General features: G+C 39.3%; 3 protein-coding genes and 1 long non-coding RNA gene across 10 annotated transcripts in view; 1 reads left to right on the top strand and 3 right to left on the bottom strand.

Annotated features, from left to right (window-relative positions):
• The window catches only part of LOC114456670 (potassium voltage-gated channel subfamily F member 1-like), a 1,399-nt gene extending 1,092 nt beyond the window's left edge, over positions 1 to 307 (top strand). Inside the window, exon 1 of the mRNA XM_028438600.1 lies at positions 1 to 307. This exon is cut by the window's left edge and continues 1,092 nt beyond it. Within this exon, the coding sequence (XP_028294401.1) occupies positions 1 to 252 (252 nt within the window). The 3' untranslated portion in view covers positions 253 to 307.
• A 19,784-nt stretch (positions 308 to 20,091) lies between these two features.
• Positions 20,092 to 25,738, bottom strand: LOC114456679 (uncharacterized). 3 transcript variants are annotated; one of them, XR_003672867.1, is made up of 3 exons: positions 25,679 to 25,738; positions 20,778 to 22,682; positions 20,092 to 20,700 (listed from the first exon to the last, which is right to left on the bottom strand). It is a non-coding gene; the product is annotated as an uncharacterized LOC114456679 (long non-coding RNA). The 3 variants fall into 3 exon arrangements; XR_003672868.1 differs by having other exon boundaries at positions 20,092 to 20,666; XR_003672866.1 differs by having other exon boundaries at positions 20,092 to 21,000; positions 21,195 to 22,682.
• A 530-nt stretch (positions 25,739 to 26,268) lies between these two features.
• mocs1 (molybdenum cofactor synthesis 1) lies at positions 26,269 to 75,253 on the bottom strand. Of its 4 annotated transcripts, XM_028438582.1 has the most exons (12): positions 75,032 to 75,253; positions 74,775 to 74,969; positions 64,712 to 64,823; positions 57,609 to 57,776; positions 50,835 to 50,999; positions 49,776 to 49,837; positions 37,938 to 38,049; positions 34,114 to 34,226; positions 33,875 to 33,985; positions 33,667 to 33,787; positions 29,599 to 29,646; positions 26,269 to 27,452 (listed from the first exon to the last, which is right to left on the bottom strand). In XM_028438582.1, exons 2-12 carry the CDS (start codon positions 74,916 to 74,918, stop codon positions 26,557 to 26,559), a joined length of 2,052 nt encoding a protein of 683 aa, XP_028294383.1. In that variant the 5' UTR covers positions 74,919 to 74,969; positions 75,032 to 75,253; the 3' UTR covers positions 26,269 to 26,556. The 4 variants fall into 4 exon arrangements, with proteins under 4 accessions (XP_028294383.1, XP_028294382.1, XP_028294385.1 ...); XM_028438581.1 differs by having other exon boundaries at positions 74,775 to 75,253; XM_028438585.1 differs by having other exon boundaries at positions 27,314 to 27,452; positions 29,586 to 29,646; positions 74,775 to 75,253.
• A 2,404-nt stretch (positions 75,254 to 77,657) lies between these two features.
• On the bottom strand, positions 77,658 to 90,563 carry ldah (lipid droplet associated hydrolase). 2 transcript variants are annotated; one of them, XM_028438609.1, is made up of 7 exons: positions 90,487 to 90,563; positions 89,835 to 89,997; positions 89,087 to 89,221; positions 87,626 to 87,795; positions 82,993 to 83,233; positions 78,200 to 78,282; positions 77,658 to 78,128 (listed from the first exon to the last, which is right to left on the bottom strand). In XM_028438609.1, the coding sequence occupies exons 2-7, from the start codon at positions 89,980 to 89,982 to the stop codon at positions 77,934 to 77,936; spliced, it is 972 nt and encodes a 323-aa protein (XP_028294410.1). In that variant the 5' UTR covers positions 89,983 to 89,997; positions 90,487 to 90,563; the 3' UTR covers positions 77,658 to 77,933. The 2 variants fall into 2 exon arrangements, with proteins under 2 accessions (XP_028294410.1, XP_028294411.1); XM_028438610.1 differs by having other exon boundaries at positions 89,835 to 89,991; positions 90,487 to 90,557.
• Positions 90,564 to 105,113: the final 14,550 nt, after the last annotated feature.

The following is a 105,113-nucleotide window of genomic DNA, read 5'->3' as shown; positions in this document are numbered from 1 at the left end:
GTGGGCTATGGAGACATCTACCCCAAAACCACGCTGGGCAAGTGTAACGCGGCCCTGAGCTTCCTGTGCGGAGTGATCGCCATCGCTCTGCCCATCCACCCCATCATCAACAACTTTGTCATTTTCTACAACAAACAGAAGGTTCTGGAGAGCGCAGCGAAGCACGAGGTGGAGCTCATGCAGCTCCAGGACAACAGAGACGGACGCAAGGAGAGCAGGGAGCGCATGGAGAGCATGGAGAGCAGTCCATAATCTCTATTTGTACAGGTCAATAGTAAAATTCTACACAGAATCTATAGACAGTTGCAGGGGTCACTAAAATGTAAATGTCTGAGCATTGATTCAGAAACAACAAATATTTTTCTCATTTCGTGTATTTTTTTGTCACAATTTTTCTGTCAATTTGTGCATTTTGAGTATTTTATTTTGTATATTTTTGTTGACATTTTAGGTTTTTGGAGTAATTTTCTATGTGTATTTTATCGTCATATTGTGTGTTTTTTTTGGAGTTATTTATGCATTTTTGTTGTTTTGGGTTTTTGGAGACATTTTTTGCTTTGTTTTGAACCATTTAGTCCATTGACTTTTGGGGCCGCGTTGTGGTTTAAGTTGCTTAAACCTGTATTATAACAAAGCTTGTGTTGCAAAAAGATATTTTTTGCTAATGCAGCTCAAGTCCAACAGAGAGGGATGCACAGGGAGAACAGGGAGAGGATGGAGAACAGGGTGAGGATGGAGAACAGGGTGAGGATGGAGAACAGGGAGAGGATGGAGAACAGGGAGAGAATGGAGAACAGGGAGAGGATGGAGAACAGGGTGAGGATGGAGAACAGGGAGAGGATGGAGAACAGGGAGAGAATGGAGAACAGGGAGAGGATGGAGAACAGGGTGAGGATGGAGAACAGGGAGAGGATGGAGAACAGTGAGAGAATGGAGAACAGGGAGAGGAGGGAGAACAGGGTGAGGATGGAGAGGGACGACCTGGATCACAGCATCTGAAAACACAAATGAAAGGTCACAAAACGCTCTGTGTAGTTGTGAGACAGTCTGTGGACCTTTGGGAAGGTAAATGATAGAAGCAATGTTTCAGATGATGATGGTTCAATCAATCTGATATTATGAAAAAAAATGTGTAAATTATTACCTCCTCCAAGGAGTATTATTACATATACTTATCATTTAAAAATGCATTCATTTGTTTATCTGTTAACTGTGTTACGTCATAACATTGTCTTTTTTCAAAACTTTTTTCTCTTCATCAAACCTAACACTTTCTGATCTTTCACTCTGTTTAGCTACAATGTTTTTCTATTCATACATTTGTTACATTGTTTTTGCTTCCCGTGCGTAACTCATTTTTATAATAAATAAAAAAGCTCAGAATCTGAAATTGAATCATTGTATATAGAATAATTTTGTGTTTTATTGTCATATTTACTTGTTGAGGTTTATGGAAGTGGATTAGGGCCGATTTTGATAGAGAAAATAGATCTGTGCAAATCAAGAATAAAGTCAGTAAAGAGTTTAAAGTTGAAATTCCAAGAAAAAAGAAAAAGAAGAAAAAATAATTAGTCAAGATTAAAGTCGAAATTTCTAAAATTAACTCAAAATCCAAAATGGTGATAAAAGTGGAAGGTTTGCTAATAAAGTCAAATCTACAGAAGCTGACTAGGGCCAATTTATATATATCTAAATATATATATATATATATATATAATTTCAACTTTAATCTCAACATTTTGACTTAAATTATTTTCTCCATTAAAACTGGCCCTGAGGTTGAAATAGATAAATCAACTGACTAAGCATCTGCAACTTTTCTTCCATAACAACTCATTGTTACTTCAGCTGTAAAAAAAATAAATAAATTAAAAGAAAGATTTCATTTGAATCCATCGTCGTGGCATATGACAATTCAGGGTTAAATTTGCTACACAGGCTCATTTATTAACAAACAGCTGATCATTATGTGCCACTTTTGGCTTTTTCCCCTATAAGAGACAGCATGTGTGAGTGAGTTCTGTAGCGGGGCTTTTTATGGGGAAGGTCTGTGTTAGGACGTACTCATTGATCTGTGCTTTACATGATGTTCTGGGAAGTTGCAAAAAACAGCAACTCCTAAAACAAGTGTTTTAATACAAAATAAGCTCTAAAAATATCTATATTTATATATGCAATAGTGTAATTGTTTATATTGCCGAAATAGAAAACTCAATATATCTTGAAACTCGATATATCGCCCAGCCCTAAGATGACTACAAAAGTATATAGAAATGACTCCAAAACCACAGAACACGTGGATCTCTCTGAATAAATTTTTGTGGCCCCCAAAGTAATAACTCTAAAAACACAAAGTGGCCTGTACTACAAATCTAGATGACCTCTTACTGGGTTTTAATCAGTGTGTGCAGTACTACATAGCTCGCTAACATCTTACGGAGCCAAATCACCATGGTAACGTAGGCTGAACGACGAACGTGGTCGGGAGCCAGTTTTGTTCTGGCTCAGATCTTAGCAAGTCCTAAAGCCCCGCCTCCTGACCAATCAGTTCTCTTAGAAAACGACCTGCCATTTGTTAGAAGATCCTGGTTGGTGCAGATCTGACAGCTGAGTTTATAAAGAAGATTATGATAAATTAATCATTTTATTTACTGATGACATCATTTAGGAAACATATAGATTTATATCTGATGGACTGATCTACAGTCAGCTGATGATGCCTGTGTGTACATATGTACATACGGGTGAAATCATGAATTCATTCATTCATATGCTATAGTGAGGCTGACATCATCAGGAACATACTACAGTAAACAATGTGTTCTCATCCCAGTGTGTGATAAATAGATCTATACCTGAATAGAAACACGTGTGTGTGTGTGTGTAATAAAGTTTCACTGCAGAGCGCTGTCTGTATATCATCCAATGGATTAATATCATAATGAATATATATTTTTACACATTAACAGTATCAGCAGCTTCCTGTCTGAGTTCTATTATTCCTGTCTTTTCTGTAACAACAGGTTGTTTTTGGTCTGAATTATGGATTTTAATTATTCATCATTTTAAACTTCAGCAACCTGGTCGCTTTTGAAGTGGATCAGATCTGATTGACTATAAAAGCTCCGCCTCCTGGTGTGCTGCACTAACACTGTTGCTCTTCACTGTCATCATTGATTTATATTCATTATATCTATTTAAGGTCATAAGCTGCTCCTCCATTGTAAAAAAGGTCGCGCTGCCAGGTTCTTCATTGATTGGTCTGACGCTAGATGCTCCACCCCTTTTATGTGAACGCACGCGTACCGAGGCTGAAAACACTTGGCTTACATTAGCGTGTTGTTATCGACCGTCATAGGACAGCTGCTCTCTGACGGGGAATGTTTGGTTAAGTGAACAGAGATTAATCCAGGATATAATTATCTATCTTTGTAGTATAGTTCCTAAATGGCATAAGAACTACAACAAAAACACACAATGGAGGAAAAATTCACAAAACAAAAAAAAAAATACAAAATTAAAGAAAAAAAGGCAAAAAAAATTGCAGAGAATGACAGAATGATCCAAAACGCCATATTTAGACAAAATGACTGCACAATATGAGAAAAAATATATAAAATAACAACAAGAATACACAAAAAGAAAACATAAACACACACCAAACAACAATAAAATTAAAAGTTGCCCAAATCCTAACGTTTAGAGGTAACGTGGGGTTCCTCAGGGTTCAGTTTTGGGACCTTTGTTTATTTTGTATATAAATAATGTCAGTGAAGTCTCTGATACATTAAAATGTATTTGCTGATGATACTAATGTGAACCCAGTGAACCCAAAAACAATAGAGGAAACTGCTCAGCAGCTGAATCCATCAACGTGTTGCCTTGACACAAAACCCTCAAACTTCTTTAAAACTGTTGTAACGTCATTTATCACTGATTAGTGTCAGATAATTAACTGATCATTCCAATCAGGCACCGTACCAAAATCCCTGAAAGTAGCTGCTGTGAAACCTCTGTTAAAAAAGAGAACACTGGATGTCTCTATACTGGCTAACTATAGACCAATCAGAACCTTCCATTCATGGCCAAGATCATTGAGAAGGTGGTCTTCAACCAACTGAGTCAATTCTTAACATTCAACAAAATATTTGATAAATTTCAGTCAGGTTTTGGTTCTCATCACAGCACAGAAACTGATCTGATCAAAGTGATCAATGACATAAGGTTGAACACTGATTCAGGAAAAGTATCTGTTCTCATTCTATTAGATCTATGTCTGCATTTGACACTGTAGATCATACAATTTTGTTGCACAGATTGTAAACATGGGTTGGACTAAATGTTAAAGTAATGCAATGGTTTAAGTTCTACTTGGAGGATCAAAGTTATTTTGTAAGCATTGTAAACTTTGAATCTGACAGATTACCAATGTCCTGTGGGGTTCCTCAGGGATCTGTTCTTGGACCTCTTCTGTTTAGCCTTTATATGCTTCCTTTAGGACACATTTTACACAACTGTAAGGTTGATTATCAGAGCTACGCAGATGACACACAACTATATCTATCACTGAACCCAGATGACTATGGTCCCATAGAGGTGTTGTGTGACTGTTTAGAAAAAGTAAACTGATGGATGAGTGAAAACTTCCTTCAACTAAACCATGACAAGATGGAGGTGATTGTCTTTGGTAACAATGAAAAGAGGACTGCTGTCAGCAAGTATCTGAGTCTGGATCTTTAGAAGATAAAGACCAAGTCAAAAACCTTGGTGTTCTGATTGACTCAGATCTGACATTCAGCATCAGATCAAATCTATCACAAAAACATCTTCTACCACCTAAAGAACATCTCCAGAGTGAAAGGTTTAATGACTCAGAAAGATCAGGAGAAACTGGTCCATGCTTTTATCTCCAGCAGACTGGACTATTGTAATGGTCTTCATCAAACATCTACAGCTGGTTCAGAACGCTGCAGCTCAGGTCTGAACCAGAACAAAGAGGTCAGAACACATTACACTGGCTCCCAGTCAGCCTCAGAGGAGACTGTAAAGTTCTGTTGCTGGTTATAAATGTGTGAATGGGTTTGGTCCAGAATACATCAGTGAGATGTTAGTCAGGTATGAACCCAGCAGGTCTCTGAGATCTATGGACACAGGTCAGATAGTGGAGCCCAGAGCTCACAGTAACCATGATGATGCTGTGTTTAGTTGTTATGCTGCAAAGAAGTGGAACAAACTGCAGCAGAGCTGAAGTCAGCATCACATGTGAACATTTTTAAATCAAAGTTAAAGAAACTATTTTCTCTACTGTGTATGATTGAGAGAGAGATTTATGGTCATGATGATGATGTCATGATGATTTTAATTGATTTTACTGATGATTTTAAATGTTCGTATTGATTTTAAACAATTGAATGTTTTATCATGTAAAGCACATTGTGTATGAAATGCGCTATACAAATAAATTTGCCTTGCCTTGCCTAATGTGTTTTATTGTGAGGACAATTTGGAAAGCTTTTGGATGACGTAGGAGAAGAGCTGAAACCTTTCGTTTGCGGACAGTAGGCGTGTTGCCGTGGTATAAATACAGCATTAAAATAAAAAAAACAGCACTTATTACAGAACACAGCATGGCTTTAGCTTCACGTCTCCTCTGGTTCTCCTGTTTTTTGTGCTGTGCTCTGTGCATCATTATTATGGGTATACCAGGAACTCATGATATGAGAAAAAAAGTGCATTTTTGTTAATTAATTAATCACAATTAACGTGTTAAAGTCCCAGCCTTAATAATGATTATATACCAACTTATTTATGTGTGTTATACACATGCTTTTACATGTACTGCTATATTTTGGAATTAAAAATTAGTAATAAAAAAAAACACTTTTTAATACTTAGTTCTATACATTTTTGGAAGACAAATGATACCTAATAACAACTACATGTCAGCCTATTTATCTTCTGCACATGCAGTAGCACAATGTTGTATGTGGCAACAATTTAAGAAATTATATAAGAAATATCTTTCATCTTTATGCAGGAAAATATAAAAACATTTATTTAGAAAAGGACAACACAAATAAAAAAAAAGTACACAAAAATGATCCAGAAACGCAAAACGACAACAGAAAAATACACAAAAATAACAAACACACAAAATGACTCATAACCCATGTGGAATGAGTAAAAATACACAAAATGAATATAAAAAATGTACGGTATACAAAATAACAGAACAATACACAAAACAACAACAAAAACACACACACACACCCGTAGTAAAACTCAGATTAGTCATTATTCCTAATTCTGTCAGAATGAAAAATCCCATTTTTGTGGCCCCCAGTGGTGATAAAAGTTACCCATCTCTGCTCTCGACTGTGTTGCAGACCAAAGAAGTCGATCCACCTGTTTGCATCTTTATAACGGTCTTACCATTGAAGGCTCTGTGCTTTGTTGTGCTTCCTGTGATCTAAAACACTGAAGCAGGGCTCTGTGAGAAAGAGTCCGTCTCACTGGGAAAACACTTCAAAGTCTGGTTTTAAACACCCACGTAAAGCTCAGCATTGGTTCAATCCCCCCCCACATCTATGATGACGATCCCTTGGTATTACCACCATGTGTTGGTCAAACTAAATGGTACATTTCTGTGATTTCACATTACCTTTAGCCAATCACACCTCTTCATATGATATGCATCAGCAACCAATCACAGAGGAGTCAGTTACAGTGGAAAGCACTCACAGCACTCAGGGTCCAACACTGATTTATTTTATTTTTAACCACAGAGGCTTAAAACCTTTGAAATGTACTAATTAGAAGATCTATCTTTCTCACAATAACAGGAAACATGCAGTTTCAGCGTATGCAGACTTCTGGTAAAATGTCAACACAGCAGAAATGGATCAGAGTCGACACAACTTCCCTCAAAAATGAGCTTTGCTGACGTGGCAGAAGTCGTGGAGGAAAACTCAAGAAGAAGAAACTGGATAATGATACACATTTTATCATGAAGAATTGGTCCATCAGGGTTGTGGTCAGTTACATTTTTCAGTTTCAATTACGTCTTCAATTATCCACGTTCAATTACAATTACATTACGATTTTGTTGACCAGCATTTTTTTTTTTAAATACAATTAAATTACGATTCTTTTTTTCCACCTGAAAGTCAATTATAATTACACTCAATTACAAAATGTCTTAACCATGTCTTAAACCAGCTGTAAAATTCACTAAAACAATAATCTGTCATCTAATTTGTTTCTCATCTATTGGTTGCCTTGTTAGGTTTAAATCAAGGTTATACCCCTTGATAACACAGCTCATAACAGCCAATCCATGATAAACAAAAAATAAATTAAAAAAAACCTGCCCTTTACGAGGTACAGCAGACAATGATTCATGCTAAAGTACTGTAATACCTACTACTGTCTATGGGTGAGAAGACTCACAGGTATTATGCATCATAGTATCTGAGGAAAGCTATAGAATGTAACAACCAACCCTGATTAACACGTTAGGAATAAGGATGCTTTCACACACGTGTCTTTGCTCCGCACCATGATTCACTTCCTCAGATAATCCAGTCTTTTTATGATGTGTGAAGGTCACGAGAACTCTGGAAAATATAGGTCTGGGTTTGGCTCAAGTGAAGCATGGTGTGGTTGTTAACCATGTGAGAAAACAACCAGGACCAAACATAGACTTTATATTAAAACACAATGTTAACAGATCATCAGCATCAGCATCAGCATCAGCTGCTGATGCTGTAACAGGCATGAGCACACATTCACAACCCAGTGCTCCAGCAGCAACACACACAAATATTCATCCATCCATCCATCCATCATCCATCCATCCATCCATCCATCCATCCATCCATCCATCCATCCATTTTCAGAGTCACTTTGTCAGCACATAAACAAACACGTCACAAACATTTTCTCACTCCTTTCTGTATTTCTCCCACATTATTCATTTATTTCATTCATCTCTGTTTTCTAAAGTGTTCACATGATCAGTGATGACTGCTCTGTTTTATCTGCGTATATATTCTCATTTCTTCACATATTACACATCGTTACCGCTAAGTTATCGGTGACATGACGGCTCTGAGCGCTGACAGGTGGAGAAGGGGCGGAGTCATCTCTGTGTTCATGTAGAGCATTAGTGCAGGTTGTGTCATCATGTGATTATGGGTTTATGGCGACACATCGTCACGGCATTGACGTTGCTCAGAGAGTTTGGTGTGCTTGGCAAATAGTGAACCAGACCACAGGACTATATGTGTGGAAGCACCATAACCCACCTTAGGAGGTAGAGAAGACAAGTTGATGCCAGTTGAACAATTGAGAGAATAAAGAAATAGCGGAGGTGGGTGACTTTAAGGGTGCACTCACAAAGGTAGCCCAGGCTGGGCATGTGTGAAACCATGGGGGCCCATTGGGGGCCCATTGGGGGCTCATTGTGAGGCTTGTGTAAGTGTTAACTTCCAACCAGTCCTTCTTGGCCTGGTTTGAAGAGACCTTGTTGGTCTCATGTATTTTATAGACAGGGCTGTGAGTGATATGTCATATGTGTAGTCATAGAGTTTTTATTGAACTTTCATACCAACTACAATTACAAACTCAATTATCTAAACTCAATTACAATTCAATTACAATCACGATAGCAACATTTTTTTTAAGTACAAGTCCAACTATAATTACCCCATATTTGTAATTAATTATCAATTACACGATTACAATCATAATTGACCCCAACCCTGATAAGTATCACGGTAAGTAACGTTGGAGAGTAATCAGACTAACTGTTACTGAACTGTTCATTAGAATGACTAATCATTAGCGTGTCCGCTACACAACAACAACATAGCTAGAATTAGACACAGCGATATGAGGCAAAGATGCTGTTCATGTTTTTAACGTAGCTGTGGAAAAATACTGACAAACTTTTGTATCTGTGACTAGCATTTCATAAATAAAATTATAAAAAAAACCAAAAAAATATGTAGACATGCATCATTTGGACAAAACAGTGTTTTTCATCTGTTTGATTCTCAAGTTTATTCAGTTCCTCATCATTCTGTGTTCTCACACACATTAGAATCAATAAGTTAAACACACAGAACATATCAACGTTACCTCCAAACAATGACCCAGATTTATGTTTTATTCTTTTAAACTTACGTTTCTTGCCTTATTATACACCTCACATGAAGTTCTAAAAGTTCTTTTAGAAGGAACACAGACGCAGTGGTGTCCTGTTGTCATGGTTCCAGTCTTTAAATAACAGCCTCATTTTCATTCTTCAGCCTCAATGAACCCTTATGCTTTCAGACGTCTCTACATACAGTAGATAACGGTGGCTGTTGCTAAGGTGAAAATGAAAAGAACCGTCTCTTTATAACAAGGGCTCCGTCCCTTTCTTTGATTATTATTATGTGTTTTGAGCTACAATACATTTAATAATCAACAACAGGTTTTACACACGTCAGAAAAAATCTAATAGCAATAAAATAACTAAGGTCCTATTTGTTGTGTAGGGGGTGTGTACAGTAAAATATGAGGATGTTTTGATCACCAAAGCCTGTCTGTTTGACTTCCTACAGTACGATCAATTAGTGATGGGTACCTTTCACATTTGCACCGATACATTACCGACAATCAGTACCTGTGATTTGGTATCAGTACGTTACCAACTTTCATTACTTTTGTCTGGTAATAAACAGTACAAACAAAATTGTGGTGATCGAATAATTATTCTCGATTTATCTAAATTAATGGTCTAACAATATTTGACATGAGAAGCAACATTTTCCAGTTTAACAATAAATGAACTTAAACAACTAAATATTGTTTATTATTTCACTGAGTGCTGACATAATGTGTAATATGAATAAATAATATTATGATTGTTCACAAAACACGAACTTACATTTAACTAAAATATTTTCATGCTTTTCTGGATTTTTAGTAAACTTTCTAAAACACATGTTTTTGTATTAAAATAAAAACATCACTAAGTCCAGAACATTCCAGAGAAATATAAACTAAACAGTCTAAAATATTTATAATATCTGTGATATCATGAAATAAACAGAACAACTGATGAAGATGATGAATTTAGTCTGAAATAGTTTTTCTACATAACAGTTGATAAGTTGGGTCAGATGATGCTATCTGTAGCAGCGCTACTAGCCCCGCCCACATCCTCTACCACAGAGTGGTCGACTGTCACTACAATCATTTATCACTGACTTTGTTCATTTGTTACTCATGGATTTATTATTGGTTCTGAACCCTGTCTGAGTGTCAGTGTGGATTGGAGACACTGTCTGCTCTAGGGATGGGAACCTCTGGGTAGCTCACGATACGATACGCGATACAAAGCTCACGATAAACAATTATCTCATGATATGACGATGCTGTGATTATCGATATATTGGTCAGAAATCAATCTGCGATAATCTATGACATAACAAGAAAAAAAAAATTATGTGAAAAAATACAATTTTTATTTTCTATCTCTGAAAGACAATAAATATAAAAAGTGTCCTATGAACAGTGACACTATTTTAGTGCAACATTTCTGTAAATAAGTGTCAACATACCAATGTAAATGAACAAGTATCTCTAATAGTGCTTTATGTAAACAATAAATAGGGTCTTTCTTACCAGTGACATCATTATAGTGAAATATTCCAGTAATCAATATATTGGTTCCTTCAACAAACAGTGATATAATTTCTGTGAAGACCTCGCTGCACATTTTAGTGAAAAGATGAAAAGGTTTATATATAAAAAAAAAACAAATTCCAAAAAAAAAAAAAAAAAACTATGCTTAGCGGGAGCATATCAATAATCGATTGTGCGGAAAAACATCACGATATATTGCCGTATCGAGATATTGTCACACTCCTAGTCTGCTCCACTAGGACATTGTCCCTGCTAGCTGCTACATGTTAGCACTGAGCTGCTAGCTGCTACATGTTAGCACTGAGCTGCTAGCTGCTACGTGTTAGCATTGATGTGCTAGCAGCTATATGTTAGCATTGAGGTGCTAGCTGCTACATGTTTAGCATTGAGGTGCTAGCTGCTACATGTTAGCATTGATGTGCTAGCAGCTATATGCTAGCATTGAGGTGCTAGCTGCTACAAGTTTAACATTGAGGTGCTAGCTGCTACATGTTTGGCATTGAGGTGTTAACTGCAACATGTTTAGCATTGAGGTGCTAGCTGCTACATGTTTGGCATTGAGGTGCTAGCTGCTACATGTTTAGCATTGAGGTGCTAGCTGCTACATGTTTGGCATTGAGGTGCTAGCTGCTACATGTTTAGCATTGAGGTGCTAGCTGCTACATGTTTAGCATTGAGGTACTAGCTGCTACATGTTTGGCATTGAGGTGCTAGCTGCTACATATTTAGCAATGAGGTGCTAGCTGCTACATGTTTAGCATTGAGGTGCTAGCTGCTACATGTTTGGTATTGAGGTGCTAGCTGCTACATGTTTAGCATTGAGGTGCTAGCTGCTACATGTTTAGCATTGAGGTGCTAGCTGCTACATGTTTGGCATTGAGGTGCTAGCTGCTACATGTTTAGCATTGAGGTGCTAGCTGCTACATGTTTGGTATTGAGGTGCTAGCTGCTACATGTTTAGCATTGAGGTGCTAGCTGCTACATGTTTAGCATTGAGGTGCTAGCTGCTACATGTTTGGCATTGAGGTGCTAGCTGCTACATGTTTAGCATTGAGGTGCTAGCTGCTACATGTTTGGCATTGAGGTGCTAGCTGCTACATGTTTAGCATTGAGGTGCTAGCTGCTACATGTTTGGCATTGAGGTGCTAGCTGCTACATGTTTAGCATTGAGGTTCTCGCTCATAAACTTTCTCTTTAATGCTGGACATTTCTGTCCCTCCTCTCGTTGACACAGCACTGAGCTCGCTGTTGAGTGGAGTAAATGAAATGGCCGGAGTGAAGCTCACATTTACACCTGTCATGTTTTTTTGTGGATAATTAGGCACATTTCATCAGCCATTGCTGACCCTACAGCTCATTACGCTCTTGTGCGTGCAATCATGTTGTGTTCAGGTACTGCATGGGAAATATACTACTCTTCCACTCCCTCACAGTCACAAAGATGTGTTTAGGGACCGAAACAAGGTCCCGTTTGATTTTACATGAATTGGTACCATGTAGTTTTGGTAGGTCCCTAAAAGAGCACAGAATTCTCTATCCATCCCTACTCTCATGTTCATGTTGTTAATAGTCTGCGTCTTCATTTGTTACTGTTAAGTTATCATATTATGGTATCAAACTAATTTTAGCTCAGGGGCCACATACAGTAAGGCCGATCCAATGAAAGACTGTATTGATGTGCCCTATTTTTAACTTCTCCAGTCGCAAATGACTGTAAATACATGTCTTAAAGCTGCAGTTTGTAGAGTCTGTGAGACCGTTATGGAAACAATCATGATCCCCTCTCTGCGCTCTGTTCTAACATGACTTACTTCCTGTTTCCTAATCTTTGAATGGAACTCCAAAAACGTTGGATGTTTCCTGACAGTCAGACAACTTGACAGGGAAAAGATTAATGATTAAATAAAACTAAATGGCATTAGTACGGTGGCCGTAAAAGTTCACAACACAAGACAGAATGACGAACCCTACAACACAAAAAGAAAGAGCATACAAATACAAACCACACAACACAACAGGAAAGCAGTCTGTTAAAAATCCACGAAGAAGAGTGACGTTAACGTTGGTGTAAGTGCCGGATTCTTTCCTTACTCTTCTTCATGGATTTTTTTGTGTTGTGTTGTGAGCCACCGTACATCAGAACCATTAAACAGGTTTACTTTCCTCAATAGGTGGATTCTCATGACTAATCAAAAGTATATACTGTAATTAATGGAGTAATTGAAAGGGTTCGGCTTCTCTCTATGAACCACTTTTTGTTAGTTTGATGCTGTGGATGCAGTGATTTTAAGGATGAAGGAGCAGATTAGAACACACCCACACAGTCAAGCTCCTGGGTTTTATTTGTGTCAGTCAAACTCAACAAGTCATGCATCGCGTGCCAAAAACAGCTTGTGCACGTGTGCCACTGGGGAGGGAAGATCACGAGTGTGAATGAAAGCAGCAGAGACAGATTCACTGTTTCTTTTTCTAAAAGCAAAGTAGGTCCTCTTCAGTAGAAGGACCAGAACCTCTGTGTGTTGAAGAGTGAGCCGATCGATCGATCCGTGGAGTTGTGTGAACGCAGCAGGACGTTGACCTTTCACACATCCTTTCTGCACTGAAATGGTTCATCGCTCACACTTTCTTTGTGTATTAGTCGCTCACAGCTGGTTACGTTCTCTAACTTTACACAACGTGCTTTTTGGCAGCCATGCAGGAGCCTCATTGGTCTCTATTTTCTGTCTTTGGTCGATACTTCATGTGCTCTTTGCAAAGGTCACTGCTTTTAGAAGGAGGACAGGTATTAAAGTATCTGTGGTAAAGATCTATACAGCCTAATGCTACACATCTGTTGGTTTAATGTCCTTCCTTTGCAGTGCATGTCGTCTACACTGACACATGCATCTTTAATAAGATCTAACACTGGTTAAAGGACAAATCTACTCAAGTAAGAGTAAAAGTATTCTGCAAAATAACAACTCTTAAAATAAAAAAGAATAAAGAATAACAATAAAAATTACTCAAGTGCATGTAATAGAGTAAATGCAGAGCTTAATTTGAGCAGATCAAGATCCGGCACCTACCAGATTTTGACCGGCACTTACTGTATTTGATTGGATCTCATATATTTATTTTTTTTTTTTCAGCACCTCATTTGCTTTTAGGAGTTTTGATTACATTTTGAAGTATTATATTTGGACAGCTGTGTCTTTTATTGTAAATGTCATTGAAACACAAAACTGAATGTAAAAACTGAGGAAGAGAGGGAAAAGTCAGGCCACACCCCCATGCTACATCTAAGGTGCGATTTTGCACAGAAATTGTGTCTTGTGAGCTTGGATATGGAAATGATAGAAAATGTCTAAAAAAGGCAGTTGGAATTACGTTTTTTTTAAGCCAATAAGTGAAGCTAAGCCTGAGCTAAAGAAGTCTGAAGTGTTTTTGTAGAAATCAGGGAAAAGAGTAGCAGCACCTGTAGCGAAGATGCTACAACAAACTATCCAGAGGACATGAGGAGGACGCAGGGACAGAGAGAAGTTAAAGTTCTGATATGGACTTTAAGACAGAGGCTCAGTTCAAAGATGATCTGCTGCTTTAGGTTTATGAAAGACAAGGCAGGCCTCGGTTGTGAGGATACAAAATTCTCCATGACTTTTTTTGGCTGTTTTTGACAAATAAAAGGTAAACATGTTTTATTTTCTGCTGTGCTGCTGATTCATTAGAGGAGTTATGGCCTTATTTTATGGGTGTAAAAGTTTGTAAATATTTTGGATTTGTGGGTTTTTGTGTTCTGAAATTAGCGGTGACTTAGCGCTGTCCTTGGTGCTAAAACATGACAGATGTGACAGCCGTCACTCAGTGAGAGACAGATGCTCCGTAATGGGTGATTGTCTGCGCTTCTTTAATGCTGACTCATCATTCTTTAATTAAACATTTAGGTTCATAAGTTGTTTGTGTTCACATGACATTATTGGATCATTTAGATAGAAAAAGGTGCTTTAAAAAATGTATTCAATGGAACTTTATTTTTGTCTCTCTCTTACTGCTGGAACACGTGGCCAGTGTTCCAGGACTTAATGATTTACAAATTGATCACTAGGTAAATGTAATGCGTTACGGATTAGCCCATGTCCGCTTTAGCGGTTAGATTATTATACGGTATGCGCTTCAGCATATAAATTGGTTTTGAGTTTAGCCTTAAGGTGGAGAGAATTACTAGAGATGTGTTAATCCAGTTCATCATATGAGTGCTGATTAGTGGAAGAACATCTTTAAATAGTGGAGATGGGATTGGATCTAAAAGACAGGTTGTTGGTTTAGAACCACTAACTATTGAGGTCAGTTCAGACAGACCAATTGGAGTGAAACTCTGTAAATAAAAGCTGCATGTTGGGGATATTTCTGGAGCTGCTTTTGTAATGGGGGTGGGGTGTTGCTGGGGAAGTTTAAATAACAAAGAATTGACCAAAAGTTTATGGAGGGAGAGTAAAGCGACCGGGTGTGAGCACCTCTTAGTTACCAAGGAGGACAGCAACTGCGAAAGTCACAAATTTATTAAAAAGATTAAGGTAAAACAGATTAAAATGCCCACAAATTAAAATCAATGTATGCTAAAATCCATTAACGATGTGGGCTAAGGAACGAATAAAATAAGGGTAAAAGTCACTGTCCTCAATAAAGTGCAATGTGCAGCTACGCCCAGGTCCTCCGCTCTCTCTTGTCCCAAGGCGGTAGATTCCTCTGGTCACAGGCTCAGGGTCCCCTGAAAATGCAAAACATAGGCCAGCACGGGGGTCCGAAAACTACGTACGAGGGTGGAGTGTTGCCACGTCACTTACAGGGAAAGGCAGAGTTCCCCTCTGCCTCTGCGTGTATGTGGCTCTTAACACTCCAATCAGTCTCGATACTTCCCGCTGGCTCCAGTCCTCCACACGCTGGGACACCTACACAGAACAGCTATCGGCAGTCAAACGTCCCACAACAATATCCCCGATCTGACTTTGTCCAACAAGTGTTACTACGTTCCCATCGGGGACTCACACGGAAGGCAGAGTCCTCCTCTGCCCCTGTGTGTATATCGCCTTGCAACACTTGTGATCCCGGCGTGCTTGTGGTCCCCGATGCGTGTGCCATCCTGTGCCCTGGGAACCTGGAAGGCAGAGTCCTCCTCTGCCCCTGGGGAGGACCCACAGCTTCCCTGCTGCTCCTTCTCCTGTCTGTGTCGTTTTTCCTCCCTCTGCTCCTTCTCCTGTCTGCCCCTTTTATTGTGCTCCAGCCACAGGTGCTGATTAACCTCAGGTGTGTTGATTAGCCTCAGGGTTTGGACATAGTCATGTGATGGGGTTGATCAAATGACAGCATGTGACTGGCAAGGTTCATAAAACAAAAGCTAAAATGCACTGCAAAAATAAAACCAATACAAAACACACTAAAAACACAGCACACAATACAAAATAAAATACCATTTCACAGCAGGATCACACCTTGTTTAATAAATTATTGAGCACTCCTGCAGGGGGGACATTAGCTTTGTTTCTAATTGTTAGAATTTTATCAGTAAAGAAGTTGATGAAGTCGTCACTGCTCAGGTTGACAGGAATAGAGGGTTTAACAGAGCTGTGGCTTTTGGTGAGCTTGGCTACGGTGTTGAATAGAAACTGTAGATTGTTTTTGTTTTCCTCTATTAAAGTTGAATAATACGAGGTTCTAGCTTTGTGGAGAGCTTTTTTTTATAAGTTAAACTCTTTATCCAAGCAGTATGAACTTCTGCCATGTTTGAGGAGAGCCACTTCCTTTCTAATTTTCGTGATGCCTGTTTTAAAAGACGCAATTCAGATTTATACCAGGGAGCAACCTTTTTATGAAATATCGTCTTCTTTTTAAGCGGAGCAACAGCATCCAGAGCTGTGTGCAGTGACAACATTGCAATGTTGACAAGATCATATATTTTCTCTATTGTTAGACATTGATAGCTACTCTCTGATGAGATATAATATGGATCAGAGGTAAGTAATGATGGAACTAAATATCTAAATCTAGCTACAGCTTTCTCAGACAGTGATCTACTATAGTGTAATCTTCTTTCAGAATTTAAAGGATAACAGGAAGTGATCTGAAAGAATAGGATTTTGAGGATATATTGTCAGATGATCAATTTCTAAAGCATATCTTAGAACAAGGTCCATGGTATGATTAAGACAATGTGTTGGTTTGTTTACATGTTGTGTAAAGCCGATTGAATCTAACAGTGAGGTGAACAATTTATTTAAGCTGTTGTTTTCATCATTAACATGAACGTTAAAGTCACCTACTATGATAGCTTTATCAGTGCTCAGCACCAGATCAGTGAGAAAATCAGAGAATTCAGAGAGAAACTCTGAATATGGACCAGGAGGACAGTAAACTATAACCAATAAAGTGGGGTTTTCTATTTTTTTTTGAAATTACAAATTTCAAGTGAGAGGCTTTTGAATTAATTTTGGTTAAGTTTGGTTTTTGGGGTAACTGATAAGCTAGAGTGAAAAACTGCTACCACTCCCCCTCCCCAACCACTCTCATGGGGAATATGGTGATTACCATAATTAGGTCACTGTTAGCTTACCAATAAACAGGAAGAGATTTGTCACCTTTATAATAAGTGCTGACTAGGCACTAGGAGAGAGGTCCAAGGCCAACACATGATGACCTGATAATAATGTATCATATTTTTCTGCAGTCAGTGTCTTCTCCTCGTTCTTCTCTCTCTGCTCTGTTTCAGGTGAAGCTGATGATGTCACTTCCTGATCTGTGGTTCACGGCTCAACTAGTCTGGAACACTCTGATGTTCTATCTCTCTATCCTGTTCTGTTGGTCCTTCTGTCTACTAACCACAACCAGTCCACGCAGATGGCTGCCACCTCTGAACCTGGTTCTAACAGAGATTTATTCCTGTTAAAAGGGACTTGTTTCTTCCCACTGTCACTAAATACTTGTTCATATCTAAATCCTATTTGTATATTTGAATTATTTTTGTAAATATCTGTATCATATTTGTATATCATTATTATTAGTATTATCTATCCTACTTTATTTTCTACTACTGTAATGTGTGTGTATCTGATCCCTATTTTTGATAGTCTTTAACTTAATTATACCCTTTTTAACGTTTATTCTTTCTTTTGTCTTTGTTAAACATTTTATTCTTTTATTTGTGATTTTTTTCCCTGTTACTGTAACATAAGCAATTTCCCCCTGGAATTAATAAAGGAATTCTGATTCTGATGTGGATTTGTTGGGTTTTCTTCCTTATTATGAATTTTATATTTTTATAAGCGCTTTGAGATGACATTGTTGTAATTTGTGCTATGCAAATAAAGTTGAATTGAAGTGAATTGAATATATAACTATTCATAACATGGGACTGCCTCAGAGTCAAAATATGTGAAAAACTGTTGAACGGAGGGTTCTGCTTTACAGGACGAACATCCTGAAAGATTAATGACTGCTCTGCTTAGTCAGCATCATCGAAATAACATCTCTGCTGCTGAGAAAAACCACTTTCTCTAGATATATAACCTACGTATGGGCCGGTGAAGGTCTATTTGCGGCTTTGCGATGTGAGGAAACCCATGGTCCCACACTGCCCCCATCCTGTACCTTTCAATGTTATTATTTTGTTCATGTCCTCAGTTTTCAGTGTCTGTTGGCGTCCACTCCTCCCTCTGTCAGAGAACTGATAAACTTCAGAGGCTCTGAAACGCCTGCAGTCTCCTGGGCCCTCAACTAAAGCATGAAATCGACAGAGAACAATACTTATTCCCCCGGGGGCGGATGTGTAGGGCCTTTCCCATGCACAGCTCTGAGCTATTTATCTATTAGTAGGTGTGTGTGTGTGTGTGTGTGTGTGTGTGTGAGTACACAGGAAGGTCAACATCAGAGCCAGTGTGAGGGAAAACACATGCATCAACCACTCTGACCATGGTGGAGTGTGTAATGTGTAAAATTAAAGTGTGTGCGTGTGTTTTGCAGTGATTGGTTTAATATCAGGGTGATGACACTGTGATTGGTGTTGGGTCAGAACAGACTAACAGGGCTTTGTTCTGATAGCAGAACTACTGTAACTGAACTGGTTCATCAGACGTTTCCATTGGTGGTTTATCAACAGTTATGAACCTAAAAGTCACCTTCAACCAAACCGTGTTAATGTTCTGGAATCTGTTCAGCTGTTTGTCATAGGACGTGCTATTGTCCTTTATACATATATATGTATATATATATATATATATATATATATATACATATATATGCATTACACTAAATGACACCAAAAACATACGAAATAGAAATAAGAACAACAAAGTGGTACAAAATTACTCAAAAGACGCATTAAATGATCATAACATACACACATGACAAAAACATACAGAAAGACAAAAAAAAAATCCAAAACGACAACTGAAATATGCAAAATGACTCCGAAAACAGACTCCAAAAACAAGAAAAAAATGCACCAAAAAATGAAACAAAATGACAGGAAAACAGAAAAAATTAAATAATTATGAAACCATGTAAATTGTAAATACACCAAAAAAAAAAAAAAAAAAAGACACAAAACAGCTAACATTCATTCATTTATTCCTGAAACATATAAATTATAGAAGAAAAAAAACACTAAAATATTTCTCCAAAAACACACAAAATGGTCATAATAAACAAAGCAACAAAAACATAAAATGATTGCTTATTATTCTCGATAACATGAATGTTGATCATTTGTCCCTCTGATCACATGTTTGTGGCCTAGTGATAGAAGTTGCTCGTCTCTGTATCAGAAACTACATTAGATAAATGCTGATATAACACTATAACAACCTGTGGTGTTATGTCTATAAAAGTCATTTCAAATGTTCTTCACCTCTTTGAGTGACATTGATTGTCATAAATGCATTAAAGCTGTGAGTAGAATGGAATGATGTGTCAGTAGATGTCACGGTATGATCTAAATAGAACGACTAACACTGATGACTAATGAGTGAAACCTGCACCACCACCTGCCTATACGCAGCTGCAGCATCGCTTTAATTATGTAACAATTTACAATCTGTGCATGAGCATTAATTTTTATAGTTTGATCTTACTTCATCGTTTGGGATTTTAGGGTTACAGGAATGATTAACTAAACATGTTAAAAAGAGGGAGATTGTGTTCATTCCATTCAGAAATCAAGTAATACGTAGATGTAATGGGGGTTGGGGAGGTACTGGGGAAGTTTGAACAACAGTGAATTGACCAAATGTTTATGGAGGGAGAGTAAAGCGACCGGGTGTGAGCACCTCTTAGTTACCAAGGAGGACAGCAACTGCAGAAGTCACAATTTTATTAAAAAGATTAAGGTAAAACAGATTAAAATGCCCACAAAGTAAAATCAATGTATGCTAAAATCCATTAACGATGTGGGCTAAGGAACAAATAAAATAAGGATAAAAGTCACTGTCCACGATAAAGTGCAATGTGCAGCTACACCCAGGTCCTCCGCTCTCTCTGTCCCAAGGCGGTAGATCCCTCTGGTCACAGGCTCAGGGTCCCAGGGCAAGGCAGAGTTCCCCTCTGCCTCTGCGTGTATGTGGCTCTTAACACTCCAATCAGTCTCGATACTTCCCGCTGGCTCCAGTCCTCCACACGCTGGGACACCTACACAGAACAGCTACCGGCAGTCAAACGTCCCACAACAATATCCCCGATCTGACTTTGTCCAACAAGTGTTACTACGTTCCCATAGGGTACTCACACGGAGGGCAGGGTCCTCCTCTGCCCCTGGGAACCTGGGGAGGACCCACAGCTTCCCTGCTGCTCCTTCTCCCTCTGTGTCGTTTTTCCTCCCCCTGCTCCTTCTCCTGTCTGCCCCTTTTGTTGTGCTCCAGCCACAGGTGCTGATTAACCTCAGGTGTGTTGATTAGCCTCAGGGTTTGGACATAGTCATGTGATGGGGTTGATCAAATTACAGCATGTGACTGGCAAGGTTCATAAAACAAAAGCTAAAATGCACTGCAAAAACAAAACACACTAAAAACACAGCACACAATACAAAATAAAATAACATTTCACAGCAGGATCACACCCACCCACGCTCTGAGGTTGTCAGTCCCTGAAACATAAACAGTTCAGTTTCTGTACCGTGCCGGTATTTGTCCAAAGTTTGAGCGATTTGACCTTCTTGGGGCAAAATCCACAATGTCCTGCTCAGCCTGGGCTGGTGCTAAAGGTCTTTTCAAGTCAAAATGATCCATCAGGATGCAGCTCCTCTCAAGCATAAGGGTTCACTGGTGAGGAACAAATGCACAAAGCCTACAAGAGGCACATGCAATGAGCACTATGGTGCTGCAGAAGGGGGCAAACAGTCCAGATTTGACTCCAGTTCAGATCACATGAAAAGGAATCCTCAAAGAAGAAGAAGCTCACAGAACGAGTTCACAATCCATGAAATGAGCAAACACCAATTGAATTAAGCCTGTCATTTCCACACAAATGGAGCATGTTACCTCTGATGCAGCGCTACCATATTCCGAGTCCAATGACAATGCCTCCTCTTGTAGCGCTACAAAGTCATCACCTGGGTGTCGACGAGCATACACCTTTAGTGCCTGGGCCATTGGTCCTTCACACAGTCCTAGAAGCAACTGATCTCGCAGAGCTGCCATGGAGGGGGGGGGGGGGGGGGAGGTCATCATGTCGCCGTAGCCTGCAATGTAATTCACGGAGACATAAAATAAAAGACCGGACAGTTTCACCCGGCTTCTGAGCACAGCTAAAAAATTGTGACCTTACAATAGAGATTTGTGTTTGGTCATCATAGAGGAAGCCAAGATAAGTAAAAATTTTCCGGGCTGCGTCTTTTTCATCATCATCTAACATGCTGATTTAATGCTTAACTTCACCGGCCAACGCTCCTAAAACAATGGCAACTTTTCAGGGCTCAGTCAGCTCTTGCGACCCCAACAACCCTTCAATTTGTTCCTTCCAGTCATTAAGTTTTAACTCATCCCCTGGCCCTTTAAACTTGGGGAGCCAGGGGGCACCAGGATAAACAGGCATCATGGCTACTTCCTCCTCGGTAACAAGTGTGCTCAAGACCCAGGTCCTGTCGACAACGCCAGAAAATGTAATGGGGGTTGGGGAGGTACTGGGGAAGTTTGAATAACAGTGAATTGACCAAATGTTTATGGAGGGAGAGTAAAGCGACCGGGTGTGAGCACCTCTTAGTTACCAAGGAGGACAGCAACTGCGGAAGTCACAAATTTATTAAAAAGATTAAGGTAAAACAGATTAAAATGCCCACAAATTAAAATCAATGTATGCTAAAATCCATTAACGATGTGGGCTAATGAACGAATAAAATAAGGGTAAAAGTCACTGTCCACGATAAAGTGCAATGTGCAGCTATGCCCAGGTCCTCCGCTCTCTCTGTCCCAAGGCGGTAGATTCCTCTGGTCACAGGCTCAGGGTCCCAGGGAAAGGCAGAGTTCCCCTCTGCGTGTATGTGGCTCTTAACACTCCAATCAGTCTCGATACTTCCCGCTGGCTCCAGTCCTCCACACGCTGGGACACCTACACAGAACAGCTACCGGCAGTCAAACGTCCCACAACAATATCCCCGATCTGACTTTGTCCAACAAGTGTTACTACGTTCCCATAGGGTACTCACACGGAAGGCAGGGTCCTCCTCTGCCCCTGCGTGTATATCGCCTCGCAACACTTGTGATCCCGGCGTGCTTGTGGTCCCTGATGCGTGTGCCGTCCTGTGCCCTGGAGGGCAGAGTCCTCCTCTGCCCCTGGGAACCTGGGGAGGACCCACAGCTTCCCTGCTGCTCCTTCTCCCTCTGTGTCATTTTTCCTCCCCCCTGCTCCTTCTCCTGTCTGCCCCTTTTGTTGTGCTCCAGCCACAGGTGCTGATTAACCTCAGGTGTGTTGATTAGCCTCAGGGGTTGGACATAGTCATGTGATGGGGTTGATCAAATGACAGCATGTGACTGGCAAGGTTCATAAAACAAAAGCTAAAATCCACTGCAAAAACAAAACACACTAAAACACAGCACACAATACAAAATAAAATACCATTTCACAGCAGGATCACATAGAAATGTTCACTTTGATTCTGTTTGTAAACACAAGCACTGTCCACATATTTCTGACCACATAACAATCAACACAACATCTACTTAGAGGTGAGCAACTTTTATCACAGCAGGGGCCACAAAAATACAATTGGTCGATACAAGGGCCACATTATCAACATCCATGTCATCAATTAGAATATTGACTAATCTGATTATTGACCAACAGTTGTGCATGCTTTTGTCATCATTTTGTATTAGGGCTATGACATAATTGTGTAAAATTTTTCCCCCACTCCAAACAGCATGGAACCGTTCTCATTTCACGAGTTCCCAGTTTACCCATAATACTGACGCACAGACCACAACACAAGAAACAGGAGAACCAGAGACGAAGTTGCTGCTGTGCTTTGTGGGTGTTTTATTTTAGTATAAATAAAAACTAAAAACACTGGATGGAAAACTAAAGCCCAGTAGCGTCAGCTAGCACCTCGATGCTAACATGTAGCAGCTAGCACCTTGATGCTAACATGTAGCAGCTAACACCTCGATGCTAACATGTAACAGCTAGCACCTCAATGCTAACATGTAACAGCTAGCACCTCAATGCTAACATGTAGCAGCTAGCACCTCGATGCTAACATGTAGCAGCTAGCACCTCAATGCTAACATGTAACAGCTATCACCGCAATGCTAACATGTAGCAGCTAGCACCTCAATGCTAACATGTAGCAGCTAGCACCTCAATGCTAACATGTAGCAACTATCACCGCAATGCTAACATGTAGCAGCTAGCACCTCAATGCTGACATGTAGCAGCTAGCACCTCGATGCTAACATGTAGCAGCTAGCACCTCAATGCTAACATGTAGCAGCTATCACCGCAATGCTAACATGTAGCAGCTAGCACCTCAATGCTAACATGTAGCAGCTAGCGCCTCAATGCTAACATGTAACAGCTAACACCTCAATGCTAACATGTAGCAGCTAGCAGGGACAATGTCCTAGTGGAGCAGACTAGGAGTGTGACAATATCTCGATACGGCAATATATCGTGATGTTTTTCCGCACAATCGATTATTGATATGCTCCCGCTAAGCATAGTTTTTTTTTTTTTTTGGAATTTGTTTTTTTTTTTATATATAAACCTTTTCATCTTTTCACTAAAATGTGCAGCGAGGTCTTCACAGAAATTATATCACTGTTTGTTGAAGGAACCAATATATTGATTACTGGAATATTTCACTATAATGATGTCACTGGTAAGAAAGACCCTATTTATTGTTTACATAAAGCACTATTAGAGATACTTGTTCATTTACATTGGTATGTTGACACTTATTTACAGAAATGTTGCACTAAAATAGTGTCACTGTTCATAGGACACTTTTTATATTTATTGTCTTTCAGATATAGAAAAAAAAATTGTATTTTTTCACATAATTTTTTTTTTCTTGTTATGTCATAGATTATCGCAGATTGATTTCTGACCAATATATCGATAATCACAGCATCGTCATATCATGAGATAATTGTTTATCGTGAGCTTTGTATCGCGTATCGTATCGTGAGCTACCCAGAGGTTCCCATCCCTAGAGCAGACAGTGTCTCCAATCCACACTGACACTCAGACAGGGTTCAGAACCAATAATAAATCCATGAGTGACAAATGAACAAAGTCAGTGATAAATGATTGTAGTGACAGTCGACCACTCTGTGGTAGAGGATGTGGGCGGGGCTAGTAGCGCTGCTACAGATAGCATCGTCTGACCCAACTTATCAACTGTTATGTAGAAAAACTATTTCAGACTAAATTCATCATCTTCATCAGTTGTTCTGTTTATTTCATGATATCTACAGATATTATAAATATTTTACACTGTTTAGTTTATATTTCTCTGGAATGTTCTGGACTTAGTGATGTTTTTATTTTAATACAAAAACATGTGTTTTAGAAAGTTTACTAAAAATCCAGAAAAGCATGAAAATATTTTAGTTAAATATAAGTTAGTGTTTTGTGAACAATCATAACATTATTTATTCATATTACACAATACGAGTATATGTCAGTAATGGAAATAATAAACACTATTTAATTAATTGTTTAAACTCATTTATTGTTTTCATTAGATATAAATTAGAGGTTTTTTTAGATTGATATTTCTAGAAAAGAGTTTTTCTATTTTTGAAACTGATCCATTATCAGTAAATTGATCTAGATCTCCTTCAAAATTTAAAAGAATCTTCTATGGTGTAACGTTTGTTTTTGGTTTGAATTTTGTCCAAATCCATTCTGTACTTTTAACGTGATCCTGTTTAGAGACAAATAAAAAACATTTATTAATCTATGAAGGCTAAGTAACTTTACTTTTACTTACTACCTCAGCATAATGTGGTAAGTTTGATTAAAAACATTGTGTCGTTAGATCTAAGCCTTTTACTTTGTGCTGAGTTTTCCAATGAACAATAAATTGCCTTTTTCTTCAACATTTCAGCTGGTTAAAAATGCAGCGTGTAAAACCTGCATTCATAATGAGATTCTCATGGCTGCTGACAGTGTGTTATATCTACCAGATGTCCTCACTCCTCTATATCGTCCGTTATCAGACAGAGAGCTAGAGTTTACAGACATTATGCATGATGCAAAGATGGAGAATGAACTGATCTGTTATGAGATGTGTTGCTTTTATTACAGCGCTAGATGCAAAATGTGATTGTAGGCATTTGATACAGGAAAATATAAAGTTTTTTTTTGCTTTTTTGTGGTTTTGTATTGTTTTCATTTCATTTTTCTGTTAGTGTTATGTTTAGTGTGCATTTTGTGTATAAATGGGTATGAATGTTGGTGGAGGTAGGCACAGAATAGCAGCTTCTGTCAGTGTGTTCACAGCTGTGGCTACAGTGTAGCTCACCTTTATTCACCCTTATAGATGGTCCTCTTCTCCACATGTCTGTGTTCAACCACCTTCAGCTACAGTGAGGGTCCCCGCTCTCTGGAACCTTTATTTTGGAGGGTCCCCACTCTCTGGAACCTTTATTTTGAAGGGTCCTCGCTCTCTGGGACCTTTATTTTGGAGGGTCGTTGGCTGTAAAGGTTGAGAACCACTGGGTGTAGGCTGTGATGTGAGACACTGACTGTATTTAGTGAAACACAAAACCATAACTGTAGGCTTTAAAAGCCTTTTAAGATGCACAAAATTCAAGTTTTGTTATAAACTTTAACCAACACTTTAATAAATTGATCAATTGTATTTTAGTCTGGATATAAATACATTCAAGTGTAGAAGTTTAACCATCAACAGATAACAGGGCTTTTGGCTTCCCCTGTGTTAACTTCACTATGTGACTTAATATGTTCACAGCATGTGTGTGTGTGTGTATATATATATATACACACACACACAATGATGATATAAAAAAAATGGAGTTGTTTAAGCTCATTTATTGTTTTCATTGATTCATTCATAAAACAAAAATCCATTTAAATTGGACAAATGTTGCTTCTCATGTCAAATATTGTTAGGCTATTAATTTAGATTAATTAATTACAGTCTCTAATTAATTAGATACATTTTTTAATCAAGTCCCAACCACTGAAAAAATAATTCTTTATAAGCGATATTTATATTTTCTATATCACAAAAATAGAAATCTTGATATATTTCACAGCCCTAATGTTGTGCAAATGTTTATTCTGATGTGAGAAACGCAGCAAAGCCCCTGAGAGAAAGTGTGATATGGTCAAACATTTTTACCCCTGCCATGTCCTAATCCATGTCCAACCCCTCGTTCACTCTGAACGTTCACTCTGAACTTTGCGGTCTTCCTCCTCTGGATCCCGATAGAACTCTCTCTTCCCACCCGTCTTACTTAGCAGTTTGACGTCAGTGATGATGATGTCATGACTCGCTGCCTTACACATGTCGTAAAGAGCGAGAGCAGCAACCGTTGCCGCCGTTAGCGCCTCCATCTCCACGCCGGTCCTGTTGGTTGTGCGACACGTTGCCGTGACTACGGCTGCGTGGTGCTGCTCTTGGAGCTGAAAGGTGACAGAAACGTGGTCCAGGGGGAGGGGGTGACAGAGGGGGATGAGGTTGGAGGTCTGCTTTGCGGCCATGATTCCAGCCAGCTGGGCCACGACTAGGGCATCGCCCTTAGCTAGCTGGTTGTCGCGCAGCAGAGGGAACACTGTGGAACCCAGGAGGACACGGGCGGAGGCCGAGGCTGAGCGACGTGTAGGAGCCTTCCCCCCGACGTCCACCATGGAGGCTCGGCCCTGGTCGTCTGTGTGGGTCAGCTGGACAGAGGGACTAATGGGGGTGGGGCTTTTACTGTGGCAGTGTCTAACAGTGTGTGCTGTAGAGGGGGCGTTAATGCCCACTAGTTGTTTATAGAACAAAGGGAATCCTGAAGTCTTCACTAAGTGTCCATAGCACAGATTCCTGTGGTCACAGTTTGGTTTTTTTGAGCGTGTTTTACAACCTGAAGTCTTTAAAAAGCTACTTAGGACCATGTCTCTGGATTGCGTCACATTACTTTGTGTTTCTGAAAAACACAAATCTCCCCAATGGCTCCGCCCCCTCCCTGTGGCTGCTTGGTCCATCCCAGGAGCGACTGAGGGAGGAGACAACACATCAGTCTGCCAGCTGTGCTGTAGCCTTAGGTGAGACGTTAGGGAGGAAGTGTCTGTAAAAACAATCACAGAAATCATGAAGCTCAATTCTCCTTCTATAGTAAACAAAGGGCCATTCATTCCATGTCATTTAAAAAAAATGTTCAGAACATCACACGCACTTCAGTTTTAACATTAATACTAATAATAAACAGTAAATAATTAGCAGACACAGAGCTAAGCTACAATGGCCTCATGTAAAGGATTTTCAATATTCACCAGTGGTGAAATAACCCAAAATTGGGGTACAAAATAAAAATAAAGGAGTCACATAAAGAAAAAAGTTTTATATTCCAATAAAGAGTAACTTTTATACTATAAATGAAAACAGATCAGATTTTTCTTCCATGCAGTTATGGGCCAAAGTAAATAGTTGAATAGTTTTTTCAAGCTTTATATCATGTTAGTGTGTCATTCGCTCCTGAAAAACATAATTCCAGTGTTTCTCAGATTGATTCACGTATTTTTGAGTAATCTTTAAATCTCCTGCTAGCAGCCGTTTTCCTGCTGTTATGCTCGAGGGGACGAGGCTCCTCCCTCTCTTATGTTCTCTTCCATAGTTCAGCCCACAGCACCCGCCTCCACAGATTTAGCTTTTAATTTACTTATTTTAATTACTTTTGTAAGAAACCCATGGCTTATGTTGTCTGTACTCATTAATGTTTGCATTTAAAAATGCACCTCCATCAGAAACAGCTGATAGATAACTGCGTTGGTTTACTCTGCTTATCGTAGTTGCTACCTGCCTTTAGTTTTTAAAAATGCCTTCAGCGAAAAAATGTATTATGGATGTGAAGAAAACAGCCCTTTTTAGGATGAAAGTGGATTAATAAATACAGACACTAAAAAAAAACCAAAACGATCCCTACTCGTAAAAAGAACCTCTGAGCCAGCAGCAGCACGGGTAAGCGCGTGCGTGCGTGTGTGTGTGAGACAGAGATTTCCGTCCGTTCGTTAGCATTCCTCACTTTGATAATTATTCTAATTTATTGTAGCGATGTAAAAATGTAGAAAGTATCCAAATACAGCCACAGAAAAACAACAGTAAACAACATCCATGTGTGTTAGTATGAGTACTGAAGGGGGCGTGTTCATGGGCGTGTCGGACAAGCTTGGAGTTTCTTAAAGAGACAGAGGCCAAATCAAAGCGTTATGAACTGTGTGCTACAGAGGGAAATTTGTTTTAAGTTTTTTTTTATATTTGCTGCATTTTCCCAAATAAAATGGGTAGCACAGTTATTTGAGTATAGAATGGTTCTATGTGGCTGAAAAAAACATGATACTACCCCTTTAAAAAAAACAGTATATGTTCATATTTCCAGAGCGTGTGAGTCTAAATGGTTAATGATAAATGGACTTGATTTATATAGAGCTTTATCACCACTGAAACAGTCTCAAAGCGCTTTACATATCAGCTCATTCACCCAATCACTCTCACATTCACACACCAGTGGGACAGGACTGACATGCAAGGCACTAGTCGACCACTGGGAGCAACTTAGGGTTCAGTGTCTTGCCCAAGGACACTTTGACACATAGTCAGGTACTGGGATCGAACCCCCAACCTCTCGATCAGAAGACGACCCTCTACCACCTGAGCCACGGTCGCCCTCTAGTCTAGAACCAATGTATATCTGTGACTAATCATTAGTGATGTGAACAGTCTATGTTCATAGCTCTAAGCTGATCACATTACAGGGAGCTGAGACATATGCTAAGTAGTTTACTGAAGACCCAAACATGTTCCAGACCCAAACACACACTGACTTTGTGACTATTTAGAGGAGCTGACATGTCCATCAGATAGGATGTATAGCAGATCTATTTATATATTCTGAGAGAGTGGGTGGAGCTTATTACTATACCATATTTACCTTTATATGTGATGGAGTTACAGACATATTGGAAGATGAACATGGAAAAATAATAACGACACACCCCCCTCACTACATTATAAATATAGTATTGATCAGATCAAACTAAACATTTACAGTGAGAATATTGAATAATCACAGAATAAATAATCATGTTTTTAGACCAAAGCGTGTGAGCTATATGTGAAATGACATGGAATGATCTCATAGTCTGGATATGATATAAATAATGTAAGGTCTGAAACAAAGATGGCGTGAGAGGATCGTACGTACAGCTGTCACCCACCAATCAGGATCATGGGCCTGTTCTTCATCTGGGAGATGCTGAACATGCCTGAGAAAAGAAAATACAATTCATATTTAGAAATGTTGCGTATTCGCTCAAAACATAAAATAAAAGACTTCTCCTGTTTGGACGTTGCTTTAGTTAGTAGTGTTCCATGTGAGGGTTGATGTTCAACATCTCTCAGACCCTCCAGGAATTGGCGATGTTGCGATCACAACAATTAATGCAAATTCAGCCAATCCCCGCAAATTCTGCGCAACCCTGCAATTCTGTCCAATCACCGCAAATTTCTCCAATTTTAACCAATCTGACTAAAGATTCCAGTCAATTCGGAGCCACAACGTGGCTGAAGTCTGTCCGCTTTGTGTAAGTCACATCAACTTCCAAAGCCGGCAGCTGCCATCAGCCGCCGGGAGTTCCCCAGTGTGAGAGGAATCACCATTTAGTCTGGTTACAGACTGTGTCACAACAGCCAAACTGACTCTTTTGAGCCAAATAGCAGCAAACGTGTCTCACAAACGCAATTTAAAGTCTGTGTAAAGCAGAAATACATTTATGTTACGAATTTGTCACATCACAGAAACCTGTCATTGACCACTGAGCCAAATTTGAAAGATTAAAAAAAATTGCAAGTATATAAAAATAAGAATAAAAACAAGCAATCCTCTCTGCTCTGAGATGCTGGGGGCGTGTCAGTTAGTGGCACTGGAACCATGCCCACGGGCAGGAAGGGCGCCGCCTTGTTGTCCTGTGTCTAAGGGAGAGAGCAGTGTGAAAGCAGCTCTAGCATCGATAGTGCGTTCAAAAGTGCTCAGGATCGGGCCAAACGAGGTGTCAGCAGAAAGGTCTGCTCCGCCCGAATATGTGCATCACTCCCAGGTAGTCAGAACAGTGCCCGCTAGAGGCAAAAAACTAAATTGTGATGTGTAAAAGTGCACATTTCAAGGAAAATGTGGCACCAGCGGACGCGTTTTATTCCCGAGTCTGAATAAGTGGTTTGTTTATGGTTCGGGGACAAATAGCACCCACTGGAGGCCACGGAAGTTTGGTGTGCTTCAGCAGCAGGGTTGGGTTTATGCTAATGAGGGCTCCGTTACATAACACAGCTGTGATTTCTGACCCGCCCATTAAATCCAGAACACAGAAATTTGAAACACAGTTTGTGTAGCCTAGCTCTATAATTACATTCTAAATGGTTAAATGGCTTTTTACACGTTTTAATGAAAACATTTCTGATCTATTTCATGTGTTTAGAAGAAAATGGCTGAATTTGTTTTACACAGACTTGAACAATCTCCTGCTGCTTTAGAAGGACTTTTAAAGAAAATAACCTGATTAAACCTCTACTATGTTAGATGATCTTTGTTAGAGCTTCATTACAGGTTAAACGGTAGCAGTGACTAATATCATTGGTGCTTGCGCCCCCTGGTGGTATCTCCACACACAAACGTACAAATTGCTAAACACATGAAGACTCTTCTGCAGGAAAAGTGTTTGTATCAAAAGTCACGAGTGCATTGATGAGATTCTCACAAGAAAAGAGCCATTTATTTTTATTTATTCTTTTGTTTTTGTTTCAAAAACTTAAACTGATTCTCTGTAATATTCTCTGCACTGGAAACCTTTAAAATGTGATGAATATAATCCATATCTATCCATCGACCTATCTGCCTCTAAAAGCAAGAATGTTCTGTGTGTGTGTGTGTGTGTGCGTGCGTGTTTGTGTGTGTGTAGAGCGAATATCTCCCCGACAACGTAGGTGTTCAACCTGAAATGGCTTCCAAATACCGTAAGTGTGTGCATCCGTTATTTTGGAGTAATTTGGTGTTGCAAAACGTTCATTTTAACATTACAGCCCTAGCGGTATTGAACGCGCTACTTTCGGTTCCGAGTTCATGACGTCACTGTGTCTCAGTTTGTTTGGGTTTAAAAAAGAAGGTTAGTATTAAAAACATTTGCACTGCTAAAAGTGATTTAAGTTAATATTTCATGGTTATTTAAAATCATTGATCCCAAACTTCCTTTAAGTTGTGGGTCACAGAGTTCACTTCCTTCTGTACCATGCTATCGTTAGCATCTCAAACACGGAGCAAACACCCATTGTTTAAACCATATAACTGTTGCTCAATAACACGCTGTTTCACTAGAGTCAGTATTGACCTCAACCTGTTCAATTCTCCATCTGGAAAACTGCAGATTCTCTGTGGTGCCGTACATGGAAGCTAAGCTCTGACCACTCAGTTCAAAGGTAAAAAAATGATTTATGTTTTAAAAAAAAACAGCCAAATAGTAGATAATACTTTAATTTACTTACTCACTAATGCAGTTTGGAGCTTTACGTTTTGTTTTGCAGAATTTGATTGTTTTTCTGATTGGCGCTACAATGTCTATGGAGTTTGGTTATCAGCGACTCAAACATTTCACGGGAACACACACACACGTCCTCAACACATAAGGTATTTATAATCAAAATATACTAAATGAGTAAAATAAAACAAAAAACTACGCAATATTTACACAAAAAATACACAAAATGGCAACAGAAATGTACAAAACTACACCAAGAGATACAAAAAATGACTCCACAAAACATACATTACAGAAAAATACACCAAACAAAAAAAAAACATTAAAAATGAGTAAAAAATAAACACATTTATCATGTTCATGTCTCATAGAATTAAACCAGGGAAATCACACTTCAATTTTACATCCCCAAATATGTACAGTATGTACTCTGTATGTAGAGTATGTCTTTAAAAAAAAAAAAAATAGGGGAGTGGTGGCCTAGTGGTGGTTAAGGACGCTGGGCTTGTAATCGGAGGGTTGCCGGTTCAAGCCTCACCTAGGCCATCACTGTGGGATGTTGAGCAAGTCCCTTAACACCGTACTGCTCCCCACTGGCTGCCCACTGCTCCTCAGGGATGGGTTAAATGCAGAGGACGGATTCCATTAATGTACTAACATTACATGGCCAATTAAAGGCGAAAGCCCCGATTAATCTTAATGTACACCTCTATGTACATACAACCTTCAAATATATTCTCATTTGGCCATAATTGCAAACTCTACTTAGCTCCCACTATATGAATACATACTTCTGACGGGCACTGTACTAGTCTATCTATAAATACAAGGAACGTATGTGTGTGCGTGTGTGGAGCGCATATCTTCCTGACGCAGTGTCTGATCAACCTGAAATGTGGATCCATTATTTTGGATTTTTTTGGTGATTAAGTTTCAAAACCTTTATTTTAATTTTATTTTGAAATCAACGCGGCCACAAGCACACAAAGCCTTTTAGAGAGAGAGTTATGACAACGGAAGTTCGAAAAGGACTCAAATAGTTCCTGGAAGTTAATGGCGGCCAATGGCAGCGGCTGTGCTCAAAGCAAACAACAAAACATGCACATTTCTACACGAACATGACATTATAAACACTGATATTTTCACCACGTGTTTATAATCTAATGCACACCTTGAATGTACTTGACATGTTTGTGTGTATTTCATTTTCCAACTGGGTTTTTTTTAGTTTTTCCTTGCCAAAGGAGGGTCTAAGGACAGGGGATGACTTTCATTATCCATTTGCTAAGTCCGGCAAACATTGATGCAAACTTTAGTTACCAATTTATCATGATCATGTCCCATAGAATTAAACCAGATAAATCACACAATTATTTTATTTTACACCCACAAATAAACCCTTTATAACACTACAGAGTATGTACACCTCTATGTACATATAACCTTCAAACACACTTATTTGGCCATAATTGACAACTCTACTTAATGATTATGAATTTATGAATACATACTTCCAACGGGCACTGTACTAGTCTTGTTAAATTCTAGTGAATCTTTTCTGTATTGTTATGAAATAATTCAAAGGCAATCTGGATTTTTTTGGGGGGCAAAATCACCAGTTTAGGCCAAGTCATAGAAAATATCAAAGCCTCAAAGCGCTGCAACTGTTTTTTAAAAAAGCTGCCGCAAAATCAGGCATTTTAGGCAGCAACTATCACAGAAATGTTTGGCGAAATCCTGGAAGGACTGATTAATGTCTACCTGCGTGCTGTTTCTTCTTCCTGCCCACTGCAGCTCCTATTATGTGGAGCAGCTCTTCATCAGAAGCTCCTGAGCGCATAATGTCTCTGAGAGAGACCTCAGAGTTACCGAACAAACACACCTGAGAGGAAAAAATAAAGAGAAGGAGTTGATTCAGAGAGTTGATGATAGGAGAAAATATAGAACGCCTAGTTAGGAAATCTTTTACCTTCAGGTTTCCATCTGCAGTGATCCGTAATCGATTACAAGAGCCACAGAAATGATCAGACATGGAGGTGATGAATCCCACCTGGCCTTTAAAGTTTGGGATTCTAAATGTCTTTTCCACATCAGAGGAGAAACAGAGATTCATTTTAATCACAGAATATATGACAGATCATTAGGATTGATCAAAACACGAATGCCACGAACAGAATAAAGCGTTCAACCAGCGACAGATGAACTGACCTTAGCCGTGTCCATGTGAGCACCTTCAAGCTTCTCCATGTTGGGCCAACGTTGCCTGATGCCATCCAGCATTTCCTGATAACTCACCATCTTCTTAAAGTTCCACTTGTTGCCTAAAGACGCCAAATAAACTTTAACCAAAGATCAAAATAACGACTCCAAACCAGGACCGTCAACGCCATTTAACCTCAGGGGCCACACACAGTGTACCTGTAAAATAATGACTTAAAAAACACTAAACTTTATTTAAGTAGCTGCAACTTTAAAAAAAAATGTAAGCCTGGGTGTATTTGCACATGTGCATTCATTTAACAAAATCTAATTTACAACAATTTACATTTTCAAAGAAACATTTTGTCATTTGTAAAACAAAAAAATACAGGCTATTATAAATGATGAAAGACCACCATTTAAAAATGATCTTTAATGTGCACAGTTCCACATCTGTGTGATAATCTTTAACACACATTAACTGAATACACACTGAAGAAAGACACCCCTGTCTAAACCAGCCCATGATGACCCTCCAAAATAAAGGTCCCAGAGAGCAGCTCCCTCGTGTCAGTCACTCATATTTTCACCTTCCCTCCTCTGCTGACATATCTGAATCCAAATCATCCACCTGTCAATAGACCACCCTCCCAACACCCCTGATCAAAGCCTGTCTCCCCTCCCTGACACCTTTGGTGACCTCTATCATCCACTTCTCCCTTAAATCTAGTTCTGTCCCCTCAGCTCTCAAATCTGCAGCAATAACTCCCGTTCTCAAAAAACCTGGTTCAGACCCCAGCAACTTCAATAACCTTTGTCCTATTTCTAATCTACCATTCCTTTCAAAAGTCCTGGAGAAACAGTCGCATCACAAGTCCACTCCCACCTCTCCAATAACAACCTGTACAAGCAGTTCCAGTCCGGTTTCCTCCCCCATCACAGCACTGAAACTGCCCTACTCAAAATAACCAACGACCTCCTTATGTCAGCAGACCCTGGACTCCTATCCATCCTCATCGACCTGAGTGCAGCTTTTGACACCATCTCCCATTCCATCCTCCTCCATAGACTGGCATCCAGACCCCTGGACTGGTTTTCTTTGTATCTCTCCGGCCACACCCAGTTCATTCAGGTAAACACATTCTCATTCCAGCCTTCTCCACTCTCCTCCAGCGTTCCCCAAGGCTCTGTCCTTGGTCTAATCCTCTTCATCATCTATCTTCTCACCCTCGGCCATATTCCGGAAACACAACATTCAATTTCACTGCTATGCTGATGACACCCAACTCTACCGCTCAACCAAACCCACCTCCACCCTTCCTCCCACCTCCCTCTGTGATTGTCAACAGGAAATCAAATCCTGGTTCTCTTCCAACTTTCTCAACCTCAACAGTAACAAAACTGAGGTTCTCCTCATTGGTTCCAAATCCATTCTCACAAAAACAGCTTCACCATCAACAACTCTTCCGTTTCCCCCTCCCCTCAGGTCAATAGTTTGAGTGTCATCCTCGACGGCACTCTGGCATTCCAAACCCACATCAATAACATCACTCGGTCTACTTCCATCTTCAAAACATCAACCACCTCTGTCCCTTCCTCACCCCTCCCAGCACTGCCATCTCTGGTACCCTCTCGTCTGGATTACTGTAACTCCCTTCTCTCTGGTCCTTACATAATCTCCAACTGGTTCAGAATGCTGCAGCCCGGATCATCACCAGAACACCTTTCATTCACGACATCACCCCTGTTCTCCAACAACTCCACTGGCTCCCAATCACACACCGCATTGTTTACAAAATTCTCCTCCTAACCTTCCAGGTCCTCCATAACCTCTGTAGCTCGCTGACCTCCTCCACACAAACACACTCAATCAGACCCTCAGATCATCTTCCTCCCTCAGCCTCCTCATCCCTCCTGCCAGCATGACCCCCATGTTGTCCAGAGTAGGGCTGCACGATTTTGACAAAAAAAATTAATTGCAATTTTTCTGACAGCTTTTCAACTATTTCTAAAAATAGTTTATATATTTAAATGCATATATATTTTTTTTTTCAAATTCCGTGTTTTCCACATTCATTTTTTAAAAATACACATTAACACATTTTTAATTCATGTAAGGAAACAAAATAAATACTAATAAATAAAAAACCCATAATTAAACAAAAAATGTATGTCAAAAATAACGTAAGATACAATTAAAAGGTAGATACAATTTGTACTGACATGGATTGTTCGGCTCCTCTTTAATTATTCGTGTCATATACTGTATGTATGAGACCAGCATTAATGTCATCATATTCCCCCTCAGGGATCAATGGATTACTGAATGTGATCAGGTTTATTGATTAGGTTTTGATCAACTTAATTTAAATGATCCTGATGACATAATTCCAGACCGTAATGATTAAACAAAAATAAATGGACAAAGTATCAAAAGTTATCAATAATCTACGATGTTTCAGACTCTATAATCTCTGGTATCGATGGTCTCGTCCACAACAACAGAACAACGTTATCCAGATCTTCTGTAGATCTGATGAGATGTTTAAACGCTCTGAGCAGGTGAAGATGATTAATGCTGACTCATGTTTTCATAAAGCGATGCAGCGCTAGATGAGAAACGGACCGAGTTCCGCAGACACATTAAAGTTAAGCGGGCTCTGATTTAGGAGTCAGTAATGATTTGCATAGTTCTTTGGCAGTTTAGAAGGCGTTTAGTGCGATTTAGACTGTTTGAAGCGGCCAAAATGGGAGGGGGGCGGGCGGTGCACCATATTAAGCGGTCCCCGAAACATTTCCCCATTAAAAAACGTCCTTTTCCTCACAGTGATGGCGTTTCAACCCAATTCTGTCCTTTTCCGCATTCAACAGTAGATTCTGTTTTCATTGGTCGATTCCGTGATTCCGTTAATATGAATTTTATAGGGCCCTAGTGTAGTTGTTGTTAACTGAGGAGTAACTCAGACTCGCTGCAGCGCATACAAGCGTGTGTCCTGGCCAGCAGCCCAGGAAGGCGGTTCTCTGCATTTCTGATTGGTGAACATATATATCACTCAAATGATGGAGACGGAAAAAAAACCTCAGCGTCTGATGTGATGTTATCACAGTAGTGAAAACCTTAATATCGATGTGATTAAGGTTCATCGTTCAGCCTTAGCCCAGATCCTTCAGGCACTCTGCCCCCCATTTCTAAAACTCCCTCCAACCTGACATCTGAAACAATGACTCTCTGGCCATCTTTAAATCACTTCTAAAACCCACCTGTTCAAACAAGCCTACTCACTCTGATTTCAAACCATTTCACTGCAAAACTTCTGTTTTTTAAAAACAGTAAAACAGTTAATGACCTCCTTTTTAAGTAAGCAGTTTGTATGTTATATATTGTTTGTTTTTAACCCTGCTTGAGGCTAGGGTACGTTAGGGTAATTTATTTTCAAAATGTGACATTAGGTAGAAAAGTGGTGGAAAGGGTTCATAAGTGCTGAAAATGTCTTGAAAGTGGAAAAAATGTGCATAAAAGGCATTGAAATGTGATGTAGAAGTGTCATAAATGGGAGTAATATAGCAAAAATACATTAAAAGGAGCAAAAATATGTCAAGAAAAAGGGATGAAATTAGGTTAAAATATGGAGAGTTGTGTAGTTGCAGAAAAAGTTACCCTTTCAAGCAAAAATGGGCTCAAATTGTTAAACAAATATTCTTAGTCCCTTAAAGGCATCTGGTGACCCACTCCCAGTGTCTCATGACCCCAAATGGGGTCCTGACCCCAAGGTTGAGAATCCCCGGTCTAAAAGATGATCCTAATAATAGCCATGACAGCAGTGAGCGCTCACCATCAAAGGGCATGTACTCGATGAATCGAACCTCCACAGGTTTGTTCTCTGTCAGAGCCACAAAGTCCAGCAGCTCGTCTTCATTAAAGCCTCGCATCACCACACAGTTGATCTGTAGAGGGCAGGAAAACACGTTACAAACTAAACCTCAAACTAATAAATGACAAACAGATCAACATTTGTTTCATGCACGGCACATTTTAACGTGCACCAAAAGGTGTTCAATTACAACTGTAAACTATTCACCTTCAACTAGTAGGGGTGAACCCTACAACGTTTTCACTTCCGATAAAATACAGATATTGCAGCCTTAAAAATTGTCCGATACCGATCCAACATCAGCATAAATTAATTACACTAACTTTTAGGGCCTTTAATACAAAGCTAGATAATTATATCCTGGATTTATCTCAGTTAGCTTCACCTAACTAAACATTCTCTGTCAGACAGAAGCTGTCCTATGAATCTAGATTACAATTGATTTCAGCCTGGCTACATGCACGCTCTTGAGACGAGATGAATATGAAATGAAAAAATATGAAAAGACAATCACAAATGACATGGGAGGACAGGAGCGGAGAGAACTGTGGGTCACCACTAAGGCAGTGCTCCGTATCTTAGATGAGAAGTGGAAAACATGAGGTGAGAAGAGGGGAAAAAGGAAGGTCCCAAACTATGCTCCTTTCTGGAGCACAGAGTGGGATCAGGAAAAAAAAAACCTCGGCACACACAGAAGCAACGAAACACAATTACAACAAAAATTTGAGGACACAGCACATATGGTCAGGGGGAGGGGAGGGTTGTAGCCGGCCAGTGGGGGGGCGCTGCACCTGCAGGGAGAGGGGATGGGGCCAAAGAAGGCATTGAAACACGATCCGATCATTTCATTTTGTACTGTTCAGCCATGGTGCAGATGACGTGAAACGACCTTGGGTAGATCAGAGTTCCCAGGTGGTTGTGGTGGAGAGAGGAAGAGGAGGAGGGGGATGGAGCGTCAGTCAACACAACATCCTGGTGAATCATAGGGATGTGCATCGTTAACCTGTTTCATTTGGGAACCGGTTCTTAGTCAAACGATTCTTTGGAATCGCTAACAAAAACCCTTTACAATTCTGCTATCGGTTGTTCCCACACACACACACACACACACACACACACACACACACACACACACACACACACACACACACACACACACACACACACACACACACACACACACAAGCTGCTGCAGAGCTGAGCTGCTTTGTGTGATGCTGTAGAAAAGGTCCCAAAGTTAAAGATAAATAAGTACAGTTGTTTATGAAGGTCTCCTTTATCTATGTCTGATGTAGTGTTGTGTTCAAGACCACACTATCCCAGACCAAGACTTGCCCGGGACCAGAATACACCGAGACCAAGACAAGACCAAGACAGAGACCAAGACTATAAACATTTTTTTTTTTTCAATTTAAAAAAATATATAAATGAATAAACTTATGACAAGGTTTGACAGTTAAATAACATTCTTTAGTTTTAGTTTACTAGTACAGTGCCCGTCGGACGTATGCATTCATGTGGGAGCATAAGGCGTATATTTGCGGGTGCAAAATGTGGGTGCAATTTTCCTGGTTTAATGTCATCATTGTGTTTTTTAAATCTTTCAGTTGTTTTTTTTCTGCATTTTTTGTATAATTATTGTTTTTTGTTGCCATTGTAGTGTGATTCTGGAGTCATTTGGTGTATTTTTTGTATAAATATGGTTTATTTTTTGTTTTGTTTTACTCATTTAGTATATTTTTATTATAAATTTATTTATATATTATAGATTTATTTCCCACTTTCATCGCTTCCTCTGTGGATTTACTGGACATTTTACTCAAAGGTTCGCTCACCTTTGCTCACGCAGTGAAGCGCCGGAGGAGAGGAAAAAGAGCTGGTGCGCTTGTGCGCCTCCGCCAGCGCGGCCGGCGCACACCGTTACCGGGGATATTCCTCTCTAACGTGCGCTCACTGTGTAACAAAGTGGACGAACTCCAGCTGCTGTTAGGTAGAAACAGAGACTTCTCCTCATCTTCTGTTCTGTGCTTCACGGAAACGTGGCTGTGTGGAGCGGTACCGGACTGCAGTTGGCCGGCTTCCAACTTCACAGAGCTGACCGAGACGCGGAGCTCACCGGGAAGAAGAAAGGTGGAGGAATCTGCTTTTATGTGAACAGTAACTGGTGTAACGACGTGACAGTGATCCTCCAGCACTGCTCTCCTCACCTGGAATCCTTTATTATCAACAGCAAACCCTTCTATTCTCCCCGTGAGTTCGCTTCATTCATCCTGGTTGGTATGTACATCCCACCGTCAGCTGATGTGTGTGAGGCACAGCGCACACTCGCCGACCAGATCCTGTGCATGGAGCGGACCTACCCGGACTCTTTTATCATTGTGCTTGGTGACTTTAATAAAGGGGACCTCTCACACCAGCTCCCCAAATATAGACAATTAATTAAATGTCCGACCAGAGAGGAGAAGACACTGGATCACTGTTACACCACACTAAGCAGTGCTTATCACGCCGTTTCCCGTGCTGCACTGGGCCAATCGGACCATTTGATGGTCCACCTGATTCCTTCATACAGACAGAGGCTGAAGCTCTGTAAACCTGTGGTGAAGGAATCTAAACAATGGACCAGTGAAGCAGTGGAGAAACTCCAGGAGTGTTTGGACTGTACTGACTGGGATGTTTTCAGGTCTGCGAACAGTTCTCTGGATGAGTTTACAGACGCTGTGACGTCCTACATCAGCTTCTGTGAGGACAGCTGCATTCCATCAAAGACCAGGGTGAGTTATAACAATGACAAACCCTGGTTCACAGCTAAGCTCAGAGGGCTGAGGGCAGACAAAGAGGTCGCTTTCAGGGGTGGAGACAGAGCCAGGTACAGAGAGTCGAAGTACACGTTTGAAAAGGAGGTGAGAAGAGCCAAACGTTTGTACTCAGAGAAGTTACAACATCAGTTCTCTGCAAATGACCCGGCTTCTGTCTGGAGAGGGCTCAGGCAAATTACAAACTACAAGCCCAGAGCCCCTGCTGCTGCTAACGACCTCTGCCTGGCCAACAATCTGAATAACTTCTATTGTAGATTTGACAGACAATGGGACAGACCTGACTCCAACCCTCCTCACACCTCTGACCAGCCTCACTCCAACACCTTCACCCCCCACATCAAAGCTACAGTTTCACCCCAGCTGCCTACAGAGGCTCTCTCCCCTATCTTCCCCCCCTCCTCCCCCCCTCCTACAGAGACACCTTTCTCCATCAAAGAGAGAGATGTGAATAGACTTTTCAGGAGACAAAACCCCCGTAAGGCTTGTGGACCGGACTCTGTCTCTCCTTCTACCTTAAAGCACTGTGCTGATCAGCTGTCTCCAGTGTTCACAGACATTTTTAACACCTCACTGGAGACATGCACCGTACCAGCCTGTTTTAAGGCCTCCACCATCGTTCCTGTCCCTAAAAAGCTGAGGATCACAGGACTTAATGACTACAGACCCATCGCTCTGACATCTGTGGTCATGAAGTCCTTTGAACGCCTCATGCTCTCCCACATCAAGGACATCACCGACCCCCACCTGGACCCCCTGCAGTTTGCCTATAGATCCAACAGGTCCGTAGACGATGCTGTAAACCTGGCTCTCCACTTCATCCTCCAGCACCTGGACTCCCCAGGCTCCTACGCCAGGATCCTGTTTGTGGACTTCAGCTCTGCTTTTAATACAATAATCCCAGCTCTCCTTCAGGACAAGCTTTCCCAGCTGAACGTGCCAGACTCCACCTGCAGGTGGATCACAGACTTCCTGTCTGACAGGAAGCAGCACGTGAAGCTGGGAAAAACCATCTCTGCTCCCCGGACCATCAGCACTGGATCTCCTCAGGGCTGTGTTCTTTCTCCTCTGCTCTTCTCCCTGTACACCAACAGCTGCACCTCCTCTCACCAGTCGGTCAAACTCCTGAAGTTTGCAGACGACACGACCATCATCGGTCTCATCGCTGATGGAGACGAGTCTGACTACAGGTGGGAGACAGACCGGCTGGTGTCCTGGTGCAGCCAGAACAACCTGGAGCTCAATGCTTTAAAGACAGTGGAGATGATAGCAGACTTCAGGAAGAACCCAGCCCCCCTCACCCCCCTCACCCTGGGAGACTCTACAGTGAGCTCTGTGGAGTACTTCTGCTTCCTGGGGACCATCATCACTCAGGACCTCAAGTGGGAGCTGAACATCAGCTCCCTTATCAAAAAAGCTCAGCAGAGGATGTACTTTCTGCGGCAGCTGAAGAAGTTCAGTCTGCCAACAAAGATGATGGTGAACTTCTACAGCTCCATCATCCAGTCCATCCTCTGCTCCTCCATCACCATTTGGTACGCTGCAGCTACGGCCAAGGACAAGGCCAGACTGCAGCGTATCATCCACTCTGCAGAGAAGGTCATCGGCTGCAATCTGCCCTCCCTCCAGGACCTGTACGCCTCCAGGATTTTGAGGCGTGCAGGAAAGATTGTGGCCGACCCCTCCCACCCCGGTCATAAACTGTTTCAATCTCTCCCTTCTGGTAGGAGGTAGGAGGACCAGAACCTCCAGACACAAAAACAGCTTCTTTCCCTCTGCCACCATCCACATGAACACACCCCAAGTCACCCACTGAACCCCCCCCCCCCCGATCACCACCTCCACCAGCTTGATATCTGCTGCACTGTATATATATATTTATATTTTTCCTATTTATACTTTATTCTCTATCTATCCTTTATTTATCCCTCATCCTTTATATTTATCATTATTATTATTATTATTGTTGCTGGGTTGTTCTTTGTTGTTTTGTTTTTATTTCTTTTTGTTGTTTGTTTTGTGCACCAACCACCAAGTCAAATTCCTTGTACTGTCCTTAAAACTGTACATGGCCAATAAAACATTTCTGATTCTGATTCTGAAATACTGTGTGTGTGTGTGTCTCTCCATCCATCTCCTCCGTGTGTTATCTCTCTCGCACGCATCTTGCACATAATCCGTCGCAGGTTGTTAAGAGAGAGACAGAAGTACCAACTCTCTAAACGGCTCTGTGTGAGTTCAGTATTTTCATCCCAGTGTGGTGCCCGAACGTGCTTCAGCCGTGTGTGTGTTTACATTGTAGCTGCTAGCATCTTTCTTAGCACATAAAATAATATCGGAAAAACTCACCCTTGCGCAGAACAAACAATCATAGTGGAGCCGTGTTGTGGACCCATTATTATTATTATTATTATTATTACTTCAGCCACTGCTTGTTACAGAAAAACTTAACATTGACGCTAAAACATTTTGCAAATATATCTCGAGTCACTGTCAATCTTTACTTCATACAAAACTACAGTACGCCAGTTAAATCAACTATTCATCAGCATGCATGGCTATACTGTACAGAGAAAGTTGGTCACACCAGAGCCACCACTGGATAAGTTTGTGTAGAGCCCTGATGATAATATACAAAAAATAGTATTAGCAAAAATAGTAATAGTAATAATAGTAATGGTTATAATAATAATAATAATAGCAATAACAAAGTAATATAATAAGAATCTAGTAACAATAATACGATAAAAAACAATAATAAAAAATATTAAATAATGATATGGTAATATGATAATATAGCAATGCTAATAATACAATGAGAATACCAGTAACTATAATATAAAATATTAATAATTAAAAAGGAGTTTAAAAATATAATGGTCATTATAGTAATGCCAATAACATTAATAGAGTAGTACAATTATATAATAATAATAATAATAATAATAATAATAATAATAATAATAATAAGAATAATAATAATGGCAATAACAAAATAAAGAAAATCCAGTAACTGTAAAACAATAATAAACATAAAATAAGGTAATAGCAATATTAATAATAATACAATGAGAATACCAGTAACTATAAGATAAACCAATAATAAGAAAGATGAATACGTAGTCACATCATTCATCTCTCCTTCTTTGGATGCAGCGTCTAGGTGTATTACCTCGAGCACCATGTGATAAGCTTCAGCTTAGCTTAGCTTTCTTAACTGCCGACATTAGAACTATGTGCATGTTAACATGGACTTTGCTGGCTTTTCTGCTATAAATGACTTGACTTCTCCAGCGTGTGATGCTCTGCTACAAAGTAAAAGCATCACGTGCTTTTGTTTTGCTTATGTGGTGAAAATATGAGCGTTTATAAAGCTGTGTTCACGGATAAACATGAATGTTTACTTACCAGAATAGTACGTCCACAAACAATAATCATAGTGGAGCCGTGTTGTGGATCCTCCCGCTCACAAAAACGTTACATTCCTCTGAATGTTTGTCAGCACAGCCTCCGCCCACAGTCATGGAGACAAAGGAGGAAGTGAGTTCGTGACCCGAGATTTAAAGGTTTGGAATCACGGGAATAATATTAAATAACCATGAAATATTAACTTAAATGACTTTTAGCGTACAAAAACGTTTTTTTTTTTTTTTTTTTTAACCCCAAACTGCGACACAGTGACGTCATAAACCCGAAACCGGAAGTAGCGCGCTCAACACTGCGCTCTTACCGAGGGAGCCGTAATTATAAAATTCACGTTAATTTGACCGTTTTGCTACACCAAATGACTCTAAAATAAGCTTGATTAACGTGGATGCCGATAGATTTTTTTTTTTAAATGAGTCGCAGTTGATCACTGTTCATCTGTTTCGCCATCAAAATGGATACCGGAAGTCGACTCAACTGTGATCAAGATGGATGCCAGAAGTCGTCTCTCAACACATGGTGCGCTAGCGCCCCCTCACACCCTGAGGTCAAAAGCTGAATAGGTTTCATTTCGGGGCCGTCCAGAAGTGAAATAAACTTAAAATAAACATTTTGAAATGACCAAATTACTCCAAAATAACAGATACACACACTCGGGGTATTTGGAACCAGTCGACCGAGTTTCAGGTCGAACTGGCACCGCGTCGGGGAGATATTTGCTCCACACACACACATCCAGACATCCACACAGACCTCCCTTGAATTATAGTACAGATAGATTTTAAATACATCTGACGGAGAGAAAAGGTGCCTGCCAAAAATTACCTAAAATATTAAAACTACTTCTGCTACTGATAAATTCACAATTATTCTATATATTTGAAAACAAGATTTTTATATCAGCTGAATGTACAGCAAGTGTTTCAAAGTATTTCTGCCAAGAAATAAGATGGTGAAACTAAATAAAACAAACTCAAACCCTGGAACAGTCATGTGACAAATCAATCAACAGTTCTTGTTTAGAAAGATTATTATTATTCTGAATACACAACTGTAAGGTTGATTATCAGAGCTACGCAGATGACACACAGCTATATCTATCACTGAACCCAGATGACTATGGTCCCATTGAGGTGTTGTGTGACTGTTTAGAAAAAGTAAACTGATGGATGAGTGAAAACTTCCTTCAACTAAACCATGACAAGATGGAGGTGATTGTCTTTGGTAACAATGAAAAGAGGACTGCTGTCAGCAAGTATCTGAGTCTGGATCTTTAGAAGATAAAGACCAAGTCAAAAACCTTGGTGTTCTGATTGACTCAGATCTGACATTCAGCATCAGATCAAATCTATCACAAAAACATCTTCTACCACCTAAAGAACATCTCCAGAGTGAAAGGTTTAATGACTCAGAAAGATCAGGAGAAACTGGTCCATGCTTTTATCTCCAGCAGACTGGACTATTGTAATGGTCTTCATCAAACATCTACAGCTGGTTCAGAACGCTGCAGCTCAGGTCTGAACCAGAACAAAGAGGTCAGAACACATTACACTGGCTCCCAGTCAGCCTCAGAGGAGACTGTAAAGTTCTGCTGCTGGTTATAAATGTGTGAATGGGTTTGGTCCAGAATACATCAGTGAGATGTTAGTCAGGTATGAACCCAGCAGGTCTCTGAGATCTATGGACACAGGTCAGATAGTGGAGCCCAGAGCTCACAGTAACCATGGTGATGCTGTGTTTAGTTGTTATGCTGCAAAGAAGTGGAACAAACTGCAGCAGAGCTGAAGTCAGCATCACATGTGAACATTTTTAAATCAAAGTTAAAGGAACTTTTTTTCTCTACTGTGTATGATTGAGAGAGAGATTTATGGTCATGTTGATGATGATGTCATGTGTTTGTTGATGATTTTAAATGTTCTTATTGATTTTAAACAGTTGAATGTTTCATCATGTAAAGCACATTGAGTTGCCTTGTGTATGAAATACGTATACAAATACATTTGCCTTTCCTTGCCTTGCCTACAGTAGAAACAGAAACTATAAAAAATAATTATATTGTGAACATGTTTATATTGTAGGGAACATATTATATACATAAATGTAATTGGAGTCTAAAGACACAAAAAAACACCACTTTAAAAAGAAAATACACTAATATAAGACCTCTTTACAGTTATTTGACTCATTCTACGCTTGCGCGACTTGCGACGATGACGCGCTGGTGACGACATAATCCAAGATGGCGGCGGCCTGGACTACAGCTGACACTATTTAATAAAAGCCTTAAAAGACATGAATATAATGAAAAGAGTGGATGGACAGAGGCATAAACATGTAGACTTTCACACGGACACACACAGACTTATTAAACACACACGGACCTCGGTAAACGGAACAGGCTTCACCGGACGGCAGGCACTAGGACCCAGAGGCAGAGTAAGTGCGTCCCCGTAGTTTATCATTTTACCTGTTGTTAGAGCTACTATGTTTACCAGGGAGCAAATATTTATTCCTGGTGAGTGTTTTCCAGAGTTTTACTGGGCTTTTTACCGGTGATTAGTTTCTCCCTTCCGTAGCCACACACACACACACACACACACACACACACACACACACACACACACACTGGATTAAATAATGAATAAAATATTGTTTTATCCCGTTCTTCTCCTTGTTATTATCACATTATAAAAAAGTTTAAAAATAGCAGGAATTAGTGCTGGTCTCGAACGGTCTTGAGGGAAAATCCCGAGTCCGAGACAAGACCGAGTCAAAATGCTTCAGAGTCCGAGACGAGACCGAGACCTTTAAAATTTGGTCTCGAGACCAAGACCGGTCTCGACTACCACAACACTAGTCTGATGTGTGAGGAATATGTCATTCACCGCTGTTAACGCCAGAGGTAAATTTACTCATGTCAGATCAGAATGATATTCCAAATGGATGTTACGCAGAAAGCTGTTGAAGAGCTGACTAGTGGCTTCAGAGGTGAAATGATAACTTAACTAGAAGTTATGTGTGCGTAAATGAAAGTGTGATTACCAGCTTTTATATAGCTAGTCATATTGTTGGTGTTTACTCATATTGATGTAGTTTGGCTAGTTAATGTGAATGAAAGCCAGAGCCTGCGTGCTCGCTGTGTGTGTGTGTTCTGACTCACTACGTCAGTTATACATACAACATGTTTAGTTATAAGCATGTTTCTTTATGCACTTATAACGTAGCGTTAGGATGGTTCATGTTTGAGCAGTAATTCATAGTGGTTAGCGTGTAGTGTTGTTACTCAGGCTGCTTTTCAGTTAAGCTAATTAAGTGACAGGATGTAGTAGCATACCTACTGAATATATTTCACAATAAAAGCAGCCTGCTGGTTTTGGCAGTTAAAGGATTTATATATTGGCCAACGTTGTGTGATAATGATAAAAATGAGGTTAATGTATTATCCTAAGCCAATATCCACTTGACTTGTGGACTCATTTTACTCTTTAGACTTGTTTATTCTCAACGGTGAATAATTAAAATTTATATTGATTAACCTGATATTCATTTTAATAAACCAGGTTGTATTCTTTTCTGTACTCATGTATTATTTATTTTTCAGCCTATATAGGAATTGATAAGAATTTTGAATTTGAATTTTATTTTAGCGGTCCTCACAAACAAAAAAAAGTACAGAACAAACACTCAATTGTCCAATTTATCCACCAAAAGGGTGTAGGTTGAAGCAAAGCTTATATATACAGTACCTACCCCATCACAACAAAACAAAACAAGGTTCTCTACATAATATCACACACAAAAAATATTTAACTTATATTACTAATCAAGAATCAATAAAAAACCAGATCGATAAAGCATCGGAATCGCTAAATCCTTATCAATATACATCCCTAGTGAATAGATAACCCAGCCTTGAACGGCTGGCTGTGAGGGAGCAGAATGTAGATAGGATTTGTTTTCCGGCCAGCAGCACAATTTTCTCAGTGCAGCGTACAGTTGATCTCTCAGTATTAAATCTAATATAGTGGTCTATCCTGAGTGCTATGATAACAACTTCTCCATGTTAGATTCCAACGTCTGAGTGTTGAGACAAAAAAGCAGCAGCGGGCCAGATAAGGGCAGGGAGGGGAGCAAAGAGGTACAGTAAGTGTTCGTTGAGGAGCAGAAGAGTGACAGGTGGAGATTACAGCGTCGGACCAATCATAATCACAGAGAAACTGTATAGAACAACTTGTGTCACAATTGAGTAATAATTCTTTAAAAATATGAAGAATTAAAATCCATAAATCAGAGCAAAAATAACACAGTTGTTGCAATAAAATCACCAAGTAATTAATGCAGGAATGAATTAATGTTAATGCTTGAACTTGTGAGATTATAATCGGAGAAGAAACAGATCAGTTTCTCTTTTACCTTATCTGTGGCTCTCATGCTATGTTATACAAATCAACACAACATACATGAGTTAATTAATTTATGGGTCTGAAAGCGTCCGACACTCGCAGGCTTTATCAGCTGACTAATGTAGGTCAGTCCATCAGATACAAATCTCTATGTTTCCTATAGGATGTCATGGTAAATAACGGGTGAATATCAGCATTGGGGCTTCAGGACTTGCTCAGCTCTTATCCAGAACAAAACCTGGTCCCGACCAGGTTAGTCGTTCAGCCTAAGTTACCATGGTGATTTAGCTCTGTAAGACATCATCTAGCTTTGTAGGACAGCACACACTGATTAAATCCTGGAAGTTAGCGCAATATGAGGTCATCTAGCTTTGTAGTACAGGCCCTCAATGACTCATTTTGTAATGAAGAACGTTATAGTAATCTGCCCTCCCTGTACAGCCCAGACACAAACTGTTTCAATCGCTCCTCTCTGACAGGAAGTTTAAGTCCATCAGAACCAGAACCTCCTGACACACTGTGTATTTCCTTCTGCCACCAGCCTCATCAACACCGCCCTGATCCCCCACTAACCCCCCATAGGTGGCCACAGACAGACCTATTTTACATTTTTTAATATGTGAAAAAACTAAAAAATGTTTCCAGTACTTTTATTTTGTAGAGAATTCTAAAGTTGTCATTATTTTGGAAATGCTAATTTTCAAATTACAATTTCAAATTTTGATGAATAACCTAATTATCGGTTTAAACTCCAACATCTTTACAAATTTGGGACATTAAACGTTTTCATCTCAATGGCTAATTGTTAAGGGCTGATGGTGGAACCCCTGCTCCTGCTTTGGCTGCTTTAATGCAACATTTGACCTGAAAGTCTAGGTTTTAGCAGCAGCTTCACTGTCTATGGCAGTGGAGCTGCAGAATATGAACGTTTGTGTAAAGCTGCAGGCGAATGATGCAAATGCTTCAGAATGCCAGTCGTGTTCGAACACAGTCATGTCTAAAGTTATTTGATGCAAAACACTTCCACAGCGGGAAAAAGTCAAAACACTATCTTAGAAATGCAGATATTCATTGTTATTTAATGTTGCTTCTAAACCACAGTTTGAGATTAAAATAAATAAAGATGGTGAAGTTTTGCAATCTTTCTTTCTTACCTTGACAGGGTTGTAGCCAAGTTCAATGGCTTTATCGATCCCCTCCATCACCTTATGAAACCCTGAGAAAAATCAACAAATGAAACATTATCAGATAATAAAATGCCTCCTGTGTCATGTCGTGCTATATCTGTGTGCAGTTTGCAGGTTCTCGTGTCCAACCTATTGAGGATGAACTACATCAGTTTGCATTGTCAGCATCTTGTATTTTGAGACCAACAAAAAAAGCTGCATCAGCACAACCAAAATAATGTGTTTTTGCTACTTTTAAAGAATCCAAAAAGCCTACAGAAAAATGAGAATTTAAGATTCCAGTGGTAACTAAAAAACTCCCATGACCCTCAAATGACTAACAGCATCAACACTAAGGGAGTACAAAAAAATAAACACATATTTCACAGAAAATGTCCAAATCTCTTTTTTAAATCATGTTTTTTAATAGAAAAAAAACATTTAACTGTGCTAACTTTATCGAAGCACGTAAACACCCGGTCACTAGGTGTCAGTAGACGCACCATCAGACCTTGTTTAACTGCTGAATCTCACTCCTCAATGACTTTTAGCTGGAAGTTGATTACACTTTATTTTTTCTAAAACATACTGAACACTTTGATAGATGTATGTAGTTAATTTTTATTTTGTTATTTTTAAGAATTTAAGAACTTAACAGAATCAGAATCTGTTGTAGAAAAAGTAGCAAAAGTTAAACTTTTTTGATAAACCACTTGTTTTTTTGGTTCTTGAATTACAGTTAGTTACCATTTACTTGTTCTCACAAGGTAAAAAAAATAAATACATTGTACTTCATACAATTTTGTACTTGTAAAGTTGAAATTCGTAATTATCAATATTGCGATGTACATCGTATTGTTTAGTATCAAGATATATCGTATTGTGATACGCATATCCTTTCATATCATCAGATTCATGGAAATGCACAGCCCTAATCAACACTGACGAAGGTTTCTAAATGGCACTCTGTTTCCTTGTTGAACTACAATCTAAAATGTGTCATCGTTAGGAAACATAAGTTGATAATAATGGGAATGTGTTGCTTACCTTTTCTCCGCACTATAAACTCAAACTTGGCAGGAACAAGAGAATCCAGGCTGATGTTGATCAGGTCCAGTCCAGCTTCTTTCAGCTTAGGTAAAAGTCTGGCCAGGTTGATGGCGTTGGTCGTTACAGCCACAGTCTTTAAACCCTCCAGTTTCTTCAGTTCAGCTGTTAGCGAGTACAGGGACAGAAATACATCTGATATGAGGGTCCTTTTAATCGCACGCACACACAAGCTCAGTTAGCTTCTCCGTCCATAAATAATTTATGCCCCGACATCGTTACATCGGTACCAAAAAGGAGACGCTAACGTTAGCTTGCTGAGATGCTTTACTGATTAGCCTTTGGGTTGACGTCCAGTTGCTGGTGAATGTGATTCTGCTTTGACCCGGTTAAAATATAGCATGAAGGTGTTGTGTTGCGCAGTTACTTTAAAGGTTTGTTATTTTTTAGGTGAATGAATTCCCAGATGGCACAAGTTAACTTGAGTCAGCGTGTCACTCACCACACAGCAGCTCCTTGAAGGTGCGTGTGCCAAAAACATCATTATGCAGCCAAAATCCTATTTTTGATAAGTTACAAAGCAAGATTTTTTAAATTCAATTCAACTTTATTTATATAGTGCAAAATACAACAAAGTCATCTCAAAGCATTGAACAAAATATAAAGTCCATAGTAAAAAGAAATAACCCAACAAGATCCACATGAACAAGCACTTAGTGACAGTGGGAAGAAAAAAACTCCCTCTTTTGTATAGGAAGAAATCTCCAGCAGAACCAGGTTCAGAGGTGGAGAACATCTGCTTCCACTGGTTGGGGTTAGTGAACAGAGGGACAAACAGGATATGATAGAAGGATAGTCCATCAGTGTCCCAGACTAGTTGAGTCCAAGATGGCCACTAACCTCATCTCTTGATCCCACCTAAATTTATGTTCAATCCTTTCTTCTGGGTGAAAATACTTAACCCAAGCTTGAGTAAAAATGACCCAATCAGCTCTAAATCTACAGCGACCCAGCAAATGGGTTATGAAAATAACCCAGCATTTTTAGGGGTTAGTAATTTTTTTTCTAGATTACCACCTCAGGAAGCTCTAGGCTAATTAAAATTGTCCCATCTGAGCTGGGACATGAACTGATCCATTTATTCACACACTAGTTCTTCTAATGTCCTTAAACACTTTTATTGATACACACAGACCTGGTCAGAGCAGGTTACACTCCCAGTTAGGATCATGGAAAATAATATTTACTCCGTCCAGTATCTAGTTTAGACTTTTTTTTAGCACTGTGTCCTGGGTATGATGATTTCACGAGAACAGTACTCAGCCATGTTAGGAAGTCCAGAAATCCCACAGTATCCCAGATCATCATTGTAGGGGTTCTTGCCAGAAAATACCACAGACCAAGAATTTGTAGTGTAGTTATAGCGCTCAACAAATTTTTATTTTTTCCCACAAAACACAACAAAGATCAGCTTGTTCATCACTGCAATGCCAAAGTCTCTGTGGACCATTTTGGAGACACTGTGCCAGGTGTTGGTCACTGAGTTGTAAGCCTCAGCAGACCTCAGACATCTGGAGCCATCTCTGCCTCCAACTGCTAAAATATGGTCCATATATGCAACGACTCCAAGTACCTGTCGAGGTGTTCCCATGGGAGTGATCAGTGTCCACTGGTTGGTGTCTGGGTTGTAATACTCAGCAGTATTCAGTAGTCTATAGGTATTCCGTTCCCCACAAATGTAAATCTTGTTGTTCAGTGTGGTGCAGCTGACGTCGCCCCTCTCTTCATTCATTGATGCAATGAACGTCCACCGGTTGATGTCGGGCTGGTAGCGTTCAGCAGTTCTGAGTGAGGTACCATTCCTGTAGCCTCCCATAGCATAGATGCATCCCTTTAGCACGGTAACACTCAATAAGGCTTGTGTCTCATGCATTGGTGACGTCTCCTGCCAAATGTGTGTGACTAAGTTAAACCTTCTCACTCTGTTAGAGGGACCGGCCATCTTAAAACATTACCCACAATGTAGACGTATCCACCAAAGAAGACAGTGTTGTGTAAGAATAATAGTGAGTCATTGGATCCTCCAGACTGTGATGAGTGTGAACTGTGATCCAGCTGTTAGTTCTGTAGTCAAAGGTCTCTATGGTCTTAGAACGTAATCTAACCATCAGTAAAACGGCGTTTGGCAAGTGACAGCAAAACAAGGTGTTGTTGATTCCAGACTCAGAGCAGAGTAACGAAGGTTGAGACATGAGTTGAAGGGTATCAGAGGCCAAGAGGTGGGACTCACGGTTAGTTTTTACCACACCATTGTTAAGCACATTGTTCGTGATGTAACTTTTGTCCATCAGCCCCAGTCGTACCTTTGGTAACAAAGTCGTTCCTCAGGCATGTGGTTTATCCACCTTAAAACACTTTGATAAACTTTGCGCTCCGAGGTCAATGTAAGGTCACCCTGACCCAGGATATCAGCCAGCTCCTGCACCGCAAGCTGCAAAAACTTTTCACAGAAAGAAAACTCCTCAAGATTCTCACCAATAAAGTGTAAGGCCTCATACTGCAGATAGTCAGAAATGACAAGACAGTATGCATTTGAAAACTGCCACAGCTTGATGCAGTTTTCTGTGCAGAGATTCTCCTTTAGGGCTTCAAAACATATTTGTTCCAGGCTCTTTACATTAAACTGATGCACTTCCATCATTAGATCAAAGATATTACTGTCAGAGTGATAGAGATAGTGAGCAAAGTCAATGAGTCCAAGGAGTTTGTGAAAAGTTTGCTCACTGTTGTGACAATGGAGATCATGTTCATCTTCTGTGTAGTTTTAAAGGCGGTTGGCAACCAAGGCAAGGAGCATTACCGCCCAATAGGGTTGGGCATCGTTTGGATTGTAACTATTCTGATTCCGATTCTCGATTTCGATTCCTGTTCTAAATGATTCTCGATTCCGATTCTTTGAGTTGTGCAGGTCAACAGATCACAGATTTCACAGGAACAGAATAAATGTAATTGAAGTCTAAAGTGACAAAAATTGCACCAGCTTGTTGGAGGTTTGAGCTCAATGAATGCTCTTACCAATTATAAAAAATTACAAAACATCCTACTTCACAATATGAACAACTATTTCTGTTGTGACCAACATCTTCTGATTAAATGAACAAGAGATCCACACTTAACGCCCTTCACCTCTGAGTGATTTAAATTAATCTTTTAAATTTGCAAATCACTGTTTTTATGTGCCCCTGCGACCCTGAAAAAAGGAGAATAAGGGTCAGAAAATGGATGATGGATGGATGTTGTATGTTAAATGTTAATGTAAATGTGCCTTTCAATGCTTGGGTTGTATGAATTTGGATGCATTTTTTTAAATTGAACTAACATCGAATTTCCACTGGATGTGTAACTAACTACTCCTAATGTAGTGTCTCCTCAGCTGAACTGTTGCGGCGAGGACTCAGGAGCTCTCACTAATTCACACATAATCGTGCGATATAGTGAGTTGTAGTGAATCCAAAGAGAAGTAAAAGGCAAAACAAACAGTTCATTGTGTCCTTGGAGGTGAATGAAATCCACTGGGTCCTGGTATGCGTCATTCCATATCATTTCTAGAAAAGGTCCACGCACTTCTGTATGAAGAATTGGTCAAATTTTTTACCAATTGTTCCGTGATTATGCAATAGTCACACTGTAAATTTTTAACTTTGATCAGATCATAATCTCCACAAAAGCTGAAGATCTCCAAGATGGGAGGATCCGTCTGTCATTTCAACAAATTTCCAGGTCATCCCACGCACTTCTGTCTAAAAAAATTCAAATTTTTTATGTCACTAGTGAAAAACTAACAAATTATCAGACACAGAGGCTACATTGGCCTCATGTAAAAGGTTTGCAATATTCACGAGTTGTGAAATAACCCAAAGTTGGTGTCCAAAAAAAAAAAAAAAAAATTATATCCTAACTATATACTATAAATTAAAACATAGATCAGATTTTTTTTCTTACATTCCCACATGCAGTTATAGGCTAATGAAAATAGTAAAAAAGATAGACGCATACCCCCCCTCACTAAATGTCCATATCTGAAAATGTATTATTCCAATCAAACTAAGAATTTACAGCGTGGCTACTGAATAATTACAGAATAATTGGAAAAAAAAAATCTGAATTTTTTTAGACCGAAGTGCGTGGGATGTCCTGGAAATTTCTTAAAATGACATGGACGAATCCTTCCATCCTGTAGATGTTCAGCTTTTGTGGAGATTATTATGATGCAACCATGGATAAGGTCAAAATGTATATGTGAAATGTCTGTCCAGTGTTTAGCCCCTCCCCCAAGCACCTGAAGAAAAATAAAGATAGGCACCAGATTTTGTGTCGTTGCTCCGTCATGACGGAGTCGTTAGGCAGCCGTGACAGACCGCATACACGTTGGCCCTCATTTATCAACCTTGCGTGAAAACGGGTCCAAATCTGAGAACACATTGTGTCGTACGACGGGACCAACGTGTGTCATAAACATTGGTATCCGACCAATCACAGCACACCAAAGATCAGGTGTTGATAAATGCTACGAATAAATTTGATCGTCATTAACATGTTACGCCCTCAAATATTCCAGTTTTTGGAGGCCCCGCCCACTGAGGTCAAACAAATATTTGCAAAGAAAAACATTTCCGAGATGAAAATCATCATCCTCAAATCTGAGGTGAAGAAATACAAAGATGTGTTTTTCAGTAGTGTGAAAACTGGAATTTAAGGAGCTCGTTTAAACGCTCTGTGGAAGACAATAATGGAGGAAGTGAACGGTGTTTCCGTATCGGACTCAGGCTGAGCTTTGAATTAAATAACTGAAAATGAGTCTAAATGAAACGTTACTCATCCACAGCCTAAAAGCGTAAATCCCTGCTATTTGATCAACACAATTCTTTACATTTAGAGTCAGGCTGGAAAGCGTGAGCCTGTGAATCCCCTCCTTCCTCCTCCTCTTCCCTGAAATGAATGAATCCTTTAAAATGCCTCAGTGGAGGCTGAGCTGACACTGGTTCAGCTTTGGATCCTTTGGCAGCGCTGATATACATCAGACAGCACTCCATTCACCAATGAAACAGGTTAAAACAAGAACTGTATTCACAAGGCAAATACGTATTTGGCAATAATAACACCCTGCATCTGGATTTGTTGACAAGTTATATAATGCAGGAAAAACAGAAGACTGACCTTGCCCTTCGCTCAAGGTCATTGAAAGAAAATTGTTCAATGGCACCAGTCTGAGCACTGTATCTCAACCTACCAATCTTTTTACTGGTAGGTTGTACAGCTACGGTCCAATTAAATAAAATACTCCACGAGATGAGCTCTTCATAAATAATAACGTCACACACTTCCACTGTACATATACAGCAGCGTTCAGACGCTGGTCCAACAAAGTCGAAGCAGCTCTGCTATGATCCGTGTGCGTGTTGTGTACCTGCCCAGTTCATCAGTGCATTCAATGACGTGAAATAAATTTAGTTTATTTTGTTCTGTTCTGAATGTCCGTCTACTAATGCTTAAATGACAGCTGAGATTTGAAATGTATTTGTGGAAAGCCCCTTGAGATGTATCATCTCGTTTTCACTCTGGGTCACATTATTCTGTGCTGCTCCACTAATCCACTCGCTCAGGTTTGTGTACACAAAGTCAGACCAGACGTGAGATCTGATCGTAGTGTACGATCACGTCAGAATTGCTTTAATGCCAGAGTTTGTGTGAATTTGGTCGAACACACGTCGTTCGCTCAGATCTGAATGTACGAACAGTTAATAAATGAGGGCCAATTACTTTATGGAAACATGTCCGCTTTGTAGACGTTACGCATCCATTACCAGTGACACGCAGTCACATGACACAGTGACAATCAATTGCAGTCAGAAGACGCCCCTTGTGATTGTTTCCTACAAAGATGTGACTCCGTGATCTGTCCAGTCACACTTAGGGTCTATTGGTCCATTCACTCACTGGTTTATCACTGATCACTACAAAAACAAGCCGTGAAATCTAAACAATGTGACCAGTTGTCATTAGACCAAACACATGGGCCATGGCTGTAGTGGAACTAATCACTGCCTGTGGGTTAACCGTTGATTCCTGACCGGAGGTGTGAGCTCTGCTGTAGGGCCATACGTTGCTCTGGTGTAGATAAGGACAACAGGGGGCCGAGAAGTTCAAACTAATATAAAACCCAGCGTAATACACAAAATAAACCCAAAAACAGAAAAATGCACAAAAAAAAAAACAGACAAAACAACAGAAAAATACACAACACCAATTCATCTGCAAATGATTACACACCTCAAAAATACACAAACTGATACACTAAAGTACAATAAAAATACACAAATGATGAAGAGGTCCATCTTAGTTCCTACGTTCCCACCCTCACATATGAACATGAGCTTTGGGTCATGACTCAAAGAACGAGATCGCGTGTACCGGAAATTAGTTTCCGCCCTTAGAGATAGGGTGAGAAGCTCAGTCATCCAGGAGGGGTTTGGAGTAGAGGAAAGCTAGATGATGTGGTACCTCCCACCGGTAGGAGACCCCGAGGAAGCCCCAGGACAAGCTGGAGGGAAAAGGTCTCTTGGCTGTCCTCTGCGCACCTCGGGATCCCCTGATTAGGATGCTGCCCCCAACAGGACAATCAGTAGAAGATGGACGAATGAATGGAATTTAACATGTTGGAAAATGGACACAGTTTGGGATTAATGTTGAGAAAAATCATAAAATTCTAATTACCAATGATATGAACCACATCCGGTCTGATGAGCGGCTCTCCTCCCGTCAGACGAATTTTGTCCACACCTTCTCTGACAAAGAGACGGGCCAAGGTGAGCAACTCTGTGGTGGATAGCAGCTGTCCACGAGGGGTCAACTTTACGCCCTCCTCTGGCATGCAGTACTGACCTGACACAAAGAGGAGAGTAGTTACGATGTTGGTAATAAATAATAAATATTATTATTTTTATTTATTTGGGGCTCTATTCTCCCATGCGCGTAAGTAAAAAAAAGTCGTGCAACGGCGCCGTTTCTGGCTGCGCGCTGTTCTCCCCCTGTATTTAAGTCAGTCGCTACGCGCCTCCATCCCAGTTACGCGCTCTAGGTGGAGCGGCTCTGAAATATGGGAGTTCCCAAATCTGGCCTTGCACGCATTCTTCCGTCTGCTTAAGTTATTTTCCTCTTACGCGCTTCCAAACCTGGAAAAAGTGCAGCGCCCCCTTAAGGTGAAACATTTTAGTGCACAAAAAATATGGACTTACATTTGAAGTCACACAGACTCATGCATCATGGAGCTGACAGCTGTGATCAGACACAGACTTCTGTCCACGTTGGTCACAGTGATGTCCAACTATTTTCATACTATGTCCAATGTAATGTCACAGTTTGATCCACTACAGAGTGAATAACAAGTCAAGTTGTCATAGGCAGAGGTTGGTGAAATACGCATGAGAGGATGAACCAGAAATGGATGGATGGATACCACTCATATCAGCTCCATAAGGCATTAAACTATTTATATTTAAAACTGTGTATTAGCCAATGGTTCTGTTTCACTACAAAAATCTCAGTCTCAGCGCATCCTGGGACCTCCAGCGAATCACAGTGATGCTTTAGAGCAGGAAGCATATTAATGACTGATGAAGATGATGGAAAAGAAGTTAATAAAATCAGGTTTTCCACACAAACGTTAATCTGTCGTTAATATGAGGGGGAAAAAGAAGAAAATTTAACTGCAACTTGGACGAATGCGGTCGATCCTCAGTCACACTGCAATAATCTGATCAATAATCTGATCAGATCACCCTGTTACAGTGTTACTCAACGAAAGCATGTCAAATTAAAAGTGTACTTTATAATTTTCAAGGATTTCAATGACATTTACAAGCATTGGGAAAACTCCATATTCCGTGATTTCTAGCCCCAAAAAGAACGACATCATCGCCCAGTCCTCCTCCTTTGCTTCAGACCGCCTTCATTCAGATTACGCGCTTTTGGTCTACTTACACGCAGTGGGCGTATTAGGGGCCTGGACGGGAGAATACATGCAGAAAACAGGTGCGTAACTGCAGGTGCGTAAAAAAGCGCTTAAGTCCAGACAGGAGAATAGACCCCTTAATGAGTATCGCAATATTTCACCGCACAACTATCGTATCAATCCAAAAAAGGTCCAAATTGAATTTTTTACCGAAAAAAAAAAACATGCAATGTAATGCTAACATTAGCATAGCGCGTAAACTCCCGCTCACTAGGTGTCAGTGAAGGCATCATCAGACCGTGTAAAACTACCTCACTCCTCAATGACTTTTAGCTGGAAGTTGATTGCACATGATTTTCATAAAACATACTTTCATAGATATATGTGGTTACTTTTGTATTTTGCAACATACAAAACAAAAGACAGAAACAAACAACGATGCGATACCCCAACAGCATACACACGGAACGCCATTTACAAGTCCTTATTACCTATATTACAGTAAGCAGTGTGTCTGCATCAGTCCAGTTACAGCTTTTTATGGTCACTTTTTACTGGAAGCAGACCATACACTGATACACCGCTCCGGACGCTCCCGTGCACCATCGCCTCAGGAGCAATTGTGTCTTGTCAGAACTTTGAGTCAGAATACGAACACCATCACTTCTGAACAAACATCACGTGGTGATTTGGCAACTTTATGCTGTTTATTGTTTTATTTTATTACAAACTGGCTGATTTTTACTGTATTCAGAGTTTTGTAGTGCAGTGTGTGCGCGTGTGTGTAGCAATTCGAAAAAGATGGCAAAAATGTTGTTCATTTTTTCTTCAAAGGAACTTTAATGTCATTTGAAACACTACAGAAGAAATATAATATCCCCAAATCCCATTTTTTTTTAGATTTCTTCAAATTAGAAGTATTAACAAACACTTTAAACCCCCACAATCATGTAATAAAAGTACAATGGATGAAATACTAGCACTACATCCTTACACAAAGGGCAACATTTCAAAAACTTACATCAAAATTCAGAATATTAACCCGCCATCTTGGGCTAAAACTAAACTATCCTGGGAGGGGGACCTGGGTACTGAAATTACAGAGAGGTCTTGGCAACGTAGCTTACGACAGATTCACAGCTCCTCTATTTGTATTAGACATAACCTAATTCATTTTAAAGTGTTGCACCGACTACACTATTCAAATGAAACACTTTCCAAGTTCTATCCCAACGTTAGCTCTGCATCTTTAAGATGTAAATTAGGTCCGACTACTTTGGGACATATGTTCTGGAATTGTGAGTCATTGAAAAGTTTATGGTCAAACATCTTTCAGGTTATTTCTCGTGTGTGCAGGAAAAAAATTCCACCTTCTTATTTGTGTCCATTTTTGGGATTCCTCCCCCTGAAATCACTGTTTCTAAGTTACAAGGGAAAGCACTTGCTTTTGCTACGTTAATAGCCAGGAGAGCCATTGTTCTTCAATGGAAATCGGATAAACCTCCATCGTTCAACAGCTGGATAAAGGAAATGCTCTCTGTGCTGCAGCTGGAGAAGCTGAGATATAGCAGAGAAAACTGTCCTGAAAAATTTTGGGTGATCTGGACTGTGTTATAGTCTATACTGAAGCTAATGTTATTGTCTACATGATTAAAGGAGTTGCATTTATTTATTGATTTCCTTTAATTATTTTATTTTTTATGTCGTTTTTTATGTATATCCACTGTTTTGCTTTTTTCTTTTATCTGTGCTGTTGTGTATGTGTGACATGGGAGGGTGGGTGATCAGGAATGTTTGTGTGTGTGTTCATACTTGTAAAATAAAATGAAAAATCTATAAATAAAGTCTTTAAAAAAAACAAATGTTCATTGGTACCAGTGGCCAAGTTATAGGGTCCCCCGACCCATATTTCACAATGATTTTAACATAAAATCAAATAAAAGAGCTATCAATTATAAAAATCTGAAAAAAATTAAAATCTCAAATCTAGAAACACCAAAACATAAAACCATTAGATGTGCTCTATTAAATATTAGATCACTGAGATCCAAATCTCTACTAGTAAATGACCTTATCTCAGAAAATAACTTTGATTTATTCTGTTTAACTGAAACATGGCTGTATCAAGATGAATATGTTAGTTTAAATGAAGCCACTCCTCCCAGTCATTTAAATACTCATATGCCACGAGACATAGGCCGTGGAGGTGGTGTAGCAGCTATTTATCATTCCTCTCTCCTAATCTATCCTAAACCAAAGGCCAGTTACACTTCCTTTGAAAGCCTGGTTCTAAATTTATCTCATATCGAATCAAAAACCTGCCAGCCAGTCTTATTTGCGATAATTTACCGTCCTCCAGGCCCTTATTCTGAATTTCTATCAGAATTCTCTGAGTTTATATCAAACTTAGTCCTCAGTTCTGATAAAATACTGATAGTAGGAGATTTTAATATCCATGTGGACAAAGATAGTGATAGCCTGAGCTCAGCCTTTATGTCCCTAATAGACTCAGTTGGCTTTTTTCAAACTATTAATGAAGCTACTCATCGTTTAAATCATACTCTTGATCTTGTTCTAACATATGGCCTTGATATTAATGAACTAAAAGTCTACCCTGAAAATCCTCTGCTATCAGAACACTTTTTAATATCTTTTAACATTATATTAGAGGATCTCGCACTGTGCAATAAAATAGTTACAAGTAGAAATCTATCCAACAGTGCTGTGGCTAAATTTAAAGAGGCCATTCCTGCTGCCTTAAACTCAGTGCACCATCCAATAAATAACTATGATATTAATTATAACCCCTCTCAACTGGATCTGCTTGTCGATAGCTCTGCTAGTCTACTAAAATCCACCTTGGACTCAACTGCCCCATTGAGGGAAAAAACTATTAAACGTCAGAGGAAAGCTCCGTGGTTTAGCTCTGAAACTCACACACTCAAACAAACAACCCGTAAATTAGAGAGAATGTGGCGCTCCAATAAAACAGAGGAGTCACGAATACTCTGGCAAGAAAGCCATAGTAAATACATGACAGCCTTACGACATAGTCGATCTACATACTACTCCTCACTAATTGAAGAAAATAAAAATAATCCGAGGTACCTTTTCAGCACTGTAGCCAGGCTAACACAAAGTCAGAGCTCTATTGAGCCCATGATTCCTCTAGCCCTCAGCTGTGAGGACTTTATGACATTTTTTAACGATAAAATTCACAAGATTAGAGATAAAATTAGCCACTCCCTGCCTTCACCTGGGCCTGCTGTACCATTAAATGTAAATAGGCCTAACCTAAACTGTTTCACACATATAGGACTTCAGGAACTTAACTCTATTATTTCATCCTCCAAACCATCGACCTGCCTTTCAGATCCGATCCCAACTAAGCTGTTTAAAGAAGTTATTCCCCTAGTCTGCCCATCTTTGTTGGAGACAATAAATATATCCCTATCAATAGGCTACGTGCCACAGTCCTTTAAAGTAGCTGTAATCAAACCCCTTCTCAAAAAACCTACTCTTGATTCCAGCACTTTAGCAAACTACAGGCCTATATCTAATCTTCCTTTTATTTCAAAGATTCTTGAGAAAGTTGTGGCAGCTCAGCTCTGTGAATTTCTTCAAAACAACAGCCTGTTCGAGGACTTCCAGTCAGGTTTTAGAGCTCAACACAGCACAGAGACTGCTTTAGTTAAAGTAACTAATGATCTACTCTGGGCTTCAGATGAAGGACAACTCTCAGTGCTGGTTTTATTAGATCTTAGTGCAGCTTTTGACACTATAGATCACTATATTCTACTAGAGAGATTAGAGAAATTACTTGGAATCACAGGGACTGCCCTAAACTGGTTTAAGTCCTACCTATCTGATAGGTACCAGTTTGTACACGTGAATAATAAGTCTTCTGTGTACACTAAAGTAAGCTACGGGGTTCCTCAGGGCTCTGTGCTAGGTCCAATCCTCTTCTGTATCTATATGATCCCCCTTGGTAATGTTATGAGAAAATACTCTGTTAACTTCCACTGCTATGCTGATGATACCCAACTGTATGTATCAATGAAGCCAGGTGAGACAAATCAGCTATCTAAACTTGAGGCCTGTCTAAAGGACATTAGGGCCTGGATGGACCAAAATTTTCTTCTTCTCAACTCAGACAAGACTGAGGTCATTGTACTGGGCCCGCGACACCTTAGAGAAACCTATGCTAGCCTAACTGCCCTAGATGGCATTACTCTGGCACAAAGCACAACTGTTAGAAACCTTGGGGTTCTATTTGATCAGGACTTATCCTTCAACTCTCACATAAAACAAACTTCAAGAACTGCCTTCTTTCATCTCCGTAACATTGCTAAAATCAGATCTATCCTGTCTCAGAGCGACACCGAAAAACTAGTCCATGCTTTTGTTACCTCTAGACTGGATTATTGTAATTCTCTTTTAGCAGGCTGCCCGAGCAAGTCGCTTAAGACACTTCAGCTGGTTCAAAATGCTGCAGCACGTGTACTGACTAAAACTAGGAGAAGAGATCACATTACTCCTGTATTAGCCTCTCTGCATTGGCTTCCCATAAAATATAGAATAGAATTCAAGATTCTTCTTCTCACTTATAAAGCCCTAAATGGACAGGCACCAGTCTATCTCAAGGAGCTTGTAGTGCCATACAATCCCCCCAGAACACTACGCTCTCAAAATGCTGGACTACTCGTTGTTCCATTCGTCTCTAAAAGTAGTATAGGAGGAAGAGCTTTCAGTTATCAGGCCCCACTTCTCTGGAACCATCTACCAACCACGGTTCGGGGGGCAAACACCCTCTCTACCTTTAAGGTTAGGCTCAAAACATTCCTCTTTGGTAAAGCTTTTAGTTAGGAACCAGCTCATAGCTCATAATTAAGATGCAATAGGCATAGACTGCCGGGGGGGGGGGGGGTCTGGCATGCTCGGTTGGAGAGAGGTTGGAGAGGGCGTTAAGAGAGAGGTCATTTAGGTTAGAGAGGGACCGGAGAGGGTCCCATTACTCTTTCAAACACTCCCTCTATGTCTGCTTCTTCCCTTGTGTGTTTGCTCCTGTACTCCTTCTGGCTTTTGTCTTGCAGGTCCGTGGGATCCTCAGTGTGGAGTTACAGAGTCTCAACAACTCTGTCTCCACCCTTTCCTCTGCACACACCCAACACAGCATAACGTGGATGGCTGTTCATCATAGGAATGGGATCCACACAAGGTTCCTGCTGCTTAACAGAAGGTTTTCCTTGCCGCCATGATGAATTCATGTTGGGTGTGGGATACATATGTATGTGTATATACGTATATATGCATATGTGTGTATCCATAAAATGAAGAGTCCGTCCTTAAGACTGCTCTACTGTAAAGTGTCTTGAGATACCATTGGTTATGATTTGGCGCTATACAAATAAAGATTGATTGATTGATTTTTTTGTGACATCATGAACTTTGACCCCTACCGATATTTTTACTGGTAGGTCGTACAGCTTCAGTCTAATTAAATGAAATCCTCCACTTCAGATGATCTTCTCATAAATGTAAGCATCAAACTGGTACGATAAATATTGGTAGAGATATGGAAATTTTTCGTTTTTGATACTTCATGCGACTTGACCTTGACATAATGGCACCAAAAAAGGTCGACTGCACATCCTTGACATTACCCCTATGAGATGACATACGTGTCATTAGTGCTGCATTAATAGCCTAGGAGGAGTTCTAGGACACAGGAGTTGCGGAAGAAAAAAATGAAGAAGAAGAAAAACTCCTACGAGAACGGTATATTTGGCAATTTTCAATAGCAAAATACAATGAATTGTTTCATGTTACGTTAGCATCAGTTAATGAGGCCATAGTGTTTACTTACAGCGAAGGTTGCATTTTTCCGTCAGAGAGATACGAAGGTAGTTGTGTCTTCGTCCAAAATTATCAGTGAGGAAGGCAGAAAAAGGCAGAATACTGTCGTCTTTAAGCGTCTCCTACAGATAGACATGGAAACATAGACACACAGAGCTAACATTATTAGGGTCCGAAGTAAACGTGTAACAATACATGTATTTGAATTGAACCGTTTCAGTACAGGACGTTTGGTTCGGGTACAGAGTTGTGCACGGATCAGTTCCTGGTATGGAACGGAAGTTGCGTGTGTTTACTTCCGCCTGAAGCTACAGTACATCTGCAGCCCGTGTACGTCATGGCTAACGCTAGCAAGAAACCAGAGCTGGAGGACCCTCCCCTGTCACTAAAGACTCCTGCTTGGGAACACTTTTCCAGGTGAAATACTGCAACAGAGAAAAACCAGTGGCAGTGTGCTGACATTGTTCAGCTGAGATCATGCATGTTTCTCGGAACACGGTGAATATGTTAACTCACTTGAAACGTCACCACCAGAGTGTGAATATCACTGTGATGAGAAAGAAAACGTCCTTAGTGTAAACACAGCTGACTCAGCATTTAAGCATCCTCTGTCTAGTAATTCAGATCTGATCAAAACTGTAACAACTGTCATCAGTCTTTATATCAGCAGATAAAAGCTGTTAACAAGCTGTGAGATTATTTTTTATCGTATTTTATGTATTTTTTGTTTGAGAATATTATTATTAACAGGCAGCAATTTACAATAGTAGTGTATTTTTTTAACTTTATTTTCATAATCTGTATAATGTTAAACACTGTTGGTTTCCTAAAGTTTTGAATAAACAAGCAAATTTATGTTTTGCATTTTGTTCCATACTGTACCGAAAATGAACCGAACCGTGACCTCAAAATCGAGGTACGTATCGAACCATGATTTTTGTGTATCGTTACACCCCTAGTCCAAAGGCCTAACTGGGGGTTTCCACTGGATACGTCTCCGCTGCTCCACGGCACTGATCCGGTTTTCCCCGCCGTCCGCCGTCCGGTAATTCACACCGGTTGTGTTTTAAATGCACCACGGTGCTCTGTGGTTGAACGACTGTGACGTCACGAGACAGAGCAGTTTTCATAATATTTATATAATCACGTGAGAACACAGTTAAATGTATGTGTTCTAAACACAACAATAAACAGATAAATAGGTCAGTGTTCCTAATGAAGGAGAACAAGAAGGTTAGACTCTGGATTTGTCATCAACACATTTTTTATCAACAGAGAAGAAATAAAACTGTAAAACCAGTAAAACATGAACTAAATCTATATCTAAATATATATCAGTGAGTTACAGTATGAGAGGAAACAATATAGTGAATGTGATTTTGTTTTTACACATTATGACGTTTTGGTGATTTAGTTACTTGAAATATAATCTGAAGTGTTTTATTTTGAAAAGTAACCTGATATTTTATTGTGGAGTACATGTTTAACTTCCTGTTTAGCTTCATTTGCTCTGTGCTGATTGATGCTCCGTCAGAAATAGAAGTCCTGTGTATATCTGGTGGAGGGTACCAGACTACCACATCTATGAAGGAGCAGACACGCAGCACAGCAGACCTGGTGGAAATGAACACATAGAATAAAGTGGAAACCTATCAGCTCTGGTGGTGACGTAACGCAGCGGAGACGCATCCAGTGGAAACTGGGCCTAAAGGCCGTAGGAACCTGTTGTTTTTGCTCTTCTTGGGTATATTTATTATTCCTTTTCAGAAATGCCTCTTAGGATACCCAAAGTCTCACCAGAAAAATAAAAATAAAAATCGCTAAAAAAAAAAATGGCCGCACGGCGCACATTATAGACGCCAAAAATGCGATGGAACCGCACGACCGGCAGGTTTGTCCGATTCATACAAAATTCGCCACATGTATTCTTGACCCTAAGATGACCAAAAAGTTATGTTATGACCACGCCCAAAACCAAACAGGAAGTCGGCCATCGTTGATCAAAAATGGCAAAAACACATTTGCACAAACTCGTCTGAGGCGCTCCATGCGATTCACTTCAAACACTTGGGACTCACTGAAGATTAAATATTATCCAAAGAATTTGCATATCTCTAACGGTTTGGTCGTAGCGCGACTGGCGCCATTTAGCACGCCATAATAGGAAAATGCATGTAACTCTCAAATGCAAAGTTCAAACTCTTTCATATTTGATACCCATGTTGACTGTCCATCCCTAAACAAGACTTAATGTGAAAATTACCCATTATGCCTTGCGTTCTCAGAGGGTGCCGCTTTTAGTGGCGTCCGACGCTAACAGCTCTAGCAGAAAGACGATGTCATGTTGACTTCAAAATAGTGTTGGATCTTATAAGATGGGAGCAGGTCGCTGATGAAGAATAAACAGGCTGTGATCAGTGGGAGGGGCCTATAATGTCACCGGAAAATCCTTCACCATCACATTCTAAATGCTGTGTCTTGGTTATTTTTCAGTGGATTCGCATCAAATTCACTGAATGATTTTTACCTGGTTTTCTCTTTATACTGGGTTTTTTTGACTGGCGCCATTTTGCACGCCATAAGAAAAGTACAAAAAAAAATATATATATATATATATAAGAAATTTAAAATAAATAAATTAAAAAAACAAAAACAAAACCATTGTTTTCACATTTGCTCAAATATCTAACATCTCATAATGTTTATATTCAAATATAATTTTCATACTTTTTTAACATTGCAGATTTGATGTGTTTCTTAAATTTTAGGAGAGTTCCTGACTCTTATTTCTGAAGTGTATTCCATAGATGAAATATTGTCACTGTGACAGTTTGTTCCATTGTGTTTGAGTTACAGCTGTTTTTTTTTTTAAAGATGTCTGTTCCTTTTAAATAATAGTGACTTTCTTTTTTCAAACCTTTCTTAGATAGGTTTGATGGATCTCTATATTTAATGTTATTTATAGTTTTCAGAGCACTTTTGTGTAATATGAACAGTGGCTGTACGTAAGTTTTACACAGTCAGTTAAATATGGTCCAATCATTGTGTTATATAGAGTGAGTAGAGAACATTCATGTAATATTGTAATTGTAATAGATTTTGCTATTTTTCCCTTTATATAATTTACGACTACCATTGGAGGTCCTCATTCATTTTAGTTTTGTGTTGTTAACATTGAGAACTAACTAATTTTGATCAAACCAGTTAGGGATGGGCGATATGGACTAAAAAATATATCCCGATAATTTATGGTATTTGTCACAATAACGATAAACATCACGATAAATAAAAAACTATAAATAGTTAAAACAATTCCCAACTTAAAGTGTGAACCGGTTCCATACAAACAAATAAATATGAATACATCAACATTAGACATTAAAAAGGCTACAATAACTGCTGACTCAAACAGCTCATGAGCTGATATTTTATGGAATATATTTGTGTATGTGGGTCACTCTATTAGTGTTATTGTATGTAATTAATTTATTTCCTCACTTAAAATTAAATTATTTTCTAAAAATAAAAAAGCACAAATAACTCCATCAGTGTTTTTACTGCTGCTGAATCTTGTTTCATTTATCTTATGAGTTACATAAAGTTATGGTTCATAAATAACTCTGATTTACTGTAATTAAACCAGATCAAGCTGATTATATTTATGTGTAATAATCTCAATAGTTACATTAGTCTAATGGGACCAGCTTTGTCTGTGAACAGGTGAAATTTTATTAAAAAATATTGCATTTCAGATTAATAGTGACATTATTATTGATGCTAACATTTATTTCACACAACATGTGACATGTTTAGTTTTTATTCTTCCATACAAGTGTTAAATCTGACCATAAACAAATCAATGGTTCTCTGTGGTTTTATGACAGTAAGACGTGTTATTTTTATTTTGTCTATTATTCCTTATGTGGTTAGCATTAGCTCTTAGCCCAGTCTGTGCGTCGGTGTGTTAGCTTAGCATAGTTAGCTTTAGTTTAGTTTCCAGTTCATAATTGTTGCTACAAGTTCATCTCTGTCCCTGTGTTTGTAGAACTTTGGGTGGATGTGATGGAGGAACTAGGATTGGTTCACTTTGTTGATGTTTATCTGGTTTTAACCAAGTAGTGGTTCATGATGTAGGGTTGCCGTGACGAGCACCGGCGTCTGTGGGTGTGAGAGCTGGGGGCGGGAGGCGTGGTGCACACCGCGGCCGCGGAGGCTTTGCTACGGAGCTTCCGTAAACAGCGTTCTGCTCCAGAGAATAATAAATTGACAAACAGGGACAGTTTTGGTTCGTGGAACAAGGTTTTTTGGGGCATTCTTCGTTAAATTGAGGGACAGATGGCCCTCACTTATTTCCGACATGGGAATTTATGTGACATATGACATATTCTTACCGGTGAGAATATTTTTGATGATAAAATCATAAACAATAAAATATCGCATATTCCTAAAACCAATGTTTATTAATTACATACTCATGCACCACATTTATTCAGAGATGTTTCTTTAATTAAACATATCAAAGGTTTACACCAGGTCAACACAGAGCTGTGTAAAGTCAATAAAACGCCTCGTGACCTTAGACGAGCACTAAACCGCTGCTGTTACGTCAGAACTTATCAGTAGAAAAGCAAATACTGTATGTGACTGGAAGCTTTTGTAGCTTCACATCTGAAAATCAGCTCCAAATCATTTCAGCTCTAACTTGTAAAAATCTGAATCTACTCTCCTTCATAACTATTAGCAATACATATATACAGTAGCTAATGTGGACCAGATTAACAAAGCAGTTTTATTACTGTAAGTAAAAAAAGTCAAACTAAATAAAAAATGTGATCAAATTCACAGGACAGAAAATGAGCAGGTATGAATGCCCCTGACCAACCCATCAACTGGAGGTTTGGTGTGAACGCACCAAACATAGTCTGGGATTTAACTGCCAACCTGTCAATTGGATGGCAACCCGCTCTAAAGCGATTTCAGTGACTCTGGCGACCAGATCACATTTTAAATCAATGTAAATGACACAACATCAAGTGTCAGTCCAATAAAATCCTCGTTAACAGAATTGTGGATTGATCAATGAAAACGGAATCCACTGTTAAACGTGGAAATTGACAAAATGTGAATGAAAAGTAGTCATCGTGAGACAAAGAACCTTGTTTTTTTTGTTTTTTTTTTTTAAATGGGAAAATTTTCCCCTGGGGCCACTCATATATACACAGTATATACACAGAGATATTTACAATGTTCAAACAATATTTACAAATGATATACATACAAAGGAGGGGTCACATCCAATGTCATAAAACACCAGTGACGTCACCCAGAAAATACACAAATATGGTTTTCTCAGTGAATTAGTTCCTGTTTATTGTATTTTATCATCTATGGTTTATTATGTTGGAGAAGAAACATTATTGTCAAATAGTTTTTTTTTTAAAGATAGTGGATTTGTTATCCTATGTTGATTATTTATATTAGTTAAACATAAATTGACGTGCAGAAAAAACTGAATGATATTTTTTTTAATTTCAAATATATAAATTATAACTTCATTTATTAGTTTTTTTTATTGCTTTAATGCTTTTGTTCATGTTCTCTTATGCACCAAACAACACTATAAGTAATTAATAAGTATTTGTAATATGTACAAATAAATTGCAGTTCATAAAAATAATAATGATAATAAAAAAGGCTTCAGTATCACGATATTACCTGGAACCGTGATACTTTGTCTGGTATAGTATCGTGGTTACTCATTTTGGTATCGTGGCAACTCTATGCACCATCGCCACAAATCCTTCCTATTATCTCCATTTGGAGTTCAAACAACAGGAGAATAACTAATCTGTGCAGTTTAAAACTCCAACAAGAGAAACATTAGTGTTGCAACAAATATACACAATCATTTCATAAACATGCTACATGTAAATAACTGAAAAATCTACAATATTACAACAAAACTACAGAAAAATACACCAAATTAAGTCCAAAAACACAGAAAACAACAAAAACAAGCAAATGTGATACAAATGTCCAACTTAAATACATGAGAGCCTTTGTTGTTTCCTATATTAAACATTGACATGAATGTTGATGGTTAGCTGTTAAAACAGGGACATGTAATGATTACTGAGACCTTTGGGTAATTATTACACAAACACTTCTTATAAGGACACACACAAACGTACCATATACCGTACAGAATCCCAATCAGCACAGTGTTCACTTTATAATATACACACTAACATTTTCTGTTGTAGCATAGTAATAATAATACTAACTATAACTAATTAAGATAGAAAAAAAGAAGTCCAATATGAATGTGATTGTACAACACGTTTATGGTGCATACTAAAGAATGTGTTCCTGGTAGCAATAAAGACCACACAGCTGTAATCTTTGGTTAATGTAACACCCACTGTATGCATGTTTAAAGTGAGACCACGTGTCCACTAGGGTGAAACGTATACTCTCTACTTTGCAGCATAGAACGCGGGCTGGAAACGTATCTCTATATTTTTATTAGGCCAGACTCAGAACGCCCTTCACTTCTTCTTCTTCTTCGTGTGTACACTAGTTAAAATCACTACTCTGTTATTCGTCAACAGATCGGGCTAAAATTTGGTAGCTATATTCTATGGATGTGTACTAAGCATGTCAATCTTCATCACTGACGATTCGATATGTATCTCAATACACTACTAGCGATACATTAGCAATTCATTGAATCCCCTGGCAATACAGTTTGATATGATATTGATTTGATGGTGATTCAATTCTACACATTGCAATACAATGCAATTTTGTACGATGCAATTCAACATGATGCAAATAAATTATACCAAAAATGTAAATGGTAAATAAGTAGCTGAAATTCAGTAAAGTACCCTATGCCCTATGAGCAGCAAATTTAACAAGAAGTGCACAATTTGCTGATAATCTCTACTAGAATTATGCATCACTTTATTTAACTTATTTTTGGCCTCTTAAAAAACACAAGACAAGGACAGAAAACAAAACAAAAAAAAACAAACAGCTATTTTCACCAGTAGAGTTGGGATCTAGAACCAGATTTAACATAAGAACAGAAACGGGTTCCTCACATTTAGAACCTGTTTATCACACTGTCACAACTTAAACAGTAAACAGTGACATCATCACTCTCAATGAGTAACACTTTCAATATAAATGTCAATTTTCCTGTCTGCCACAGATACTAATATAAACTGTTCAGTAGGTATTAGGCTAATACAGTAGCATTAACATTTATATTATTAATAATAATAACCTTTCACTATTATGTCTTTACAACTGTTAGTGCAAAGAAAGATGAAAACTATTATTGAACAGTCACAGGTGCTGTAAACGGACCCTCACTGAGTCATATTTAATGTCCATAAGACAAATTATAAAATAAAATACACTATCACAGGTAGAGGGCGCTGCCAGATTACCATATTGGACTAAGTTTTTACAGATACTTTTCTCACTAGTTTTACTGGAGCTCTGATTCCAGTCAGCATCTGGGCAGGGGTGGGGGCAGCAGTGGTGCCGTATCAATGCAAGTGAGCCCCTCAGTTTGTGTAGGTTTATCAGCACGACATTCTTTACAAACCTCCTGCGTTTACCATCTTTCTACGCCTGATATAAAGTATTTAGGTGTGTTATAATTCTCTTCTCTAGCTGCTGCTCTAGCTGACCGTGTTTTTATAACTTTGTTGTGGTACCAACGTGCTTCATGGCTTCCGTGTTCAAAACTAAACAGAAGCACGTGGTGCATTCAATGTGCCTCGGAAAAACAGGACACAATGAAATACAGCATGAAAAAACTGCCCCGCGACCCTAAAAACAGGAACAAGCGGGTCAGAAAATGAAGGGACGCAGGCACGCAATGACCGATGCATCTCGATTTCACCCGTAAATTGCACAAATGCACACTAAATGGATCAATACACCCGCATCGCTCACATTCGTGTCTAGATTTTTGATTCATATCGATTAATCTCCACATGCCTAATATGTACGCATCGACGCTCGGAGCCCGATTTTCGATTTGGGGCCCCAAATGAAAAGAAAACGAAAGTCGATTTATCATTCATTTGCGAGTCAAATATTATTGCAGTTGGTGGTACCAAATCATTGACACAAACAGCCCGTATGTGTCACGGGCGAACCAGGGCGCTCCATTTTTCAAATGACTACTACTCCTTCGTTAGTTCTCGTTAGATTGGAATGCAGTTTGGTATGAATACTATATGAATGAATATGATGAGATGCTCTGGGCCTTTTAAATGGGGCCCGGGGGCCCAACCCCCATTTCTGGTAATTTCCAAATTTATGGGAACAGTCGTGTGATATATCGTTTTAAAGGTAATTCAACGCAGATCACGATTATGCCTCGCACAATTCAACTATTTTTTCAGCAATTCCCATTAAAATTGTTTTCTCATTTATTTGTGAGTGAAATATTGCGACAGTTGGTGGTACCGAATCATTGACACATACCAATATATGAATGGGGCCCATTACTCTGTATGTGCCATGGGGGCACCAGGGGCCCCCGTTTTTCAAATGACTACTCCTCCGTTAATGCTCGTTGAATCGGGCTGTAATTTGACAGATATTTTATGAGTGGATGTCTTGGTGGAACCGAGTCATTTGACTGAATTCTTAGGAACGTGGTACGTGCTATTTGGTGTGGAGACGTTCCGCGGGCTTGGCCGTAGTTCATTCAAACTTTTTTCTCAAAATGTCGATATATACGATATTAATCTCTATAATTTTAACTCAAGTCTGACCAGAAAGACAATTCTCAGTTAAATTTGCTGAGGAAAAATGCCCCAAATGCAGATTTATCAAAAAACAGCTGCACAATATGTTCCACTTTTGTCTTTTTCTCCTCTAAAGGACAGCACATGTGAGTGAGTTCTGTAGTGGGGCTTGTTTAGATGAAGCTCTGGGTTAGGACGCATTTTGAAATCCATCTCACTGTGCTTTTCATTCCGTTCTGAGAAGTAACAAAAGCAGCGACTCCTAAAATACAAAATACGCTATAAAATCTAGATCTCAGAAATAAGAAACAATTGTAAAAAAGGACAATGTTAAATACTTGTATGATGTTCTTTGTACTGTGTGATTGTATAAATAAAAACAAGTAAAAAACAAAACAAAACATTAATACATATATATATACATATATATATATATATAGTCAAATAGAAAACTCAATATATTGCCCATCCCTAGTAAGAACAAATGTACACTTTATCTTATTCCAAAGAAGCCAAAAGTAGTGGACACAAAACTGTAAGACTTTATTTTAAGCTCATTTGCAGTTTTCGTCAAGCTTTTTGCCAATGACATAAGGTTATTAATTATGTTTGGGTTTATATGGTCCCCAAAGTGAATTTGACAACTCTGTTGGATGGGAACGCTAATCTAATATCAAACTTAATACAAAGAGAGCGATAAATAGATATTCAAACATTTCTATGGATACAATTGTATAAAAAAAAAAAAATTAAAAAACTGTGTGAAACAATCTCAGTTTAAAAGCTTTTTATTAATATCTGATTTTTTAGGGCTGATGCTGATTTCTCCCCCATCAGCCTTAGCCGATGACCGACTTTTGCTCCTTCAATTTACATCATAAAAATGACACAATGATGTTAACAAATGGTACGAGTCTCGTTTTTTTAAGAAAAAAAAAAAAAAAAACATTAATCGAAATGAACAAAGGTGAGGTAGAACAACAAGTAAAACATATTTAACAAATATTAAAAACAGGTGATGTAGAACAATTACAAGTAAAAAAAAATATTTCTGCTCTACGTAAAAAACACAAAAATCTGTCGATGTATCGGTCTATCACTATCCTGAATAATTCAATCAAGTCTGATCTGGTTTAAGTTTTGGATATGACATATTTACATTTAAATGTTCATTAACTTTCCTTTTTTAAATAAATAAATGTTTAACCCTTACAATACTTTGGTAATTGTCATAAAAATACTGCTAGTAGTATTTTTGACTGAGCTCTTTTACTTTAGTTTTTTGTGTCACAGATTTACCTTGGTGGTTATTTTCAGTGAAGCGGTGATGTTTGGGTTCGATTCTCCGACTTTCAAACCTCTGGTAGCGCTGCTGGACCTGCGGAGGACGTTCAACCATCCGGTCCGGACCAGAACTTCAGAGACCCGACGGTACACCGCCATGTTCCTCCGGTGGAAGGGATTTAACACTGTCTAACAGCCTAAAACACTGTTATAACAGCCTTAAACACTGTCTAACAGCCTTAAACACTGTCTAACAGCCTAAAACACTGTTATAACAGCCTTAAACACTGTCTAACAGCCTTAAACACTGTTATAACAGCCTTAAACACTGTCTAACAGCCTTAAACACTGTCTAACAGCCTAAAACACTGTTATAACAGCCTTAAACACTGTCTAACAGCCTTAAACACTGTCTAACAGCCGTAAACACTGTCTAACAGGAGCTGTTTAATGCAGAGTCACTGTCACTCACTTTAACACTGTCCTCGAGGGGCGGAACCCTACGTCAATGCTACGTATTACGTCACCAAATCCTACATGTGCGTGCTGTTATTTCTTCTTCTTTTTGGGTTTTATGACAGTTATCAAACTAAAAGTGTATTACCGCCACCTACTGTTTCTAAGTGGATCATAGTTTAAGAGGACCATAACTTGCAAAATGAGTTAAATAATAGTCAAATAAATAATTACCCCCCCCCCATTCGACCTCCATAAATTCTCCAGGAGTCCACCCTGACTCTACACCTTCACTGCCTTCATTCACCTCCTCCATGACAGCTTCATGTTTAAAAATGTCTCTGCTCCTTTCACAATAATATTGATCTCTTCTGTTTAGCCTGATCAGTTTACCACATATACAATAAACTAATCTATCTAGTGAAATGTTCCACTGATATCCTTTCTCTGTTTGATTGACAGTTTGTTTCCTCTCCTCTCTCTGATCCTGAGATGCTCATTTTACTTCTGTTACACTTTTATCCATGACGTCGCTCTTCTTTTCCCTGACTCAGCATATCTGATATCATTAAATCTTTTTATTTTCTCCACTTCCACATCTCACATTTCCTGTCAATAACACAGTGTTTACTCCCACAGTTACTACATTTCATTAGTTAAGCCCTCACTGGGTAACTTATGTACCCCACCATTACTCTCTGTGAGTCCCTCAAACTCTAACGTTATAGACTGACTTTGAGTAACGCTTTACTCTTTTCACTCCTTCAATCTCCAATTCCAAACTTTCCTCAACTACAATCCCAGATATGACTCCTCATGTAACTCTGTTCTCTCCTATCACAAAGCTAACATCCACATACTCTATTTTCATTGATTTATCTCTTTGTTCTTTTTGTTTTACAGATAATCAAAAAACTCCAACCTTTCACAAACCTTACCATCTCAACATTGTGGGAGGAAGACGAGCTGCAGGGGTTAATCCCATGTTTTTGGCGCATATATAGTCCATCTGTGTGTGTCCCCCACCTCTGTTACACAGAGGGATCCCCAATCCCCTCTGATCCTCCTTTGTGAGGCTGAGCTCCGCCCCTTTCCTCCACCTGTTGAACAGATGTTCTTCTTTTCACCTGTCACAGTCTGATGTCACCACATTACGCTCTCCTGTGTGTGTTCACCCCAACTATTAATACCTCCACCTCACACTGAGTGGAATTTGTTTTATTTGCTCGTTTTCCCCCTCGGTCCACTGTGATTCGTATTAGTGAATATTCATTTAGGGCGTTCGTTCACCTGACCTTTTCAAAGCATCGTATGGGCGGAGCAAGGCGTTTCCTCACGTGCAATAACTTTGCACATTGATTGTGATTTATAAACGAAAAAAGGCGTGGGACGTACGTGTGCCCTTGTTTATAAATAAACAAATTTGTACGCACTCCCTGGTTTTTATCGTATGCTAGCTGAAGTGTGCTTACCTAGGCACACTTTAATAAATGAGGCCCCAGATGTGCCATTTGAGAGGTTGGCACAACCACATATGCTTCTTGTTGCCTTTGTTGTTGTTGGTACTGCGATCGAGATCATGGCTGCAGTAAATGTTAAAACAAAACACAACGGAGATGGAAAAAAAAAAAGCTTCCGTTAACCTTTCTAGTATAAGAAAACAATTTAAATAAAACAATAGTTAATATTACCAGTCACTGAATAAGAAAATGCTGAGTAAAGTGTGTGAGGGAGAGAAACAGCTGGACATGAGGCTGCCCTGTGGAGTCTGGTGACGTTGTGGTGCAGAGGAAGCTTTGTGGAGCTCCATGATGTCGCTCCAATGAGCTCCTGTGTCTTTCTCTCCATGTTTTGACTACCCAACAATGGCACAATGTTCTCATATGAGTGTGTGGTGACACAGCGCTGCTCAGACCTGCTGGATGATGGTCAGTAGATCATCTTCATATGGTGCTGATTGACTGATTAACAGACTGTGTCGCTGCAATAACTCAGATCAGTGGCATCAACAGAAGCTGCTCCTGTTTTTCATGGACTGATCAGAGCTTAGTTACAGGACGTGACAGAGCAGACACATTAAATTAACGTGGGGAAATGTCATTAGGTTTTATTTGTTTATTTAGTTTTCTACATTATTAAATGTTTGTGAAGCAGACAAAGAAGTCCACCTGCCTTCAACTGAACTTCTTCAAATGTCATTTTATGCTTCTGTGCACTCACCTCTCCATGTTGAATGAGAAAAATGTTTATTTAAAAAGGATGGTCTCCACCACGTATATACGCGCAATTATTAGTGAATTCCCCACAGCAGGTGAAGATTTAGAGACGCACCTGGTCTACCACCCTTTATTTCAGATCTTAGTGAATCCACCTCTAAATGTCTTTGAAGAGATTTAGATGTTTCATAATTTTATTCCATGAAACACAATAAAGAAAAATGTCTTTAAATTCAAAACATTATTGGAATATTTAATTTCATGCACTGGAATATGAATGTTCAGTTTTGGCCCACGGCCCTCCACTGGGATTCATTTTTGGCCCTTCAATGAAAAGAATTTGGGCACCCCTGATCTAAACACATGATCTGTGAAATCAAGTCCAAATGCCTTTGTTTTATAATTATTTTGCTCAAAGTCTGGGTTGGACATCATGAAGCTTCCTCACACCTTTAGTCAGTTCCTCTGATGGACGGTTTGGGGTCAGATATCAAACATTAGGTCACGTCTTCATGTCTAAATCCCTTCGAATCCACTCAACGACCATTTTAGCAACTTCCTGTCCAGCGTCAAGAACGAACGCGTGGCGATAACCGTGTTCACACAGTCTGAAGTCTCCGTTGGGTAAGTCCTGTTTGATGTCGTGATAATACTGCACAGGACACCAGTGATCTGTAGCTCCGTAATAAAAGATTAGCTGGAAAGAGATCAGTGCTGACATTTATTTACAGTCATTAAATCAATGTCAGTCACACAATGTTTCTTTACCTTGTCAAGATTGTTCCTAATAGTTGTGTTGTCTCTTTCCAAGACTTTCCTCATTTCCTGCGCTCCCATATACATGGCATTGGCTGAAATAAAAACAACACTAGATGTGTGAAGAGAAAAAAAATCAGAAAATCAAAAACTGGTTGAATGTTCAGAGGAGTGTATTCCAGAAAGGAGGTTCAACAAACTCTGAGTTTATCCATAAACTCTGGGTCAACATACCCCACGATGGGAAACTCTGGGTATCTGTTAACATTACAGCTGGTATGAAATGGGTCAATCAACCCTGAGTATGTAAACCTTGGGTTACTTACATGCTCGAGCGCCATAAAAAGCCATCATCAATGGAGCAAAGATAACACAAGCTACCATGGCAACCAGCCAGAAGAGAGAGATTTATTCACTCCAATGAGTGAAATAAGCAGGTTTTTTTCTAGTCTCTACATCTATAACCTGAGCCTGCCAACTCCCAGAATGAGAAAAACAGGGATTCCTGGATGGTCTCTGCAGTCCATCCACTGGTAAAACGGCGTTCCTACAGGCTGTTCAGATTCAGCTCCTGTCGTGACATCACTAAAGGAGTGATTTACAGAGGCCAACCTCCTCTGAGCGCTGATAGGAGATCAGCGGTTTAAAACGAGAATGCTCGTTTACATCACGTATTACGGTAAAATTTCATTAATTAATTAAATTAAATTACATGTTCAACTGGATTCACTGTAGCGAAGTGAGTAATTGGTAGAATAACCCTGTACAGTACTGTAAGTATTGGGTATGTTTTGTGCAATTATGAGAAACCGCGCTTCCTTACTCGTTGCACCACCATAATGTTGATATTACAATAAATAATGTAAATGTCGAGCCTTAAATGTTAAATTGACTTGATTTATATAGAGCTTTATCACCACTGAAACAGTCTCAAAGCACTTTACATATCAGCTCATTCACCCAATCACTCTCACATTCACACACCAGTGGGACAGGACTGACATGCAAGGCGCTAGTCGACCACTGGGAGCAACTTAGGGTTCAGTGTCTTGCCCAAGGACACTTCGACACATAGTCAGGTACTGGGATCGAACCCCCAACCTCTCCATCAGAAGACGACCCTCTACCACCTGAGCCATGGTCGCCCTAAATGTGTATTCCTTTAAAATAACATATCTTTCTTTACGTTTGCCTCAGGTTTGTATCCAGATTTTCCCTCATTTCAGCCCAAACATACTCAGAGTATGAACATAACCTACTTTCTGGAACACCCCCTGGAAGCATCAGCTTAGACACCAGGAAACAGAGAGAGAAACATGGAACAGTATCAACATTTACATCTAACAGGAAGTGGTGATGGAGAGTTGGTCAGTGCAGGAGAAAAGGCTGCAAATGATTTCAAGTATTCTGGTTTCTTAAATCATAAAAACAAGGATTCATCTAAACCAGTGGTTCTTCTTTTTTTTATGTTCCCCACTTTAAACAAAGGTGAACATCCACCTGCACCCATTGCCCCCCCAAATAATCCTGATAAATAACACATTTTCAAATATTAAACCAACAGGGAACAAGTAACATCATAATGAATAAAAAATTACTAACTAAATTAAACAAATTACCTGCATAAAAAACTAATGCAAAAAAACAGTCGTTAAAAATACAGGAAATAACCAAACATTTTTTACAATCTGTGACAAAAAGCTTAAAAAACGCTGACACAGTGAATCCAGGACAAAATAACATGTTCATATTTAGTTTTTGCTTTTCATTTTTGATGACTCAGCACGTCTATTTTGGGTGGTCTTTGTCACAATATATCCATATTAATGCTCCGCTCCACTTCACATGCCGACATAAATCAATATTCTTACACTTTAGTTCCAGTTTCCATCAGGGTTGGGGTCAATTACATTTTTTCAGTTACAATTTTCAATTACACATGTTCAATTACAATTAAATTATGATTACAGTGACCACAAACCCTATGTCTTTATTTTTTATTGTTTTGGTTCTGTTTGGTGTGAAGCAAATGAAGAAGTATGTCTAAAAATAAAAAAAATAAAAAATCTGTCACATTCTGTTTTTGCTTTGTGTTTTGGACGTGTGTTTGTGCATACTGTATGTGTGAGAGTGTGTGTGCATAGTGAGGGTGTGTTTTTATGTACCGTATGTCAGGAGGTCAGGGAGGAGAAATAAATATTTAAATATATAAATTATTAAAAAAATAAGGGTTAAATGTTTTTTGTTTATCCTTTGCCTTGTGTTTCTGGATTTGAACATTGATTGATGACTGTAACCAAATTATTTTATTTTGTATTTTAATTTTGTTTATCTTGATACCTGCCATTTCTCAGTTGTAACCCTTTGTGAGCTGTTGTAATTTTTCATAATTTTTGGGTGCTGTTTGTTTCAGTGTATTTTGGAATTGTGTGCATGGGGTAAGGCATCAATAAGTGGTGTACTTCAGCCTTCACTCATTAATTATAGATAGTCTTATTGCTTTTTTCTTTTCAATGTAAAGCCTTTGTTCTAATGAAAAAATTTAATAAACGTAAAAGAATGAACCAGCATTTTTTCCAATTTAAAGTACAATTATTGTTTTATCCTCAGAAAGTCATTTAAAATTACCTTCTCAATTACTAAATTTCAATTCCAATTAATCCCAATTACTGAGCCTGAAATAAATAACCTATTAAAAGTGAACATTCCTCTTGTGATAGCTTCCTGTTAGCATCTCAAATGCTAACAGGTCTTAAATCAGCTGTAAAATACACTAAAAACTAATATCTATCATCTAACTTATTTCCTCTCTATTGGTTACCATGTTAGGATTCCTAATCAATGAATAGGTAGGTTTTAATATTTTTGGTGTGGGCGTGTGAGCCTTTTTTGTGTCAGTATAAACATAGATTTCAATTTTTTTAAGATGGTAAAATGTGTGAAATCTTGATATGAAACACATTTTAATAATTGTTAACTACATACAGTATGTGTAGTACATAGAACTGTAACAGGGTTTTACAGTTTTGCGTTAAATTATAATTGACAATTTCTATTGAATTTTTATGGCAATTGCAACTACAAAGTCAATTATCTGAACTCAATTACAATTTAATTACGATTACGACAGCAACAGAAATTTAAAAATTACAATTACGATTATAATTATACCATAATTGTAAAGAATGATCAATTATGCAGTTACAATTATAATTTACCCCAACCCTGGTTCCCGGTCCATATCTAATGAAGTCTAATAATTTAATGCTCTTTGAACATTTTTAGGTTTTCTCATTATTTCTTTCTTTATGTGTTGATGTTTAGTTTAGTGCTAATGATCTTTATTGTCAATAAAGAAAGGTTTTTAAGAAATTGAAAATGTCCTTGAGAAGCACTGATGTAAACTATAAAGAGAGTAGGAGAGAACCTGGACAGTGAGGAAGCTGATGTTGGAGGGAACAATGAGGCTAAACCACACACTAATGCTACGTTCAGACAGCAGGACTTTATGAACAGTTCAGCTTTTTTGAAGAAATCACATTTTTGTGTGTTCTTTCTCATATTACACAATAAATGCAGCTTCTATCAATTTAGAGGTTGAACGGAATGCGACCCTGAAATGACCCGCATAGAGTGTTGATAAAATCCATTGTCATTAATTTCTAGTTTCAGAGGCCCCGCCCACTGAGGTAAAAAAAAAAAAATAGAACCTTTTCCAAGATGAAAATCATCATCTTCACATCTGAGGAGGAGCAAAACAAAGATGTGCTTTTTGAACGTGTGAAAACTGGACTTAAAGGATCTCATTTAAACGCTCTGTGGAAGAGGATCAGCTACTGAGCAGGTGAAGTCTGCCCCCCTGTGTGCACTGAGAACAAACTACACAACAGAGATCCTGGAGACACACAGATATATGATATTTATATCGACCTCAGTCTGCATGCTATAGGCAATAAATATCACATTAAAAGAAATGAACAATGGAAACCCTTAAAAAAGCATTACAAATGAATAAATGTTGTCCCTTGTCTGTGTTTATTTTGCCTTCAGCCAATTTCACCTATAATTCATCATATTACCAATTACTGCAGCGCATTTGTAAAAGTTTAAGGAACTATTTACGTTTAAAAACATGAATGAGTCTCAGTCACATGTTGCTGCTCCACTAACCCACTGAGCTTCTTTACATGAGCTCAGATCTGATGTCAGATCTGATCCTATCGTACGATCACATTTATTGTTGATAAATACTGATGCTCGCGTGAATTTGGTCAAACGCATATCATACGCTCTAATCTGAACGTAAGAACGGTTGATGAATGAGGGCCAGTGAGTTTATGGTAGTAAATATGGGGTAAATTCCCCGTGTGTGTGGCCCTGATAAAGATTCTGTCCAACCAACGTCATCACCACAACAGTTAATTAAGCTGCAGCTTCACCTGGGACTCAGAATTGTAAAGGTTTAATGCGTTTCAATGACCAAAAGGTGGGATAAATGCGACCTGGCCGTTCAGACGGCGGTCGCATTGCAAAATATCTGATACGGATCAGATTTAAGAGCACATAGAAAAGTGGTCTGAGTCAGATTGTCCTGTTCAAAGTGTCTTTAACACATCAGATACAGGTCGCATATGGGAGAAAAAAAATACATTCAGATTTTGGCAACTTATGCCTCAAGTATGAATATAGCCTAATGCTGCGATCGATTGGACATGGAATCAGGAAAGATCCGGGGTTCCGAGTCCAATTGAATGCAGCATAAGTCCCAAAAGAAGGAGTCAGTGTAGGGAAAAATCCTGACCCACCTGCACAATCTCCACTGAGCAGCCCTACCGTAGGCTGCACTACGAACTGGTCCAGAGAGGGAATGCTGCCCAATGCTGCTCTGATCAGCCTGGCTTTGAGTCCCTCTGGCAGCAGAGACAGAAGGAAGAGCGGCAGGTAGGCAATGAAACGAAAGTTACACAGCAGGGGGGTCATCAGCTTCCCCTGAGGACTGAGAGCCATACGCTCAATGGTGGGAAACAGCATGAGAGCCTTCAGAACCTGCACCAAAAGAAGATAATCTCATTTATCTGTTGCTATAATCATGTTCAGGGTTTAGTTCTATCTACACATCACCGACCCATCTGACTGGCCTTCAGTCCATCATTCACCTAAACCAGTGCTTCTCAACCTGTTCAGCTCACTACAGCTCACCCAAAACTAAAGGTCCCAGAGTGCAGGGACCCCCACTGTAGCTGAAGGTGGTTGAACAAAGACATGAAGATTGAAGAACAGTCATGTGGAGACAGGACCATCTAGAGTGGGGCACCAATTGTGCAAGTTCTCTCACTTAAAAAGATGAGAGAGGCCTGTAATTTTCATCATAGATAAACCTCAACTATGAGACAAAATGAGAAAAAAAAATCCTGGAAACCACATTGTAGGATTTTTAATGAATTTATTTGCAAATTATGGTGGAAAATATGTATTTGATCAATAACAAAAGTTAATCTCAATACTTTGTAATGTACACTTTGTTGGCAATGACAGAGGTCAAATGTTTTCTGTAAGTCTTCACAAGGTTTTCACACACTGTTGCTGGTATGTTGGTCCATTCCTCCATACAGATCTCCTCTAGAGCAGTGATGTTTTGGGGCTGTCGCTCGGCAACAAGAACTTTCAACTCCCTCCAAAGATTTTCTATGGGGTTGAGATCTGGAGACTGGCTAGGCCACTCCAGGCGGTGTGTTTGGGATCATTGTCGTGCTGAAAGACCCAGCCACGTTTCATCTTCACTTGCTGATGGAAGGAGGTTTTCACTCAAAATCTCACGATACATGGCCCCATTCATTCTTTCCTTTACACGGATCAGTCGTCCTGGTCCCTTTGCAGAGAAACAGACCCAAAGCATGATGTTACCACCCCCATGCTTTACAGTAGGTATGGTGTTCTTTCTCCTCCAAATACGACGAGTTGAGTTTTTACCAAAAAGTTCTATTTTTGTTTCATCTGACCATATGACCAATCCTCTTCTGGATCATCCAAATGTTCTCTAGCAAACTTCAGACGGGACCGGACATGTACTGGCGTAGTGTGTTACTGATGGTAGCCTTTGTTACTTTGGTCCCAGCTCTCTGCAGGTCATTCACTAGGTCCCCCTGTGTGGTTCTGGGTATTTTGCTCACCGTTCTTGTGATCATTTTGACCCCACGGGGTGAGATCTTGGATCCCCAGATGGAGGGAGATTATCAGTGTCTTGTATGTCTTCCATTTTCTAATAATTGCTCCCACAGTTGATTTTTTCACACCAAGCTGCTTACCTATTGCAGATTCAGTCTTCCCAGCCTGGTGCAGGTCTACTATTTAGTTTCTGGTGTCCTTTGACAGCTCTTTGGTCTTGGCCGTAGTGGAGTTTGGAGTGTGACTGTTTGAGGTTGTGGACAGGTGTGTTTTATACTGATAACCAGTTCAAACAGGCTCCATTAATACAGGTAACGAGTGGAGGACAGAGGAGCCTCTTAAAGAAGAAGTTACAGGTCTGTGAGAGACACAAATCTGGCTTGTTTGTAGATGACCAAATATTTATTTTACTGAGAGATTTACCAATTAATTCATTAAAAATCCTACAATATGATTTTATGGATTTTTTTTCGCATTTTGTCTCATAGTTGAGTTTTACCTATGATGAAAATTACAAGCCTCTCATCTTTTTAAGTAGAATAACTTGTACAATTGGTGGCTGAATAAATACTTTTTTGCTCCACTGTATAACGGGGAATAAAGGAGAGATTTTTGGGGTCCATCTATAAAGTCAGTAAAATGATGGTCTATTGTTCTATGAATCTGTGATAACCACATTTATTTATTCATCTGAATAATATCCACTGTTATCCAGGAACATTTATTATTATTATTATAGTCATCTTAAAGATGGAAATCCTGGTTGTAGTCACAAATAAAATGGGTTCAAAGTGACCAAAAATGGTGGAAAAGGTGGTGAAATGGGATTTTAAAAACCACAAAAATTGGGTATAAGTTGCAAATTAGAGTGGATAAAAACAGACAGAAAAAGTGGTAAAAAAGGTTCAGACTTCAAAGTGTCAATATTGGCTTAAAAGTGGCAGAAATGGGGCGGGTCTGTGTAAATGAATATAAAAAGTAAGAACAATTAGTTTAATAAACTGGCAAATAATGGTCATGACAAATGATGAATGTGGTTAAATTGGCATAAATAAGCATGTAATATGGTGAATATATGTGACATTAGGTGGTAACGTGGTGGAAAGGGTTTATAAGTGCTGAACATGTTTTGAAAGTGGATAAAAATGTGCAGAAAAGACATTGAAATGTGATGTAGAAGTGTCAGAAATCTATCTATAAAAGCAAGAAAGTTCTACGTGCGTGTATGTTTGTGGAGAGAAAATCTCCTCCAACGCGGTGTCTGTTTAACCTAAACAGCTTCCAAAAACCCCAAGTGAGTGCATCCGTTATTTTGGATTCATTTGGTGATTTCAAAACAATTTTTTTCGCCCAGACGGTACATTCATGTTCACTTAGAAAAGAAACCTATTCAGCTTTTGACCTCAGTGTGTGGGGGCGCTAGCACACCATCTATATCTATTTCACTACACAGCTCCACTCTGGTGCGTGCCAGAGCCAATCACAGTGGCGAGCTAGAGTCACGTGTGCGGCCAGAGCCAATCACTGAAGACCTGGAATAGTGTGTGTGTAATGATAATCATTTGTGCACTAAGAAATGTTAAATAGTAACTAAATAGTTTTATTTGTACAAATTTATGTCTTATCAGATTCAACCTAAACCGCCGCTGCAGCCAAAGTCTCACTCTGAACTGAGTTCAAAACTTGAGAGCCCTGTACTACTATTACTACTACTACTACTACTATTATTGTTACTATTACTATTACTACTACTACTACTACTATTACTACTACTACTATTATTATTACTATTACTATTACTACTACCACTATTATTATTACTATTACTACTACTACTACTACTACTGTTACTACTACTACTACTACTACTACTACTATTACTGTTACTACTACTACTATTACTACTACTTCTACTATTACTATTACTACTACTACTACTATTACTAGTACTACTACTACTACTGTTACTACTACTACCACTACTACTACTACTATGACTACTACTACTACTACTACTACGATTACTACCATCTCTACTACTATTACTGCTACTACTACTACTACTACTACTATTACAACTACTACTAATATTACTATTACTACTATGACTACTACTACTATGACTACTACTACTACTGTTACTACTACGATTACTACTACTACTACTACTAGTACTACGACTACTACTACTACTAATATTACTATTACTACTATGACTACTACCACTATTACTACTATGACTACTACTACTGTTACTACTACTACTACTACTACCACTACTACTATTATTACTATTACTACTACTACTACTGTTACTACTACTACTATTACTACTACTACTATTACTACTACCACTACTACTATTACTATTACTACTATGACTACTACTACTCCTGTTACTACTACTACTACTATTACTACAATCTCTACTACTATTAATACTACTACTACTACTACTACTATTACTACTACTACAATCTCTACTACTATTAATACTACTACTACTACTACTACTACTATTACTACTACTATGTACAGGGAAAGATTATAAACGCCAATATTTTCACCACGTTTTTGTAATATAATGCACACCTTACGTAAATAAGGAAAAGCAAAACAAAAGCATGTATGGATGTGAGGCTGTTACATTACACGCTCCATTGGCGCCACAGGCAGAATATGAGAAGAATCTGCTGAGGGGTCTTTGGTGTAAACCCACCTGTTTTGTGTCTCTTCTTTATGGTAGTATGTTGGATGTACATGACATGTGTGTGTGTATTAATATTCCCTCTGGGTTTTTTTTAGAATTAAACCAGAGAAATCACACACACTATTTTACTTTACACCCACAAATAAACCCTTTATAACACTACAGAGTATGTACAACTCTTTGTACATACAACCTTCAAACACATACTCATTTGGCCATAATTGATAACTCTACTTAAGCTCCTCCCACTATATGAATACATACTTCCAACGGACACTGTACTACTTGGAGAAAAGTAGCAAAAATGTATTAAAAGAAGAAAAATATGGAAAGAAAAAGTGATGAAAAAAGGTTAAAATGTGGCATGTTTTGTGTAGTTGCAGAAAAAGGGTAAAAATAAGCCACAATGGGCTCAAATTGTCCAAACTAAATTATGTGTCTTGTGACCCCAAGGTTGAGAATCCCTAACCTAAAGCATGAGTGTAAGGAAACGTTTGTATCCTACCGTGTTACACAGGAAACTGTCAATCATTTAATCAATCAAACGCTGATCAATGGTTTACCTTGAGTTCAGGATCTCGTTTGATAATCTCCAGTATGATGTAACATCCGATAGAGTGTCCCACCAGGACCAGACTGGTTTCTCTGGGAACGTGCTTCCTTATAAAGACCAGCTTGTGCTGGATCTGCCCGTTTAGACCAAACGGATCCCCCTCAGCTGCTGAGTCAGCATCTGTTTGATTAGAGTGAGTCAGCATCTGTTTGTTTAGAGTGAGTCAGCATCTGTGTGTTTAGAGTGAGTCAGCATCTGTGTGTTTAGAGTGAGTCAGTATCTGTGTGTTTAGAGTGAGTCAGCATCTGTTTGTTTAGAGTGAGTCAGCATCTGTTTGATTAGAGTGAGTCAGCATCTGTTTGTTTAGAGTGAGTCAGCATCTGTGTGTTTAGAGTGAGTCAGCATCTGTGTGTTTAGAGTGAGTCAGCATCTGTTTGTTTAGAGTGAGTCAGCATCTGGTTGATTAGAGTGAGTCTGCATCTGTTTGTTTAGAGTGAGTCAGCATCTGGTTGATTAGAGTGAGTCTGCATCTGTTTGTTTAGAGTGAGTCAGCATCTGTTTGATTAGAGTGAGTCAGCATCTGTTTGTTTAGAGTGAGTCAGCATCTGTTTGATTGATTAGTAGGGATGTAACGATTCACTCAACTCACGATACGATTCTCTCACGATTTATTTTACAAAATGGGTCTGTAGACAAATTTTTTTTTTGGGAAAAAAACTAGAAAATACTGTATTATTTTCCTTTTATTTTTCATTGTCAAAAGAATTCCTTGATAAACTATTCAAAACAATGCAATTTACCTAAAAATAAATCTTGAATTAAATAAATAAAGGAATAATACAAATGAAAATGAAACCTATTAATTTAAATTCTGGTTCTAAAATAAATAACGCAAAACTGCATAATAGTTCTTTTTCTTTTAAAAGTGCAACTGAAAATGTATTTTGTGCCTTAACAATTGGACTTTAAAAATAAAAAAAAACCGTGATTACACTGATTTACGTCATATTTGTTTGGACCAGCAGAGGGCGCTGGTAACACAGTGGTCGGTTGGCATGCAGATATCTTGCAGTGAAGAAGAGAAGCTATGCTAGCAGACAGAGCTAATAGAAAAACATGACTTTTACAGATATTCAAGTAACATTACAGATATTCTTTCGGTGCTAAAGGGGTAATAAATCATTTATTAACATATTTAAGAGTAGAAGGCGGCCAGAAAGAAAGTATTAGCAGACTCCGCCCGCCGCCTACACTTGTACACGCCGCCCTCTGCTGGTTAAAAAAAGTACTGCGATTCAATTTTAAGAAAATCGATATCAACCGTGATACCTATGAATCGATTTTTAACTACCTTACGATTAATCGTTACATCCCTATTGATTAGTCAACATCTGTTTGATTAGAGTGAGTCAGCATCTGATGCCTGGCTCTGAGGTCAGAGGTAGAGAAAGAGAGAGAAGAGGAATCCAACCTTCCACCATGTCCATGGGGGCTGGGGGTTGACAGTGGCCAGCGTGGCTCACGGCCCACACTGGGTGGCGGTACTCAAACATGCTGTGGAGGGTTTGCATGAAGGTTTTGTAGAACCCTACGACTCCTGGGTTCCCTGTTGGAAACAAGGAAAAGAAGATTGCTCAACAACAACTTTAATATAAGAAATAAAGACTAAACCACTTTACTTTGGAGGAATGTCTAACAAACAGGTCCATATCTCCATCACCAACAAATACACTTGAATATAAAGTTATAAAGTGAGCTGTACAGACACCAGTGGGTGTGATGGAGCATTGTTAGAGCCCAATATGTAAAAAAAACCTGAATTGTTATTAAAAATGTTTTCATAAAACCCAAAATGTTACAGCTGGTCAATAATGTAACAAGATGCTCAAAATGTAAAAAGATTTTGTTCAAAATGTAACCACACGTTATTACAATATGGGGGAGACAACATATTTTTCCACTAATAGTGTAATAATTTTATGACATCATAATAGGGCTGTGCATTGCCAAGAATCTGATAATATGTTCACAATTTGCATGTCACGATATGATATATCCCCATACTAAACAATACCATTATTACATTTTTATTCCACTATATTTAATAACATTTCAGGTGGTTATTATTACGTATGGGGCTCTAACAAGCCCTATGTTCTACACAGTTGACTGAATTGTTGTTCTCCTGAGAACAAACTGTGATCTAGATTTGAACTCACCTGGAATGATGAGAAACAGGACCTTGTGTTCAGAACGTAGGTGAAGGGATCCAAACTTCAGCACCTCTGTGGCCACTCCACAGCAGTAATCAAAGTGTGTGTGTGGGTCGTCTCTCTGGTCTGTAGCGATGCTCTCCATCTCATCCATCAGCAGCTTCTACACCTTACATATACATTATTTTATCTTTTTCTTGTCATGTTGAAGCACGTGATAAAAAGCATAGAAAGAGTTCACAACATAATGCATTACATGATGACTAAACATCTTTACAGAAAACTAAACCCAACAAAAAAATTATTGCACATAAGTGTTGTTCATATCTTTACCCACTTTAACACACATCAGTAGAGGTGTGTGTGTGTGTGTGTGTGTGTGTAAAGTCCAAAGGTGATACACGTCACTGTTAGCAGAAGCCTTACACTTGTAATGTGAAACTTTTGCAGAGAATATTGTTCATGTTATTCTGTACATCTAGCACTATTAATGAACATCAGGTTTACACATTGTAAAACACTCAAACTTAAAGGTTTATAGAGTCTTTAATGCTGAGATAAACTCCATCTGCAACCAGTTGATGACACAATAAACAAAAACACGTCATAAAGTATCCATGAGAATAAAATGTCAGCTGAACAATAAAACTTTACGAACCGTAACGTGTTGTTATTAAATGAGTCCAACCACCGGCTTCCATCAGCTGCCGAAGCACTTCCGGTTTCCACTGATGCTGCTCTCTGATTGGACCGGGCAGCTGCGTCGTATTGTACATTTAATTTTTTTTTTTTTTAGCCATAGATATTATCATTATATATGTGTGAATATGTTTGGAGCTATCTGCAATTCAAAAATACTGTGTCTGTATATATTGTTTTGCTGCTGTAGTGACGGTCTGCCGTAAAACGCATCCCCTGCCGTAAAATGTTATTGTTGCCAGACTGAGCGTTAGCGCCCTCTTTTGGCGCCAACATAAAACTGCAATAAACCAGCTTCTTTTCTCTGAATTCTGAGTTTCTAAAATTAATTCAGCTTCAAATGATAGTGTAGTGTTAAATTTTAACACAATGAGACAAAGTGGCCACTTATCCCACCGGAAGTGATTTAAAATTAAGTTGTAGTGTGCAGCCTGAAGTTACATCTGATGTTTTCTTGCTTATGAAACACAAAACAAGGGGTTTTCAACCTTGGGTTCGCCTGAAATGTCTAGTATTAATACAATTAAAAAAAAACAACAACTAAACTTTAAAATTAAAATTCTATTTTTACATGTCTAATAAATAAAAAACTAAAACAATGTAATTGTATTTGTTTATTTATTTATATGTTTCTATTTTGCATGATTAAAAAACAATACATAATATCACAGAAATAGATATGAAGAGATTAAACAATAATTATTTTCAAAATAAAACACCACACAATCTCAAACTGTATTCTATACTTTCACTTTCTCAAATATAAATCTCGTTAAAATGAAATAAAATGCAGTGGAATTTCTTGTCACTTTACTACACTCTATTTGTAACACACAGTATTCGTTACAAATACAAAGTTACTTTAAATGTTGCATGTTTATTTACAATATCTGTCGGTTTTTTAGTGCACTGTTTTTTTTACTGCTGCTAACATAAGTGGAAAGTAACAAATTACATTTACTCTTTTTTACTGTAATTGAGTATTTTTTCTACTTCATGTTGTTTCAAGTAACAGTATTTCACAACATTGAAAATACATTGCGTTGCAGAATAAAATAAATCCTGCACGCTCGTCCCACGCTTGTTTCCGTTATATAAATTACAATATTTAATTTGAAGTAGAACCATAATTTTCATCAGTTCCCAGGTGTTTACTGGTGAGCAGGCACAGGGGTGGAGCTTCAGGGGGGGCTGGGAGGGCGTCATGCCCCCGGCTAGGAGGTAGGACTAGAGTATAGGCTGTCATCCATCATGCAAAGTTATACAGGGGTTATGTTTCATGTGACGTATACATCCTAAATTAGGTGCACGCAGGCTCGGTGCACGGGAGCAGACGGAGCATTATCTCAGTCTGGATCCAATAAAAGTGACCATAAAAAGCTGTAAATGAACTGATATGTAGACGTGGGACAGTGAGGAGGAGACTTAATGTAGACATGGAAACTCATCTGTTAAAACTGATCAAAATACACGGAAATACACGGACACCTTCATTAACAGGAGTACAGCAGCTGTCCTACCTGTCCGTTCATAACAGTTATAAACATCTAGAGACTTAATGTTTTTAGGTTTTCATTGGTTTATACACTGGGTTTTTCTATCAGATATGTATAAATGTCTGGCTATTGAAGATCTGACCAGGAGCACACATCTGATGACCACTTGTTTTCAGGAATGCTGCATGTGTCCCACAATCGTTCACCTGTTCTTAATGTGAGTTTCCTTAAATAAGCGACTGTGTCCTCAGGTGAAAAGCTTTTTACATATTATAAACTATTTATGAGCCTTAACAGTGATTCATTCATTGTTATTTTTACATTTTTCAAGCGTCACATATGTAAACAACATGGTTTCTGCACAGAGTATGCGCACACACGTCAGTCATGTGTCCCGCTCATTCTCCAAGTTAAAACATAAAAACCATATGAGGAGCACAGTGGAGACTGAGTGGACTTACCATGATGTCTATGGAGAATGAGAGAACAAAGAAAATGAACATACAGAGCATCGTGGATGAGTTCACAGAGCGTAAGGCTTCATATAGTGGTGAATATGTCTATAGTAGTTCATTTTAAATAGTGTTAGTGAACATGTGGGTCACTGTGTTAGTTTTACTAAACTTTATATCTACTGATACAGGCTCTGAGCTGAAATGGTTAAAGCGGGTGTCATATAAAGCGCTCGCTATCCGTGGTGATGAGATGCTTTGACTTTGTGTTAGTGACCATCCTGATGTTTTTGTTGTTCTCTGGTTTTGTTATACTTCATGTTTGTTTGATGGACGTCAAAATGACATAGTCGCTCTCTGTGGTGTTGAAGCTTGTAAGCCCTGCTGTTACGGGCATGTGTATGTTCTAAAATTATGTCATGAGCTTCATTATTTGGGTTTAAAGGGCCCGGTCATTAGCCCCGCCCCCAGCCCGGCTCTGATTTGTGCAGGAATGTGCAGAGGGTGCTGAGCACATGCCCTTTTGGCCTGTGTGCCCTTTTTGTCAAGGTGTTTTTAAAAAAAATAATAATTAAAAAAAATATATATATTCTCTTGTTTGCCCCTCATATATAATGAATTATTTAAAAAAAATTATATTTAGAAATAAATAGCGTAACATATTTTCTACTATAGTGTCACATGACTGAGATGGGTAGGATGGCACTTCATGATTATGGGTGTGATGGCTACAGGGTGGTAGTCATTCAAAGTTGTTATTGTGGGTTTTTGGGAACCAGGATGATTTCTGAGGCTTTGTAGCAGAATGGCACAACAGCTTGACACAGGGACATGCTGAATATGTCTGTAAGGACATCTGTCAGTTGATTTGCACACTGCTTGAGCACACAGCCTGGTAAAACCAACTTAATTGAGTCACATATATATATATATATATATATATATATATATATATATATATATATATATATATATATATATATATATATAAAAGCCCCCTGTATAAAAAACAAACTGTGACGTTACTCCTTAAATGTACTGTACATAATACATAGTTCTGCTAAAATTACGTTAAACTACAATGTAATACAATAATATACAGCTGTTGCCATGCAATCAATGTTTTTGTAAAGCTAGTATTTTATCTGTTTCTGTTTAGCGCTAGCAGCTAACATACTTTAGCATGGTCGCTCTGCTAGCTTGTTTCACTATCATGGATTTATAAATTGTCATGGATCTTCAAACACTGGCTTACTTCTGGCTTTTCCACAATTTTCCTCCTCTTCTTTCCATTTTTTTCTTCCCTGGGCACCAGATGTTTGGTGTGGTTGTTTCGCCATGACGCCACGTGCTGCAGCAGTAAACAGTAAACAACCGGTCTGAGCTGACGTCACGCCTCAGAACTGAACTGTCAATCCATTTGGAGGGCGGAAATAAAGCTATTTTTTTATTTTCATTAAAACTAGATGTAATGTCTGTATTCTAGCTTACTAGACATAAAAGATGAGACAAAACGAGTGGTGACTTTCTGTGTTGTTTACTGCTTCACTCCCGAGTCAAGACCGACAAAACATGGCCACCGGGCATCCCAGAATGCCTTGTGCTGGTGTCCCTTAAGGTGACAGTACCAAACTGCATTCATACATTACATCTCCCCTTCTTAAATATACATTTCAAACTTATAATTGTAAAATTAACTTTGTTTCCAACACCTCACCAACACCAGGATAAAATTCAAAACATTTGGTTACTCAAAACACATGTACTACTAGGTAATACTGTAAAATGGCAACCATACATCTTTAAATTCACCAACCACTCATCTTCATCCTACCCCCCAAACAGGAAAAAAAAACACGACATACTACTCCAAACAAAATGTATGTCAAGAACTGTCACAGAAAAAAAATATGCAAACTCTGGACCCTGAAGTAAGAGTCAGCTGTGAAGAAGCTGAGGACACCTTGTAGGTAATGCCAGAGTCCTCAGTATTCATCAGTTTTCATCAGGATCTACATTTTCTGGTAATGCCCTGGAAGACATGCCCAGCAGATGGCGCGTGTTCCTTCTGTAACGCTCACCCTGTGCAGTCTCTACTATGTAAGAGCTGGGTGTGGAGCTTGCACTCAGAACAACAGCTGGCATAGTCCGTCATTTCTGTCCATCCAGTTTTGTGAGCACCGGGTTTCCTGAACCAGTGGAGGGAGGCACTGCTCTCCATTCCTGCGATTGTAGAAGTGTGCCTGCTTGAGTTTAGCCGAGGCGTTGGACTGTTGGAATTCGTCCGTATCGGGCCAGCCGGGTTTCAGATTGTCCTGTAGAATAGGCAAGGTGGTCTTGAGTTTCCTGCCCATTAACAGTTCAGCAGGGCTGGCTCTCGTGGAAGAGTTGGGTGCAGCCCTGTATGTCATTAGGGCTAACAGGGGTTGTTCTGTCTCAGGATAGTCTTTGCATTCTGGACAGCCCGTTCAGCGTGTCCGTTGCTCTGAAGGGAGTATGGAGATGATCTAACATCGATAAAATCATACTCCTTACTGAAATCCCTCATCTCTGCAGAGGCCAGCTGTGATTCGTTGTCATTGACTAACACCTCTGGAATACCACAATGTGCAAAAGTAGGGTAGGCTCCCAAACCCACTCTAGGTCCTTTTTTTAGCACAGCGTAGAGCGGTTGGCCCACAGTCGACAGTTCTGGAACGTATTTAGCCAGATAATTCACCATTCCTAGGAACCTTTTGAGTCCGATAACATTGTGTGGCTGAGGAAAGTTTTCAATCTCTGCGATCTTGTCTGAATCAGTCTTGTCAAAACTCCAAAACTTCATTAAGTCCTGCTGCCTCGATGGCTTTGAGTGTTTTTGTCAAACGCTGATCGTGGATTTCCTTGTTTTCTCCATGAATGAGGATATCATCATGTATACTTCAGTTCCGTCTCGCCCTGCCAGAGTCCCAGCCATTTTCCTTTGGAAAATCTCTGGTGCGCTTGTGATCCCGAATGGAAGGCGTCGGAAAGCATACCTCCCTAACAGAGTGATAAATGTTGTGAGCTTCTGACTGCCTTTGAACAGTGGTATCTGGTAAAATCCACTAGCTGCGTCTAGTGAAGTAAACACTCTGGATACGGCCAGCCTGGGAAGGATTTCTTCAACGGTGGACAGGACATATTTCTCATGCTTTACTACGTGATTAAGCCTCCTGAGATCTGCAAACAGTGCACTTCCTGCCAGTTGGGCTTGAGCACCATGGCTGCACACCACTCTGTTCGTTGAGTTACCTTTTCAATGATGCCTTCCCTCTCCATTCGGTGTAACTCTTTCTTCACGAGAGGGAGAGGGATCCGTCTGGCTGTATGCACTGCGTATGGCTGGGCACCTTCCTGCAGAAGTATCTTCACTGGTTCAGCAGTCCACTCGAGCCAAAAACTGTTCTGACCTCATTCACTTTTTTTACCAAGCCCATGTCCACTGCCTCATGACCCCCCAGTAGAAAGCTAACTTTTCCATCCATTACATAAACATTGAATGTGTACTGCTTCTCTTTGTACTTTGTCGTAGCCACAAAGAGTCCCATGCATGTGAGATTCCGCCCTGGGCTCACAAACCTGCTGCTGGGTGGTTGAAGTTCAGTTGTTATCTTCATCATTTTGTATGTACTCTGATTGATGACTGTAACATCTGCACCAGCGTCTATTTTAAATGTTGTTAGCACATTGTTAATTTCCAAGTCGAGTGTCCATTTGTCTTTTTCATTGTTATTGTCAATTTCTCCTAGGAAATATGTCTCCTCCGCCTCTTCAGTGATTTCTCTCACTGCCTTAGAGCAATACACACACTCCCAATGTCCTAGTTTATGGCACTTGTTACATTTGCTTTTGAATGCAGGCCATTTCTTCATGTCTGAATGCTTGGGCTTACCACACCTTCCGCAGCCCTCCATTTTGTGAGTGCTCCGGCGGCTGTCTGGCTCTGGAGATGGTCTGTAGCGCCCAGGTGGTCTGTCCGTGTGAGGTCCACTCTGTCGCTGCACCATGTTAACCGCCATGGCCTCTGGCGTGCTGGACTGAAGATTTACGTGTTTGTTGATCTCCTCTGCCTGGCAAACTTGTTCAATTACTTCTTGTAAAGTTAAGTCGGCTTTGAGTTGGAACCTACGGGATAGCTCTTTATCTTGAATGCCTACAACCAGGTGATCCCGGATGTGCTCATCCCACTTTGCGCCAAACTCACAATGTTCCTCCAGGTCGTACAAAACATGGATGTACCGCTCTGCTGCTCCGCTGATAGGAGCAAGCCCGCTCATGTATGACATTACGACGGGGAATAAAGTACTCGTCAAACTTCCTAAGCACCACATCATAGTTTTTCTTCTCGTCTTTGTTAGCAAAGCTGAATGAGCTAAATATCTTTTCAGCCTCGCTCTCCATTGAATAAATCAGCACACTCACTTGAATATCGCCACCGTCTCCGTTCAGTTTTGTTAAGAGCCGATACCGGGAAAACCTGTTTCCATTCGGGCCAGTCGGCAGGACGGTCAAACTTAAACTCACTCGGAGAGTTAAACTTTGCCCTTCCGGTGACGTCCTCCGAGCGTGAGTCACTTCTGACTCCCAAGTCAAGACCGACAAAACATGGCCACCAGGCATCCCAGAATGCCTTGCGCTGGCTTCCCTTAAAGTGACAGTACCAAACTGCATTCATACATTACACTAGACTTACTAGTTATTATTACTACTACCAAGTTTAGTTTGCGAATAATATCAGCACTTTGATTGTTTAATTAATAATAAAACTACAATTATTATTATTTTCTTTCCAATTTTGCGGATGTAATTTTTACTGCCACCTGTGCCCATTGGCCCCAAATAATTCTGACAAATAACCAACAGGGAACAAGTAATGTAACATTTCATAATAAATCAAAAACTAAATGAAAGTCATTATCTGAATTTAAAAAAAAAAAACAAATGTAAAAAGTGCAGTAGAAAACCAAAAAAGAAAAAAAAGAAATGAATTCAGTTCAAGTATGAAATCAACTAACAGGGAATAAGTATCATCATGTTTCATAATGCAGGTATATTTCATAAATAAATCAAAACTGAAAAACTAAATGAAATTATTTACCTGCATAAAAAAACAAATGTAAAAGTACAGCAATCCAAATATTCAGGAAACAACAACACTTTGTTTACAATCTCTGCCAAAAAGCTTAAGAAAACAAAAAAGTAAATAAATGTTTTAAATCAGCTAATAAAAGTTTGTTTCTGGTTCCACTTCATATGCTGACGTCAATCATTATGTTTGCATTTTAGTTTCACGTTACATTTTGATCCCAGTCGCATATCTAATGTAGTCTTATATTAATAATCTTTTAATTTCTGATACATTTTAGGATTCTAAATTTGCCTAGTAATGATCTTTATTGTCAATGAAGATAGAGTTTTTAAGAAGATTGGCATGAAATTGAAAATTTCAACCTGTCATGTCTCCATTCTCTACCACACACATTGAGAAGCTCTGCTCTACTAACAGACCTGTCTCTCCTTAAATGTACAAACATTTCTTTAGAATTGGGGCTAAATTTGGGTGAAAGTTGCAAATCTGTAATGCAAATGGTTGATTTGTTATGAAATTTTATAAATTTGAACTTTAGACAAGAAGAAGAATAATGTATGTATGTATGCATCAGGTGCTGACTCGCCCCATCTGTCAATTTCTAAAAGTCCATGTGGCCCCTGAGCCAAAAAGTTTGCCCAACCCTGCTCTAGAGCAATGGTTCCTAATCTTTTTTGTCCTGTGAACCCCCTTTGCATTTTTGTCAAATCACATGTACCATAACTTCATATGTTTTCATAAGTAGAGTTTATTAACTCATTCAGTGCCAGCCATTTTCAGAATTTGTATCCCCTCAATGCCAGCTGTTTTAGAGCATTTTCACTGATTTTTAAATACCCACAAAATATTTGGTACTATGACAATCTGAATTCAGATTGTGAAAGATTAAAGTCTTTAATTTCATCAGAAAAAAATATTTTGTTTCTAGGTTATTTTGTTATTCTGTAACTCACAGTTGAATAGAGGCAAGTTCACAGAAATTGCCAGTTTGTGACAAAAAGCTGAGAAAAATGTCTTTTTCTGAAAAAATCTATTAGTGACTTTGAAGTATTTTTTTTGTTTTTTTTTTTGCTTTAAGGGCACCTCAACATTGGTTTCTTTCTATAACACCACAAAACAACACTGAGACCAGGCTTTTGATGGCAACATTATTATTATTTTGCTCTCTATGTCAAAGTTGAATGGATTTCTTACTGTATTTTGGCCATTTTCTCTCACCATCGCGACACTTCGTGACACTCTCAATAGTCCACCAGTGTGCGCTGCTGTGAGCTGGTGGGAACTTCAGCATCAACTCTCGTAGCGCCATTTTCTGTCTCGTAAACTCCTTTCCTCTCCCTCCGAGCTTAATAATCTCACCTTAAATGCACTATTCCTGTAGTTAGAAGAGCAGAGGAGGAGAAAGTGACTCAGTAGATTAACACTCCGGTGAGAGTTTGAATGGCTGCTGCTGCTGAGATGCACCGACTCTGAAGCCCTGAGACGGGTTCAAAATAACAATAGCCACTTAAATATCCATGTGTTTTACTGTAATGTGCAGGTTTTTGGCTAAAAACAATAACAGTGTGTGGATAGCAAAAATAAAATGGCTTTGGTGATTACTGATCACCCTGTAAAAGAGCGAAACATGAAGTAAGTAAGCGTCTATAGACACGTCTACTCACGAATATGTATAAAGTGCTCAGAAAGTGACTTCTCAGAGGCTAAAACTCTGGAAAACAACCGAGTTTGGGAAAATAAACCTCAAATACTATGTTTTTGGGGTTCTTCGAACAAATGGAGAAGGGTGAACAAATGCACAACATGTCTCCTTTAAGGCACTTGTAGGAGGGCTATGGACACCAAATTCACCCATTGTTTTACATCCAGGAAGAAGAGGACGGAAAACCAGTTCTCGTCAAAACGATGGACAACTTGGGAAAATACGAAGGATCCACCTAAACAACAACATTACTGATGGTAATCATGGATATGGACCCAGATCTATATAAACACTGGAAATAAAACTCAGACTGTGATTATTTTACGGAGACCGATTTAAATGTGAAACCAAGAGTAAAAAAGGTCTGTCATTTATTCATTTCAATTGCTAGGTGGTGGGGTGATTAAGGATTACATTAAATTTAAATTCAAAGTGTTTATTGTCATATGTGCAGTTAGAAACACGTTTTTTCTTTTTATACAATGAAATTACTGCCTTGCTTATGAGCTGGGATATAATAATGTGTTTATACAAGTTAAATCTAACAGTGGAAAATACAACACTGCCAATAAAACTAACAACAGCAGTTAGAAACACGCTTATGAACTAAGATATATTACATTAAAATACTGCCTTGCTTGTGAACTGGGATGTGGTGATGTGTTTATACAAGTTGGATCTGATCCCATCATCAGACAGTGGAGGATACAACACTGCCAATGGAACTAACAACAGCTGGATTACCCTTGATGTAGAGACAAAACAAGGTGACATTGTGGATGAAAAGGGAAAAACCTTCCAAACACCTTCGAAAGAGGAACTATTCTTGAACTGGAGGAATGCTAACAACGTCTGGCAGGGAACAAGGCCAACACAAACAAAGATAGAGGACAACACTGACTACAGATGGACGTTCAGAAGAAATCAAGAATGTTTGACCAGAGAGACATGTAAACCCATGTAAATTTGCGATGGTAAAACAGGGGACGGGACCCGGATAAGCAAACTGCTTCTCTCGTCTCCTTTTTCGGCATGTACAAAAAAAAAAAAAAAAAAAAAAAAAAAAAGTGAATGTAACCATGTCGGAAATAAACTGAATAAATAAATAAAATAAATAAAATAAAATAAATATTTCTCATCTAAGACACAAAGCTTTGCTCTTGCTGGCTGCTTCCCAGTACTCCCGTACCTGTCCCCCATGTGATATGTTATTGTCCTTCATGTTTCTTGGTCGGGATGTAACTGAAACTGAATTTCCCCTCTGGGATTAATAAAGTATAATCAATAATCAATCAGTTGTACCTAGTGAGTCGAAGTTTCAGAATTTGTCATCCATTTGTCTCTGCGTCATTGCTGGGCCTCAGGGCCGTCCAAAAAAAATTATTGTTACGGGCCCTGGTTTCCACAGCCTCATCAAGTTTGCAATGAAGGCTCTTAGAGTCCTGTTTATGTTGTATAGCTCCAAGCATTCAATGATCCAAGTATGTGGCATTCTTGTAATCAATCCAGGCAGTGCTCAGGTTAGGGTTTCTGGTTCTTCAGTCTCTAGCGACTGTTCTGTCAACCAGGAGCTGGTGTTTGGCACCTCTGGTATTTTTACCGATTCCCTTCTGAGCTGTGCTCGTGTATTGATCCATGTGCCCGCTTATCTTAGCCACTATGATGCCAGGCATGAGCTTCCACGTTCTGGAGAGGCAGGTTGTTGGCCGATAGTTGGATGGGACTGTACCCTTTGAGGGATACTTCAGGATCAGGATTGTGCACCCTTTGTTTACCCATTCAGGGTGATTCCCATCTCTCAGCAGCTGGTTCATTTGTGCTGCCAAGCGCTCATGGAGTGCCAGTAGGCGTGTATCATGTCAGGGCCTGGTGCTGTCCCATTTTTAATGCCTGAGACACTTTCTTGGATGTCTGCCACTGTGACTGGATTCTGTTGAGGGAGGTGTGGTCTTCTCTCAGAGCCACCAGCTACTGTGCATCACTGTTGTGTGCTGCTTCCTTCTCCCATATGCCTTTCCAGTACTGTTCAGTTTCCAGCCTTGGTGGGTCAGCTCTGCTATTGCTCCCCTGCCATTGAGCGTACACTTTTGTCTGCCTTTGTTGTCTTTCGTGTACCTCTTTAGACGGCTGGCCGAGGCTTGGAGCCTTTGTTTGGCAGTTTCCAATGCTTCAGGTATGGGCATCTGGCTGTATCTCTTGGGGACTTGTTTTTTCATTGCACCTTTCAGGGCCTCTGTCAATTGGCTAACTTCTCGCCGCACTGCCTTGATGTAAGCCTCCTTTTCCATGGTGGGTATTTTATCTCATGGTTGCTCTTACGATAACCAAGTGTCTCTAGGATGTGGAGTATATCAACTCATTGGTTTCAGTGATGGTTGATGTAGGTATTGCTGTCAGAGCTGCATTCACATCTTCTACGAGACTTTCTGATGGTACTTCACTTAGCCTCTGTAGTTGGCTTCATGGTTGCCTGGTAGACATTTTTGCCATGATCTCATTTTTCAGGTCAGTCGCTGCCTTGATCAGCATGATTGTGTTTATTGGGGTTTCGTACCCAATCTCTGGAGGGAGGGTTGGTGTTAACTCCGCTCTGACCTGGCCGCATGGCTCCACCTTGCGTAGCATTGGTGTTGTACCTTATCAATCTCAAGTTGTGATAGCAGTTGCCTTTTGTGGATGTTGGAACACTGAGCTACTAGGTGTTTCGCCATGAGTTTGGACTGTGGGTTTAGTAGTAACCATTATTCCCTCATCCTTTGCATGTAGCCCCTCTGACTAGGGTTACTGGAGTAGGAGCATTCCAACAGAGCCCTGTTATCACACTTCGCCCATTTCAGTCTTGTTCCAGTAGTCCATTTTTCATCAAGGTGCTCTGGTTCCTCAGCACCTGACGCAGACCTTGTTTGGCTGGGCGACGTCTGAGCCGTCATGTCATTTATTTCATTGTTTCTCATCATTGGATGAGGGAGGCAATAGCGTGAAGGGTCTTGCCCAAGGGCCCACACTGGCAGATGGTCTATTGCTCATTTTCTCCAGCGGGGATTCGAACCGGGGACCTCCTGTGTGTTTGCGGCATGACAAAGAAGCGTGTCAGATCTTTCCAGCCAAACTCTCTCCAGCGTTTAGAGCTCGTAGAGCTGTGTTGTGTCTTACATAACAAAAGCCAATCACACTCTGAAATTTTGGTCTGTAGTTTGTCTTCCTATTTAGATTTTATATACAGTGAGGTATTAATGTTACATTTCTGTAGACATGCATACAGTTTAGAAACAGCTTTGAAAGGCATTTTCTCATAGGAATCGTCATCGTTTTAGCCAGCACATTATCTTCTGATGATATACCCATTTTTACTTGTGTATCAAAAAGGTGTCTTAGTTGTAAGTAACAAAACAAGTCTTTATTTTCTAGTTTAAATTCATTTTTAACCTTTTCAAAAGACTTAAAAATATTTCCTTCTGTCAGTGTGCATATGGCTGTAATGCCTCTATCTATTTTGTAAAGGTTTTGTCAGTTTGTCCTGGCATGAAAAGAGTTGTCTACGAAGGCCATAGCAATAACCGACAGTCTCCTTTGAATTTTTATTTTCTAACTATATCCGTCCAGGTTTTTAGTGTTTCAGAAACAGTAAAGCTGTCATCTTCTCTAGATTTCTACTCTGGGTGAGCTCTCTTTTTTTCCATTTGGCATAATATTCTGAGGAACACCAACAAATCATGTATTTCAACTAAGCAGCATAAAAGCATTCTCTCAAATTGGGCATTTGATTCCCCCCATTGTTTCTCAAGTTGAAGTGTTTTGAATCTGACTCTGGGTCTTTTGCCTCCCCAAATCAATTGTGATATTTTTATTATCTGGTCTTGGTTTCAGAGTGAGGGAACTATGAGCTCGCTGTATTTTTAAGTCAGTGTCTGTGGCTAATAGCAGCTCATGTTTGAGAAGGTCTGTGACAAAGTGCATCACAGATCCTTCCTCTTCACCCTCTGTGACTCCAAAGATGCGGATGTTGTTTCTTCTTGATCTGGATTCCAAATCTCTAAGTTTTTGTTGCAGAGTTTTCTGGTGCTTTGTAGCTATTGTGAGCGCTTTGGTTATTTCCACAGCCTTATTCTCCGCTTGCCCCACTCTTGTCTCCATCTCACCCACTCGCTCCTTCAGCCCCTGCATCTCCTTGGCCAAACCATCGAGTTTACTGCTCACTTCTGTGTGAAAAGCGTTCATGTCCTTTCTCAAGTTGTCTTTGTCCCTCTTCAGCTCAGATTTGAGCTCTTTTATTGCTTCAAGTAGGTCTCCCGAAGTTATGCTTGTTCCGGGGTGGCCACTAGCTTGTGATGCTACTTCGCTATCTTAGCTTGGCATTCTCCCTAAAGGTCCCTTTTGGTTGCGTCACTGTCATAAACATTACGCACCCCCCACCGCCTGCCCCACCCCACAGCCACATGCGCACCTTTGCTCTCCAAAGAAGGTAGCAACCGATTACTGAAAAATCCTACTACAACAGTGATACTAAGGGTGCTTTCACACATATAGTCCCATGTGACCATGTGAACAGTATGAGGAAGAGAGACAAGTAAAATAAATGAATGATGTGGGAGTAATACAGAAGGAAGTGTGGAAATGTGTGTGTTTGTTTGTGTGCTGACAAAGCAGTTCTGAAAATGGATGGATGGATATTTGTGTGTGCTGCCTGATGGAGTGCTGGGTTGCGAGTGTATGTGCCATGTTATAAGTTTGAGAAAACCGTGTGCAGCCACTAGTTGTGCAACGAATCATCATTGATTCGTGATCCGCATGGATCTCGCTCCACGGTTTGGCACACACGTGGTCCGCGAATTGGTTGACAAAAAAAAATCAACAAATTTTCATAATGATCGGGCGAACCCCACGCACAACAAACTCAGCGTGGACTGTCCGTTTTCCTCAGAGTTTACATACTTGGGCGCACCACCGCATAGTAGTTTCCATTAAAATCCTACATGTCCCAACACTTTTTGTTGTTTGTTGTTTTAAAGGTGTCGCAACTGTCGTAGCTGGTCTGCCAGTCTCTCCTCTAAAGCGGACTCCGCTTTGCGGGTGTCTGCCCGAGTATATTTGAGCCTTAACAAAGGCACCGGTCTTCACAAATATGGTAGTAAAATATTTATTTTACTTTGAGTGTTCTCCAGTTCTGAAGTGACATTCAAACAAAAACGAGATGAAGCCTCACCAGAGCTGTACCCGGGCATATGAAGAATATTTAAGTTTACAAAAGTACGCTTTCAAGTGTACTAAGTATATACTTCCTGTCCACATTTTAGTTTATTAAACATACTTTATAAGGTCATTTTAAAGCTGATATCAAGAGTTTCTGAGAAACGTCTCGATGTCCCGCCCTGAATAGCTCCACTTCCTCCCACTGCCTCTGCCAAACTACCAGAAGCCACACCTCTACTTTTCTGCATGTGCATCACGGAAGATAATAAGGTCTCATCGGGTCGCACTGATATAGGTCTTTGTTAGCTGTCTGTTAGCTGATTGGCTGTTCTGTTTCTGTCGGCTGAACCACAGACATGAATACTTGCTGAATGAAGACAGCTCCGCTTCGATAGAAATACAGTTCAAAACAAACAAACCAGCTAAAGTTGTGTCTCACCCAGACGCAAAAACACCGTCACAAACACTAGACAACACACTAACCACGGCTGAAGCACCAGGCCCAAGCAGCGAGTTTGCCGCGGCGTCAATTGTCAGTGGCATCACTAATTTTGCTCCAAAAAACAAACTCCGAAAGTCACATTTGGAACTATTTTGGTTTTAAACGAGGTAGAGACGGTAAAGAGGAGCTTCCAT

This window comes from Gouania willdenowi, chromosome 22, assembly GCF_900634775.1.
Source record: "Gouania willdenowi chromosome 22, fGouWil2.1, whole genome shotgun sequence".
NCBI classification, from domain to species: Eukaryota; Metazoa; Chordata; class Actinopteri; order Blenniiformes; family Gobiesocidae; genus Gouania; species Gouania willdenowi.
This window is presented reverse-complemented; position numbering and strand designations above follow the sequence as displayed.

Coding starts and splice junctions, on each gene's coding strand:
- mocs1 (XM_028438581.1), bottom strand. CDS start 74,918: ATGGCGGTGTACCGTCGGGTCTCTGAAGTTCTGGTCCGGACCGGATGG. Junction 51,000..57,608: donor GGATGTGGTTCATATCATTG/GTAATTAGAATT, acceptor ACTCGCTAACAG/CTGAACTGAAGAAACTGGAG. Junction 29,647..33,666: donor GAAGAAGAAACAGCACGCAG/GTAGACATTAAT, acceptor TTCTTTTCTCAG/GCATGTTCAGCATCTCCCAG.
- ldah (XM_028438609.1), bottom strand. CDS start 89,982: ATGGATGAGATGGAGAGCATCGCTACAGACCAGAGAGACGACCCACAC. Junction 83,234..87,625: donor AACGAGATCCTGAACTCAAG/GTAAACCATTGA, acceptor CTTTTGGTGCAG/GTTCTGAAGGCTCTCATGCT. Junction 78,129..78,199: donor TTAGGAACAATCTTGACAAG/GTAAAGAAACAT, acceptor ATCTCTTTCCAG/CTAATCTTTTATTACGGAGC.